At 34.7% G+C, this 144,179-nt stretch overlaps 4 protein-coding genes, 1 long non-coding RNA gene and 1 pseudogene across 10 annotated transcripts in view; 4 read left to right on the forward strand and 2 right to left on the reverse strand.

Annotated features, from left to right (window-relative positions):
• The first annotated feature begins 2,288 nt into the window (after nt 1-2,288).
• Nucleotides 2,289-11,311, forward strand: LOC132704474 (radial spoke head 10 homolog B-like). The gene is made up of 2 exons (XM_060674485.1): nt 2,289-2,890; nt 9,590-11,311. Exons 1-2 carry the CDS (start codon nt 2,289-2,291, stop codon nt 11,220-11,222), a joined length of 2,235 nt encoding a protein of 744 aa, XP_060530468.1. The 3' UTR covers nt 11,223-11,311.
• A 6,815-nt stretch (nt 11,312-18,126) lies between these two features.
• Nucleotides 18,127-24,184, forward strand: LOC132704475 (UDP-glycosyltransferase UGT5-like; annotated as a pseudogene).
• A 3,808-nt stretch (nt 24,185-27,992) lies between these two features.
• Nucleotides 27,993-32,859, reverse strand: LOC132704418 (clathrin light chain). Of its 3 annotated transcripts, XM_060674408.1 has the most exons (6): nt 32,630-32,853; nt 32,335-32,445; nt 30,665-30,766; nt 30,271-30,382; nt 28,812-28,823; nt 27,993-28,243 (listed from the first exon to the last, which is right to left on the reverse strand). In XM_060674408.1, exons 1-6 carry the CDS (start codon nt 32,769-32,771, stop codon nt 28,060-28,062), a joined length of 663 nt encoding a protein of 220 aa, XP_060530391.1. In that variant the 5' UTR covers nt 32,772-32,853; the 3' UTR covers nt 27,993-28,059. The 3 variants fall into 3 exon arrangements, with proteins under 3 accessions (XP_060530391.1, XP_060530393.1, XP_060530392.1); XM_060674410.1 differs by lacking the exon at nt 32,335-32,445 and having other exon boundaries at nt 32,630-32,859; XM_060674409.1 differs by lacking the exon at nt 28,812-28,823 and having other exon boundaries at nt 32,630-32,851.
• Nucleotides 32,860-33,137: 278 nt separating this feature from the next.
• Nucleotides 33,138-58,885, forward strand: LOC132704417 (eukaryotic translation initiation factor 5B). Of its 2 annotated transcripts, none has more exons than XM_060674407.1 (16): nt 33,138-33,433; nt 33,499-33,570; nt 33,666-34,012; nt 34,079-34,794; nt 34,848-35,025; nt 35,079-35,338; nt 35,397-35,615; nt 35,679-35,896; nt 37,799-37,923; nt 40,792-40,973; nt 41,028-41,189; nt 44,314-44,577; nt 45,755-45,831; nt 46,131-46,434; nt 47,312-47,473; nt 58,398-58,885. In XM_060674407.1, exons 1-16 carry the CDS (start codon nt 33,384-33,386, stop codon nt 58,503-58,505), a joined length of 3,444 nt encoding a protein of 1,147 aa, XP_060530390.1. In that variant the 5' UTR covers nt 33,138-33,383; the 3' UTR covers nt 58,506-58,885. The 2 variants fall into 2 exon arrangements, with proteins under 2 accessions (XP_060530390.1, XP_060530389.1); XM_060674406.1 differs by having other exon boundaries at nt 33,203-33,433; nt 35,076-35,338; nt 58,398-58,884.
• A 23,529-nt stretch (nt 58,886-82,414) lies between these two features.
• Nucleotides 82,415-144,179, forward strand: part of LOC132704766 (protein sprouty) — a 79,554-nt gene continuing 17,789 nt past the window's right edge. Inside the window, exons 1-2 of one of the 3 annotated variants that reach the window (XM_060674995.1) lie at nt 82,416-82,851; nt 109,572-109,668. The gene's annotated coding sequence lies outside the window, so the exon portion shown is untranslated. Of the gene's footprint in view, nt 82,852-109,571; nt 109,669-137,729; nt 138,186-144,179 lie in introns of those variants that run through there. The other 2 variants (XM_060674997.1, XM_060674994.1) reach the window with 2 other exon arrangements.
• Nucleotides 110,032-110,672, reverse strand: LOC132705448 (uncharacterized). The gene is made up of 2 exons (XR_009619432.1): nt 110,487-110,672; nt 110,032-110,430 (listed from the first exon to the last, which is right to left on the reverse strand). It is a non-coding gene; the product is annotated as an uncharacterized LOC132705448 (long non-coding RNA).

Genomic DNA, 144,179 nt, shown 5'->3' on the forward strand with positions numbered 1-144,179 from the left:
GATCCCCGGGCCAGCCCTCTAAAGTATCGTCCGGGCCCTGATTGAAGATTCCCTCCCTCCAGAGCCCGCAGCTCGCCAGCCTCACAGCCGTCCTGGCCGCCTCCATCCGCACCCGATTCGCCGGAGAGGTCATACCCACCAGAGCCTCTAGGGCCCTCGTGGGCGCCGTCCTAATGGCGCCCGTTATGCGGAGGCAAGCCAATCTCTGCAGTTTGTCAAGAATTAGCCTTGCTCTTGCTCTTTTGGTCCCCGGCCACCATGCCACTGCCCCTGGTGCATTGTCCAAAGTCAGAAACAAAACTTGCTCAGGTTTGTATCCTTCATCAACTACTAGGTTTGCCAATTCTTCTGGATAATGTTATGCTGCAGCAGTGTCTGCAGATGCTGCTTCTCCAATGATTTTAATGTTATGCAATGATTGCCGCATCTTAAATTTATTCAACCAATTTTCCGAAGCTTGAAATCTTCTATCTGTACATTCACCACTACAACTATCATCAGGTTCTTTAAAATGAGCGCAAAGACGATTTTTCTTTTTCCGGATTCAGGAGCACCGTTTTATGGTTGCGGTTTTCGATCCATAATGACAACGCCGCTTCCATTTTTTCTATTACTAAATCACAAACAATTTTATCTTCGAATTTTGTTATCGATCGTACAGTTGATTCCTTGACATTGGACGAGCGTGATATGGATACAAATGATTCTTCAAGGAGTAAACGATCAATTATTTCTATTTTCCTTTATGCGGTAACCCAGATTTTTTATGTGTCGAAACTCGTTTCTCTTTTTTTTGTTGACATTATAAATTAGAAAAATAGCGATAGAAACGTGTTACTCGATCGCAATTTTTGTACCGAATGTGAGAAACGAAATAATAAAACACGCAAAGCAGCTTTTGCCATAAAAAGGAACAGCAACATTTAAAAATATACTGGAGTAATAAGGTTGTTTTCATCCTGTTTGTTTACATTCTAAAAAACACCGATCGCGGCGAAGGCGGCTTATGTCAAAGTCCTCGGCGATATCATTTAACAACATACTTTAGGCAAAGTTGTAATAAAAATTATTTTAATTTTTTTATTAGTCTATTTGACGGCATTTACAGAGGACATTGGGTAGGATACCTATCAGAATCCTTTTATAATTATGTATATACTTATTAGATCCGCGAAAAAAGAAATTTTTAGCCCCGAATATAAGAATTTAGTGGCATTTTTTTAATCCGCAAATGAAGAAAGCGCGAACTTTTACTGTATTTATTGCATTTTTTTTGTTGAATTCAAAAAACGCTAATTTTTCTTCTTCTTGTTATGGCTTCGTCATTAGTATAGTAGTGCCGGTTCTAAGCCACTTTTGGCGGGAAATTTTTAATTTTCGTGAATTTTCCGGTATGTTCAGGTTGGCGCGAGAAAATTTTGAATCTTCGGGTGTGTTCGGGTGTGTTCGAGTACGTTCGGCTGTGTCCGGGTATGTTCGGGAATGTTCGGTTTTGTTGGGGTGTGTTCGGGTATGTTCGGGAACATATTCAAACATTCACGAAAATTCAAAATTTCCCGCCAAAAGTGGCTTAGAACCAGTACTACTATACTACTCCCGTCTTCCTACGAAGATTAGCGATCCTATGGCCTTACCAGAGATCGCAGCTCTTAAATTTTCTGTAGACGTCTGTCTGAGCCATCTGCGTAAGTCTTTCTTCTTTGTCGTCTTCAACTGACCGATCGTTTTTCTTCGATCTCACATCTGGCGGAGAATCTTATATCGGTCACTTCTCATAATCTGTCCTAGGTGCTGTAATTTTAATTATGTTTACCTAATTGGTGCAGTCCTTGCATCCATTCTCTTTTATGTGGCTCCATCCAGGGACCAACTTTTGCATCCATACAAAAGGAAGAACTCTGACAGCGAAGGATTCTGGTCCGGAGTCCAAGGCCCTGATGTTGTTCCGCACTTGCTCAAGTCTTTGTTTCATATAGGGTTTTGGGTCGCATTGTTGATTGCCGAGTATGTCCATGTAATTTAGGGATGACACCTGTTAAATAGTCTCTCCATGAAGCCTTGTGGCAGCGAGTCTTTGTGTCTTTGAAAATTGGTCACTAATTACTGTACTTGAATTTTTTAGTTATTTTTATTTTCCTGCATATCTATGCTATTATATGTTGTGGCGTAATAATTTAAGGATTTTTTTTTCAAAAGTGCTGGTTTTGGTGCTCTCGTCGAAAGCACACATTTCAACAATGAAGTAACCTGGATACTGTCAAATGACACAAAATAGATCGACACGGGAAATGAGTAATTCCGTTTCGACCAGAAGGAAATCAGTTCGGTCAAATCGAAGTTCCAAATCGTCGCGCGTGTCCAGCGTCGTCGCTCCACCACCCCAGGAAACCGTTCCCGATCCTACTCCCGTCGACCTGACAAAGAAATTGACCACGGAATTTTTCGAATCGCTTCTAGGAACGATCATAGTTGGAACGACACCATTAACGGGCGATAAACAAAACGTAGACCCAAACCAAGACGTCGATGGCGATTTCAAAATAATTTTCAAAAACGGAAACGTGTACGAAGGTCAAGTCGAACACAACCTCATGCACGGAAAGGGAAAGTTTCGTTGGGCCGACGGTACAATCTACGAGGGCTCGTTCGCAGAAGGATACCCAGACGGCCAGGGTAAAATCGTTCTTCCCGATTTGAGCACCTACGAGGGTCAGGTCTCTAAGTCGTTTTTCCACGGACACGGCGTCTTCAATATAGTGTCCACGCCGATACTCTATTCGGGGCAATGGCGTCAGGGGAGAAAATGCGGCGAAGGGTGGTTACTTTACGCGGAAAACAATTGGTACCAGGGTGAGTGGCGCGAAGACCAGAAGCATGGACTTGGGTTCCGGTAGGTTGCTATAGAGTTTAGTTGTACCATTATGGGCGTAATCCTAGTCACTGTCCTGTCTTTGGTAGTCAGGAGACCAGGCATTGACACCTCCCTTTCCTTGAAAAACTCAGTATACTGTCGTTGAATTACTGGCCTTCAGATTCTCAGCTCCAATTGAAATCGTAGTGCGAAAGCAATTTTTTGTGCATGTATTGTTTCAGGTTGCAGTGTTCGGTTCTGCAATTCTCATGTTAACAGGGTATCAGTTGTGTTTTTCTTCGTAGAACATTCCATTAATGTGTTCCCAAATTCCTGGTAACCGTAGCTAGTGTAGTCGAGCTCTCTGCACCATTCCACTCAAAAAGGTATGCCATTTCATTTCACTCCAGCCCTTAATATCCAGGTAAGTTGTTAGGGTTACCTTACTCTGGGTTAATAATATAAATAAACCCTCTTAGCAGCTTCATACGGTTCTAGAGAAACATCATGTATATGTAAGTATACCTATGTTTCTCTGTGGCAATAGCCTTTCAACAATGATACTACAGAGAGCTCGATGCCGAGTTATATCTGCAGCTTTGCATATTCGCGGGGAGTTTGGAGAGTTCTTCGTGCTTAATAAATACTGTTACTATAGTCGGAATTATACCCATTTGTTCATTTAATTTTTGAAAGTAACCAATATATTTAAAACTGTCAGCTGCGATTGCTCATTATACCTACTGTTCGTTATCATATTAATTAAAACCTTTCGAAATAACTTTCAACAAACTAATGTTTTTGATTAATAGTGATTAACACTTGACATAACCTTAAATAAAAGTACATAGAGCTGGGTAGAAGATGAATGGAACTTGCTTCCTCTCCTAAAAACAGCCTAACTGGGGTTGAGAACGCTCATGATGCTCTGGTCAGGATTTATATACCGGCTGTACTTGCGTCAGGCACAATTTTGTCCACTATTGGGACCCTTGGCCTCAGTCCTGGCAAACTTTCTCAATGGAATCAAAACTGTCTCCGAAGCTCGCTTTTCAGTTGAAAGTTTGGGTTGGCCTGGCAGATGAATATTCTCGATTTTCTTCAGTTCGTAGTTGCCGCCAGGAGGATAGTCTTGTAGTGTTGCTGCCTATTGACAGTCTAAAGTCTACGATGAACAAATTTGAAACGTTGCCTCAAAACGAGCCAATAATATTCAACGGACTAGTATGGACACAATTTTAGCCCATCGGTGATCGAATTAACGTTGTAATTTATATTTAAAAAAAATTACGTCCGCAAATAACAGTTTTGTCAAGGATTGTTCGAAGCAATTTCCATTAGTTCCAGTTTCCAGGTTCAGGTGAAGTCAACTGAATGGTTTTAATTAAGAAACGTTCAAATAAAAATTATTTTCAGCCTTTCAACGGTTTAATGGCCCAATAAAAAGATTTATTTTCTCCAAGAACTGTTAAACTAAAAGATGCCATTGAAACATAACATTTAAAAACCAATTCCATTCCAGTGTATTTCAAAGCTATGAAAGTACCACTAGCTCTTCGACCAGCTTGTAATAATTTCTAAAATTCCTAATTTTTAATGGTCCACACCAACCGTCCCTGTTGGTTCAATCACTATCTGCGGAGATTATGAGGTAACCATGAACAAACAGCTATTCCTAATATTGCAGACATACACTCCGAAATGGTAAACAATTAATTCTTCTCTTCATTCGAAGTTCGTCATTCTTATGATCACGAATCATCAAAAATTGTCACTATCAATACCCCGAAAATCATTTACAGAGCGAATCGTCATATGTACGGAATTTCTTCAGCACCAGCTAAATGGCAGGGATTTGCTTACCTTTCTTCTAAAACCGAAGAAAAGTCAAGCCGACCTGGCCATAACAAATAGTAGTTACAACTGGGTAACACTGGTAACAAACCAAGGAGTACCTGAGAGAGGAATAGACAGGAAATGTTGCATATACCCGCGATAAACTACCCCTTTAATGTAGATATACTTCGATACGGTTACGGTTATTCTCGGTATAGAAAAATGTAACAATACGAAACGACCCTTTTCGCATAGCAAAACTTTATTGATAGACTGCGTATGACACATTTTTCTTCTTGGCCACACAGCCAAATCGCGCCATTGCTAGCTTATAAACTAATCCTAAGCTTGAAGACAATACTATTACAACAGGTTCTCGAACTAAAACATAAAACCTTAACCTAACAAAATCAGACATGCAAGGCTAAGAACTCTTAACTTAACTTCAGCCATCAACTCTCCTCTACGCTTTAATGGACTTCGAAGATAATGTTACCATTGGCATAGTTTTGTAATACTTACGAAAAATAGTTCAGGTGCCACTTACTTTAGGTTATGATTGAATTGGAATTTAGCATAGACAAAACTACTTTCTCATTGTTTGCTTGAAGGTGGTGGACACTGATTCAGTAGAAATACTACATTGTCTAGATTCTCTTTATTTTTAACTTACACAACGTTTCGGACAGTTGTATCACTACCCGTTATCAAGTGTAAACTAAACTTAATTGTAAGGCTACAAGGTTTATATACTAGGCGACGGCGCTCATCCATGACGGACTCGGGTGTAGTCAAGCGTGAAGCGTTGTTCAAAACTAGAACGCCAGCATTGGTGCGCCTTATCAGAGGTTGCCAAATTGTTGGTATATCCACGCTTGGATTGCTGAAGATGTTTTCATTGTTTCTAATGAAAACTGCTTCTTTAAATTTGCGCTTTCTCCAATGCTGCTCTCTGTGAACAACCCGCGCCCTGGACCATTGGATGTTGTGTTCTTCCACAGATGGAAGAAATCGGTGCTTTTAAATGACATCCAACAGGATTCGAAGAAATAAAGGAACTGACCTGAGAAGAAGCCCACAAGCACATATTTGAGAAGATTGATAGATCATGTGCCAAGATTAGGGAAGGACTTCAGAAGAACCACGAGAGAAAGCTGCTCAAATTTGCAAAACGCCAACAACCAGAAAACATTAAAGAAGTAAAGCGAACAATAGTAAATCTGTCTTCCAGAAATCTTTTCAGTACTGAAGAGCAAATATTGAGCAAAGGACACAACTTTGCCCTTGCCCCCCGAGCACCAACGTTGGATATTATAAGCTCCATAGACACGGTGCGACTGGAAGGACCCGAAGCAGATGAACTACGGTGGGAAGTTGGGACAGTTCTTGAGAAAACAAGAAAACAGACGAGGAATATAACCAAAGAGGAACAAGGAGCCATTAAGAACTTACAGAAGGATAGAAACATCAAGATCCTTCCAGCAGATAACGGCAATGCCACAGTTATGATGAATACCCAGGAATATGATCAAAAAATCGAGGAGACGCTTACTAAAGGAAAATACCCTACTAAAGCGATTGAAGGAAAAATCTACCGATCTCTCCGTAAATACAGACGCTATATTCCGGATAACATTAGAACCACGTTAACTCCACATCACACCAAACCAAAAATCCATAAAGATAATATACCACTCAGACCGATCACTAGTTCAAGAGATTCTGCAACCAGCAGCTTAAGTAGATTTCTCCTTCAAATCGTCCGGCCACTTGTAGGTAAAACTTCTTCACTGGGTAGATATTCTAAAACACGTGAAACTAGATCCTTCAGACAAGTTTATTAGCTTTGACGTTGAAAGTCTATATACCAACGTGCCCTTGGAGGAATCGTTAAGTATTGACGAGGCTACACTAAGGAATGAGACAACCCTATCAGAGAGAACTTCGCTGCGACTTGAGGGAGTGTTGGAGCTTCTGAGGTGCTGTTTGCTTAATTCTTACTTTCAAGTCAAAGATAAATTTTACGCACAAAGTGATGGCCTGCCGATGGGTTCTTCTCTCTCTCCGGTGATAGCGAACATATTCATGGAGTGGTTTGAAATTCATGCCATAAACACTGCAACTATTAAACCTAAGATCCGGCTTAGATATGTTGACGATTATGTGGAGTGGAACCGATAGACAGCTAGACTCTTTTCTCAATCATCTTAATTCTTTGGGAACATAATTAAATTTACTATTGAGAAAGAAAAGAACGGCTGTCTACCGTTCTTAGACGTCTTAGTAAGTAGAAATAATGGTTCTATTAACACGTCTTTATATAGGAAACCTACCCGCACAGGACAGTATCTAAATTTTGAGTCTAACCATTCTGAAAAGCAACCAAACTAGGAATAATTAAAACACTGTGCAAAAGAGCAATCACAATATGTAGCGACCAAGCATCTCTCGATGCCGAATTGAATCATATTAAAAAGGATTTGCTTCAGAACGGTTCCTCCGAAAAATCTATAAACAAAATAATAAAAAACTGTAAGCGGTAAACAACACCGGAACCATGTGAGATAGATACTCTTTCTCTCTTGACGATCCCATACGTGAAAGGAATATCGGAAAAGATTAGGCGAATAGCTAAACAATATCAAGTTAAAACTTTATTTAAATCTGGACCAACATTAAGAAGTGTATTCACAAAAACAAAGCCTGAAACGTCGACTCAAGAGAAAGAGCGTATCTACCAGATACCCTGTGAATGCGGTAAGTCATATATTGGCGAAACCAAACGACCTATAAAAATAAGAGTTGAAGAACATAAAAAACATACAATGAAGGGTGAAACTCAAAAATCAGGTATCGCAGAACATGTGTGGACCAAACAACACAACATCCAATGGTCCAAGGCGCGGGTTGTTCACAGAGAGCAGCATTGGAGGAAGCGCAAATTTAAAGAAACAGTTTTCATTAGAAACAATGAAAACATCTTCAGCAATCCAAGCGTGGATATGCCAACAATTTGGCGACCTCTAATAAGGCGCACCAATGGTGGCCTTCTAGTTGAACAACTTCACGCTTGACTACACCTGATTCCGTCATGGATGAACGCCGTCGCCTAGTATATAAACCTTGTAGCCTTAGAATTAAGTTTAGTTTACGCTTGATAACGATTAGTGATACAACCGTCCGAAACGTTGTGTAAGTTAAAAATAAAGACAATGGAAGTTCGACATCCTTTTAGTATTTCTACTTTCTCATTACCGCTTCCATCCTCTTGAGGCCACAGATTTGGATCGAAGTAGAGTTAACTTGACCCTCCCACCATTTAGACGATTCAAAGTACTTTACGGAACACCCACGAGATGGCATATCGGCGGTATTCAAAACTCCGGAAACATAACGTCAATCTTCCCAGGAAGTTAAAAGACGAATTTCGGTGATACGATTATGCATTCTTCATTTCGACGGATCCACTTGATGGTTGGACAACGGAAGCATACAGTCTTGGTCCAACCTCTTTCGAAGGCGACGCACGGCTCTTTGCTGCCAGTAAATTCATAAAGGTCTCACCATTATGTGTGCATCTCAAAAGTTTGTAGCCTCCAATCATTAGCTCCATCTTCACCGCGAAGTGTGGTAATTCTTTGGCCGATTGGTGAAAAGCACTTTTAGTGTTTTGATTCACTGTGCATCCTATCTTTTCCTTCCAGGTTTTCTGCAGTAATAACTTCGGAATCATGGTAGTAGGACAGGTGAATCCTATATGACCAAACATCGTTTGCGTTAATGAAAGCATCAATCTCTTGGTAACAGGTTGATCTGCTGTCTTGCCCAACTCTTCCATATAGACTTTGGAAATAGTCAAAAAAACACTTTTAACAAGGGGAAAGAAACCTGATGGCGGAGCCTTCATATGACAAAGCAGTAAACAGAAAGTTTTTTGAGAATGTGATCCACCTGTTCGAGCCAGGAGAGTCTCGAATTTACATAAACTCCGAGGAATTTTTACAACACTTTTAAATCCCATGTTGAAAGGGCGATCATCTTAGTTTTACTTTCATTTAATATCAATTTGTTAATTTCTGCATAATGTTTCATTTGCTTAACAGTTGTCTTGGTTGCAATGCTAAGTTGCTCAGACGATGCTACAGAACGGGTAAAAACTGCATCATCTGCAAAAAGGGAAAAGTAAGTGTGGGGGAAAGATGAAAACGCATCATTTATAAACACTATGAACAATAAAGGACTTAGTAAACTTGACGCAATTCACTGACTAGAGATGTATTCAAATCCTAAGGTATCTCTCCATTTGACCAACTGCGACCCTCAAGAAAAGACCTTAACCAATTTATGACGTTGCCTCTAATACCATATGAACAAAGCCAAGAATATGCTTATATAAAGAGAGAATGCTATCCTGCGTTGATCGCTTTTTTCGAAAACCAAATTGCATGCCGGAAAAAAGGTCTCGACTTTCCAAAAAATTTAAAAATCTTGAATGCTGTGCTTTTTCGAAGAATTTTGAAAAAACAAATAGGAGTGCTATCGTGCTATTTGAAATCATTGTTGCACCGTTTTTTTAAATATATTTATGGGAAAGGATCCATGCAAAAATTTGTCATCGGTTCTACAATAGTGTCGAACAACTTCTAACTTCTGTACATAAATACATACTATTAGTGACTTTACATAAAGCTTAACGCGAATGCGGGAGTTCTTAAAATGGATGACGAGCTTTTTATTGCCGGACATTCATCGTGAATCCAGTTTCCACATACTATATTTCAGACTTTTTCGGACTTTATATTCGCAATTAATTTTTAATGTCTGACAAGTCACAATTCTTTTTTCGTCACCATTATGTGTATTGTTTTTTTTTTCGTGTACGATAAACGTTTCTGGATTCAGGCACTACCCGCACGGTGCGGCATACCACGGAAACTGGTGCAGTGGTAAACCACACGGCCGAGGTTGGATGGTGTGGGAAAACAACGATCACTACACCGGCGAATGGCGCGAGGGACTTCAAAACGGATACGGCGAATACACGTGGGGCGTACTGAACGGTGACGCATTTTTTTTCACTAACAATAACTCCTACGAGGGTAACTGGACGACGGGAAAGAGGAACGGCGAGGGAGTGATGAATTTCGGTCACGAGTGCGGCGCCAAACTGAAAGGCACTTGGAGAAACAACGACAAACACGGACCGGGTCTAATGATCGGCGGAAATGGTTTAACTTCGGAAAGGAACCCGCTTTTCGAAAACGACGCACCTTTATTGTTGCCTCAGCTATCGACCACACGTTTGCCCGACCACGATTCATCCGAAGACGCGAAGAACGTCCCCGAAGGGACCCACCAAAACGACCACCTTCAGCCGGTACCGTTTTTCAGCGACGTCGAGGACATCGATTTGGATTACTGGATCGAAATGGTGCTGAGGCCGTGCAAATTTCTAAAAGTTTCCGAAATCAGCACGATCCAAATCAAGAACGTGGCTCGCGGCGGTTCCGTCTGCTCCGCAGATTCCATGTCCAAGGTGAACTACGTGCCGTCGGTCAACGTGCACGTGTGTCCAGACTGTCCGGAACCGAGCGTCAGCAAGGAAAACCTCCCCGACATCAACCATGAGGCGAGGCAGCTGAAGAACCTGCTGATCAACCATCTTACCCAACTCAGAACCGTCTATCGCGTGTACGCTCGTGGGGGAAACGTACTGGTACGAATGTTTTTGTGGCAGCTACTGTGGGACATCGATCTGACCGAGAAAGAGGGCGTGCCGCTCGTTACTTTCGATGAGATCGCCGCTGGTCACCCGAAAGCTTGCTTCGAGACGACGCATTGTCCTTGGGAGCCGATTTATTTTTGGCAGTTTCTTCACGCACTCCTCGGGGCTTGCTGCCTCAGCTTCCTCAACGGGAACAAATGCGAATTTACGCCCACGAGCGGGATTATGTATTATTTGTTCAAGGATTTCATGCAGAGGTTGATGTCGAACGTCGGTCGCTTCAGAGGCCATTGCCTCAACGCGTTAAAAGATTTGGTGCCGATCTCGGCCGTCTACAGCCTGTATCGAAGCGTAGGCGAGCCGCATCGCGTCGCTGATTTCCTGAAACATTGCGATCTATCAGGCGAGCGCGTCGCTGTGCCTTGCTACGAAACGATCGACCTGGACAACCAACACAAAACTGTCGTCGTCCTGACCGGTAAAAACGTAGTGAACCTGAACAACGAGTTGCAGTACAAAGTCAGCTGTCAACGACGTATAGAGGGAAGCTCCGATGCAGGTTTAGGCATGTCCGTGTTCAAATGTCTGGGCAGGAAACGCGTCTTGCAATGTCTGTCGAATGTGTGCCCACAAATTGTGAAGGACAACGGAAAGTTTTCGCTCAGTTATAGGTTGTCGTTCATCGAGTTTTACGAGGCGTTTCTGCTACTGGCAAGAGAGAAGGTGGGAGTTGGGGAAGAGGCGCACCATGCTCCGATTGTCAATAGGGAATCAAGTAAAAGGCGGATAAGGCCGCCCAAAAATAAATGACGTTTTTCTGTGATCTATAATTTTACCTTATCCGGCCGAACATGCTTCAATTTTATTGCAAAAGTAAGAAGATGGATATTTAAAACCAATATTTTATTATAGTCTTAAAACGGCTCCTACCGAAGCAAAATATCACAGTTTCGAAGTGTGTAAGCAATTAAACAAACGCCTTCATATTTATTTGTATAGACTTGATGATTTAAAATAATTACTGATTGTGATAGTATTCACCTCACCAAAATTACTCAATTGTAGCAGGTATTATGCTATTTTTATTATAGAGGGCAACACATTTTAACAAACTCAAGATTTAGATATTTGTTTGGTATATCGCAAAAATGAAGATGGTAAGCTTATATTTCATGTTCCCAAACAGATGGTCGTTTCAGGATTGAAATTAGTATATTATGCAATAAGTATGGCCTTTATACTCCTTTCTATAAAGTACCTAACTATACACTGATCTAGGTTGCGACAAGTGTCATTTTACCACTGGTTTGGGAGCAATCGGATATTTTGCTCGAAAATGTTAAAGCCTATATCTTTAATTGAGTTAAGTGTACGTCACTAACAGTGAGTAAATTTCAAATCTTATTTATACATTATAATCTTCTAGAAAAAGCAGGCAGCGGTTTTAAATATGTATTGTGAGTTATAGACTGTATATAAAGTTTAAAGTCAAATTTTCGAAATTTCGCATGAATCTGTCAACCATTAAAAAATATATTTTTATAACCACAGTAAGACTAAACAGATGTTGTCAATAGTGGCAGTTATCTGGCACAATCTACTGGGTTGTGTGATAAGGTAACCGACGATTTAGCAAAATGGAATAGATGCCTGAAGTAGAGTAACAACTAAACAATACTCTCTGCATTTCAATTTTTGAAACACCGAGTAATTTTCTTTTTGGTATAGAGCAATGTGACAAAATAAGTCATAAACTCAGATTACAACTAGATCCTTATGGTGAAAGTGATGGCGATTTGAAAAATATTAGACAAAAAGCATTAGTTGAAACGAAAAAACGGAGCGCAAATAATAAAATAATTTATGACAAAACTCATAAAAGTTCAAGGAACTATTCGGTAGGTCATACGTTATGATCGAAAATACAGATGTGGGTTATCCCTAGTGACCCTGATGTTTTTTTACCTCTTCGAGTTTTAATGTTACATATCCTGTATGGGACTTTCGTGTTTGTTCAATTCTCCATAAACACAGTTTTCTTGTACTTTCGTGTTGTAAGCTGTCCTAGTTATAATTTACGCTTTCTATTTCTCTATTATTTCTAGCCCAACCGCCTTATATAATTACTTTTTGAATTTCCAGACACCTTATAGTCGGATTGTAGGTCCAGACTTGTTCTAAAGTCAATTTTTTTATATTCATGTCTAAATTCAGCGCTTTCAGTAAATGATCCTTGTTATATTACCTTTACTTATGTTGAGTTACCTTATTATGAATATGCATTGTGTCATTATCAATATTAAAGATAAAAGATTGACTACTCACTATTAAATGTAACAATTATGACCAAAAGTTAAAGTGGTTGGTCAACTGTGGTAATTCGCGCCGAAATTCAAAATATGATGTTGGTATTCCTGATTTCATGCAGGAAGGGGAAGATGGAGGCTAACTCTCGGTTACCCTATGCCAAACCAAAACTAACCCTCTTTCAAAGATAACGTCTATAAGCTGTATAATGGAGTTCCAGAAGAATTAAAATGCTTAAGCTTACACTTTAAATATCTCTATACCTCTCATTGTATCTCGTTGTTTAATTTATTGCTTGTTAAGGAATAGATATAATATGCAAATATCTATTTAGTGTCTAGGGATTGAACTTGAACTTTTTGCACTTTTTTTTCAAATCCATTTTTGCAACCATAAGGCTAAATTTTGCAATACTTTTCTGTATTATTTTGTTGCCAAATAAATATTTTTATTAATATTAAATGAGCCAACAGAAAATGCTGAATTATTTCCAGTGTTATGTGCTTGTGGTTGAAAGAGTTTAGAAAGTTTTAGTAGTGTATAGTGTGTTTCAAAACAAATGCGAAAAAGGTAATGGGATGAACCGTTGCCTAAAATAAAGGGCAGTGTGTAATATAAAATTTCGGTCAAAAGTCAACCATTATTGAGAAACCGCTATAAAAATAAGGCCGAATAATAACGTTTTTATTTTTAATCTTAAAAACGGAAAAGGACAATAAAATGGTACGAAAGCTTATAAAAACGCACCTTTTTATTTTTCTAAAATGAGCGGATTGGATTGAATTAAGCTACCCAGATCATTCTACTCTAGTCAATTTAAAGAATTACCGCAGAAAAAAATTATATATTAAAGAGTAATAATTTATATAATGGAATATAATAAAAATAAGAAGAAACTCCTCAAGAAATATAAGCAGCCCACCAAATTTATTTTATCTAATATTTTTTATCTCGTTATGCATTGCTTTAAAACATGAAATAAAAAAAATATTTGTTTAAGTCATTGCATAAGTTTTTCCTTAAATCTAGTTAAGAAGAATGATAGGAGTAAGTTATCTCACTAGCGAAGATTCAAGAATGCTGACCCAGCAGAGTCCTAGTCCTATATATAAAAACGTAGTTTAAGGGTGTCGACGGAGAGTTCTGTCTAGATATGTTATTGTAACACACAATTTTAAGCGGTTGTAAATTCAAATAAAGTTTTTTAAAAGAGGCAACCGTCGTTCCGAGTAGTTAATTGGCGCAGTCAGTAGTTTCCATTTTTTTCGTATCATCGATTAATTGGAAATCGGACCTATTGGTGATTAGTGTTTGGCAGAGTGGATTTCTGAAAATCATCGGAACGATCATCGGAAACTAGAAACCATATCGTCTAGTTTCGCAAGGACAAGAATTTTTGTGAAGACCAATATCGCCGATCGAAGTCTTGTTCTTATAGAAAGGATGACCAGAACCGCCCCCTATCTAGTACTGTAAGTTGCAATTACTTGTTAATGTCTTAACTCACGAAATAATTGATAATATTGAAATCTTAGCTATCGATTTAAGTAACAATACACCTTCAACCAGCTCAGGACAGAACAATTATTTCGCAACAAATTTGGAAACAGTTTTTGAAAAACATAATTTAGAACCAGACAGTCAATTTAGTGAATCTCTTGTAAGTATGGCAACTTTTGAAGCTGAATATCTCAACTGCGTCCCCGAATTCGATGGGAACCCAAACGATTTAACTAGATACCTAACTATGTGTGAAACTTTTATTGATAAATTTTATAATGTTAGAGAACCTAACTCTTTCAAAAATATATACCTGTTGAATTGTCTAATTAGTAAATTGAAAGGAAATGCAAAAGTCGTGATCAATCTTCAAACAACCAGTACTTGGGATGATTTAAAAAATATTTTGTATTGAAATTTCGCGGACCAAAGAGACGAATCATGTCTTAACAGAGATTTAATGATGCTTCGCCGATAGTTAAATGAAAAACCGACTCAATTTTACGATCGAGTTTTGCATATCCTAAATTTGATTTGTTCATTTATTGATACGCATGAAACGATTAATGAAGAAAAACAAATTAAACGTAAACTCTATAACGACCTTGCTTTGAAAACATTTTTGTCGGGCTTAAAAGAACCTATTGGTACAATCATTAGATGTATGCAACCTATCGAAGGCCTTAACATTTGTAATGCAAGAAAGTAACAGGCATATTTTCAAAATATGACCAAAGTAGTATTCAAAATCAGCCACCTCAGAATTTAAAACATAATAACCAGCATTTGCAAAATTTTCATTCCAAACAAAATATGCAATTTAATTTGCATAACCCAAATCATTTTAGACATCAGCAACAAGCATTTCCCACCGGTCCAATTGATATTAGGCCAGTTTATAGACCCCCGCAAAAATACTATACAAATTCACAAGTTTTTGGCAGACCCCAGAATGTCTTTAGACCCAACCAAATTAAAAATCTACCTCCACCTATGCCTATGTCTGTGTCTGCGCGCAACAGTGGCAGAGCAAATTTCAATAACCAAAATAATTTTAAAAATAATCCCATTTCAAAAACCGCAAAAAGTGGAAGTCGAGGAGATGTACAACACGGAACTCGATCAATTTGATCAATGTTATTATGACCCATATTACCCTGACTATTATTCATGTTGTAACAGCCATTATCAGCAAAATAATCCAGAGTATTTTGTACATTTGGAACAACCCACAATTCAGTCTGATAAATTGCACACTGAATGTTTTCAGTCGGTGAAAATAATAATGAGTTAAGTGAAAATATAAATTTTACGGAAGCTCCGCAATTAGACAAGAAAACTTAACACCCACGCATATTTCTTTAAATATGTCAAATTTAAGCGAATTACCTTATATTATAAAAATATTTAAGAAATGATAAATACCGTCTACTACAAACTATTATGCAGGGAAGACTAGATGGAAGAAGGGGTATCGGAAGAAAAAAGAAATCCTGGCTAAGAAATGTCAGGGACTGGACAGGGTTGAATGTGGGGGAATTGTTTCATGTTGCGAGGGATAGAGAAGCGTTTGGAGTAGTGGTCGCCAACCTCCAATAAAAGGGAAAAGGCACTGGAAGAAGAAGAAGATAAAAATATTTAATTTACCAAACCCAACGAAATTAAAATTTTATCTCTTCAATTTTCATAATTACTTCGACGGTTTGATCGGAACCGATAATTTAAAATTACTGCAAGCAAGTCTAAACTTTAAAAAATCTTATCTGATCACTCCATATACAGAAATAAAATTATCTTTTCACCAAACAAGACAAAACAATTTAAATTTTATAACTATTGTCCCTCGCTGTGAACAAATTATTAATATAAAAACTACAATTAAGAATGGAGAAGTAATTATTCCACACCAAAAAATTAATAACTGTGAGATTCCTGAATGCTGGACTATAGCGCGAAATTGAAAGGCTCTTACCTCCATTTTTTAATAATACTTGCAATCCCATTACTTAGTTTATTCTGAACCAATCACAGTTGAAAAAATTTGGAAAAAAGAAAACCAAAATATTAATTTACATCATTTTGATGGTAGCCTCCAAATATTTGATGTGTCGCAAATAAGACCTAATCGCTTAAATGCAAAATAAAAATCAAAATTACTATATTCAAAAATCAGTCAAGCTCTAATCGAAAATAAAACAAAAAAAATTGAAAAACGAAACGAAACGAGCCAACCAACAACAACAACAAACACTTGGTGATAAATTCTCAAAATCCACTGAAATTATATCCGCGAACCCAGAGCAACAGATACGCAAGCAAAATTACATATGGACAATCTAAAGAAACCGTTAATCTATGTTAATAAAACATCCAAACGCTGTTAGTAATTTTTACAATTTTTATTAATAAGATTCTTATCCAAAAAGACTTCGTTCGGCAAGCTACTCTTAAAGCGGTAGCTTGCCGAACTAAGAGGTTTAATGACGCTCGCCGAAAAAAAAAACAATGCCAACGAATAATCGAATAATTAATTGAAAAAAAAAATGCCCTTCTGGGTAGACAAATATGGGCGTAATTAATGCAGCAGCAATACATAAATACATACATACATACAAACATAAATAATACATAAATACATACATAAATAAATGATTTGTTTATGAATACAATTATGACAATTTTTTTTAACCTTTAACCTAAAGGGTCGTAATACATTAGCTTGCCGAGAGACGAGATCTAATGACCCCCGCAGAAATAAAACAATACCAACGAATAGAGATTTAATGACGCTTATTAACCCAAAAAAAAACCTTCTGGGTAGGCAAATGTCGGCTTAATAAATACAGCAAAAATGTCTACACAATAAATTATTTGTTTAAGGGCTTGATTTGACTTTTTTTTTGCGATGTATTTCGTGAAACCTTAACAATATAAGATATTCTCGTTCTTATCCAAGTTTTGTAGTTCAGTAGCTTTGAAAGTGCGTCCCTGGTACTACGACCCTGATCCCACGCGAACGTTTAGTGTTCGGAAATTTTTTCAGCAGTAGTCTGCGATATGTTTCCGATCAAACTTTCGTTCTTTTTGTATCTCTGCACCTACTCGTATGCCGCGAGAATCCTCGCCGTCGTTTTCATACCATCGCTGAGCCATAACCTCGTCTTCAGACCTATTTACCGGGAGCTATCGCTTCGCTCCCATGTAGTATTTGCTGTAGCCCCCAACCTTCTAAATGACTCGATTTTGTCCAACAACTTTAAAATTCGACTCCTATACCAACTTCTGGGACAAAACGTTGCGATGGATGATGCTGCCTGCCGAAGACATTCTCAAAGACTCCAGAGTGCAGCGACTTTGCGAAGACGGCGAAAAATTTGACCTGGTGCTGTTGGAGCCACTTCTACCGGTGTTCTACGCGTTTGGGACCAAGTGCGACGCACCTACGGTGGGAATAAGTATGGACGGTATGTTGTCGACCCATACCGTTCAGGGCAATCCAATTCATCCAATTTTGTTCGGCGACATGATGCTGATGTACCACAAACCGTTGACCTTGGTGGAGAAGACATGGTACGTGTACTATTTTCTTTGGTACAAGTGGTACTATAACTATCGAGTGGTGCCGCAGTGCGAAGTACTTTGGTCAACAGCTTTCTCCAGTAGACGAGATTGAAACTAATTCGAGCATGACGTTTATCAATAGCAACGTGATAATGAATCCCATACGGCCGTTGTCGCCCACTGTGATACCAATGGTTTTCATTCAAATCAAAGCGCCGAATCCGCTCTCTCAGATATGATTGATTAGAGGTTGCTTTTTGGCTTCGCGGGCTCATTCAATTTGCTTGTTTTTAGGAGCTCCAAAGCATTCTAGAACGAAACGAAAAGTTCCCAGTTGTCGTCCTATATGAGGAACGTCATCATCAAAACGTTCGAAGAGCTGCCGTACACCGTACTGTGTAAGTGGGAAACTGATGATGTACCATTTGGCAAGCGAAATATCGTGGTTAGGAAGTGATTCCCCCAAGCGGATGTTTTAGGTAAGAGAAACTGTTAAAAAAACTATATCCCACAACATAAAGATTTAAGATTTAGTTCACCGTTTTAGGCTTTGGCAAATTTTAGTTAAGTGGAATAGAGCAACAGTCAATATAAACAAATTGATTTTTTTACAGAAAGTACTAATCAGATAAAAAAATATGCTGTTTGAAAGACAATCTAATATGCTTTTTAGGTTTGGCATAGTAAAATAACTGCGCGAGTCAAATTATTTTTGTTATTACTAAAAACAAATAAGGTTATTGAGAATTAGCCACTCAACACTTATTTTTAAATAATTGGTATGCCCCCTCCTGTCCTAATAACATCTATTACTCGATTAGACATAGATCTAATCAAGTTCGCTGTTGTTTCCCCTTCCTTTACTGCAACAATAAGCTCTGGGATCGAGGTTGGGGTACGAAGTCTAGCTCGAATTCTCATCTCTCTCGTTTTAGCTCATCCCATAAATGTACGATCGAATTGAGGTCGGAGCTGCAAGCTGGCCACTCCGTAACTCGAAAACCGAGTTCTGTAATATAATCTTGCACGATCCTTGAGATGTGCGGCGTAGCATTGTCATCCATAAAAATGAATTCTTCTCCCATATCATGTAGGAACCACCTCCATAAGGGCTCCGTTCTTCATTGCCAAAAGGTATATTCTGATCTCGTCACAGAACAGAACAGACTCCCATTGTCCAATTCAGATGATCCCATGCAAAGCGTAGACGTGCTCGTCCATGGCCTGGAGTAAGTTTTGAACCAATTGCAGTTGTTTTTGGGGTCAGGTTATTTTCCTTCAGTCTTCTCCTCACTGTCGACTGGCTAATAGCCACTCTTTGAACTTCATGGAGCTGTTGTTGCACTTGAACCGCATTAAGGTGATGATTTCTTATTATTGTTGACACAATAAAGCGATCATTTGTAATTTGTAATTCGCACTCTGCCTGTTCGAGGATGCCTAGCAAAGGATCCAGTCTCCTCATACCATTGGCATGCTCTCCGAATTGCTGCGCTTATCATATCAAGTTGTCGAGCATCAGCTCGCTGGCATTTTAGGTTAAAGCGATAACTTGAACGGCTTTTTGCGGTGTAGTATGCGTCAAGACAAAACAGTTAAACGCTATCTAAATGGTTAAAAACGAATAATGTGAAAATTTAAGTTACAAAGGCGATTAATTTAAGTCTATAACAAGTTTGTTACTATCATTGTAACTCTTGCATGAATGCGTTTCATCTCTTTAGCCGTGGCTTCGCATATAAAAGATCACCACTCTTGATAAAGTTGCACTCATAGTAAAGCATAATAAATTGTCTTCCAAATGGCATGTTTATTTTTTGGGCCAGTTGAATAGCTTATCGAAAAAAATAATACTAAATTCAAAAATTTACAGTGGGCCGATTTCTATGCACGCAAGTTTATTATTATTATTAATATTTATTATTATTATATCCGCAATCACCATAACGTTACTGTAATATTATTTTAGCACATCCTAACGTCAAAGTGTTCATCACCCACGGGGGTCTGCAGTCCATAGAAGAGTCCATAGTTCGGGGAGTGCCCATGGTCGCAATTCCGTTGTTCGGTGACCAAAAAATGAACGCCGCCAAATTGGTTAAAAATGAGATCGCAATTCAACTGGACAAGGACGAACTCTCGCTGGAGAGTTTAAAGTCAGCCGTCATCCAAGTGGCAGAAAATAAAAGATAAGATGATAATGTTGAACAAATTTGTTTTATTGCTAATGTAAAAAAAATCCTGTATATGGTAAACTTAACGCCGTAATTATCACTTTTCGCAATCACCTTGCTTTTAGGTATCGCAATAGAGTGAGCGAACTCAAGAGTATAGTCGAAGATCAGCCTATGACAGGGCTGGAACGAGCTTTGTGGTGGTCCGAATGCGTCATCAAACACAGGGGCGCCCGTCACCTGAGGAGCGCAATTGCTGACGTCTCGCTAGCAGAATACCTGTTGTTGGACGTAATAGCGGCTTTGTTGTCGGCTTTAATAATTACCGGGATCGTTTTGTACAAAATGATCAGATTAGTTCGAAGTCTGACACTCTGTGGCCGCCGCCGAAACAAACTGAAAGAGTCTTAAAGAAAAATTACGAGCGAGACAAGTATTATATTATAAAAATACGACAATTTTTTCGATTTGGTTATTTTTTTTAATAATAAAAATTTAATAAATAGTTTCACCGAAGTTTCTACAATTATTATTTTTGTCCCATTAATCTCAGAGGTTCAAAATACTTTTTTTCCTCCACTAAGTTAGTTTTGATGAGTTAGGTTGGATATTAATTCTTTTTTGAATGTATAACCCACGTTTTCATTTTTTTTACAAAAACCTTCGCAAAAGACTTAATTCTTTAATCTAGCCATGTAATAACAACACCTTTGTCAGAAAATATATTTCAATAATTACTGTTCTTAGCAATATGAATTTGACATTTCCGACATCCGATAATAAACCAACTATATACATATACAATGCATAGTTCTTCTCAGTAGGGAATGTCATACCAAGATTAGTTTTGAGGGTTAGTATACTCCTCTCCTCCTCCTCTGATCACTTACTATACATTCCAAAAGCGACATTGTTTAAAGTGCCACACTTCCAAGCACTGCTTTTCACACACGTGCTCGCGGCATTTTTTGACGCCGTTCGGAAGTGCGGAAATGCGGAACAACGACTCAAAGCAAAACTTTGCCGACCACCCCCACCCCTTCAACATAAGCGCGGTTCATCTTCATAAAAAAATAGCAAAAAAAATGTTAAAATGTAAACTTCATCAACGCAGCAGATACGAACTTAAAACCTCATTTTTGGGTTGAATAGTAGTGCCAACGAGGATTTCCGGTAAAAAATGACAAAAAAATTAATGAAAATAACAGAGAACTTACTCCTTCTAGTAGATTCATATTTATATATAAAATTACATACCATGTTTATGCTTCTTAATGCAAAAAAATTAAATTTAACATATTTGTATTTTTATCACAAGAAGTAAAGTAAAGTAATGTAAGTAAAGTACATACAGGGTGTCCAAATAGTTTTTCAAAGTAATTATTTCTGTCGTTTAGTATTTGTTTTAGAGAAAAATGTTAAATACAAAAGTTAGAGATGAGACCAAAAGAAATAATTTAACATTATGTTGAAATATGCAAGGTGATACAAAAAAATGTGGTAGATCAGATTTATATATTTTTTTAATTGCCCAATATTAGATTGTTATAGTCTATTCTGAACTTTCGGATTTATGGTCAATTTTTCGTTGTTTTAGCCTCCCGGGAAGTTTCATTTGATTCATCATAAACTCAGTTTTAAAAGGCACATTCTTCTACATTTTGCAACCTTTCGACTTCAGCGTGGTAGAGTCGGACTATATGCTATATGAAACATCGTTCTTTTGGGAGCTAACACTTGGTGGTACCATATTTTCACTATTACTATCACCTATGTTTCAGGAAAGATTCAGGTTTGCTGGAGAGTCTATAATTCGATTTTGTATTTAAGTATTTCATTTGGTTATAAATTACGCAATTGCCCACCCAACAGAGACCTGAGCTACTTCGCTTTTTCAAAAGAGTTTTATTCTATTTTTTGTTTATCGCTTTAAATTACAACTTTATCTCCTTTTTTATGATTTTATTATTATTTATTATTTCTTTTTTCTGCAAGACACTTGAAAATAAATTGAATTTTTGGTTGCAGTTGTTTACTAGTAACATTCATAATCTTGTCCGCGGCAGGAACGACCTGCAGTACTTAGGTACCGAGATTTACTGATCTGTGAGAATATAGAGTATAACGGGGGAGGGTATATAGAATTGTTTTACAGGTAACGTGAATCAGCAGATATGAAGGGCGAAGATAAGGTTTTCAATTTACCGCAGAACTGGTAAGTTTAGTTAATCTCGACGAAACCCGAGATAGGCCTGGCACTGAAATCCGTCATAGGCGTGCCGACACTATCTGCAGTTGCAGTACAATTTGTCTCCAAGCTGAGTATGTTTATTTTTCTTGTAGTGTACTAGATACCAGCTCGACGTAATAGATATTAATATCTTTCCTGGGAGGCCCTTCTTCGAACCATCACCTGTTCATAATTCTGGAGCATTGAATGGTCATTTATCTTGCTTCTAAATTGAAAGACGAGGTAACAGAAGTATTGGACACATTCCCACACCAAGATATATCTCTGTCGGTTTATTCGTACACCTTAAGTCGAGAGCTAGCTTAAAAGCTTAGAGATTTTTGATTAATCGATCTTGTCCAATGAGGAACATCGGAAACCTTTTGCAAGGTCTTCGAATACGCGCTTCTGCTGAATGAGAGCGTAGCTCTGAGAATATTCGACGCCAGGTTCAACCATTCCGGTGTGTCTTCCTAAGATGAGCAGTTCAATAGATTCACAGAGGTGGTTGTTTTCCGCGTGTTGATCGTTTCCTAGCTACCTGATGTCCCTTATCTTTATAGAGCTAAAGTGTGATTTTTGGAATAATGGCACGAGGCTGATACCACTCGTATAGGTCCTTGACCTGTGGATTCGGTGGTTCAAGATTTGAAGAATTTGAGAGTTATTGAGGAAGGGGGTAATTCCCTTGGTCGTTTCGGCGGCGGCTACTTTGATGTTGGCGGCAAAAGTGTCGGATATAATCGAACAAAATCACCTTCACTTCACACTTCTCGTATTTTAAGATTAGATCAATTTTGGGTAAATAGATTTTCACTGCGTCGTTCTTGTTTTTTTATTTTTATTTAGGTTTCTTTATATCAAAATATAGAGGAATAGGGAGACGCTAAAATCATTGTATCCCTAAGGGCTTTTGTTAGTACGATAGAATGTTAAAGGTTAAAGGAATTATTTTGTGAACAATGCGTCATCAAGTGCGTACATGATTTATCGACATTTTGTTGTACGAGCGAAAATGTGTCCCAAGAGAATGTGGTAGAACTAGCTGTGTTAGTCAACAACATAACAAAACTGTGCAATTTGACATATGATATGATCAACAGTAAAGGGTCATAATGTAGAAAGGAGGCTGCACATGCCTAAAAAAAACGTTTGTTTTTGTTTGTTTATTAACTCAGATATCTAATTCGACTGAGGTAAATTGTGGCACAGTGAAAACATTAGACCTAACAAGCAATAAGAAACAAGAAAATGATGTATGAAGAAAATATCTTCATTATTATTTATTATAATTAATAATGGGTAAAAATGTTAGCAAAATTATTTCGCGGTTATTGTTTGTGCTTTGCTTTAAGAGAATTTTTTTTTAACATTGCCACTATTTGAATGACACCAACAAATAATGGCTTATCAGATTTGACTGTTCAAGTTCAATTCAAAGACATATTTTTCCAAATAACTCGAGTTCATTTTTATCCGAGATGGAATTTTAGTTTTGGCGATAATGAAAATAAATAATTACATGGTCTGAAGTTTGATTGAATTATTCAATTCCGCACTTGAGAAAAATGTCACACTACAACAAGATGATCAGCAAAAAAACCCGAAGCATCAAAAGAGAGTCCCAGGGTTTTGCAATTAATTCAGAATGGATTTTGTTTTTATTTTCGTTTGCGATAAACGCTTCTGGATTCAGACACTACTCGCACGCAGTGGCATACAAAGGGAACTGGTAAAATGGTAGACCTCACGGACGAGGTTGGATGATGTGTAAAAATAACGATCCAGACGCGTGTGGATACGGCGAATCAGCGTGGAACGTACACTCCTACGATGGTAGAATTTTAGGATTTATTATGTGTGGCCAATGTTTCGGCCTCCCGCTGCGAGCTGATGATCTATTGCGGCTCACCCTCAAGTATTCACTTTCCCATTAGGTTCAGCTTCCGTACGAAGTTCACTATACTGTGAGCCTCAAGACTGAGGATTTCGGCATCTAGTTTTAATTACCTCATTCTTCCCACTGGAGGGCAATTGCCTTTTATTCATCCTATATGCAGAACGATTAGGAAGTCAATATTTGATCTGATCATTGCTAGTTGGGTGGCGGTTGTACGTCTTGTATTGTATTTAAATCAGCTAAAGCTGGTAATCGCCGCCAGTATGCTCTGCTCTCAAACTTTAATTGAATTTCTTGTCTCTTGGCTTGATCCGCTGTGGACCTATTGGTGGTGTCTATGCTCTTCTCGTTGCTAGGAGATTGATCTTTTAATTACCTTCCAGTCCACTGTGTCCTGGTATTCCGGTCAGTATTACCTTATTTCAGCACCCTAACACGGTTAGGGTTTGCTAACGGTTTTTTAAAGTTTTAGAGGCCCTATGCGGTATTTTTAGCGCCTTCAGCGCCGCCTGACTGTTCGAAAATATATTAATTCTTTTTCACGCCAGTTCCGCTTGGAATATGTTGGAATATATATCACGCCCGACAACCCTGTGGAATTGCAGGATTGATAGAATAAAGTATCATGAATCAGTCTGTAGGTACATACTATCTCAACTAGAACGAACACACAAAACCAGTAAATATAGAAAGAGGTGTTAAACAAGGCGACACACACCTAAACTCTTCACCTTGGTCCTAGAAGATATATTCAAAAAACTGAACTGGTCGAACAAAGGCGTAAATATCAACGATTCGCCGACTACGTAATTCAAATAGCTAATAAAGTAAGGGAACTGCAAGAAATGCTAACAGAGTTGCGCGTCGAGTCCGACGAGGTTGGTCTGACGGTGAACATTGACCAGAAAATACAACAAGGAAATAGAAAGTCATCGGCCATGGTCATGGGCCAAAAAATCCTTTTTTAATAGAGATATCCAAACGGAAGAAATAAAAAGAAGGCAAAAACTAGCTTGGGAAGCCTTTGGAAAACTAAGCTATATACTGCAGAACCAACAAATTCAACTACATCTATATAAGAACTGAAGTTTGTGACGAATGTATCTTGCCAATAATAATAGAGATATCCAAACGGAAGGAATAAAAAGAAGGCCAACTTTAGCTTGGGCCTTCGGAAAACTAAGCTATATACTGCAGAACCAATAAAATCAACCAGATCTAAGAACTAAAGTTTGTGCCGCATGCATCTTACCAATACTTACATATGCAGCACAAACATGGATCATCACAGAGAAGAACATGAACATTCTAACAGTCACGCAACATGCCATGGAAAGGGAAATGCTGGAAATATCTCTTAAAAATAAGAGGACGAATACATGGATAAGAAAGACAAAGAACAATGGTTACCGGTGTAGTGCACAAAGCCCTAAGACTGAAATGGGTGTACATACATGACATGTTGCCAAGGGAGAAAATCACAAATGGCAAAAATCAGACCTGATTTGAAGACCATATGAATTTCGAAGTCGCAATTCGTAATCGCCGGCCAGAATTGGATACAACCAGCCTATAGCAGAAGAAAACGGAAAAAGGATCTTGAAGAGGCGTATGTTGAAAAGTGAACATACAAAACGCTAAAAAACAAGAAAAAAAGTAACAAGGTGCAAAAATCTTAGATGCTTATTAGGTTGGACGGTTTCCAATTAATTTTTATAACTGCTACAACTCACCCGATGTAATTTTATAATATATCTATCCATTCCGAATATCGGTTAATGATGATCGGAATTTATTACTCTAGACTTATGATTGGACATTACACTCTGAGCTCTCGCAGCAGCCAGGATTTTTGATAAGTTTAAATACGTATAAGAACGAAAAGAATGAAATGAGTAACTTTAAATAGGTATGAATAATTTTTTTGTTACATTTTATGCATGAATTATTTGAAAATGTCAAATTTAACTAAACCTTAGTTAATAACAGAGTTAAAACACAGACAAACCACAATATATATATATATATATATATATATATATATATATATATATATATATATATATATATATATATATATATATATATATATATATATATATATATATATATATATATATATATATATATATATATATATATATATATATATTCTTTTAAATGGTTTAAATGGTTCGTGTAGTATGGGCCGAGAGTCAATGGTTTTATGGATTCATTCGACCTTGACGGAAAAGCTTACCGGTTTCAAATAAAATTTTATCCGAAATGGCGGATCCGTGGGAAACGAAACTGACGTGGTAAAGTGACGCTTCCCGCACGCTAGATCGATGTGTAATCAGGCATTTTATAGACTCTCTTGCGTCATTTTCCACAAACTACACCGCACAAAAAATGATAACGGAGCTACTAATAACACTTTGTTGTCGCTTTTACAGGTAGAATGAACTGCTTGACGAAGTTCAACGGGCACGTTTGTTTACGTTGAGCAACGCCACCATCGGAACATAAATTTGAGGAATCGAGAAATACTTGTTTAGATGTCCACTGTAGTTACTTTTTGGTTGCAGGTAAAAGTTTGTGAAGAAATTTGTTTGGTTGGACACAAATAAGTGTTTGTGAATCAATCAAAGTTTATTTAGGATTATCAACAATATTAAACTAAGTGACGAAATTTGGGTACACAACTAAAAAATAAAGCACCCAAATCTCCAATGAATTGTAAAAGTCAGCCTTTTGTAGTTATAAATGAGATTTGTAGATCGACCGAATATATTTTTTTATATGCTTCATTCACGAGAAAAAAAAGGATAAAAGGTTTCTTTTTAGGTAAAATAAAAAAATTGGCGTTTTTTTTTAAATAAAAATTGGAACATGAATACAGGTGAGATGCTCCTGAAATTAGGTAAATAGTTTTACCTTCGAATAAAATCAATATACAATTATATTACGACATAACAGGGTTATTGAATGAAGATTAAGGGTAATAATTGTGGTTCGATTTTAAACCTTTTGATGGAGCATTTATATGAATCATCCGGCCTCCCCTCGAGGCTGGATGAGCAAGCAAAGCAAATTGAGTAGCGGCGTTTGTTTTTATCGATGTTCCGAATTCCAGGAAAGTAGGGAAAAGGTTCGGTGCAAAGGCCGAAGCAGGACAGTGAAGTGATTCATCGCAATTGCGAGGCTCCATTGCGTTATTAGTTGTCGAGTAAACCCACGTCAAATTTCGAAATTTTTTTAGTAGGTTTTTTTGTTAGATAGTTGGAAGTAAAGATTTATAATTCAGCTTCGCCAAAATTATTCGCTTCTTTAAAAAATTTATTAACAGTCGTGAAAGAATAGTTTCGTGCTTTCTTATTAACATGGACAACAAAAAGTATATCTCAATATTATAATCATTTTTTTGCACAATGAACCGATATTTAGGTAATAGTTTGAACATATATCATTTTTGTTTATATTTTTAAATGAAATATTTTCCAACATTGGATTTAAAAAACTTACCTAACCAGGTCATGAATAAAATGAAATACCTTTTTTTCTTTTAATGTCAATGATAAATAGATGGTTCATACTTCTCAACCACAAACGTTGCTACATCTCAGAATGCGATGATCAAAAAATAACAAGTATAAACAAAGGAAATATATTTTGAAATTTACATAAATGCATCTACAATAGTCTATTTTTTCACTGCCCTGTTTACAAAAAAAAAATCTTTATATTCATTTTAATCATTGTCACTGCTAAAAGCCCAAACAGCCACCTGGGTCGATAGATTTACATCTAGGGAAATATACACTGCAATTGAACATAATTATCCATAAAGATTTTTTTTCTCTTCAAATGAAAACACAAATTGTTGCATGTTTTACCCAGGGCAATTAAAAGAAATAAGAGACTGATCATTAGAATCACAGTGTATATTAGCGCAACATATTTATATTTTATTACAATTATTAACATACAGTTAATCTATGCTTTAGGTTTAATTGCAACTGGATATTGTTTCATTTGAAGTATAATTGAACGCATACGCGAAACATCTTTACTTCCAGGCTTAGTCTTCGCATTGAAATCGCACAATTTTGCTATTCTCTCCCACTCAGTACCAGGTTGGATATCGTTGTCCTCTGCCACAAACTGCTTTTCAGCACTCCTATTTAAATATAAATTCCTGTTATTCTAATTTCAACGGGACAAAGGTGGGACAGAATTACCCTTTAAATCGCACAGACACAAAAACTTAAAACTAAATACTCCCAATTTTTTCAATCGACATCTCTCGCCAACACTCAATAAAGAGTCATAACTAAATTTGTAAAAAAATAAATAAAAAACAACAGTTTAGCGGATTTTTTTATGTTTAATTGTGTTCATATTGAGATTAAATTAATAAAGTTTCAACAAAGCCCACATGAAAAATAAGAAACATTCATCAATTGTCTGAGCATATTGATACACTTAAAATTCAGTAAGTAAAGTATATAAGTAAGCATTTCTTACCCTGAAAAAGCAACCCCAAATATTAATAATTATTGAAAATCAATAGGACCTCTACCGACAGGGGAAAGCCCATGTAAATTACTGTGTGTGTGTGTGTGTGTGTGTGTGTGATAGGACCCCAATGCACAAATTTTATGTCAATCGTAAAACGTTTCTAAGATCACCAGCAAATTACATATTCTATACAAAAGCATGCTTATATTGATTTGTGAGGAACTTACTTTGCAGCATCTCTGTTAATTGCATTAAAAAAAAAATTAGTAAGAGAAGAATATTAGTAAAACAGCAGCAGTATATACAGTCGAACTTCGATAACTCGAATTTTTGATAAGTCGAACCAAATTGGTTGACAATAGCGTCAAAAGTAGGAAATGCGTGTTAGTTTGTCTTGATTACTCGAATATCTTGATAACTCGAACGAAAGAAACATTTGGTGCCAACTTCGATAAGTCGAATTTTCTCGGGGAACCCCCTAATTACGACCGATCTTAACCTGTCTTTTTAACGTATCTAAGCAAGCAGTTTAGTTTCTGTGCTTGCTACGTTCACTTGTATGAATTAGTAGTTAATACTAAGTGAAAAATACTGTCCCTATTCAATTTACACATTATATTAAAGACATTTTTGGATTTTTGCATTTGTTGATATGCCATCAAAATGTACTTTAAAATCTTTGTCTGTTGATCAAAAATCCAAGGTTATAAAAGAAGTGGAAAGTGGCTCAAAAAATAAAGATGTAGCTGTGAAGTATGGCATTTCGGCAAGTACAGTGTCTACAATTTTGAAAAATAAACATTCAGTCATTACACTAATGGATTGTGTTGACGACGTAACTACCGCATGGAAATCGACGTTAAGCCTGAAACAATTTCCAATTGTTTTAAAAAAGCAGGTTTTGGTCAGTATTCTGAATGGGAAGAAGATGAGATTCCCTTGATTTTCCTAAGTGAACGCCTGAAAGAAAAGAGTGAAGACGAAATCCAAATAGAAATCGAGTTTAAAGCTTGGACAAACATTAGAGTTTCCTACTGATGAAGATATTATCGAGTCCTGCAGATCCGAACTGGTACAGTTAAACATCGAAGATGACTGCGAAAGTGACACGATGGAGGAGGAATTGGAAGATGATTCTCAGCAATCACCTTCAAATGAATTGGTTGAAAATTCGTTGATTGTCTTGCGTTCCTATTTGAAAACCAGTGAATACACAACCGATTCCCTCTATGATTGTTTAAATAAAATTGAAGCTTTTGTTGAAAACCAAAATAAGAAATCCAGTCGTCAGTCACAAATAACTAACTTTTTTCCAGTGAAAGAGTAAACTTTAATATATACATACATATGTATGTTATGTGCATACATACTATGTTTGTATATACTGGGTACATATACAATACATTTGTATGTACATATATTATGTAAGTACATACATACATATGTACTACTATTTCATAATTTTCGTTTTTTGTTCAAAAACCATAGATATTAGGGCATTTATGTAACGTATAACCCATTTTTAAAAATGAATGAATAAATGTTCATTCACAAAAAAGTACATGCATTTGTAGTTTTTATTGATAACTCGAAATTTTCATGTGTCAAATCGCAGTTCAACTTATCGAAGTTCCACTGTATATAGAAAAAATTTTACAAGCAAGAGGATATCTCCAGAAACTTTACCTATTCGCAGCTTTAGTTTTGGCAATTGTTTCCTCGTGATTCTTGTACCAATCTTCTAACTCCTTTTTCGCAATTTGCCTTAATTCTTCCCGTTTTCGATCTTCCTCCCTATCTGATATAATACGCTAGTTACTTATATATTATCTAATGAATACACTGCGCCTACGACTGATTATGCAGCGAGAACGCGCGTAACAAATTCCGGCGATACAGGGTGCCCCAAAAATAAGTTACATCCACCACAAAATTCATTTTTTTCAAATGGTAAATTATTTTTGAATTCTAAATATCAAATGTCATGTATCACCTGCGACCCGTTCTCGCAAAATTTCTAGACGACTGTCGAGTGTTAAAACAGTTATTTGTAATTTAAAATACAAAACAATAAATATACCTTTCTCTTCCAATCGTTTAACCTGATCTTCCCTCCATTTCTTTATTTTTTCGGGTTCTTCTCTAGGTTCACGTGTTAAGGATGTTGGCGGGGAAGGGGGAGCTTGAAACAAAAAATATGTGGTATATATTCTTCACTGTTCATTTAGTAGAAATTTCTCGATATTCGTTAAAAAAATGATTTGCAAATATTTCGTTAAACACTATCGATAAAATAACAAATAGATCTCTTTTAACAATAGCGATATGGTTTGAAAGAAACGTATTTTTTAAATATGACAACTTTACAATGAATATTGGCAATGACATTTTTACTATAGGGTGTTTTACACAAATATCATGTTCCCTCGATAATATTAAAGGCAAGATTCTGTACATAGTTTAAATTTTATTTTTAAAAGTACCAATATATTTTCGAAATAAATTTCGACAAGTTAACAAACCAATGTTATTGACTAAGTGTGATGGACATTTCACGTAACGTTAAATAAATGTATATAAAAAATCAATAACCATAACCTTTTTTTCAAATACTTTCTTGCCACCGCTGTTTGGGATATACTAAACAAATATAAATAAAAATCACGTCATTACAAATATATATAATTCTGACTACTACATCTGGTTTTGTTTATTGTTGGTGGAAAAAGTGACTTTTTAAAAGTAAAAAGGTGGTTTCTGGATATTGCTATTCCAAAGACTGATAGTAAAAATGCAGTACTGTGGAGTTTCCAATGAACTTGCTAGTTTAAATTTCAAAATATAATTTCATGCGCGAGTGTACTTTTTTTTCTGGTTTTGTATCAAATTAAATCAAATCAAATATGATTTGAATAATTTATAAAAGTGTGACCCATTCGTTTAATTTCACAATTTACAATACAATTTGAAATTTTTCATATTGATATTTAAGTAACACGGACTTATGCCATTTCTTTTAGTTGGACGCCTGTGTAGTACCTCCCACAAACTAATGGAAAAGGTCTATCTCGATCTGTCCACGCCAAAATTCACTGGACTGATGATCAGTTATATCAAAAAGTTCCTGGCCTAATAATTAAAGTACATACACCAGAACCAAATAGGGACTGACCTTGGAAATTCAGAATCTGATACAAATCACCACAAAATGAGCGACTTCATACCAGGGTAATTAACCTAAACCCTTGCCTAATAGACCATTTACCCTTTTTTGACTAATATATGCAAAGTTGCCAAAGAAATGAAACAATCAAGGAAACTGTAAAAAAGCACCTTAAGAATAAGTAAGTCGACATATTTCACATGCATCCAATGAAACTCCTCCCACTTCACTTCTAGAAAACAAAATAATAAACTTTGGAGAACTAAAAAAAGTTATTTTGCTGTCGCAAGTAAAGTCCAATGGCACACAAAAGCAAAATGGTTGAAAGAATAAACTCCAGCACATTTATATCCAATTTAAAAAATAAAAATTCACAATTCAAAACATCGCACAGCAATAATTTCTACCCTCAGTTGCAAAAAGCAATTATAAATTATGAATATGGGCGCCAAACTTCAAGCCTATTTAGTCTTAAAAATTAATATACCGAGGCCCCAATATTTTGGAGTTTTCATCAAGCATAAATTTAAAACTTACCACCCTTGAGTTTTAAATTTATATTCATAAGCAAATAAAATCAAACATACCGTCATACTGTTCTTTTTTAATATCGAGCAACTCATCTTGGCCAAAATTGTGTTTTTCTGCATCAAATCCTTCAACCATTTCAAAGCTGCTGGCAGAATTTGTTGGATCATCTGGATATGTAAGGCAAAAGAAAAACAATCAAGCAAAAAGAATCAATAAAAGGTAGGCTTCAATATCATACACAGTTGAGGAACAATAATTAACCGTGCAGGTACGCAGGCCAACACAGAATGTATCACTAAATTTTTTTTTTTAAATTACATACATACGCCCATTAAAATTTTGTCTACCTACCACCATTGACTAAAGAGGTCACAGCTATTGCTGCGGGTTTGACTTCGTCTTCTAAACCGGCCAGTTCATCCTGCTCCCTTGCTAAAAACTCTGCGGCAGGATCTGCGTCAATTTGGTCAAAATTTGCTCCGAATCCAGACATTTTAAAAAATTAGTGTTAATGTTCACAAAACAACGACGTTAACCAAACTGTCAAAAAGGGTCATCGAACACCAAAGTTATAAGCTTACAGACAAAAATTATTGGTTGGTTGTTGTGTTCGTGGATCAATTATCTGGAAGGCTGTCATGTTTGATGTACTGCATTCCTCAATCCGAAAATTTGGTAATTAGTTACGCTCTGTAGTTCTGTATCAGCCCAAATTATTACATTAAAGCCTAATTTACAGCATGAAAAAGAAGAAAACTTTGATAAACGCCAATTTAGTCCCAAGTTTGATTTGACACGAGCTTTATGACTCACTGAAGAATTATATATAGAATAGCCATTAGTGTTTAAGAATATTTTTGCAAAACAAAAATCTTTTCATCCAGTGAGTGACCTTTAAAAAAAGTTGGTAACGTTTTCTGTGTTCTGTGTTCAGTTTGGTTTCGTGGATTGGATTAGAGAAAAACGACCCGTTCTGTGGGTCAGGTTGCCTTTAACTCGAAGCAATTTATTTTCAGCAATTTTTTCAACTTCAAAAAACTTTCGTTTTACTTATGATAGTGGCTAGTGACAGAATTTGTAAAACTGTAATCAAGAACACTTCGAAATGGTTAAAGCGAAAAAACAGGAGCGCAAAGGGGCGAAAAGCGACGAAAGGTTAGAAAAGAATATTTAAAATATGTTCGCAAAAACCGACTATTTATCATTTTCGGCTATTTCAGCGATTCAGAGATTGAAATAGATACTCCACAACTTACCGATAAGACCGCTACTAAGCAGAACAAATCCGGCAAGTATGTTTATTTCATATTTTTAAAAAAATGCAGGTTATGTTCAATCACATTTTATTTTACGATTCCTATATTTATTGGATGAATATCGTTTTTAGAGTAAAGGAAGATAGGGATACTGAAGCTACAAAGTCAAAAAAGTCCAAGAGTAAGGGTAAAAAACAAGAAATCAAAGCTGAAGACTCAGAAGATGATACCATTCCCATAGCAAAGGGACAGAAATCCTTTGCCATTTTGCAAATTGAAGACAACGATTTAGAGGATGAACCAATGCCTAACAATGATAGTGATGATGACATAAAAACTGTTGATAAAAGTAAGAAAAAAGCTAATGAATCGAAAACTAAAGAGCAAGGTGGTAAAAAAGGCAAAAAGGGAAGGAAAAGGGCTGATAGTGTTGATGAAATTGAAAAGGCTTTGGCAGAGTTAGAAATGGAATACGCAGGTGGGTGTGTTTTTATCAAAGTAGTACTAATCTTTGAAAATTGGGTTAAGGAAGTAAATATTACAGGAATCAAGAAGGAAGGCCCGGAAATGAAAGAGGAAAGTAGAAAACCAGCAAAAGTTAGTAAGGACAAGAATATTGCAGAAAGTGTAAAACCAGATTATGTAAAAGAAGAATCAGAGGAAATTGGCACAGTCAAAACAGCAGCTCAAAAGAAAAGGGAGAAGAAGGAAAGAGAAAAGCAAACAAAGTTGGCTCAGAAAACTAAACATCAGAACATTGATAAGGAGTCTAGTGCCATCACGGTAGTTCCTAATGAAGAAGTGAAAAACGAGAAAGAAGTTTTGGAAGAGAAAGAAAGCAAAAAGAAGAAAAAAAAGATTAAAGATAAGGAGGATAAAGTGGATGTTGAAAGTGAAGTTACTGAAGTTCATGAAGAGAAAATCAGTAAGAAGAAGAAAGGTGGTAAAGAAAAAGATGAAAAGGAAACCAAAAACAAAAAAGGGCCTGCAAAAAAGACCATTGCTGCAATGCAGGAAGCCCTTAGGAAAATTAAGGAAGAGGAAGAACGTCTCAAACGTGAAGAAGAGGATAGGATAAAACGAGAGGAAGAAGCGGAGAGAGCTAGATTGGAAGCTTTGAAACTGGAACAAGAGCGGAAAGATAAGAAAAAGCAGAAGGAAAAAGAGAGGAAAGAGAGGTTGAAAGCAGAAGGAAAATTGTTGACAGCTAAACAAAAAGCGGACCGCGCGAGAGCCCAAGCACTGATTGATAGTCTTAAGGTAATTCTTTGGTAGGGGTCTTATATAAATTGGTAATTTGACATCTTTTGTAGGCCAAGGGCGTGGAATTACCCGATGTCGGTGAAAGAAAGCCAAGGCTGGGTACCAGGGTCAAACCTAGCAAACAAAAAAAGGAGACCTCAGATGAAGTAAAGTCGGAGGAAAAATCTTCAGAGCAGAGTGATATCGGTGACAAAGCAGACATCATACAACTGAAAGAGGAGACAAAAGGTAACAATTTAAAAGCAGATCTGGGCTTAGTGCACCAGTTCTATTTATAGCAGTGGAAGAAGAGGAAGTAGAGGGCGACGATGTTAAAGACACGTGGGACGCTTCATCTTCTGACAGTGAGTCGGAAGAAACTGAATCTAAAGGAACAGACGCTGCCAAAGTGCAGACTTTCGAGAATGATGAATCTGAAGAAGGTAGTTCCGAGGGCGAGTCGGAGGAGGAGAGCGAGAGCGAGTCGGAAGACGAGGACGACGAGGAAGAATTAAAATCGGCGGTTGAAAGATCGAAGGAAAGGGCGGAGGAAAGAATTATGGTGACGAAGCGGTGAGGTCCGAACCTTCGCGGTTATCAATGGCGGATTGTTTGCGTAGAAACGGAAGGAGGAGGCGGAGCGAAACCGCACCGTCGACAACCTCCGGGCGGCGGTGGTTTGCGTGTTGGGCCACGTGGACACAGGCAAGACCAAGATATTGGATAAGTTGAGGAGGACCAATGTGCAGGACGGGGAGGCGGGGGGCATCACTCAGCAGATCGGTGCCACCAATGTACCAGTTGAGGCTATCAAGGAACAAATCAAGATCGTTAAAGGTGTAAGTGAGAGGGCGTGACCTTTGTCCGCGCGGTGACGCGATTGACGTCGTCATTGATTTCAGGCGAACGAGATGGAATTGAAAGTTCCGGGCCTGCTGATCATTGACACGCCGGGGCATGAGTCGTTTTCGAATCTGCGAAACAGGGGTTCGTCCCTTTGCGATATCGCGATCCTCGTCGTCGACATTATGCACGGCCTCGAGCCGCAGACCATCGAATCGATTAATTTGCTGAAAAATAAAAAGTGCCCCTTTATAGTAGCCCTTAACAAAATTGATAGGTGAGTGATCAGCTCTTTAATTTTTTAGTCTCACTCTTACCCTAGTTAGTGAATAAAAATATATTATACATAACATACATAATAACCTATTTAGATCCTATTTGAGTGGGAGAACACAAAGTGTGAAAATATGTTGGCTGATAGCTTACAGGTGGGATTTGGTGTGCCGCAGGGCACAGTGCTTAATCTGCTGATATTTAACATTTACATTAACTGAATAACTTCTGTCACTAATGAGAGAAATGTGTTTTGTTTTGCTGATGGTACAGCAGTGATTCTGTTGGGTAAATCTTGAAGATTAAAGCAATGGCTAGACCATAGTCTATTGTCCCTAAATATAAACATAACACATTTTGTTACCTAAGACTAAGACTTCATGAATCGCATTGTGAACAAGACCTAGACTGTAAATGTAACAACTTTCTTAAATGAAAAACTTTTACAAAATATCTGGTCATCCTTATTGATGAACTGTTTACTTGAAACAATCAAACTAATGATGTAACTAGCAAAATTAGAAAACTAATAAGAGTCATTAATGAACTATGGATTAGTGGTGTGGGGTAATGTCTATGAGATGCATGTGCTGGGGTTGCAGGTAGCTCAAAAATGGATTATAAAAACAATGTATTTAAAAAAAAAATACCCGACTACCTTACTTTTTGAAGAGAGCAAGCTACTTGCTTTTAAACAACTGTATATCAAATCAGTGATAAGATTTATGTTAAAAAACAACTATTATATAACCAAAATAAATGTGGCTCTACATAACCTCAAACATGTCAGAAACATATACTGTACTGGGCCAAAATAATAATAAATATTGTTGATAATTGTTAAGTTTTGATAATGTGTGCTATAAATATAAATAGTAATGTAACTCGTGAGTTCAATTTTGACGTGAAATCAGGGTTTATATAATAACAGAAATAATTAGTAAATACAGTTTCTTTGTATGTACAATTAAAAACTGTAAATAATGAAATGTAATTGCTGAATGTTTATATTTATAATTAAATGAACAACAATATATATATATATATATATATATATATATATATATATATATATATATATATATATATATATATATATATATATATATATATATATATATATATATATATATATATATATATATATATATATATATATACATATACATATATATATATATATATATATATATATATATATATATATATATATATATATATATATATATATATATAATATTTTAAAATTAAGTACATTGTATATTAGTGGATCTTAAAAGCAAATGTTTTTTCCCTCTTAAACTAGGCAAACTACCAAAACAACTCAAGAGTCTAAAAGGAATTCAAAAATTAAAATTTGAACAAAATCCGACAAAAAATATTTAACATATTGTAAAAAAGTTGTTTCTTTTAATATTAAGACCGCGTGGGGAGGACCTGCTTTTTTTTTATGAGGAATCTCCAGTTGATAGTTGGAGCATGTTTTTTGAAACTTAAAAATAAATATGTGAATCTAAAAACAGATATAGAATTAATTTGTGTCGATGCAATCTGTTAATTTTTATTAATAACCAATTGTGTATTTAATCTCAAAATCTGAAAAAGCGAAATTGAAGGAAATATGTTGTTTGTAAATAACGAAATGTGCAATTAAAAAACTAATTGTATTTGTGGTTAGTTAGATTAGGTTCAGGTTTAGTGGTATTCACTTATAGCTAGATATTATTTGTGTAAAATTTGTAATTTTTTTGCATTCAACTGGTATTCTGTGTGAGATCTATTTAATGATAAAATGATGAAATTATTTTTGGTAAGTACTTTGTCCAACTCTAAGCAGAAAATAATAATTCCATTAGATTCTTGCATCAATTCGAACGCAGCTATAATGAAAGTGTCTGGTTCCCAGATTGTACGACTGGCAAACCATGAGCCGGAAAGATGTAAGGGACATCCTGAAAGCGCAGGCGTCAAACACGCAGCTGGAGTTTGATCAGCGGTCGAAATCGGTGGTAGTGCAGTTCGCGGAACAAGGTAGAGGCCAGAAAGCGTCGCACAGTATACACAGTATGCCGTGGCGCAACGTAGGACTTATTAGAAATATCTAGCGAACTGATCAACTGATCAATACTTTAGGCCGTGGTCTATTGGTCGCGCTACGATCTACTGAGGATGGCTGCCGCAGTACCAGTTGAAAGCTATGGTAGCAAAACTAATAGACCACGGCCTAACAGCCCGAAAAAACTCATTAATTACGATGCCAGAAGTGAAAGGCTATGGAAGTATATTATCTGGATTAATTTAAATGGCAGTCCTGTATATTATTTCTTTTCTACATTCTATTCAAGAAACAAAGTAAATTTTGTTCAGGTTTCCCCTATGCCTATGTCTTACTAAATAAAAAAATTTGGGTTTGGACCATTAAAGAAGTCTTAATAGTTCCGTGCTTTAATTGCCTTGTATTGTTTGTTCTTACTGGTGATTAATGAATAATCTAATGAAATTTCTGTACTAATTAGATGATCATGACCATATTTCATCATATTTTTTATATAATATAATTAGTCATTCAAAGAGAATCTATAATATATCACCTAAATGTTAAAATGTCATTACCGGGTCATGTGCATTTCCAAAATTTATCTATGAATTCTTATTTTTATGATTGAACTAAAAAAATTATTGTTCAATAACTTTTGTCTTTAAACTTTAACAAGTTTTTAAATTTGAATTTATATGACTTTAGATTTATGAAACGTCTAGTGAATCATGTTGAAAGTACATCATCTGAATACTGTTTACAAACATGGCGTTGAGGAAAGAGAACAAGGAGTTTATATGATTTTTGAACTTAGATTCGTTTTATGTAATGTACCGTGGAGAAATGAGTCATTACTGTGGAACAGAAACTTTGAAAGTTGTTTCTCGTCCTTGACGCTTTGAAATCGTTTCAGACCTGTATTTTAATAGTAAAGTAGATAAATAATATGCATAAAAAATTAAAAAGTCTAGTTTTATGTAAGAAATTTTAAGTATAAAAGTAACAGTTGAAAAGGAATCACTCAGATACTTTTAATAGGCCACCCGGCCACCCGGTATATAGTTTTAATATTTAACTTGCAAGTCCACTTGTTATTATCCTAATGTTAAGTTTGATGCCCATAAATTGAAAATATAAAAAGACCTCGCTGTAAAATTTTGATTAGTTAATTTTTTTATTCGGTTAATTATTCAATATTTTTGTAAATAATTATCAAGATTGGATTAATGTTTTCTAAAATTTTTGCATGATGTAAATCATGTTTTTGAATCAAAAAATAAAATTAACTAACCGGGTAAAAATACTTAACATCCAACATTTGAGAATGAGAAAATTTGAAAATGTACATACCTTTAAAATTGAAAATTATTTGAGGTTTTATAAAAATTTTGAGAAATCCTTTTTTTTTACATAAGTCTATAAGCATTCTCGGAAAGAGATCAAGCAATTAATTTAATTTATCTCGACAAATATTCTTCGATTTATATTATGCATTTTTGTATTATTTCAATCTTTTTTTTAACAATCAAAAACATTAAATTAACTAACCCGGCAAACATACCTAAACATTCAAGGTTTGAGAATGAGAAAATTTCAAAATTTGATTGCTTTTAAATTTGAAATTTATTTAATAAGTCTGTTAATTATAATTTCATTAAAAGAACCCACAAATATAAGATAGTTATCTAAATCTGAACTTGAAATCATTTCAGGTTTTTTTTTTACAGTAAAATAGATGAATAATATATATATAAAAAATAAAAAGTCTAGTTTTTAAGTAGTTTTAAGTAAAAAAGTAACAGTTAAAACGAAATCATGCTTCTAGTAGGCCACCCACTGTGCGCCACCCGGTGTATAGTTTAAATTGGCGACTTTTTAGAAAAAAGTCCAATTTTACCAAATGTTAATCTGATGTCCACAAATTGAAAATATGAAGAATCCTTACCGTAAAATTTTTTCCGTTAATTCAAGGAAAAAAATGAATTCTTTAAGTGATCACCAAAAATGCAGAAACAGAACAGGCTTATAGTTAATTTACTAATTTTTTTAAATATTTGCCGGGACCTTTCAAAATTGGCATTTGACATCCTAATTTAAATAAATTGCAATCTTGAAACTACTTAAATAGACTCTACTGAATATTTTAATAAAGTGTTAAACGCTAAAAAATCGTTAAATGCATTTGTAGAAATCGTTAAAGTTTAACATTTTAAAACCAAACAAAGTTTAGTTGATGTTATTACAATTTAGGGAGGCAACTGACTTAAAAAATACAATAAAAAATTTATAAATTTATTTTAACAAAAAATGCCATATGGTGTTGACTTTAGTGGTGACACTATATGAAATATTTTAGTATGTATAAAAAGAATGCATCTTACCGAAAAAAATGTATCAATTATCTCTGCTCAGGATAAGATTCTGTTTTTATTTTCTATTTTACACTCCAAATATGTTATTTTAGCCGTTAGCTAAAAATGAGCACTTAAGTGTTCGAGACGTACTGAACTATTAACGCCTCTTTATACAAGAGGATTTTACATTAAATTAGTATAGAGGAGGACAAGGCAGTTTCTTTTTCTTGAGTTTACCACTCCAATTTGAACTTTTGGAATTTGTATCGCATGTGTTTTATCTGGGTTAATTTAAAAAAAATCTTTGGTAAAATTCTTAATTGAGCCTTGAATATTTAACACACGGTCCTTTATAAAAAAATACCCAAATAAAATATATGTTCTGTTTTTTTCCATTATTATTTAAATCATTGATAAAAATATGAACATTCAAGTCCTGGTGTTCTGCCTGTTCGTTCCGCTGTTCGTCTCGTTCGCGTCTCAATTTCTAGATGTCTTTCGTTTTAGGGTTGAACGCGGCGCTATTCTACGAAAACCCGGACCCGCGGACGTATATCTCGTTGGTGCCCACCAGTGCGATCACCGGCGAGGGTATGGGCAATCTGCTCGCCCTTATCGTCGACTACTGCCAAACGAAACTGCCCAGACGCCTGATGTACTCGGACGAGCTGCAGGCGACCGTCCTTGAGGCAAAAAGGCATCACCATGTCTTCTCGCAGTCGCCGACATTTTTGTTGTTCTAGGTCAAGGCGATACCGGGGTTGGGCACCACGATCGACGTCATTTTGGTGAACGGTCGCTTGAGGGAGGGCGAGACCATGTTGGTGGCGGGCACGGACGGACCGATCGTCACTCAGATTCGGTCGCTGCTGATGCCGCAGCCGCTCAGAGAACTCAGAGTGAAGGTATGGCATTCTGGGGGTTAGAAGGTTTCTTTTCCTGCTAAATCTTATAATTTTCAAAATTTTTATAAAAGTAATTGCTCTACAAAACAAGTAATTTGAAAAACTTCCAATCTGAGTTGTTGAAAATCGACTGGTCGGTATTCATTCTCATAACTGATTGTTAGGTATTTTCAGTAGCCCTTGGATAACTGAAGAAATAATTAATGACAGTGATAAGTTACTGTATTTACATAAACTATGTTAATCATTTAAAAGAAACCACGAATAGAATACCTGCTCGGCAACGAAACATTACAACAATATTTTTAAGATTCTTGTGTACTTGCAAAAATTTTTCTTAACGCGAGGTAGAAACAAAACAGCTGCTGTTGATCAGTTCAACCTTCACTTTTTTGATAGCATAGGGAAATCATATCTGAAATATCAAGTTTCTTCCACCTTAGAGCTACCTATATATCTCCTATATCTGTCTGGTTATAAAAATGTTACATGCTTAACTTTAAAGTATACACATAACTCCGGGGCATTGACATATCTGGGAAGTTACTCTTTTTCCACTGGTGACTTCCCATTTTGCTTAAAGCATGCAACTCGTAATTACAAAGGTATTGCCTGCACGTTAAAGTTTTACAAAATCTTTGAAAAAGTCTTTTTTTTACATGAGTCTGTTGGCGCTCTCAGACAGAGATCAAGTAATTAGTTACTTTAACTCTACAAACTTGGTCTTCTCAATTCTTCGATTTATATTATGCATTTTTTCATTGTTTAAATCTTTTTTTTTTTCAGTTAAAAAAATAAAATTAATTAACCCGGTAAAAATACGTAAAGGTTTGAGAATGAGAAAATTTGAAGACTTGAATGCTTTTAAAATTGAAATTTATTTAACGTATCTGTTAATTATAAATTTCATTAAAACAACCAACAAATTTTGAAAAAGTCAATATAGGTTTCAAAAATGGCATAACTGCTGTTAAAAATATACGAGAGTTATCTAAATCTGAATTTGAAATCGTTTCAGGGTTTTAAAATCTTAGAAATTTTAAGTAATCAGAATGGAATCATAGTTCTAATACGCCATCTTCTGTGCGCCACCGGGCATATAGTTTTAATATTTAACTTGTCGGATCGAGAAAAAAGTCCAATTGTTATTATCCTATTGTAATTTTGATTATTATTCAACCTGAATGAATTAACATTTTTGCATTATTTAAATCGTGTTTTTCAATCAAAAGATTAAATTACCTAACCGCAAATATTGAAAAGTCTCTACGTAGTGTCAAAAAAGGTATAACTACTGTTAATGTAAGAGAGTTATCCAGAACTGAATTTAAAAGTAGAAAAAAAATATTAGGAATTTTTAGGCAATGTTACATCCATTTGAGTTTGCGGTAAACGATCTAAGGGGTCTCCGTGATATAAATTTTTATATAAATATTATAAAGGTTATATTATTAAGTGTCCGTTAATCCGAGGAAAAAAATGAATTCCTTAAGTGACCACCAAAAATGGAGAGACAGATCAGTCTAATAGTGAATTTACGAAACATTGAACCTGTCAAACTTAACATTTTTTTGAGACACCCTAATTTAAATAATATATGTAACTACTTAGACAGACTAGACTGAATATTTTAATAAAGTATTTTTCTTTAAATTCATCAAAAAAATCTTCATATCCACCTGTAGAAATCGTTGAAATTTATGTAAAGTTAACATGGTTTTAACATTTAAAAACCAAATAAAGTTTAGTGTATTTTATTACAATTCAGAGGGGTATGATACATGTTTTATCTAGCTTAATTTAAATAAATCTTTGGTAAAATTATTAATTGCTCCCCGAATATTGTAATCCACCGCCCTTTATAAAAAAATACCTAGATATATAAGATGACTTATCGCTAAGCTATTAACATATCTTGTAAGTTACTGGTTTTCCGCTGGTAACTTCCCATTTTGCTTAAAGCATGCAGCTCTTAACTCGTACTTCGTAATTAGAGAGGTATTCCCTTCATGTTCATGTTTTACAAAATCTTTGAAAAAGCCTTTTACATGCGTTTATTAGCGTTCTCGGATAGAGATCCAGCAATCAATTACATTCACTTTGCAAACATGGTCTTCTCAATTTACAACGCTCTTTTGACTTTATAAATGCTACTTAACAAATTATTTAGTTATGGTATTCGTTATAATATTTTTTAAGTAGTAGAACTTGATGGACAGTAACGGAACTGATAGTTTTAATTAGTATTATCTCAGAATCTAAGACAGATTTAAATGGGGTTCTTGAAGGAAACTTGTTAGGTCCTCTTTTTGTTTATTATTTTTTAATGACATTTTCTCACTTTTTGCTGGCAGTTATTTTTCTTTTTCTGACGATTCTGTTTTTTTACTTCTTTTTATATTATTCAGCAGTAGTTTCAACCCTAACATTGTTAGGATGGCAGCTTATTGCCAACGTTGAATGCGAATAAAACACAGTTTCTGGTGTTTTCTTGTAAAAACATAAATAAAAGTTTTTTAATCAGACTGGGTACCTGTCAGAGTGGTGTAGCTAAATTTGTAGGTGTTTATTTTGATTCTCACCTGACCTAGACAAATGACAAAGATGATATTTTAAAAAACTGTCTACCTATTGACTACGTGATGTGGAGAATAATTAAATTGGTTTCCATAGATCTTTTATGTTTATATTATATTGCATATGTTTCTTCATGAGTGAACTATAGTGTTGTGTGTTAGGGTAACTCATCACGTTCTGGCAAGCATTTAAATCGCAAAAGCAAATCCTTAGAACAATGTTCTCTAAACCTCGTTATTTTTATTGTTGTCAACTTTTTTTTTCAAGTCTTTATTTTTAACCACGTAAACAGTTAAGGTCTAATTGCGTAAAATTGTCCATTGTGGCCAATAACCTAGTGGTCAGTGAAAATGTTGCACTGTGTAAATTTTTTTAAATAACTGTAGTAGTAATAGTTTGGTGCGTCATGCTTTTCATAGCTTAAATGAGTTTTATGTGATATGTGATAATAGTTTACTATAATAATGGAAATGGAAATAAATTGTTTTTGAAATGAATTAAATTGTGTAAATCTGATAAATGTGGTTCTTTCTCATTTCGGCCGTAGAACGCGTACATGGAATACAAAGAGGTGAGGGCGGCGCAGGGCGTGAAAATCGCCGCCAAAGAGCTAGACAAGGCGATCGCTGGCCTGAACCTCTACGTCGCGCACAAGCCGGACGAGATCGATGTCCTGCGTGACGAGGTGTCGCGCGAATTGCGCAGCGCTCTCTCCAACATAAAGCTGCAGGAGAGGGGCGTATACGTGCAGGCGTCCACGCTCGGTTCGTTGGAAGCGTTGCTGGAATTTTTAAGGGTCAGCAAAATTCCGGTGAGGTTTCGGTGGTAGATTTTTCTTTTTCGCGGAAATTATTTCAATTGATTATAGAGATGCTCCAAATTTTTAAAATCTGAAAATGTCATAAATTTTTGAGATAACAAAAAAAATGTCACAGCTAACCGTAAACAAACTTGACAAACTATGTTACTTTGAAATCCATTTTATCATACTTAAACTGTATTGTGGAAGCTGTTGTTGTGTACAATTCAGAGCATTAGTGAATATTAAATAGTTAATTTAAATTAGGTCCATTTTTGTTTTGTGCTTCCGAACTAGCAAAATTATAAGCACCGCCCAATTTATATTGGAGAAACCTTAACAACTATTTTGTCTTAAAATGCTTCATTTCAGTGATGCTAGGTGTTGAAATATTGCGAAAAAAATCGTTTTTTTGCTATTTTAAAGTAAAACCTCTTCTGACTTTTATTTTTAAGCTCGGCAAGTAGTATTGCCACTTAAAAACAAATTTATACCCTAGATAAATTTATTTCTGTTTCACTGGTGAGACCCTTATAATTAATTTGAGTAATGAAAAAAGTGGTACGCCAATGATTTATCACCTTTTTGTTATAGATAGAAAATGATATTTCCAGTTTTTTCGCTATAACGAACTATATTCGAGAGAAAAAACATGTTCTTTGCATGTGGACCTAATTGCCGTATCTACCTATTTTTATTATTTAAATTAAATAAAATGGTCTCACCAACGCCACTGGTTAAACAAGAACGGGTTTAATATAATAATGCCTACCAAATGAAACCAAAATCTAGAAGACATTTTTTTAAAATATTTAAAAAGTTTATATGAATTCTTCTACTTTATTTTGTCTGCTGAATAGGCTGTTAAAGTGGTTTAGTCGATTTAAAAAAAAAAATTCTTGAAAAGCTATGATTACGATCTTAGGATAATCGCTATTGAATGCTTCTTAACACAGCAAATTGAGTTTTTTTTAACCCCATAAGTTCAACACTGGGATTAATCCAAGGTGCTAAGAAACGAAAGACTTTAGGTCCCCATTGGTTGGATTAAGTGTTTCTTAGCATATTCAAGTTTAACTTTTTTAACACTCTTTCAAACATCGCTATATTAAGTTAGTGAGATAAAGACAAATTAGATACCAAAGGGACGAATAAAAGGATGTTGGTCATTAGTTTTAGTTTGTTTCAGTATGCGGGCATCAGAATTGGACCAGTTGTTAAAAAAGACGTGATGAAAGCCTCCATAATGTTAGAGCACGATCCCCAGTAAGTATCTGTTATGTCTTGATTAAGGCGATTTTACATCAGTGAATATTACCCTGAGGTCGATGTTATACATTTCTGTTAAATACAAAACATTTAATGTTATATATAAAGTCAAGGAGTCCATTGTGTCGGGGATATTGCTTTTGCGGAGTTATTCTTAAAGAAGTATAAGGTCGCATGTTCTGTGAAGTTGTATTCAGCTGTATTCAAGACAAAGTCACTGATTTTAATTTGCCTTTAGTATTAATTAATAATTATTTCAAATGAATTTGACCGCAGAGTTGATTTTTATAAACCAGGTACGCGACGATCTTAGCATTCGATGTGAAGATCGAAAAGGACGCGCAGGAGTTGGCGGACAGCATGGGCGTGAAAATCTTCCAGGCGGATATCATTTACCACCTGTTCGATAAGTTCACCGCGTACCGTGAGGAGCTGAAGCAGCGCAAACGGGATGAGTTTAAACACATCGCTGTGTTCCCCTGCAAGCTGCGCGTGTTGCCCCAGTTCGTATTCAATTCGAGGGATCCAATCGTCTGCGGCGTCATGGTCGAGGCGGGTATCGTCAAGGAGGGAACACCCATCTGCGTACCTAGCAAAGAGGTGAGGTAGCGCGGGTCTCTCTCTCTCTCTCTCTCTCTCTCTCTCTCTCTCTCTCTCTCTCTCTCTCTCTCTCTCAATTAGTTACTTCAATTTCTTTCTTGAGTATTTATACGCTGAAATGAATAAAAACAAGGTTTTTAGATAGCTTCAGAAGTTACTAAATATCACTAACCAAAAAATGACCTAACCTCACTCTGTTCATTGGTTCATGAAAACGGCTCAAGCTCCTGCAATTTTTGTTGATAAATGGAATCATGAAAATTCTTCTGGATGAAACATACTTCTTTTATACTAACAACAAACTTCGTTAGTTTATACGTCTCAAAATGTCATTCAACAAACTCATTGTATTTAGAGGTTGTTTGGCTGTTTTTGTTGTTTTGCAAAAGTTGTTTCATAATAGTCCTTATTTAGTTGAAATGAAAGTGAAATGAAGTGAAAGTTGAAGTTGAAGTGCTCCTTTTACCCTTGCTGCTAATAATTTTTTGAGACTTATCATCACTGGAAGTAGGTGATGGGTTAGAACTTGGCAAGAAAATAAGAAAAATAGGGGGTTAAAAAGAATTTTAAAAGGAGCCAGAACACTTTAAACAGTTTTTCAATATGATAAACGAAAATTTTGATAAAGTACTGAGTCATGTGAAAGCTCTGATAGTGAAAATGTACACAAATTTTCGAGATGTACAGTTTTTGAATATTGGAATCCACTATTTTTTCATTCATTTAAAATTAGTTTGTTTGAATCTCGAATATTGACCAAACAAATGGCCTATTCCTCAACATCACTTTTTCTTGGGAAAGTTGTTTGCTACGAACGAACCTTTTCCTCGGCTGACCATAATGTCGAAGCGACACACCTTATTATTGTCATTCGCAGTTTTTGGACGTGGGCGTGGTGACCAGCATCGAGAGTAACCACAAACCGGTCGAGAACGCGCGCAAGGGGATGGAAATTTGCATTAAAATCGAGCCCATACCGGGCGAGGCGCCGAAAATGTTTGGCCGCCATTTTGACGAGACTGATATGTTGGTTAGTAAGGTAAGTGTAACGGGGAAACATTTTGACGGACTAGTTTTTGTTTTCTCTCTCATTTCGCGACGTGGGAAGCACAATTTTATTCATCTGAAACATCAGCGGCCATGTTTTTCGGAGAACTTTCAGCCGTTTTTCGAAAATCGCTCTAAATTCAACAACAACCCGATCTAAACTGGTGTGGCAATGGCGTAATGGGGATTGCTGACTTGATCTTGCTCGTTTTTATAAATTTTATAATGAGGAGTTCTCGTTTTTTGATTACTTTATTTACCAATATATTTTTACACATTATCATTTGGTGATGAAACAATAATACAAATTGAAAAGGTTAGAAAAAAATTTAAGTCTTTCTAACGTTTTCAAAAAAGATTTAAAATTTACTCCTTTTTCCTTTTAAATTTTTTTAAGGGGTTTGCATGCCGAAATGAACTTTTTTGGCAAATAAATTAAAGGAAAGTCGCAAAATGAGTGGAAATGTCGAAATTATAAAAAAAAAACTGATCGCTAAAGTTTGTGACTTCGGAGATAGATATAACACGGCGAAAATATCATTTTTTGTCGATTAAAGCTTTCTCTGACTCTTAAGGAAAATCCAGAATAGTCAAAAAAATCTCTTCTAAAAGATTTAAAAGTTTAAGTTCCTATAAAGACTCTAGCTCTAAAAGCTTCTCTAGAATCTGTCATTGGCCCATCATTTTGGTAGGACACGAATTTAAATAAATGTAACACACTAAATCACCTGATCTGGAATTAGTAAAATAAAAATAGGTTAAAGTAAACAAACCAATGCATTCGAATGACAAACGCAAACGCACGAGATCTCATCTCAAAAATCTGTTTAATTTCTTTTGTATGTGAACCAAAAGTGGAACCGATTTTCATCTGTAAACGTTTACTGTCGACGGGTTGGAGGTGTAAGCACCGACCACTAGGTACCGGCCATTACCATAAATTGCTTCGATCGGCCCAGTTTTTGCGAAACACGTGGGATGCCTTCTATATCTGGCGACACCGATAAGCGTCAATCAGTTGGTTACCTTAGCACGAGACGATTGTCGATTTCTATGGGAGTTTTCGTGATTGTAAAGTTCTAGAGCAGTTCTCGGATTGTTCTCTGACCGTGCAAAACTAAGTGCGCATTGGATTGATCTATTTTTGAAGTATCAGCGAATTGGTAAAAACCCAAACGTTCTTGTACGAGTTCTACCTTTTATATTTCGAGATTTGTAGTAAAAAACGATAAGCTACCAACCAATATGAGTTTATTGCTTCTCAAAATATTCACGCTGATGATCAATAGACTTTTGCATTCATTGCATTATCAAAGCACTTTTTCCACATCGAGTCGGGCACCTAAAAAACATGCTTTTTAAACGCATCAATCGCTTCTTCTGGTGTCAAAAATCGTTGCCCACCTAATTTATTCTTAATGTATGGGAATAAACAGAAGCCATTAGTTGCTAAATGAGGACTATATGGTGGATGTGATTCATAAAATCAACGTTTTTAATGGTCAAAGAGTTGTTTGTTTGCACTGATCGGGGAGAGCTAGCATTGTCGTCGTGGAGAGCTAGCATTGTCGTCGTGGAGAGTGATTCGTCTTCGGCAGTTGGTTTTTCTAATTTCTTCGAAAACTTTCTGCAAACAAATGGGTGTGTACCATTCAGAATTTATTGTTTTACATTTTTGCCAAAGAAACAGTTGCAACGTGGCCAGTTTTCCTGAAAAAAACAGGCTACCATTTGATTCGAGGTGCTTCGCGCACGAACAACTTTTGTGGGCATTGTCTCATTCGCACAGTCGACTGCAGCTTACTTTCAGGTTCATATGCATAGATCCATGATTCATCACCTGTCACGATATCATAGACGTGTTTGAAAGCGCCGCGATCTTATTTTTTTAGCATTTCCTTCTACCAATCAACATGACCTTTATTTTGAGCTGATGTCAAATTGTGTAGAATCCAACACGAACAAATCTTTTTAGAGGCAAAATGTTCATGCACAATTGTATGTATCCTGGTCCCACTAATGCTCAAAGATACCTCAATCTCATGGTAAGTCACATGACGATCCTGCAAAATCAGTTTCCGGACTGCTTCAATGTTTTCTTGGACAACCACCGATTTTCGACAACCTTCACGAAATTCATCCTTAAGAAAACTGCTACGATCACGACTGAAGTCCGAAAACTCGTGGTAAATAGTTGTCCTAGAGTTAATCCACGTCTGAAGTTGTAAAAAAAATATTGCACGAAAATGCTCGCTATTAAGTTCCATTTTTAACCCTCACATTTTTTTTGTTTATCACAAAAAAGACAAACAACACTCGTTCGCCAAAACCTAACTGAGTAAACCTAACCTCAAAATGTCAAACTTCCATATAACTTCCGTATAAAAACGTTAGTCGCCAGATGGCAGGACTAGTTTAAGAAAATCCCGAAATATAAAAGGCAGCCCTCGTAGTTTCGTAAACTTTGGTGCATAACCCATTGTTGAACAGAAAATGCTCTCAAATCTTTGTTTTGATAATTACAAAGATTCTGCTAAAATAATGTCTAAAAGAGCCTCAACCAAAATCTTTGTTATTTGTTACAAAATGCCATGAAAGGTTAACAATGGAAAAGGAAAACACAAAGCACATAGTCGAACAATCGATAAGCATACACATGATATTATTTATTATGTGTCAAAAATTACCTTAGAACGGTATAGTATGTCTCAAAGTATATCGGCTGAACTGGCAATTATCGAAATAAACTGTCGACGGCAACAAAACACCTGACCAGTCGTATTGTAGGACAGCATCTCAGACGGACTTTAAGATGTTTTCAAAATAAAAAGATTAAATAAATATTCATTCATTAATATTAATTATAATAGGTTCTATGTTATTTATTTAATTTTTAAAATGTGCTCTACGGCATTTTCCAGCCCTCAACAGTCTTACTTAAAGCCGGAGTAGCATTTAGGGTCACAAATGTTCTATGAGAGAAAGCTGTATGTATATTGTTTAATAATAAAATATGAAGTTAACCCTTCTAATACTATTTCTGGTAAATATAAATAAATAAAAACCCCATATTTGAATTACGCAGGTTCGAGACAGATCTGGACCGATACACGATAAATGGTCATGACTGTAATAATGCTATCTGTTCGTATGGATGTTTTGGGCCAATAAATCAAACCGGTCCGGGGTAGTAGTAAGGAAATTGAAGCACAAAATGTATGGAAACATTCTGTTGTATTGCGTACTGTATAATTGTAATTATATAAATAATAAGTGCATATTAAATATAATTAGTGGTCAGAATAGTTTGAATCTGTGCTATCGTTATCATCTAACGATATAATTATAATTTAAAATTATTGTCCACTTCAAGTATATGACGTATTGTCCACTTCAAGTATATGAATAACACATTCTCTCCAACTGCTTTCTGGTATTAACTCAAACTGAGTTTTAATTATATCATTTACATGGGAGAGCATTTTTGGGTTTATATTATTCTGTCTAACTTTGTTTTTTAATTCGGCCCATAACATTTCTATAGGATTCAAGTCGCAGTGATAAGGTGGTAATCTAAGATTTGTGTCAAAACGAGTCTCGTCTAATTTGAGTTAAACATTTTTTTCTACTCCCGTCTGTAAAATACCGAATTACCCACCGATCTAGCATGCGGGAAGCGTCACTTTACCACGTCAGTTTCGTTTCCCACGGATCCGAGTCACGTCGGACATTTCCGATATTTTACCGCACGGGTTTGGGAGCAATCGGATGTTTTCAGAGGTATTTCCCACGCCTTGAATTTTGACGTTTGTCAATTCTGAAGGTCATGTCAGTGAATGTATTCGTGTTTTTTGGCGAAAATCTACCCAAAAACTAACGATCATAGAAAAAGTATAGTATGTCACACGTTCGGTAAACTTTTTATTAAACACTTGCTCGGCTACGTTCCGCTCGTGTCAAATAAACTCGTGAGTCAAATGCCGTTTACCGCACTTGTTGCATAATATACTATTGTTTCCATTCCATCAATCGTTGGGTCTCTTTAATGCAACTACGCTGGTCAATATTTTTAAATCTAAATATTTCACCACTGCCAGTAAATCGACCATTTTCTTTTAATTTCTGTTGCAATGTTTCAAGTGACGGAATCTGATTACACTCTCACATGCACTTCCCAGCGAATGCATCCTGCATCAACATTCCTAAACACCTTCATTGAGCCTTTGTCATATCGTTTTTTCCTTTCTAGTGAATCATTATCAAGGAATCCACGTAACGTTGACTCCACTGTCCTCCAAATGACGTTTTAAAAGACCTGCATACCAATTTTGCATTAAAACATTCGCGGACTGTTATAGTAAACGATTACTGATGTGTTTTCAACCAGTTTTTTAAAATTTAAATACTTAGAAACAGTATGTGCAATTGCAAGAACCTCACGCGTGGTCCCTTGTCGACATAGTCGCAAATTCCAGCCGCCCTCCTACCGAAACTGGGTCAGCATTTCGACTCGGTTTCATTCTGTTCTGAGTCGATCAATACGGATTAATGCGTAATAGAATTTTTCCCCCGTTCGATACGTCCCGCATTGCATCAGCGAAATGGTGCAGCGGGATCATTACGAGTGTTCACTATGACCCATTTGTATAAAGCTTATTAAAAAGATAACCAAAGTTTCGCTAGAAAAACTTTTAACATCAGTTTTTCAAAACTCCCCAATCTTGGTGGTTAAACGATTTGTCTAGCAACAACTCAATTTTATACCTTTTATATGTAGGTCAACACAGAAAAAGAATTTCTCAGTTCGAAAAATGGTTTAGCAGAAAAAAGTCTCCGCCTCCATATATGATTCTTCTATTTAAGATTACGTATTTTAAATTTTGATTTTTTGAAATGATTATAGAAGTTATTCAGAACCAGAATACGTTAAAGAGATGATCCTTTGTTGAAGAAGAAGTATTTCAAAGGAATCTTATGTTAAAACAGATTTATTTTATCTTCTTTTGCTTTGAATTTGCTTTTAGTTTTTTAAGTTGATTTTTTTTAGTGTTACGTTCCCCTTTATAGCCAATTACGAGGCACTCTTTACAATTTTCAAAAGAAAGTAAAATTTTACTCTGGAAAATCTGTAGAAAATCAGAGTCTGCATTAAAGCTTTCTTTTAGTGCTTTTCAAGAATGTTTTTTGTACTACACTGAAGGAAACCTTTTGTGTGGTACATGGGGTCTATCAATGTTTAATTGCATTAGTTGGATTATAGGCTACTGCCATTGCATTGAGATGAATGTCAATGTTGCATCGTTTTTTAATTTTATTGCATTGAATAGAGAATTTAAAAATCACATCCTATTTCTGATTTTTTCTGCTCTAATTAATGGATAAACATATTGGTTAGTAAAAAGTTTGAACATCATTGTTTAATAGGGGTTCCAAGCAAAAATTAATTAGTAATAATTAATAACTATGTAATACATTGCAATAAAAATAAATATTAAATAACTGCAATAATAATAAATATAGCTATTAGGTAATATAGTGGCTCTACCACGGTAAAAATTGATGCTCCGCAGACGCTATTCATATCTTTGTAGAGAAGCTAGTAATTTTCCGCGCTTGCCTTTATATTGCACCAACTAACTTGCAATTTCCACCATTTTCTCTCTAAACAGAGATTTCAGCACACTTAACTCGTTCTTCCATAATATTCTAACGAGATCTAGGCATATTTTGAGAAAGCGCTGTTGTAAAAATGCAGAATCCAAATTTTTTGACGATCTGTCAGCGGGCATGTTGGTTGTTTACTTCCGAAAGGTCATTGGTTAAGAATGTGATTTTAAATCTCGCGCATGCGCATGTTGAATGGACCTTCTCAACTTTTCTTTCATAGTTGCTTCATAAATTCTTCTACTATCTTCTATATCTTTAGTAGCTTTGTGCAAAGACCCTATAGATGATGTTACAAAATTCTTGCAACTAATTAACAAAAAGAAAAATTGAATATTTCAGTAATTTCAGAATATATTCTAGAGTCTAGACTAAATCATCCTGACTAGTAACTTATAGATATGTATCGGTAAAGATTTCTAGTTAAAAATAAAAATTAACAAAAATGGACGATGCCCGATACTCAAAATTACCCTTGACACCCTACCTAGAGGCATAGTCATAAAGAAAACTACGGGTTAATAACTAAATACTTATTTCTTTCTTCTTCTTCTTCTTTTCATTTTATAGACTGGTTTCAAGCAGCAAGCCAGTTTTTGATTTGAAATTTTTAAAGAAATTTGCTAGAGACCACCTCCGTACAAGATTTATGATAATTTATTATCAATATGTTATATTTTTTAGTTGAAAACGATGCGTGAAACGTTGTTTGAAATTCAATTGAGATTTCACAATAAATTTTCATTTTATAAAAATGCAGCTCCTTTTTTTCTACTTAAAAAATATTTTATATAAAACTGGCAGGGGCGTCACTGGTTATTTAAAAAAAAAAACATATTTTTCATTAAACAATGTCGTTTGCTGCTTGAAAGCAGTATACAAGATGGCAGTGGTTTAAAAATTATGGTAAAAAAGTGTTTTTTCTTTTCCTAGATTTTCAACGCTTTGTATCTCGAAAAGGAACCTTTTCCGAGCATATGTTTATATAGTAAACTAGAAAAAGGTAGGTTATGCATTTGGTGGATTAATTTCGGAACCAATGAATTTACGCTGCAATTACTAACTTCTATAGAAAGAAAGTCAATGTCGAAAAATAATAATTAATATGTAGTAAAAGCCATATCTAATGTATTAAACATATGAAAACGTTTAGCTGCTAGCTGACGCATGGCAGGAAGATATAAACACTGACGTCATGAGCAATGAGAGCGCGTTCTGGTAACTCGGACCAATTTATTTACTTTTTTTTTTTTCACTGAAACTGATGGATTGAAGTTGTTTTATTATTGGGATCATATCGCAAAAACTATTTTTGATCATTTAGAGAGACAGGTCATTATTATTATGTTGGCTAGTGACTTATAACTATAGATATGTATGCGTAAATATTTCTAGTTAAAAATGGAAATTAATAGAAATGGATGATATCAAATACTCAAAATGACCCTGCTATAGGTTTCTTTAAACATTGACACTTTACCTAGAGGTATAGTTATAAAGAAAACCAGGGGCGAATAACTGAATACTTATTTCAAGAAGTAGAAAAAAAACATAAAGGACGGAATATCAAACACTAACAGGAATAATTACTATATCTTACTAACAACGAAATGTAGCTTAGAGCGAAGTAGTAATAATTATTTGGTTATCTTGTCTGCACCGTACTGTAAAATTGGCAGCGGCGACGACCATGACCACGAAAGAATGCGGAAAAATGTCCGGTTTACTTAAAATGCTAACTTGTGAATTTTTCGGAATTTCTTAAATAACTAATACTAAACTTGTTTTATTGCTAATTTACGACTCGCGGGCAGACAGACATTGGTAGTAAAAGCTTTGGAAGAAAACGTGATGATGATTTTTAAACAATAACTACCTCCGTACTAGATTTGTATGGAATTTTTCTTTAATGTCTAATTTTCACGATTTCGTCATGCATCAAAATGTTTTTTTTTAATATTTTTGTTTACTTAAAAAATATTTTATACAAATTTGCCAGGGGCGTCACTGGTTAACTTAAAAGAAATGTTTTTCATAAAAAAATGCCTTTTGCTGGTTGAAAGCAGTATACAAAATGGCACTAAAATATTCAGAGTGGTTTGAAAATTAGAATGAAAAAAGTTTTTTCTTAGATTTTCAACGCTCTCTCGAAAAAGAATCTTGTCGGGACATATGTTTATATAGACAACTAGGCATTATTTTCGAAGTAGAATATCCATTTGGTGCAATAATTTCGGAACAACCTGTATAATTGAAAGGGATTTACACTGCAACTACTAACTTCTTTAGAAATAAAATGTTAGTCAAAAAATAATAATAAATATGAAGTAAAAGCCATAACTATATAATATATATGAAAATGTTTAGTTGCTAGCTGACGCATGGCAGGAAGATAGAAGCATGAGGAATTAGAGCGCGTTCAACGAATTCGGACCAATAAGCTGATTTCTTTCTGTTTTTTTCGCTAAAACTGATGGATTGAAGTTTTATTATTTGGATCATATCGTTAATACTATTATTGATCATTTTATGATAATGTGGGGAAATTTATTTTTGAAAGAGTTGCCCTCTGGTATGTCGAACACTATTCGATTCTAGGAAAATCCCGAAATAAATTAGAGCGGGTTCGTTCATCACTCGTGCTTACGTTCGCTAGGTTTTGGTTAACATTTCGCGAAATTAGGTTCCGAAAATACTATAAACAAAAAGTCCGATTTAGAATGCGGGATCGCGGGCCGGATGTTTGGCCACGTCTGAGCGCGCCCGAGTTTGTTTTTTCGTTTGTGGAACGTTTGAAGGCTTCGCGCCAGGGCACTGCAAAGTTTACTTCCAGCAAAAAATTAAACAATCGCTATACTCGGATGAAACTGTTAACTAACTAAAACTCACCGAACTAAAATAAAAACTAGCATAGATTAATATTTTGCAGCACAGGACTGGCCAAATTGTACACTCCCCTTTCTAAAGGAGGATATTTTTATATATAGAAAAAATGATTTGATCCGTAAAACATCCGATGTGTTACACAGCATAGTACTTCAAGAGTCGACTATTTGAAGAAGTCTTTTGGGAATTATGAAATTAACTTAAATATTTTTTGCCCGATTTTGTAAAAATTTGGCAATGTCATTTACCATGTTAAAGTTGTTAACTTGTTTAAAATTGTGTCCAGTTTTGACAATTTTTGTTATTTCGTTTGAATGAGCTACTAAAAATCTAACTTTTTTGACCCTTGAGTTTCCGTATCTGGCTTTGTTTTCAACCAAAAAAATTAAAATCATGAAAATGAACATTAATTTTTGGACCATTTGAAACAAACCTAGTTGCAAAAAATTAACACTCAAGAAAATAATGGAAGAGACCAGCACCTTCATTGTAGGCATAACGACCAAGGTAAAAAATTTCTCACAAGATGTTTTTTTTTTATATTTATATTACTCTCTAACCAAGTGTTGGAAAGCGCATATTTCTTCAAGTTCCTTGCATACGCAAATATCGGTTCTGGTAGAATACAGTAAAGGTAAAAGATGGTATCGACGAAGGAAGTATTAACCGATTTATAAGACGGAAAAAATTTTAACTAGCGTCTCTTATGAGGTTTGGTAAATTTTTCGAAAAACAAGGACACTTCTCTGAATGCCATATGCCGGTATTTATTTTTCTCCTGAATCGACGTTTCCATCCATTTTATCCGCGTTTTTCTTTTTATTTTCACAATTTCATCCAGTTCACCTTTAAACACGCCTAAAGCATCTGAACGCTTATCCAGACCCCTCGGAGGCATCAGCATTAAAAAAGAACTCGCCAATTAACTGAATTATCCGTTCCCTCAAGGACATTCTATTTGACGAAAACAAGGGATGCAACCTTTATGTATGTGGAGACCACATACCCGTACTTTAAAAGCTTTGAAAGATGGCGGGATATTACTTTCAACATTACCTTTTGTGTATAGCGGGATAATGGTTGGAGATATCTAGCATGTTTCTCGAAAATATGCATTAAAAAACGTACTTACGTAGAATTTGATGGTTTAAATATAATATTTTAAAAACTTATACTTCAATATTTATGAACAGAAAAAATGTTATATTACATAGTCTTCCCTGTATATTTTTAATTCTTTTAAAAAAACTTCAAAAAATTATACAAAAGTTGGAAATGAGGTTCTTGAAAATTCAATTCAATTTTTGTTTACAGCTGGCTTCAGTTTCTCCATTTCTAGATTCTTTATGAAAAAAATTTTTTTCCAAACCAATAACAATTAGATGTTACGCTATTATTAGATGTCAATTATAAAATTCCCTTGGTTTAGTGTAAAGAATATAAAAATGCGTAAAAGTACGGGGTGTCCCATTTCAGTTGTGATACAAGTTATTCAACATAAATTGGGACACCCCGTATGCAAACTAGGCTTGCAGAATCGACCAGTCAAATTTTGTTATGTGTATGGACCGAAATAATTTAAAAAATAAATACAATTTATATTTATTTATATTGTGCGTTATGTCGCCATCACCTCGTTCTGAGTACTAAATGGAGTGGATATTTTTATAGGGATTCTCCGTATCACTAAGTATCTTATTCGGTTTTTCCTTGAAATTTGACACACTAACACTCTATAATTGTTGTTTAAAACATTTTGATCGAATTTGGCTAGTCAATTAAGAAGTGGCCAATTGACCGGTCAATTGAGCAGCCCCAACACTAATACAAACCTAGTGAATTCAGTAGAATCTCGTTTTGAATCATACAACTTATGATTTTTTTTTTGTAAAATTGGAATTAAATTTACTAAGAAAGAAATACTAAAATGGTTTCTCTGAAACAGTCTAAGACATTATGCAACTGAGTACAATTTAATCGACCGTGTATCTTGGGCCGGGTTTAAAAGTTATTCTTTTCATGAAAATTGAGCCTCAGACACCCATATTAGTTTTGGTTGTTTAACCTGTTGTTGAGGTAATTCGATCTCCAAAAGCACCTTCCACATAGCGTATATAGAAACGGGCGCACGCCACTGGCGCGAAGAGACGTTTTTCAGCGCGCGACGTCAGAAGACGCCCGGCGAATATCGTCGCGACGGCCTTGACCACATAAATTATCTGTCGGATTTGTCACCGCATCAGTTAATCGCGATTAATTAGTTTTAATTAGCTAATCGCCAGATGGCGCGATCGTTGGTTCTCGGAATCGGCGATAAATCGCGGCCACCTCAGCACTTGTGATCGGTGATTTGGTTTTTGTTGCAGATATCCCGGCAGTCCATAGACGCGTGCAAAGATTACTTCAGGGACGACTTGCTTAAGACGGACTGGCAACTGATGGTCGAACTTAAAAAACTCTTCCAGATTTTGTAATAAATACAACAACGTCGACGGTATTTTCGATTTATCGGAGATTTTTTTGCGTTTTTCCTACACGGGGGAACGCGGGCGAGATAAAGAGAGTGTTATTTACTTAGGGTTCATATACAACTGCATATTAATTTATAAAATATACGTGTATCTAATATCAAACCTGTCTTTAATTCGCGAGGGATGAACCACCATCCATGTCATTTCAAAGATTTCATGGATTTTCCAATTATTTTACGGATTTGACTGCTTTTGATATAATTTTTAGCTTACGTTCAAAACTTTTGTATTCCGCGGTAATTAACAGATATTAAAAATACAATATTTTAAAACCTCTTTTCAAAACATCAAATAGATATATAAACCCATAAAATTTCAAAATGGACATAATTTTTTTCAAGATCCTTCTTTCTTTTTAGATTTAGTAAACTTATTTACTTTATAAGTTGTGAAGAATGTAAATGAGTAAGAGAACTTTTATATAATACACTAACTGTATATAATAATTTTAGGATTTTAGAATAAATTTGAACATTTGAGGTTATACTCTAGTCGGAACATTTTTTCCTATATTAAATGACCTATCCACATAACCTTAATTAAGTAAGTTGCCTCTTAAAAAAGTAAATGTTTAAGAAGACATTTAATAAAGAATTTTAAAATTGCTAATAAAAGTGAGCTGAGCAAATACTCCAAAAGATACCACCAATGAAGTTAATTTCACAATGCTGTTCGTCAATATTATTTGGGGTGCCACCAAATATTACTCCTTAGTGTGCAAATAACTTAAAAATTGTAATTTCATTATCAATTTTAATTATTTTTGGTTAATTTGGTTAATGCTGAAAACTCCAACAAATACAAATATGACACGGATTTGACAGATAACAAACATTTTACAAATTTCACAGAGTTATTATTTGTTAATAGTGGATATTTAGTTGAAATGTTAAGTTCCAGTCTATTATACCGAAAAACAAAAATTAAATATGAATTAGAACAATAAATGGTGCCCTTGTCCTTATCACTGCTCATTCATGTATTACATTGAAAACTGGTTACAAGCTACACTTGAGGACTAATTATTTAAACTTACCTTATCTTTGACTCAACTTAAGTGATTGCAGTTCTAATTTCAACAACTCAAAGTTAAACATATTATACTCGAATCAAATCAAAGCGAAAACAATTCCTTGCTTCGTAATTTATTGATTAAAAAAACATAACCTGAGCTCGTATCTTGAGTACATCGCTGGATTCTATCTGTATTTAAAATGCAAACGTTAACTGAAGTGGTCAAACTTTCGGTTTCTCCCTGTATTTCAAAAACAAAGCCAGCTAGAACTGTTTCAAAAACATCTTTTGTTTCATGAAAATCGAGCATAGTATTGCTAAAATCGCATCACGATTTCTAATAATTACTGAGATACCCAAAAAAACTAAGGAGTAGAACGTAAGGTTGATTCGCGGAAGCGTCAATTACCATTAAAACCAATTTAAAATAGAATAAAAAGTTAAATAATTAGATAGATACTAATACAAAATCGATGGGGTACAGATATACAAGAATTTTTGGATTATTTGCTATTTTCTGTAAAAGAAGTCGAAATAATATTTAATGCAACAAGTGTGGTAAACGGCATTATGGCAAGTGTCATTTTAGGACGTTAGTTTGGTTTCCCACGGGTCTGAGACACTTCGGACATTTCCGGGACATTACCTAACACGGGTTGTTTTGCGCAAGTCTGCCCAAAAACTAACGTTAGTAGAAAAAATGTAGTATGCAACATGTTTAGTAAACTTTTAGTAAACTCAAATGACTCAAATGCCGTTTATCACACGTGTTGTATAATATTCAAATTACCAAACGTGTTGCATACTGTACTTTTTCTACGACTGCTAGTTTTTAATTGGTACATTTTTGCAAAACAACACCAATACATTCAACAAGTTCGGTAATTTTTTTAGGTCACTTGTTTATTAAACACTCGTTCCGCTCGTGGCAAATAAAATTGTGACTCAAATGCCATTTACCACACTTGTTGCATAATATAATAATAAGAAATATGTTGTATAATATATACTTTTTCAACTACTGTGAGTTTTTCATTGGTATATTTTTGAAAAATAACTCGAATACATGACGTGACCGTCAGAACTAACAAACGTCAAAATTCAACCATCTGATTGCTCCCAATATGCCCGTAATGTCTGAAGTGGCTCGGATCTGTGGAAAACAAAACTGACTTAGCAAAAAGAATTATTTATTATAAAAAAACAACTTAGTAAGTAATCATGAGCGTAAATACTTCACTAAATGCTTCCGTGAATCCACAATAACTGAGTTGAATGAGGAGCAGGTTTGGAAGCAATCGGATGTTTTCGGAGATATTTCGCACGCCTTGAATTTTGACGTTTGTCAGTTCTGACCGTCATGTCAGTGAATGTATTAGTGTTGTTTTGTACCCAAAAACTAACGGTCGAAGAAAAAAAATAGTACGCAACACGTTCGGTGAACTCATTGAAGTCACTCGTTTATTAAACACTCTCTCCGTTCATGTCAAATAATCACGTGACTCAAATGCCGTTTACCACACTTGTTGCATAACATGCGGAAAGTGTCATTTTAACAAGTCAGTTTCGTTTCCCACTGTTCCTAGGCAGGATATTTCCGGAATATTACTGCACGGTTTAGGAACAATCAGATGTTTTCTGAGATATTACCGCACGGCTTAAACTTTGACGTTTGTCAATTCTGAATGTATTCGGGTTTTTTTTGCAAAAGTATATCCAAAAACGAGAAACAGTCTAGTATGCAACACGTTTGGTAATACTATATTAGGCAACAAGTGTGGTAAATGGCATTTGATTTATGATTTTATTTGCCACGAGCGGAGCGAGTGCTTAATAAACGAGTGACTTAGAAAATTTACCAAACGTGTTGAATGAATTCGTGTGGTTTTGCAAAAATGTATCCAACAACTCACGGTCGTAGAAAAAGTATGGTATGCAACAAGTTTGGTAAGCTTTTTAAGTTGTGCCAAATAAACTCGTCACTCAAATGCTATCTACCACACTTGTTGCGTAATATACTATAAAGCTATGTCGAACGATTATTAATGCCTTATCGGTTTTATTTTTCGAGTTTTTTTTTTGCTAGTTTGGCTCTGCAACTCAGGCAATTTGATCAGCTTACATATACCAAAAGCAATACTCCAAAATTCCTGAAAGATGCCTTCACACAAAAAAAGTATGTTTATTCAGTAGTATAAATTCTATACAAAGCGGATGCAGAAATTATGCCACGTAGGATATTTGATCCCATCTGACTTGGATAGCAGCGTGAATATTGGAAATCCGGAAAGCAGGCAGTAGGTCTTTGATAATCCAATTAGTGGATAGGATGATCATGAGGTTATGTTTCGTATAGTTATGTGCTATAATGTTCTTTCACGTTTCGGTAATTCTCTCGGTTTTACGCAGTGGAGAGAACGATGAGTATACTCTTTCTTACAAGAATGTCGGTTGTCACAGATCATAACAACTCTTTCTTTTTAGAAGCGTTCTGTTAGAACCGAGAATAGGGGCCCAGGCATTTTCATTCAACCATTATAGTCAATTCAAAAAAAAAATCTCCGAGTAAGCCATTAAAAAATATTGCAAACGTTTTACGTTTGCCGTTAAATAATAAATTATTGAGCTCTAATCTCATGCGGGCGACGTAAAATTTGAATAACGGGTTATTTTTGGCCGGACGAAAACGGAAAAAAAGTGGGGGCCGCCCCCAGCGAGCCGACGCACAGGAAGTGTGGGCCATAAAAATTTAGAAAACAGGGACGCGTGGGCCGCCGCTGCTGGCAGGATGCTGATCGCTCGGTATTTATTTTCTTTATTGAAATTATCGCCCGATATTGCTGCTTTCGAGAACGGAGATTTTTCCGGATTTTGTAAGGGACCGTGCCGCGCGAAAAGTTGCCTTGCAACAACATGAGTTGTCATTTTCTTGTTTAAGAAAAAATTGTCCAAAGAACGTAACGTGTGTCGCATTTTTTATGGTTTTACGACGTAGCTTCCTTATTAATAAAGCTAGGATGTGCTGACATTCATGACCCAAAACCGAAATAATTGAAAAAATGCATTGAAGTTTATATTTATCTATTTATTGATTGATAAATATATTACGCATTAACTGTTGTAGCGAAATAAGCTACTTTCCGGATGAGTGGAAATTATCAATAGGGAAACCCAAGGTTTCTAATCCAATGACGTATGATATCCTTTCGATAAGCATTCTTCCAGCACTTTCAATATTATATAATCAAATGTGGTTTTAAAAAGAAGTCTGGGATATTAGTGGCATTGCTTAATGTATTATATATTTTTCTAGCTTATGATAAGATGTGCTGTTAGATTTCTCCAAAGCTTTCGATACACTCAATCAGAAACTTCTAATATCAAAGCTAAAATATTATGGATTTTCTAATGAATCTTTTACTCTTATTTCATCGTATCTGAATAATAGAAAAATAAGGTCCTCAAGTAACAAATTTTGGGATCAGAAGCAAATACTCTCTGGGGGTCACAGGAGTCCATTTTAGGCCCTCTGTTATTTATTGTATATTATGTTTTTTATTGTATATTATTAACATATTCAGTAGTAGAAATTCTATACAAAGCGGATGCAGAAATTATGCCACGTGGAATATTCGATTCCATCTGACTTCGGACATTCTAAAAGCATTAACGTGCTATCAAATTCATGCGTTTGTCGACGATACACAAATGTATTATTGTTTTGATGATGATGATCTTTTGGAGGTAGAACAAAAGATAAATCATGATAGGGATAGGGCGTCATCATCAATTTCTTTTTTAATTTTCTTGTGTACTATATTATTGTGATTATTATTATATTGTGAGTTAAGTCGCCTTCGCGTCGTTCTGAGAACTAAAAGTATCGTATTCGGGTATGCCTTAAAAAGTGTTATAGGTAAATTGGACATCACAAACGTATAATAATTTATTATAATTAATTTTATTGTTTATTGAATATTATTTATTATTATGGACAACTGTCAATTGATCATCCCCAACACTACTCGTAACTCGTTAACTTATCGAAAAAGTGAAAACATATCCTTATATGGTTTTTCAGTAGCGTACTCTTTTTCTCAAACTCAGAAATTTTGGTTTATAAACTGAACTTGTGTTTTTTTTTCGAACAACTTCTATGTCTAAAAGCTATTTGAATTAGAACTCAAAAATCTTATTTTTTATGAGTAGGCCATGGAAAAAGAGATTAGTTCTATATAAATTACATATATGTTTTATTACAAAAAGTAAGTTACCTATTAAAATAAACTTGTGTGTGTGCAATATTAAATGCACATTTTTAATACACCCCCTAGTCGTCAGATTGAGTCGTAACATGTTTGACAACTAAAGCATTTTATTAAAACAGATATATGCTTTGTATTTGAAGTACCTCTACTAGCCTAATTAAATTATTATGACGCACAGGGTATTCTAAGAAAACCCACTTCGCTACTAGATTCTACGTAAAAAACACTATTCGGACCAGTTTCCATCTTTTCGGTAAGTTATAGAACCAAGCTTCAAAGGAAATTTAAAAATGCAAAATTTTCAAAATATCTTCAAAATTCAAAATGCAGACCTAGAAATTCGAAATATTACTAAGTAACTCGACCAACAGGTAGTTATAAGAACATACGTCTTGGATGAGGTCTGTGGAGCTACTGCTCTATTAAAAAATTATTTAATATGTACAACAATTTCACACCTAAAACTTACATAACATGCACAATTGATCTTTACCGTGCTAATTAGAGTACTGTTTTAATGCTGACACAAATTCAAGTCTTTTAGTTTCATACTGTTTGTTCTATCTCTAAAAAGAAAGTGATAAAAAAAACATTAATTGTAATTTCAACATTTGAATTGTTCTACGGTGTTTGTTTTTATTGCATTCAGAAGATCTTACTTAAGCAAGACGACTTAATTATGATCCAGTGCCCGGATGAAATTAATAGTATATTATGCAAGTGCGGTAAACGACATTTAGCGAACGTGTTCCATACCATACTTTTTCTACGACCATTAGATTTTGATTAGATTAGATTTTCGACACGGTGTTGTCGAAACAATTGTCGTGTAAAAATATAGAATTTCATGAAAATCTCAACTTTCAGTTCTTATTTATTTTGATAAATGGATTTTCATCAAGTAAAAGCCAGTTCAATCGTCAGCATTGACAAAGGTCAAAATTCAAATCGTGGCAAATATTTCCGAAAACATCCGATTGGTCCCAAACCCGTGCGGTAAACTCCCGGAAATATCCGAAGTGGCTAGGATCCGTGGGACAAGAAACTCACGTGCTTCCCGCATGCTGGATCGGTATATAGTGTCTATAATTAGGTATTTTACAAACGCGAGTAGAAAAATATCCTAATATACTTAATAATAATAATAATAAATTGCCTTTATTGTTGTATATTGTTATATGCAAATATAGAATAGAGAAGAGGCGAAGTCTAGCAAAAACTACTCCACTTAACCTCTTAAATGTTTAAATTAAAAACTAAATAGGAAGTTATGATTACAGTGATAAATTAAAAATACTATCATAGATAAATGTAATAGTAATATGGAACAATAGAAAGCTATTAAAAGTAAAAATAAAAAACATTGAAAATCAAATTATTTGAAAAGTTAGCAGTTTTAACCTGAAATATTTTTTAAAGAATTTAATTGAATGTGATTTTACTGAATCGGGTATACTATTAAAAATTACAACAGCGTTATAAGAAAATGATCTGCGGAACAAAGTGGCAGTGAGAGTCTGTAGAGGTGCCTTAAAGCCACTGATTGGACATTACGAAACTGTAATTTAGTTCGTAAGTAAGACGGATTGGATGTGCTAATAATTTGGAAAACCATAGACGCCAAAAAGTACTATCAAGAAATGAGTAATAGAGGACTAATACATAGTACATAATCATAGGACAAGTTATTGAACCAAAGTAACTCCTCTTCGGCAACCCGCCCCAAGCTCTTCTTGGGTGACTCAAGGCTGGATGTGGTTAATAGGACTAATTACCTTGGTGTGACAATCTCTTCTTCCTTTGTGTTTACAGAAAAAAAAATCAGTAGGGGCCACATTGTCGATGCCGGGAAAGAGTAAGCTTTCTCCTCTTGGGACACAATTAAAAAAATAGATATAAATTTTTTCCGGATTATTAAGATTAAAAAGATTATTGTTACTTCTTAAATCAACTTCAAGTGCTTTGCTTCGCCTTGAAGCAGCTTCCACACAATTATTTTATCAAACCTTTAAATCTTATGAAAGTATTAAAAATGGTCGAGAGTCTCCCAAGACTGTGTTTTGATCGCCAGCTATCGCCAGAGTTATGGTGACTGGTGGAGAAATCTATCATATATCACTCTAAGACTGCAAAAGAATGTTTTAAAACAAAACTTTTTGAAGCAGATCTCAACATTGCAGTCTGTTCATACTACACGAATTTTTACTCAAGCTTTGCATCCTCTGATCTACCGCCCAGGTATTTAAATTGCCAATTGCCAATGTCCATTTTAAGATTCATCGAAGAATTAAAATGACATGTAATGACATTTTTTTCAATTTTTCTTATAAAGGCTAGGCTTACTTCATTAAACCTGATCACTAATCACACCTTCTATTCACTTGCCCGATGTATAATGCCCTCCGTACCGTGATTTTTCCAATAATAATACCTTATACCTTTATTGCCGCTTTAAAAAAATTGCACTCACGTAGGTAAAAACTTCCTGCTTATCTTATTATAAATATATTAAAGACCCGCACCCTTCTAAGAAATGAGTAAAAATCTAATTATAGTTTTTATCAGTGTATTCGAAATCATATGCTGATAGATTCCTATTAGTTTACGATTTTGTTTTATTTAGGCTTATGTAATGTCTGATAATAACAATAATAAAACTAAAACAAAATTAATAACGGTTATTGGTGGACATGTTGAGAAATTTGGCAACATACAATCATCACGCTGTTTCATTTCTGTACCCTGCTTTTGACAATTATGTTCATTGACGAAATTTTCTACGTTAAATGGTTCGATTTTGTAATAAACCGATGACGGCGGTGCCATTAGATTTTTACGACCCCTTTTAATAACCGCCATCTGCCACTTCCGGTAGTTAGAACGGAAACCGGAAGACCCTCATCAATAAAATCCTTGAATGAAATTACTTAATGGTTCATGCGTTTGGGGGTTGCTGGTTGAATGAACGACCGATGCGCCATTTAAAGCGCAATGGTCATGCGGAAGTTATCGGTTTGGTCGTTGTTGGATCAACTAAAATCTTCAAATCTTGTACTACAAAACTTCTGGATTCCTCCTGCGTCGGTTTTTGCTGAGTCGAAATTGCTGTCGTTTCGCCAATCATCCTGTTGGCTTCTTCAGAGCTTGACTGAAACAGCTTCAGAAGTTTTGTATAAAGTATTACAGTAGCCTGTAGAAGTTTCTTTGAAAAAAAAAACAGAAAATTTATTAATTTCAAAATATCAATTAATTTTATTATTTACACCCTACCTTTCTGTTTTATTTTACTGACTGCCTCCCGGTATGAAGAGGTGCCTGATTTTATAAATCGCAGGGCCTTCTAGCAAACGGAGGTCGAATATTCGAGTCGTGTCTCGTCGATTGTTCCCACATTTTAAAGCTTTCTAGAAATCAGACACCAACCTTCTAATTGAGTTATTTTTTCCGATGTTGTTGTATGATTTGTCATAATTGTAGAAGGAGTCCTTCTTTATTTATATTTTATAAACCTTAACTTACCACATAATTCTTCCAAATACGGAATCGAACTTTATGTTTGCATATTTTTGTCCATTCGAAGGGACTTTACGATGCCTCTCATAATTAAAATCTTTTAAGCGCAGTTTTCGTTTTTAATCGATCCGCATTTCAACTTCGTATATCATCGAAATTGGGTACCATGAACATCTTTTATGTGTGAAACCCCATTATATTTGCATACGGATACGGTTTACTAGTAAATTAAGTTTCACGTTTCAAAATAAGTGTCTTTTGTTTTAATGTTTTATGCTGCCGTCATAAACGGCTATTCATTTATTTAATCATACCATATAATATACTTGCCTATTTACAACAGAAGGATAGTATTACAATTTTACATTTTCTAAACAAATATTTCCTAATTTGCCGTCTGAATTTCACTGTGAGTGATGTTTTATGGAGTAGGCTGGGATAGGTAAGATTGGCGATGACTGTCGAGTAGTCTATGAAAAGAAAAGAAATTTTCGTATTTGTTCACCTAATAATCTACAGGGCAACGAGGAAGAAAGGGACAGACCTAGAAATAAAAAAAAAGTTAATCGGCCAAGAGAAAATGTTGCAAATTCTTTTCGAGTTTCTGAGATGGTCACCAGGAGGTGAAATTGCCATCTTGATTTTTAAAACCCGATTTCTGTAAAATATTAACTATTGTTGGAGTGAGTCCTCTGTGCTTTATCTCTGAAAGGAATGTGGTGGGAAGTTTTTAACCATAATCGTTAAAAGAGGCTTTTCATCAATGGTGGCATGAGTGACGCATTAAATATTCAAATAATAGCCAGTGGAAACCGCATCCTAACTTAAACTATGAATCAATGACCTTTGTTGTTACAACTTTTCAATTATTTAAATATTATTATAATTTATTGTGCTTAATTAAAATTAGGTATATTCAACCAATTCCCAATCGATTGTTGACTACGAACTAATTTTATTAATTATTTAATTATTGGCATAAGTAAAGAAAGTCTTGCGACTGCACTTATATCCTTAGTTTACTCTAAAGCCTTTGATCGGCTTGACCGTAAACATATGTGCGCCAAATTGAGTTCCTACTGCTTCGATGATGTTTCGTCACGGTTTTTTGAAAACTACTTAGCTAACAGATATCAGAGAGTTACCCTTGACAATATAAGTTCTGAATTTCTCCCTGTTTCATCAGGTGTACCGCAAGGTTCTGTCCTTGGGCCTATATTATTCTTAATTTATATTTCTGATATTTATACATCCATAGAATATTTGAATTTGCATTCATTCGCTGATGACACTCAGCTATTTTACTCCTTCGATCCTAAATTATTTGATATTACTTCAATTTATATTAATTTGGATTTGCATAACTTATTTCTATATCCTTCTAAGCACAATCTTCAATTTAATGCTAAAAATGCTAGTAATTTTCTTTTCTCCTAAAGCTAACATTGAACAAGTATCCCAAATGTTTTTATTAAGTAACGGTGAACGTTTGAAAATTGTAAATTGCAATAAAAACCTTTGTTATATTTGCTTGTAGACTTAGATTCATGGAATATGTATCTTTGTTGGTGAAAAAGTCTTATTTGATTTTGCGCCATTTATACATTCATAGAACTGTCCTTAATTTCAGTTTACGGAACCTTTTAGCTCAATAAATTGTCCTATGATTATGAACAATGGTTTAGTCCTCTATTAGTATTAAATATATATTAGTACTAAATATATATTGCAAAAAGATCAAAACAGCTGTTGCAGATTTATTTTCGGCTTGCGTAAATTTGATAGGATTTCCCACAAAATCCAGGAACTTAACTGGCTAAAAATGGACAGTACTTTCAGCACTTTTTGGCATCTATGGTTCAATAACTTGTCCTATGATTATGTACTATGTATTAGTCCTCTATTACCCATTTCTTGATAGTACTTTTTGGCGTCTATGGTTTTCCAAATTATTAGCACATCCAATCCGTCTTACTTACGAACTAAATTACAGTTTCGTAATGTCCAATCAGTGGCTTTAAGGCACCTCTACAGACTCTCACTGCCACTTTGTTCCGCAGATCATTTTCTTATAACGCGGTTGTAATTTTTAATAGTATACCCGATTCAGTAAAATCACATTCAATTAAATTCTTTAAAAAATATTTCAGGTTAAAACTGCTAACTTTTCAAATAATTTGATTTTCAATGTTTTTTATTTTTACTTTTAAACTATATACCGATCCAGCATGCGGGAAGCACGTGAGTTTCTTGTCCCACGGATCCTAGCCACTTCGGATATTTCCGGGAGTTTACCGCACGGGTTTGGGACCAATCGGATGTTTTCGGAAATATTTGCCACGATTTGAATTTTGACCTTTGTCAATGCTGACGATTGAACTGGCTTTTACTTGATGAAAATCCATTTATCAAAATAAATAAGAACTGAAAGTTGAGATTTTCATGAAATTCTATATTTTTACACGACAATTGTTTCGACAACACCGTGTCGAAAATCTAATCTAATCAAAATCTAATGGTCGTAGAAAAAGTATGGTATGGAACACGTTCGCTAAATGTCGTTTACCGCACTTGCATAATATACTATTAATTTCATCCGGGCACTGGATCATAATTAAGTCGTCTTCTGAATGCAATAAAAACAAACACCGTAGAACAATTCAAATGTTGAAATTACAATTAATGTTTTTTTTATCACTTTCTTTTTAGAGATAGAACAAACAGTATGAAACTAAAAGACTTGAATTTGTGTCAGCATTAAAACAGTACTCTAATTAGCACGGTAAAGATCAATTGTGCATGTTATGTAAGTTTTAGGTGTGAAATTGTTGTACATATTAAATAATTTTTTAATAGAGCTCCACAGACCTCATCCAAGACGTATGTTCTTATAACTACCTGTTGGTCGAGTTACTTAGTAATATTTCGAATTACTAGGTCTGCATTTTGAATTTTGAAGATATTTTGAAAATTTTGCATTTTTAAATTTCCTTTGAAGCTTGGTTCTATAACTTACCGAAAAGATGGAAACTGGTCCGAATAGTGTTTTTTACGTAGAATCTAGTAGCGAAGTGGGTTTTCTTAGAATACCCTGTGCGTCATAATAATTTAATTAGGCTTGTAGAGGTATTTCAAATACAAAGCATATATCTGTTTTAATAAAATGCTTTAGTTGTCAAACATGTTACGACTCAATCTAACGACTAGGGGGTGTATTATCAATGTGCATTTAATATTGCACACACACAAGTTTATTTTAATAGGTAACTTACTTTTTGTAATAAAACATATATGTAATTTATATAGAACTAATCTCTTTTTCCATGGCCTACTCATAAAAAATAAGATTTTTGAGTTCTAATTCAAATAGCTTTTAGACATAGAAGTTGTTCGAAAAAAAAACACAAGTTCAGTTTATAAACCAAAATTTCTGAGTTTGAGAAAAAGAGTACGCTACTGAAAAACCATATAAGGATATGTTTTCACTTTTTCGATAAGTTAACGAGTTACGAGTAGTGTTGGGGATGATCAATTGACAGTTGTCCATAATAATAAATAATATTCAATAAACAATAAAATTAATTATAATAAATTATTATACGTTTGTGATGTCCAATTTACCTATAACACTTTTTAAGGCATACCCGAATACGATACTTTTAGTTCTCAGAACGACGCGAAGGCGACTTAACTCACAATATAATAATAATCACAATAATATAGTACACAAGAAAATTAAAAAAGAAATTGATGATGACGCCCTATCCCTACCATGATTTATCTTTTGTTCTACCTCCAAAAGATCATCATCATCAAAACAATAATACATTTGTGTATCGTCGACAAACGCATGAATTTGATAGCACGTTAATGCTTTTAGAATGTCCGAAGTCAGATGGAATCGAATATTCCACGTGGCATAATTTCTGCATCCGCTTTGTATAGAATTTCTACTACTGAATATGTTAATAATATACAATAAAAAACATAATATACAATAAATAACAGAGGGCCTAAAATGGACTCCTGTGACCCCCAGAGAGTATTTGCTTCTGATCCGAAAATTTGTTACTTGAGGACCTTATTTTTCTATTATTCAGATACGATGAAATAAGAGTAAAAGATTCATTAGAAAATCCATAATATTTTAGCTTTGATATTAGAAGTTTCTGATTGAGTGTATCGAAAGCTTTGGAGAAATCTAACAGCACAAGAACGGTACTTATTTTCTTATCATAATCGAATATAGGTAACAAAAAGTATCGACGGGTTCTTTAGATGTTTAAATATTTTAAGCTGTGTTGTTCGCTATTTTTAAATTTTTGTTATAGTCTGTCTCAATCTTTAATGTGTTGTTTAGGTTGTTTGGGTTATTGAGTAAAGTCATTAACACAAAAATTGACAAGGCAGGGGTGCAACAGATATATTTCTTTCTTTCTGATATATTTCTTGAGTGTTTACTATTTGTGACAGTGGTGAATAATCGTTTTACTGTGTGTTTCGAAAAAGTTATTTTACGAGAATATAACAATGTCGCATCGAACTCATTTGTCGCTTGATGCAACAGTTGAAGACTGATTAAACAAGAAGCTTTAAAATAAACATAGTGGAGAATTGAAGAAAAGGAATAAAGGTAATGATTTTCAAACTCACAGTATAGACAATAGTGATCAGGACCTAATAAGTAGGGAAATATATTATCTTTATCAAAGCGAAGTCGTTATTACCTTGGATATGCTGAAAAAGAAGCTAGAACAAGATGAAATCAATTTAAATATAAGCACCCAGTGACACCCAGTTGTTTGTAAAATTGGATTTAAAAACAGCAAAATAGACAAAAGGCAAGTGGTAATGGAATAACTTAGACAACAGATCCATAATTTACCTTAGTGAAACATGGTTTGATACACAAGACACGGTACCCAACGGATAGGTTGATTCCATTCAAAACTGTCAGACGAAAATATCTTCAAATAACGGAAAATGCATCATCATAATACACGCTGGGTGAGAAGAAGGATTTGTCCCAAACTGCTGCAAAGAATATTAAGGATTCTAGCTTGGATTATCATGAGGATACAAGTGCCGAACTTGTTGAAAATTAGTTTGAAAACCATGGAAGACAGAAGTTAGCACAGCCGTCTGCTAGGCAAAGCACCAGCCTCATCAAGTTCAAAAACTGAAATTCAGGAATATTTATTAGAAAGTCATATTTATTTTGAATTCAGTTACCAGAAAGCGCAACTTTTGGAAGTCCTTAATTTATAAGCAATTAAAAACAGTATGTATGCAATAATTTGACTGAACAGGCTGGTCAGAGCAGAAAATGTTTCTCCAACTTTAAGTTCCAGTGTTATAAATTTGATAAAAAATGTAATTAATAATATACCAATTGAGAGCTAAAAAAATTCAGTACAGCACATTATAAAAATTAAAAATAAATCCTATTATAATTAATCTCAGTGAAGAATGACTACGCTCATAGTGAAACATAATTAGATATAGACATTTCGAATAAAAATGTAATTATGTATAAATATTTCTAGCTATGATTTTATGTGATTTAGTGAGATTACTTCCACCTAAATAAAGGAAAAAAAATATATTATTACCAAAACCTTTGAGAGTCCGTCCCTAATGTTTTATTGCGGGCAAAACCCAGCAGGATGAAGATTGAGGCAGACTATACCTACAGTCTGACGCAATATGTTGTTTATTTGTTTGTTTTTATACAATTTTAATGATTATGAATACACCATACAATGGAATTGTGACTACAAAAACTTTCATATGGGTCAATCTACCAGTAACGACACAGATTAAAACCATTTGCACACTTTTGAATGGGCGACGACAATAGCGTTTTCATAGCCGTCATATTTATAGCTTAAATAAATAATAATAATTACAATGGGAAATAAAACTCTCGTCTTGTAGAAATGCATATAGAGTGTTTCAAAAAAAAAGTTCATACAAACGCAAGTCCGGAAATCTTGAAACTTTTCATCGGATTTTGTTGGTCGTTAATGTTGACTTTAAAAAGGCATAATTAAAACCAATCCAATTCCAATTTCATCAACACTTTATCATACTTATAGGTCAGGCATCTCCCATTGTCGGCATGTTGCTAATTCATAGAGAAACTAAGAAGCGCCTGTCGAGAAAAAGCTAATAATAATTTCTGGCTCAACGCAAAACACCCAAACGAAAGACATTTTTTGAAGAGAAAAATAACAAAACCATCACTAAGCATCACTTTTCCGAACCTATTGTTGTCAAGGTTGTCCCAAAAGTGTTAAAAGTACCAAAGTTGTATTCTACGATCAAATTAAAATTAAGTATTTTCAAATAATTTGAGTTTTGTCAAAATGTAATCTAATTTTAAGTTCTCAAATACATAAGAAATATGTAAGTTATATAAGCAAAATTTACAATAGAGTATTACAATAAGTCATATTTCTAATACTGATTATAACAGGGTGGCCAAAATTTATAATAATCTAGGTAGCAATATCTTGATTAATTTAAACAGAACCTTACATTTTTTAATTGACTGGGGAATGTTCTGGGTGTTCCATGGCTAACTTTAAATTATTATTATTACTACTATTATTTCGAAATGTCTGGCTGGCAATTTCGATATAGGTGTATTATTTTTTGAAATGTAAGGTTCCTATATATTAGAAAGGTCCCTTTAAATATTAGAACAACGTTGAGTTCGGCAATTTTTAATTGCCAATATTGAAATCGGGTGGATTGGAAATTATGGCTTTCAAAATTGGCCCCCTACAGATCGTCAGGTTTAATACCACTGAACTAATAAGAAAATAATAAGTAATATTACAGAAAAGAATATGAAAGTGTTTCGAAATAAACGGTTGACGTTTTGAAGATTTATTGCTTTTAGTTAGGTGTCGTTTTAGCCTGGATAATAAACTACTTTTCAAGATTCGTAAAATTTTTAAAAATCTTATACATTATAATTGATTTTATTCAATGCATTGGTAATAATAACAGCGTGACGCTTAAGAATAAAAATTGCACCAATACCAAGTCGTATTAATATGTAAGGCTACCTGACTAATTTATCTGTAATTTTTAAATGCCACAAGCAACTAGATCAAAGTATTCGAGAAAACATTTTCACAAAAATGAAGTTATTCAAAAAAATCCCAGCTATAATAACATAACATTTATTATTACATGACACTCAGTGACCTTCCAAATATTTTTGACAAACGGAAATCATATATTTTAGTTATATATATATATATATATATATATATATATATATATATATATATATATATATATATATATATATATATATATATATATATATATATATATATATATATATGTATATATATATATATATATATATATATATATATATATATATATATATATATATATATATATATATATATATATATATATATATATTCTCACGTATTGATTCACGGATGGAAAAATGTGATGACACTATACTCCGGGATATCATCCGTTCGCTCGTTGAACTCCGACTGGAATCCTGCATCCGACTGGAATTCTGCAAATCCTGCATCCGACTGGAATCCTGCAGACGTTTCGCCAAAATCTCACTTGGCATCTTCAATGCTCGCGCTCCGAAAACACTTCGAACAGTGTTCGAACGGATGATATCCCGGAATATAGTGTCATCACATTTTTCCATCCGTGAATCAATACGTGAAAAAAAAAATATATATATATATATATATATATATATATATATATATATATATATATATATATATATATATATATATATATATATATATGTATTGGTGGTAATCCGGGTGTTCATCCGTTCGTTGTTTGACCCTGGAGTAGGATCATTCGCCTGACGTTACGCCAAAATATCACTTGGCATCTTCAGAGGCCGCGCGTCCATGTCACTCGTACGTGTCCGCACTTTGCAAAAACATTTTTTCTCTAAAATTGAAGCAAAAATACCAGATGAATAAAGAAATAACATAGTATATGAAATTCCATGTTCGGATTGCTATAGTGTGTACATTGGACAAACAAGTCAGTATCTTAAAAATAGAATGAATAGGCACAAATTTGACAAAAACAACAAACAACTATTCATACACACTGTAGTGAAACTAAGCATTCATTCGATTTTCAATTTTTGTCAATTTTTTAGATATGTTGGAAAAAGACCGAATACACCGGTCGAAACGTTAAATAAATTTCTTTCTTCTTTTGTTTTACGTAACTGACCATAATATATACCCAAGAAAAAAGTCTTGATATATACTTTTAACAATTTTTTGACAACCTGTATAAGATGAAAATAATTTAAAAAGTTACCCTAACTTTACACATTCTAAAATTACTTTGTTTTTAACTATGTAGTTTGCACACAGTATTTCGTACGGTATAGCGTTAATAACCCGTATACACCGTTTCTTGAAATATCCTCCATAATATACGCCCAATCATCAATACGCGAAACCAAAATCAAATTCTAAAACAAATTATTCAGTTTGCCGCCGTAGATTTCAAATCCAACACAATTACCTCATGCTGTAATGACTAAGTTAGTAGACTCGGCCTGTTCGTTGTTCGAAAAGCAACAATAATATTTACGCAAATCTTCGCATCTGCTTAATGTTCAGTGCAAGGTTGAATAATTGTATTCATAATTGAAATGTTTTTGATTGGCATAACTTCTTAGAAAGCGGATCATATAATTATACCATCAGTTACTCTACAACGAAGTATTTGGACATTATTTAACAATATTACAATAGTCAGCAGTCGGTCATGCTTAGTTATTTTGTTTATTAGTATATTTTTACTATTTTTCGGTCAAATTCAAAACAACTATTGGAGTTACATCTTTAAATATTTATTAATTTTAATATCTTTGTATGGTTGTCTACGAAATGGTAGGCCTAATTTATGGCGCCTTAAAGCAAGGCGGCCATTAAAATTTTGCTAGAACATCGCTAGGCCTCGTCGAATGGTAATAAAAATGGCCACTACGCCGCTGCAAGATAGCATCGGTGTAATAATTATTTTATAATGCGTCGGGTACTATACGCCGGATAATCTATTCCGCTTCTTTGAAGTCCACGGAAAACCATTGAACGCACTCATCACCGGTTTGTGAATGGAAGCAGCGTACACGTCCCCCTTCCTCTTCACCTCCCCACCGGCGTATTCAATGTATATGCACGTTGTGAAAGAATCTTACGACCCTATAATGCAAGTGCCAAATGGCGTTTCCTGCTTCCTGTCTGCATCGAACGGAAATCCATGAACGAAACGCCTTAATGAATACCGCACGTATGGGTCTCGCTGAAACTGTTAAGGGTGTGGCAACATTATTCCTCTGACCTATCCAAATTGGCGCAATCGTATTAAATTTTTTAGTTTCTTGGACGATCGAAACACGTTTAAAATTTAACTGAATTTTTTTCTCACGTATATTTCAATGCACATCTAACGTTTTAATAAAATAAATAAAAATTATTTCTTCGTCTACCAGATTCCAGGAGACAAGCTTAATGTAAATTAATAGTCAGAGACAAATTGACTTATATTTCAAACAAAAATAGTAGACACTATCAGGGCCACACACAAATCAAAATTTACATCTAAACATTTAAGCAAATAACAATCAACTGGGTGGGTAGCAATTAATGGAGTACAAACTGTATTTTAATTAAGGTTCTACACTCCAAGAGAAAAGAAAAAAAGGGATTGGTCTGTTTTATAAATAAGCGGAATTTTAAACTAACTTTAAATGATATGGGGTAAAAATTGTTTAGCCTGTGAATTATATAGAATAATAATATTGCTGGTGTAGAAATGTATTTTTAAGCATTTCTGATATTTAGAAAGTTTTAAAATTGTGGTGTAGGGTTCTTCTATCTGACATGTTTAACCAATAAAGTTCGTTCATTTTATGATCATTCTTTTCTAATCCAAATATGAGACAAACATTTTTTGAGGCAAGGGCCATAAAAGTAATATGTATAGTTGGAAGGGATCAAAGAAAAATAACTGTTTTTTTTTTTTAGTTTAAAATTGAACATTTCTCTATTACAGCAAATTAGCTTTAAAGAAAAATGAGTTTTGCGCCAGGTATTTGGTATGATCAATAAACTTAAACTCAGAATCCAGTGGGGCAGCAAGGTTGCGTGCGGAATCACAGAACACACATGTGTGAAGAGCAATTTTAATATTAGAACTACTTTTTAATGTTTTGGTTGTCTTTTCCGAAACACTAACAGTCTTAAAGAGTCTTCACAAGTTCCAGATCTTCATTAATATATTGAATATACTGGTGAAAACGTTTTATTTGAAAGCGACAATAAACTTGTGTCATCAACGTATTTTGCAATATTATGTGCCACTCCAGGAAATACTTGGATAGAATCTGCCATCTACCACCTGCTGTATCTGATCGAATCCATGATACTTGAGTTTACCCCAAAAGAAGATGATAGTCTATCGCAGGGGTCTCCAAACTACGGCCCGCGGGCCACATCCGGCCCGCGAACAGATTTTGTCCGGCCCGCGGAGAGCTTGTATACTTGAAAGAAAAATCTACTAGAGATTAGATGTTGTTTATAGCAAATAAATTTAGTTTACTGAAGTAATCTATTTTTACGTTGAATATTAATTAATATGACATCTACATTGATATGGTCATGGGCTAACTACTCATAACATAACATAACAGAAAACTAATAATGCGCAGTGTTGCCGTTTTGCGGACTTTAGTCCTATTTGCAGCCTTTTTTAAACGTGACGTACTTTTTCGGACTTTTTTTTGCAAGTAAAACTTTACACATTCTTTACTTGAGTACTCTTTAGGAACCGAAGTAACAATTACTAAAGAATAAATTAATCAATGATTACTTGTGTATTTTATTATTTTTGGAATCAATGATTACTATGCCGATACGATATGGGTACCCCATTATAACGGTAACCCATGCGATACAGATAATATATCAGACTTCCCCATCGCTAGAGGCATCTGACAAAAAATTAACTTCCTTTTACATCATCAGCGGACTGATTCAACTTTTTATCACCGGCGACGCGACAATTAATGATAATATTGTTTTGGCCCTTAGAATTTCTTGGCGTTATCAATATGGCCCTAAGGCTGAAAAGTTTGGAGACCCCTGGTCTATCGTATCAAACGCTTTAGAGTAGGTAGTCCGGTAGGGAGAGAAAAATTTACAGATGCTGTTTCTCACGAAAACCATTTTGGGTGCCTGGGAATATATTGTTGATTTGAAAATATGAATATATCTGACCATATAAATTTTCTAGGATTTTTAAGCATACTATATTAATATAAATTAAATTAGGAAAACATGGGAGTTACGTATTATTGATTGGAACTAAGAAGCCTGTATTATTATCGTTCCAAATAATGCAACCAACAATACATACGAGATATAACCTATAAATTTTAGGACTCAAACATGTCCTAAAAAAATAGTGTTTCAAAATTGCTAAAATTTGAAGAATGTTCTCCGGTAATAACGGTTGAGCAGTTACGCCACGTATAGTGAAGTGACAAAGAAAATTCCTGTGTCAGTTTACGACATCCAGTAATCAACTAGATAAAGATGTCATCTTATCACGTAACTGCACAATTGCTCTGACTGGACTTTACTAATAAATTGAAAATCACGTTTCCTTTTTTTGTGAGAAATTGAAATTGTTACCAATTATATGATCAAAACATGTAGTATTTTTTGATGAATTCAACTTGACACATGAATTAAATTCAAGTATGGTGAGAAACATGCTATATCGAAGCGCTCGTATTTTCAAAACATAATCTAATATGCCCTTCTTAGTAGCCTCCAAATATAATTAACTTGGATTATTTATTTTTGAATAATCTCAACAAGACAAATTGAATTGGTTTTTGTAATGACGTCTGATCATTTTCAATAATACGCACTGATATGGTATTTATATGAGGAGATAACGGAAAGACAGTCATAGCTATCGATTCTCTAGCTCTAGCTATCGATTCTCTAAAACCAAAACAGTTCCTTAAACCAGACATAATCCAAAGTATACAATATGATCTAACCGAATTATATCAAAAACAAATCAAAACTGTAATTATAGATTCATCGTTTTTAATGGCAAGGAAAAATACTCATAATTATAATTAATCATTAATTAAATTACACAAACAGACTATGCCAATTAGGCCTGTAGTTTCTTCTGTAACAACACCATCAGTTAAACTTTTAAAATTTTAGAATATCATATTGGCTTTAAACCTAGATATGTTATCAAAAATTCTTTTAAATTAAAAACATTCCTTCTAAGGCAATTCTAGTTTCCTTTGATGCCCAGAATCTATTTTATCATAAATCAAGACTTGTTAGTTACTTTAATATTTTGCTTAGACCAAAACATTTTTGAATTTAATGGTCAATTTTATATTTCCAATGTGAGGATTAATTATGGGAAGCCCACTTAGTCCACTACTTGCAGAAATTTTCATGGACAATATAAAAACTATCATACATAAACACCCTGTGATAAAAGATTTCTTTGGATGTATGGTATTTGTATATTGCTTTCACCGAAACGGAAAGACAACTGCAGTCCTTCTTGAATTATATTAACTCCATACATAACCGTATAAAATTTACCATAGAGACGGAACTAGATGACTCTTTGAACTTTCTGGAATTAATTATAACTAAATTACAGAAGAACTTAGATTTTCCGTTTACGATAAACCCTCACACGCGGACACAGTAATACATAATAACCCAAATCAACCTCACACACACAAAATGGCTGCCTTTAATTCTTTTATCAACAGACTACTTAAAATACCACTTTCCACAGAAAATTTTGAAAAAGTATTAAATATTATAAAACAAATAACATTTCACAATGGTTACGACCCGACCTCTCTTTGATAATAAGTTTGAACTCTATCTATCCCATATTAAACACCGAAACCAAAATTTATAAAACAATAAAATACATAGGAGAACCTAGCAAGAAAATTTCGAAACATGTATCTAAATTTGGTCTTAAGATTGATTTTAAAACTAAAAATAGCAGAGGAAAATAAAACTAAATCACGAAAAAATCAAAATTCCGGAGTCCAAAAGTTGTAATGTGGATAATGTCCTAAAATTTATATCGGTAGAACATTTAAGAAACGCATTAACGAACAGAAAAGAGCGTTAAAGAATAAAAGTTCGGATTCTAACCATGCAATTCATTTAAATTGAAAAATGCACAAGTTTAACGATATTTTTGATATTTTAAAAAATGAATCCAAAAGCAAAATGAAGCAAAAAAAAAATGAGAAATTCGAATCTATTACTTAATGACCAATTGGATTTAAATGCGCCTCCCTTGTTCAATTCGAATTTATAACCCTACACCTGTAATTAAGAATGTATTACTACCTATTTATATATACATATATAGATGTCGGAATGGTGTCGTATTTTGTATTTGATAAAGACACGGTGTTGCCTAAACAGCTGTCACAACCCATAAAATAACTGTGAAAATTTGAACATTTTTGTTCTAATTTAATTGTGAAATAATTAGTATATTGTAGGTTAAGCTAGGAATAGTAAAATCATATTAATTATTATTATTCCATTTTTCGCAAAAGACGATCCCATCTTGCGTGCCGTTGCGAAAAAATATCCTGAGCTGTCAAAAATATTAAATTGCTTGTTCGATAGAATGAATAGAAACGAAATTTAAAACGACATACGTAACTATAACGAGTTAATCATTAACATAAACAATAATATCCTGTTTACCGAAATCTAGTCGATGTCACATCCTGTTGATAAGTAAATTACTTTTATCTATTTACGCATTGTGTGGACGTTTAAAAATAAGCAACGACTACGAAACTCTGCACCTGGATACCGGCGGTTAGCAGGAGAATTCGTCGGACACTCGCAATGGTGATAACGGGCAAAGTTATTTTTTTTGCACAACATAGCGGCCCATAGTACTACTACTAGCCCGCGCCTTACTCCCAACAGTTCTCTCAATCGTAAAACTAATAAACTCCACACGTCCGAAAACCGAGTGGCTCCGTAAAAAAAAAAGTATCGCTCGCGCCACTCTATTACCCAGCCTTCGAATTTTCATTCGGACGTTCGAAAGCGATCGGAAAGCGTCGCAAGTTGAAATTTGCCAGGCCATATTATAAGTTACGAGAAAGCGTTTCGCCAGCAATCATTTCATTCATTCGATCGAGCGTCCTTCCAATTCCGTATGTGGAAGCGGCGGACGATGAATGGAAATGAATGGTGCTCGCAACGCGGGGCGAGGAGAAGGAAGTTCCGCGCCGCGTTGCCCGATCCTCCACGAAACCAACTGGACGACGTCGGTGGCGTTCCATTTTGGGGGCCGCTACTCGAAATCCCCAACGTGGATGGAGTATCCGCACTTTTTTTTCGCTTGACCGGCCGCAGAACCGCGTTGGGCGGTTGTAAATGCGCAAAAAAAATGTTCTCCGCTGATATAATGTTTTACGATAATCGCGTAATTTGGGTCGAGCCGGCAACTGTGCCTTAAAAAGACCACAACATTCAGGCGGGCGAGGCCAATATCCCGCGACTGCGCACGAGTCGGAATTCATATTGTGTTTAATCGACGTTGCCGCGTCAGCGTTTTAATAACGGACGGCAGTTTTAAACAATTTTTTTACTTCGGAAGAGGTAATTGTTCGAGGTTGATTGGTGCAATTTTACGCCGGGGCTATTTTTAGTAAAGATTTTTCGTTCAGTTGGGTTTATTCCCAATTTAATGCTTAACTGGTTATTAATAATCTAACGATAAGCAATTATTTATTATTTATTATATTTATTATTTATATTTAATCCTCATTATCGCCAAAAGCAAACCACAACGCGATCCGTCTCACCCGTAACTCGGAAATGCAGCTTCGCTACTCGGCGACAAATAACTACGAATTAATTGAATAAAAATACGTCTACTAAAAAAAGCATTCAATTCCAATCACGCTCTCATTCAAATATCGCAATCGAAGCGGCAACGTCGACATCCGGCAACGTTGTCGCGCGCAGCGCAGAAGGCCGATGGAACCGATCCGATCGGCAACTGGTAAGTAATTTTCACGGGTTTTTCTCAACGGCAAGCGGACATTTTTGCGAATTGAGCGTCGCAATTTCGTTTTCGACGGGTTCCGGGATCGAAAAATCGGACCGTTCGCGTCACAACGACGGAGAAACTCGAAATTTTACGGGGAGCCATCTAACATGGCCGCCGCTATTTGTGCGCGGGCTGCGAGCAACAGTTGATCGGTCCGGAAAACCGCCCCGGTACAAGGTTAGAGTGTCGACAACCCCGTTAAATTTAAGTGCAGTGTGCGTTTTGGTACCTGTGGAAAGCCGGACGTTTCGTTAATGGCGAATATTTGAATTGGAAATTCGTTGCAGCGAGCGAAGACGCCAAAGGTAAGTGGACCGTGTCTGCATAGACGGTAACGTTGGCACGAGATTGGTAAACAAATCGCGACCATTCGGTGACTGAGAGGTGCAATATGTTTGTGCGTGTGTGACCGTTTAAAAGACGTCACCGTTTTGGAGCGTTTCATATTTTATTTCGATTTAAAAATAACCCTCGTATACCTATTCGTTTAAGTATGAAATTTGTTTTAACGATATTATTATCTCCGTTTATTTTTGAGTTGCGTCGAGTTTAAATATTAATTTTTCCCGATATAAACAGCGTAGTCGCTGTGCATGTTTAATTAGAGCGACATAATTGGTCAACTTTCGTTAAAGATGTCATCGAGTTGAGCTTATTCTCAGTTTTGGTTATTGTCATTACTTCTCTTCAAAACGGAAGGTTGCAGGTTGTTCTCTTTCATTTATAATATATTTAGTTAAATGACTCGTCTGTAACTTTTTCCGTAAATTTGCCGCATTTTTGAAATTAGACAGAATAAATATGTTACATAACCGGGTTGTCATTCGCGATAAACAAGTTCACCTCTAACCTCCGAAATTTGTCAATTCGGATTGAACTGGGCAGTCAATGAAAATATTTATAGATTGTAAGTTTGACTTGTGGAATTTGGTGAAGGCGATATAGAATAAATAAGATAAGCACCTATCCAAAAATATTTTGGGTGATAACGGGTTTCGGATTCTGTATTTGTAAACACGTTTGAGGCTTAGGGTCCGAAAGATTCAGATCTGTTTCTGTTTCTCATTCTACGTTTACAGACTGTTTCAAAATATATGCGTCAACGCTCGGCCGGAAATTCGTCGTCCAAAAAAAAGGAAAGTCCGGAAATGCTTCGTTTCCAAGATACGCATTTAAACTTTGCTGATCGAGTACTAAATAGTCGATATCACCAAAATAGGTATTACCGTTCCGAGTTCCAAACAATTTCTTTTCTTCAAACGTAAAAACATGTATATGTACTTAAATTTGTTCAAAAATAAGTGATACGCTTTGTTTAATATAAAAAAATCTCGTAAAAAATATATTATATATATGATTAATTTATTATATAGTAAAGGGCCGCTTTGCACATCGTTATCAATCCGCGAACATTGTCATTTTTTGACTTTTATGGAACAGGACACGTGGTCTACGTCGTAAAGATTTTCGCACTCTGCTACAAGAGTCGTTTTTTTTTCTTAAATATTTAACAGCCGTGTCTTGGAAGCCCAGCATTTCCGGGCCTACTTTTATAAATTTATATGAACTTTTTTTTTGAAACAGATGTGTTTTTAAAAAAACGTGCCAAAAGAATTATAGCCATATATTTTCAAAACGGACCCAAAATTTTTTTTTTCAAAATTTAGTCTTTATATTTTTTTCCCTTCAGTTTTAGGAAACTGAAATGAAAAAAAAAGTGTATGTATATTTTTTCACTTTAATTTGTTTATTATTATACGATGTTTTATTGTTTACTTGCAGTAGTCAAGTAGATTAGAATTAATTAATTAATTGATTAATTTTTGACCAGATTTTTATTAAAAAAATTTTTGTCCTCCTACAAAAACAAGATACCCAATTGTTTATTTGTTTTAGCATGGCGCTCATTTTAATAAAGTTTAAAAAGATTTTTGTTCGGATGGTTAATGTCCAGGAATATGCAGGAAATGGGTTTTATTTTTCTTTTCAAAAACAAATCAGGTTACCGAAAAAACTTAGAGAGGCAAAACAATCTGAATTTTGATTTGCCTAATCTTAAAAATAGCGGCGGTGTACAAGGATTTTTTCTACCTATCAATAAAAAGGCGATTTTTTATAAATACTTCGACACCCTGGATCTCAAAACATATCAATTCAATAAAATATTTCCAGCAAAGGTAAAGAAAAATACGTTATAACATGAGGGATGATTGTGTGAGTGTTTTAGTATTCAAACCTGGATCGCACATCTTTTCAGGGAGTCCCACACACCCTATCGCTCATAACGCAAGGCGCCCGTAAAGAATTTCGCCTCTAATCCCTTTAGAAAATGAAAAATCAAAAATACAACAAAATCTTAGAAATACTTTATGATTACAGATATTTCACTAATTTTTTGAACATTTCACAGATTTCACAGATAATACAAAGATGTCACTGATTTGATAGACCTGATATACCAGATTTCACGCCCGAAATGTCTCTCATTTTTTTATAACAAACCTTCCCCATATAATTAACCTTATTTGGATCGAAATAAAGGCGCTTGTACAATGGGTGCGTCTGTCGATAACGCAAGTCCGGCGCGCTTCCGGTGAAACCAGATGTGGACGCATAAAAAAAGGCGGTTGACGGCGGCCAACATGGACGGACCTATTGCTATGGAGACACATGGTCTATTGTTTTTTGACGGACAATTAATATGAAACGAGAAACGAATCTTTTGCGATGAAAAGGGACGAATACTCGCCAGCTGTCAGCAAACTTTTGGATTAGCACCCAAAAATTATAATATCCAAATATTCAAAATTCTTGAAATTTCTATTAGTTAATAAACATTGTTTTATAGCCAAATTTACTCCTTCATTTATATTTATAATAAACATTTTAAAGGATGGATTTTTCGCTGCATGAACTAATAATAATCGAGGATTTTCACCGATGAAACCCTACACAAATCCGACAGTTTTCAGCATTTATATGCACGAAGTACCGAAGTACGGTTCTGGAATGTCATTGCGAAACTATTGATTGAGGGTTGCAAAGAGAAAACCAGGTAGGCCTGCGGTTAGACCTTCATAAATATTTACCAAAGTTAAATACCGGATTATGTCGTAAAAGCGGTATATCTTTGAGCGAACTATACAGTAGATTTCTAAATGATCTAACTGCTCGCTATAGAGTGAATGCCTACTGTTATTTTTTTTTATCCCACTTTCCTGTATGGAGAAATTATAGTCCGACTAATTCCAAGACCAAGCAAATCCTCCAAAACAAAATATTAAAATTATCTTTATATATGGCAGACTGGCACACGGAGAATCTAGACAGAGGGTTGATTGGGTGCTCTACTTTTAAGTAGAATATGTAAATATAATATACAGAGTTATAAAAAAAGACACAAAAATATAAATCAAATCTTATCTTTGTTATGATTCCAGAGCACAGTATATTGGTTAGAACTCTATAATCCAGTTTTCCGGGCTTCTTCGGAATTGAATGAATTACCAGAAAATATAAAAAATGCATCTTCGTCTAACGAATTTGTTAGTTGTTTAAATCACACTTTATTTAATTAATTTTAAAAAATCTGTTAAGTGTTAGCCAAGACTAATTATAAATATTTTATTAATTATGGGTTATTGTGAAAGTTCATGTGCAACTCTTGTAATAAAATTTGAGTTTTTGCAATCCGTTTCTATATGTATACAGATATATGGATACTGCTAAAGTACTTTTTACAGTTTCTGATTACGGTTTTATTAATACCAATATTAATATTGTTATGTTAGTGATAGTATATTATGTTGCTCATTTGCCAGCAGTATATTTTTTTTCGCCTTTGTCGGATATTTAGATATAGCCTCGGATGTAGCCTAGATTTAGAATGTGCTTGATACCGTAACTAATAAAGATTTTTTCAAAAAAAATGTTTTGGCCACACTTAGTGTTGGGCCTGGTTAATTGATCGCTTCTTCATTGGCTAGTCAAAATTGTAGGGTGTTATCTACCATTATTTAATAATAATGTGCATTTTATAATAAATTATTCAAAGAATTACCATACTTAGCGATTCGGGAAATCTCATTAAAAAATATTTAGTTCTCAGGACGAGGCGAAGGCTTCATAACGCACAATGTAAATAAATAAATATTAATTTCATTGTATTTTTAAATAATAATAATAATATATAATAATTTGATTATTAGCTATGGCTTTGAAATACAGTTCTGTATAATTTCAATAATATGGTGTCAATTTGAAAATATTTCTTTAAATCTGAACTGGACGATATAAGTTTTAGGTGCTGCAAAGAGGCTACACTGCGGTGCCAATAATTTTTTTTTTTCGTAATTTGACGAAAAAAGAAACGGGTGTATGTTAGGTAACTGTCGATGCGCGGATTGGGGATATAGTAGAGCCTAAAGTTTTGCGCACAGCGGCAGTCGTGAATGAGATAAACCCCGCTTCGTCCCGCTCCGTCAAACGGAAACAGGCCACTTGATATCGAGTTTTTGCCGTTCGCCACGCACGTCGTCTAAAGTTGAACGAACTTCGGTGGCAGATTTAAATACGGAACACACCCAGCCAGATAATGTACAGGGTATTCCGTAATGTCTGACCGAAAACGAGCCTTTGCGCGTTCCCTTTCGGTTCCCACCTATGCGACACTTGGGAAATGTCCGAAGGGTAAATCCCCCGTAAAATCTGGTGTACTGTGAAATCAGAATGCATTTATGAAATTTTGCTAGAGTTTTGAGCATTGTTTATTAATTAAATCACCTTTAAATAATTAACAGATTTATCTAAAAAACAGTGCCAATATGTAGTTAAATAACTATTTTTCAGTTGAGGTGTGACGTTTGGTTGCACCCTAATCAATTTTGGCAAATAGGTGTAACTACAAGAGTGCTACATAATAATAAGTATTATAAAATTAAACGGACTTTATTGATGGTGATATGTTTCATTTGGAGTTTTTGAAGTATTCACCTAACTAAAATTTCCATTTCCGATATGAATTTGATAGTTTTTTTTCTATTTAGTTTTAATTGTATTTTTTATCATTAGCTTATATAATAATTATGTTGTAATAATAATGATAACAATTCCCAATTGAATGAATTAAAAACATTACTTAATTAAAGTTGACAAGACAAAAAATTAAAATGTTTTTATGCCCGTTTTGGAAATATATAAAATTTACTTTTCGCCAAAAACATTTATAATTACCACGGAATAATTTTTTTTCCATATAACCTAAAAATTATTTTTCAAAATCGGTGATATCCGTAAACTGATTTACAGACTTGTGAAATCTGGTGTAAAATCTGAGAAATGTTATGGTTTTGTGAAATTTGGTGCACCATTGCCGCTCTTCGTTAATATATTCGAGGGGTAAATCACGTGTGAAATCTGATGAACCAAGGCTCTGTTAAATCTGTGAAATTCGTGAAATAGTTGAGAAATTCGTAAAATCTGTGAAATCATAAAACACCTTTTCGTAATCACATATTAAACTTTAAAAAATGTCAATATGTAATTACGTAACTATTTTTTAATTATTTGTAGATTGCGTTCAAAGTGTGACGTCATAAGCATAATTTAGCATATAAAATTAAAAGAACTTTTTTGGTGAGATGTCCAGAAAAATACTTAATGTAAGTTGTAACTGGAACTGTCGCTAAATTTGGAAAGAAATTTCAAATATTATATATTTATGCCCGCTTTGAAAGTTTTAGATATTATAAAATTTGTTATTTATTAAATACTTATACTGTTTCGAGAAGACGTTTTCAAATACTGATTTTTTATGTATAATCCGTATATTTATTAATGTTTTACTGTCGGCGAACACAAAAATTTTCCAACCTAAAAATTATTTTTTCAATGAAATCCGTGAAATCTTTGTGAAATCGGGGAAATATCTAACTATAGAATAACTATTTTTCTTTGCCTGTAATCTACTAAAATTAAGTAAACAATTATTTTCAATATATTGTAAAATGTGAAAGTCCCATTTATCGTGCGTTTCAAATGCCTCATTTATCGGCCTAGTTGCTCACTATTTATCGAACATATAATATTTTGTTTTGTTTCTTTTGTAAAACGAATCGAGAATGAACCATTTAATGTAAAACAATGTTGTTTTTTTTTTAACAAGTTCCCAATAATAAGAACGATGAAAAACCAATACCAGTTCGGAAACAAGATCAAAACTTGTTTTAGCAAAAGTAGTTAAACATGCATGTGCGTATGAACCGCATTTAACCCAACGCCTTACCAAAAAGAAGATCGACAAATTATGTTCTATTACTACTGAGTTTTGAAAACCATTATTAAAGCTTTTCTTTAATTACCTTTCAGGTACTTATTTAATTGATTATTTTTAATATTTGTATTGCAAAAACAAAAGAAGCAGGTGATTTTACCAATTTAACCTCTCGGACTATGTCATACATGCCTTATTCTACTACATTATGACTGATGACTAAGACAAATAAACTCATCAGCTGTTGCCGTCACTCATGAAACTGGACGTAAAATTTTATTCGGTAAAACTAAAATTCTTACAATGCAATCAATTCTTCTACCAACGAAAAATCCGAGAGTCTATAGAAATCTATAAACAACCTAACAATCTTAACCGCTACTCAGGTTTCCCTCTCCCTGTCACCAATTTGGGAATCAGTCATCCGAGACGGTGTTTATACCTCTCATTAACGCCCCCCCCCCCCCCCTCAAATAATATATAAGCAGGTACAGAGTAAAATACCAGGCAGTTTCAGTCAAGCTCTGAAGAAGCCAACGGGATGATTGGCGAAACGACTAAGCAAGAAGTTTTGTAAAAAGCAATAAAGTAATTTTTTTGAAATGAGGAAAAAATATTGTCATCGCATTGTAATAATTTGGGTTTTCTTGTTGACTCTAGTTTGAGATTTAATTATCTTGTATCAGATAGCCTGAAGAATTCTGGCTTGCGAAATTTGACTCAAAAATGTGCGCTATGGCTTCAGCTGTTTTTTATATAAACTCACAAAAAATAAAGATTCTTCCTAAGCTATTATCTTCATTCGGGTTTAAAGGCCGTCGTCGATTGGAATTACTTCCTAGGAAGTAATTCCAATCGACGACGGCCTTTAAACCCGAATGAAGATAATAGCTTATCAACGGGCCGCGAAAGCCTTAACCAATTTATCAAAGATTCTTCCTATTTAATTATTAAGGTAATAAAATCTTGCACCCGTCATAGGAATTTAACCCGATATGGTTGTTTGTATCGCGTTCCCCATCATCAAACAGTTTCGTTTAAGAGGTTTTTTAGTTGGAATGCCGTGAAGTGTTATAAAAAAATCTCCATAAAAAATGTGGGTAACATTAGAGCATTCAGTTAGAAGTCAGAAAGTTTTATTACTGTATGTAAGAGCTATAGTACATTTGTAGTTTTTTACTTTTGTGTTTCTTTTTGCATGAAGATAATATCTCATTATTTCACAAATTTTCTTCTCCCCGTTTTTAGCTGTTTAATTTAAATTGGATTTTTTTTTACCGTATTTACTGATGTTTTCGTTTGTTTTTTTTTATTTTTACTTGAAAATGTAACATATTAAATGTAACTCAAAATACTGCTTTTGCATTAAAAAAAATCCTGGACATAATATTCTTATAGAACGATCTCGTCCTTTTGTCATAAGAACGACTTAAATCTATTAAAACGCCCGCTTTATTAGCATGTGTGAGTTTATGTGAAATAGAGAGTGAGTGAGAGATACTTCCTTTGGGGGACCGGAAACCGGCCTGTAAGTCGTGCGGATGCGGGCAGGACGGAAATCGGCTACCATCTTATGTGTCCAGGCCGGAAATGAACGACGGTGAATGACAATCGAGCTGCGGCTTTTGTTTTTCTCCCTCCCCCCCTTTGCGGCCGAAATTCGTCGATGTTTATCGCCGGCTTTCGGTTTCGAATTGTCGCTTGCTGCGTAGTTTTCCGGCGGTAATGAATATTACGGCTATAATACAAGATTTTCAAAAAGTATCACTTTTGAGATGCGTAATGGTATATTATCTGGTAAACGGCATTTGAGTGACGAGTTTATTTGGCATAACTTGTTGCATACTATACTTTTTTTACAACCGTTAGTTTTTGGGTACATTTTCGCAAAACAACACGAATACATTCACTGAAAGGACCGTCCGAATTGACAAACGTCAAAATTCAAGCCTTGCGCTAATATCTCCGGAAACATCCGATTGCCGCCCAACCCGTGCGGTAATATCCCGGAAATGTCCGAAGTGGCTCGAATCAGTGGGAAATTATATTGACGTTGTAAAATGGGACTTTACGCACGCTATATTGGTGTATAATAGGGTATTTTACAGAGGTGAGTAGAAAAAATCGTATTTTGGTAATTTTAAAAAATTTCTTTCATCCTATTGGGGTTGGCTCAATAGTGTTAAAAGTATCGAAGTTGTATTTGTTGAGATGGCGAAATCAATCAATTAATCAATCATAAAACTTGAGAAATTCGGAACTTGTGGTTAATACTTAGATCTATATGTACTCTTGCAATTACTGTTTGTTTTTTTTTCATGTAGTGTATCTAATTCTTTCTTTCATGCTTTTTTGTAAGCAACCTTACTTCTTTTAGTGGAGGTTTCTCCTAAATTCCATAAATGATATTATTATTAGATATTTTATAACTGATCACTTTCGCTGATACTTTATTTCAACATGATGTTGGTAAAATTCTGTTATTAAGAGTTATAACTTGGAGCATGTTTAAATACTAACGGTTGCAACAAGTGCATAGGTACTATAAACAATAAGATGGATAATAAGAATTATAATAGATAGGGATTTGAAAAATTAATTAATAACGTCAACTAACTAATCAAAACTAACTGTAAACATTAAACTGTAGGTTAAAGACATTTTTCAAGTATAAAAATCATAAACGGTTTTCCAAAAAGAGGTGTTATTTTCACTAGCCCACTATTTCTGTAGGTGTCACTTTGAAGCTATATTTTTTTGACATTTGGCAGGTAGAAACGCCATTAATAAAACTGGAACGATACCCTCTTCAATTATTAAAATTTACTACAAAAATGGTGAAAATTTAGCAGCGACGGTTCGTAAAACTTGTCAGTCCGCCATTCAGAAATTGGTGAAAATATTCGAACTGTTTAGACAAGTTAGTGATGTGAAGAATAAAAACCGTGCACGTCGCTCAAGAACAACTCAGAATATTGCTGCTATAGCCTATTCCTATTGGAAAACGCGAATACGCTTCTCTTTTTATTAATTGTAAATAATATCATAACAATAATACATAAATTTCAATAATTATAAAAAATAATTATTGCAAAACATTAAGAGTTAGCTGACAGTCAAATCAAGATTCAAAACTGGTACACTTGGTGTCACGCAACCATAGATTTAGATTTCATGGATTTCATATTTCACAGACATTTTTATGGATTTTTAAATAATATCTACGAATTTAACTCGTTTTGAAAAATGTAAAATAAATATATTATATTCATAAATTAATAAAAATTAAAATTATATAAAGAAATACGCTATTTCAAAACGTCTTTTTAAAAATACGTAGAGTCAAGAAGACAAATTAAACTAATAAATAAATCCAAAATTTTTTAATATGGACATGGAATTTTTTTTCATAATTCGGTCCCGTAATTTTTTTGCTTTTTCTTCAGATTTTTCTTTTCTTGTACTTTTATGAGTACATCGTGTATGTTTCCTTAGATGTATACATAATATGAGGTTATATTGTAGTCGACGGTCCATCCGTGATCTTTTTAGAACATGGGCAACTGCAGTTATTTTAAATAGGACAGTTTTTTCTATATTAAATTATTTATCTTTATAATTTTAATTGGATAAGTTTCTTTATAGAAAAAGTCAACTAAATGTCATACTTCCGACGCCAATCTACAAATAACTTAAAAACATTCATTTAATAATTACATACATTTTTAAATTTTAATTGGTTTATTATTTAAATTTGCTTAATAAAAATTTCACAGATTTCACTCAGCTGGTTCACCAGTTTCCACGCGTGATTTATCCCTCGGCTAACACCATTTGATTAATTAAAGTAATTAAAAAGTACATTCACTTGTAAGTTGAAAAATATGTGTCGTTAGATTTTGGTTACCCTGTATAAGATAAGAAGTTTTTAAAATTGGGAAATAAAATTTGGTATATTATTACATTCTGCTGTAACTTTCGTGACATACATTTAAATACTATTTAAGAAATTAAAATTAGATTCTTCTTCTTAGAATGCCGCGCAGATTCCTGCGTAGGAAGGAATCTTCAAATTCCTCATTATATAATTCGATCCATCGCAAGTGGGCGAAAAGACTATTTCTTGCTTTCCGCGTTCGATTCTCATATAAACATAGAATTTGCCACAGCAAAAAAGTTCCTTTGACGTTCGGATTAAATAAAATAGGTGATATTTTGACAACACTCAAAAATAAATTTTGAAAAAACCTATTGAAACAGACACTTATAATTCTGTTCCGTGTGTAAAATAACTTTTAACTTTAACATTTTAAGCACAATCTGTATTAAAGAAATCTAATAACAGGACTTCACACAAACTTTTTTGAGAACCTTATATTTTGGCCCTAATATTCCGCATACAGCTTGAGTAATAATAAGAATGAAATAATAGACGAAATAAAACATTAATTGCGAAGTGTTTTTATAATTTTACACGTTAGATTTTAAGGAAGCGACGTAAAACGCGGGATAACGTGCAAAACCTTGAGCGTTCCGGATTTTGATTTACAGTCACCTTCCGAAGGATCGCGACTTAATCTAAAGTTAAACAATATTTGGTTGCGATCCCGAACACAACAGATGTGCACGTCGGAGTCGCGTCGGGATAAGCGCAAAACCATATGTAGAATTTCGAGGTCCCATGGTAAATATGTATGTGCGCGTACAGACAGTTCCCTCTTTCTCTTTCCCACTCCTTTTTCATACACGCACCAACTGAAAAGATTACGAATTATCGCAGATGGTATGGTAAACAGTCTAACGCCGAGTCCGAGCCCAAATAAAGGACGTTTAATAAAAAAAAACAGAGACGTGCCGATTACGAAGGCTTCTGTGTAGCGTGTCTCTCATATGTTAACCCCGCGGGTCGTGAATAGGCAGATTCAGAGGAGATTGTTTTTTATAATGCAGATGCGCGACGAGATAAAACTATACTACCAGTAATTTTCGATCAGTCCAAAAATCGTCATTTTTGGTCTACCAGACGAAACTTGGGATCATTTTGGTTTGTTATTATGGTACAAAGACAAAATCGACGCGCATCCAGTAGCTTGGAACTAGCTGTTTCGTCATTTAATTTTGCAATTTAGGGTGAATTTAGCGTATTCCTCATATCATTGCCTGTCTGCTGCTTAAAGTATTAGTTTTTACGCCTCCAAGTTGTCTCTAAAAAATACGCGACGCTGGTATGAGTGAGAGGTTCGGTGTTTGTTTTGTACAGACACTTGAGAAGTGCCCATTGAAATCCAAACATCTCCACTTAGTATATTAGCATATTCTTAAGATTTCATCTATTCTTTTTGTAAGAAGCGTTCGGAAACTATTAAATTAAATTTAAATTTGCATGTATACTAAAAGCCGGACATGTCCCAATTTAAAAGATTTTTTTTAAAAACATATGAATAGTGGGAGTAAGCGCCGAAACTTAACTCGTTTTCGCTGCTCACTTATGAATTTGTCCCAATTTTTTGAAAGCTGATATTAATGTTATTCACAAACGTACATTCTATGGAAAGTAGAATTACCAACTTTAGAGAAAGGAGGGACAAAAAAGTAGTTGAAATCAAAAAACGTGCTACCTCCCATTTCTCGCATGATTATCTTCATTGCGGGTATTCATTATGTTTCACACAACAATCAAATCGATAATTGAGCCTATTGCTTTAGATCCGTTCCTGTATAGTTTTCAAATTAGTAGAATTGGTTTTATGTGAAAACGCGACTTTTGCAAAGCTTCTACCGTTAAAACGCTTTTGGGTATGGTCTGTTCATAGATATAAGAAAGTAACCAATTGCTTTTCAGTTGGATTATCCAAGGGTGGTCATTAACATACACACAACAACAACAAGATTATTACCTAAAGTTGAATTTAAATTCAGGTGAAATTGTGGTCCGTAATAGAAAATAATTTTATACCTACCTGTGTTTAATATTCTTTGGTTTGGTATAGTTTAAGTTTATTAGTAATCATTCTTATTTCGTGTGTAATACAGCGTGTGCTGAATAGTGTGCGAATCATGCAAAATATGTGCTATTCTATGTATTCTATTGAGACTAAGGAAGTTATAAACAATGTTTATTGACTCTCATTGAACGTGGTGCCAGCACTATACTATACTAAAATCCCCAAAATGTCCGAAGTGGCTCGGATTCGTGGGAAACGAAACTGAAGTGGTAAAGTGACGTTTCCCGCACGCTTGATCGGTGTGCAATTAGGTATTTTACAGACGGGATTAGAAAAAAGTATTTAAATGTTTATTTAGTTATAGGATAGATGATATAGTAGATAATGGACCTTTCAGATGTTGAAACTAGATTTTTGAGAGCAATGTTTTTGTAGGTGGAGTTTTAATTGAGACACTTGAAAATTCCAGTTTACAAAAGGCAAGGCAGGTTATTCTTGAAAAAAAAACATTTAGATCGTAACCTAGAAATATCAAGTAAAAGGAATAATATTTTCTGTTCCATTTAAAGATAAAACCCGGCCGCTCGGCTATATCAACAAAAATCTAATGGATTCTATCGATGTCGACAATCGGGCAAAAAAAATGCGTTTAAAAGGATACCATTATATTCGATGTTAAACGAAAGGTCCTTCGATTCAGATTGATACCCTCTGATTGGCTCGGCACCGTTAGAAAACTGACGTATACTCGCGCATGGTTCGAAGCACAGCAGTTACGATTCAAAATAATTCAAAGGATGCTTGTTGGAACAAACTTCATAGAATCGTAGAGAGAAATCGCATCGGCGCCGCGTATATATGGTCTCCGTGGGCACCAACTCTATTTTTTGCGTAAAACCGTCGACGCCCGTCTCGCTCTCCGCGTCCCGCGTCCGTCATAGGGCGGACATCCTACTTACACGTAATCGGCCGTTTCCCGGGAATTAAAAGTGCCCGCAGCCACTGCACGTACGCACATCACAGAAAGCCAACGTTGCTGCCTTGGCGTCGTCGTTCTCGACTCGATTTAGCTAGATAAAATACATAGATGACAATAATACAACACCGACAGGCGAATGTGGACGAAATCTCTGCCAAAAATCCAGCACCAATAATTCGAATAAAAAAATTAGTAAAATGATAAAAAAAGTAAATAATGCCGATGGGTAAACCGTAGAGCTAATGGTGCACACGGTAATTCATCTTTTACTGCAATTCTATCGGAATTTGATTCTTTTAGTGTTTGAAATGAGATACTCAACTATAAAAAATAATATTTATCAATATACGTAGACTCGTTTTAATAATAATAATAATAATAAAATTGTAGAACACCAAATAATCCATTCAAATCTGAAAAAGCCAACAAGAAGAATAATAATAATAAGTTTTGTAAATAATGTTACAGTAGCCTGTTACTTTCTGTGAAAAAAAATCACAGGCTCAAAAGCAAAAAGTTAAAAGATCACCGACTGAAACTGATAAGATTACTCTGTACACTTTTTTTTACCCTATTTTTTTTTAGGGGGTAATGTGCTTACAAAATTCTTCGTAAATCTAGTTTTGTTTTACTTCGAGAAAAAATTCATCATCCTCGTAAAGAAATAGACCAAATCAATGAAACTCTTCTGTCTCTACATCTTGAAGTTGCTTCCATTTTGTTCCCATCTGAGTTCGATATCCTTTCAACTATGATTCATGACAAAGCTGAAACACTTCATTCATCTTCTACCCAGAATCACATTCAAAAGTTTGAAAACCCAACGCCTACACTAGTGAAACCATCAAACTCTTCGTTCATGCCTTATGTATTATCCGAAAAGAGGAAATTATTTCTAATGTAGAGCATACCCTAAACAAACTGCCATCTCAAACAGCTAATTGAATTTGATTTGAAACCGTAACAATCCTTTAAAAATCCAAACCTCCTAAATCTAATATTGCAAAGCCTAAACGCATTGCTCCAAAATCTCTAAAATCTAATCCCGAAATCGTAATTCTAAAAGAATGCTACGGTGGTCATCCACAAAAGTAAATATCAGGAAAAAAAGTTATTCTACGGACTCTATAAGATTCACAAACCAGGATTACCCTTTTGACCTATTTTCAGGAATATATTCTCTAGCTTCTATATTAAGACCCTTTGCAGGGAAAACTCATAGTTTCGTACTGAATTCCTTTCATTTCATTGAACAATTAAAACCTATTACACAAGACTCCACAGAATATTCTGATCTCTATTCTTGAAACCCTCAACATTATTTCAGATATATTAAGATTCGAGAATCTGGAGCCAAACCTTTTCATCTTAATTGAACAATGCTGTTCTGGAACGTAGTTTTCTTATAACGGTTCTCCATTATCACCAGTCATAATATCTAGGGAAGCATTTAAGAAGAAAGCCCTCGACCAAAATTATGGAAACGCTACGTTAATGATACTTTTGTTATATGGCCTCATGGTAAAGAATCCCTCCGAGATTTTCTTTCCTTTTGACATACGAGAAGTTTACAGTATTCCGTGCATATGCAGAGAGACCAAACTAAAAATATCAACTAGGCTGAAAGAACATGAAAGAGCCTTAAGACTACTACAAATAAACTTATCAGCAGTTGCCGAACACAATCAAGAAATCGAACATCAAATTTTAAAATTCTTTGATATAATCATTTCTTCTACCACCGCAAAATACGAGAATCTATAGAAATCTATAAGCAAAACTAACAGAATATCTTAACCGCGATTCAGGTCTTTACTTACCACCAATACGGGAATCAGTCATCAGAGATAATGTTCATGCCCCTCCTTTAGCTCCAACCCCTCAAACAATATATCGTATAAGCAGGTACAAAGTAGAATGCGAGCCAGTTTCAGAAGAGGCAAAAGGGATGATTGGCGAAACGTCAGCAAGTTCGATTCATCAACCACCGACTCACAAGGAATCCAGAAGATCTGTAAATATTAAGGGAATAGTAGGTCGCTGGTTCGATCGTGGTTTTAGTGATATTTTTTTATTATTTCTTTTAGGTACCCAAATCAATTGACTTTTTCATTTTAATTTCCGTTGCAATTTGGTGAAAGCTGTTTACACCAATAAGATAGTCCGACTATGCCATTGGTCTGTAAAGAATCTTAAAATTCCTAGACAAACAGAAAAATGAATGAAAACGTTGAGGATTTTACGATTCTTCACAGACCTACATCAAAAATCGGCCTCAGCTAATGGTCAAAGCTTTTTAATGATATGGAAAATTAGAACGGTCGCTGAGATAAAATAAAGGTATTTTTAAAATTGTGAATTAGTTTAGGTATTTTAAAGAAAAGTATGAAAATGTTACTACTAAACGCGCAATCGAACTCGTGAATCCCACCTGCATGGTTCATCCACCGAAATTCCTCTGAGATTTAACGAATTCTACGGAAATTAAAACATTCCCTTTCAGAGCTTTAAAAAAAATTCACTTCTATTTCACTCTGCTCTACTGCAGACTGTGGAAAATGACTAATGAAATTAACTATTTAATCAATCGTTCACCTCGACGGCATATAAACAATTCTGTCTTTAACAATTAGAGTAAATCGTTGTGCAACCCAAATAAACGTTCACACAGCTGCGTGACTCTCCGATACCTTTTTACAGGCACGGGAAGAACTGGCATTTGAATTTTGTTTTTTTCCAGCCCCATTCAGTTTTATTTATTTATATTTATTTCTTGGTCGCAAGTCACTAGTTTCCTTTCCCAAAGAGTGTCGTTGCAGACACTAAACAAACGCGTGTGTGCAAATAAAATACCGTCTTTGCAATTTTTAAAACTATCGAATTTTTGAAGTTGTCCCTACATTAATATTTCCTTGAGCATTTCTTCAGAGCGGCGTAGAAAGAACTTTAATGAGTGCATTAAAGATGCATTGGCATGGCTATTAAACAATATTATTTCTGCACACCTAACAAAATTTTAATGTCACTGGTTGCGTCAGCTCAACTTCATTTCTTTAGCTCATAGCTTACGGCTTCAAAAGGGGGGCCGTATGAATGTTGAGTTGCGCTGCGCAACGATCTGCTTCAATTGTGATAACCAGAAGTGTTTAGCTGCCTTGGTGATTTCTCAGATTCAAATTATTTAATAAATTTATATCATTAATGGAGTAGTACACGGGAAAACACTTCAAAAAACCCACCGATAATTTGGACAACTCAAGGTTGATGTGGAAACCAGATCAAAGTACATAAAATTTTATTTTATATGGACCGTGTTGAATTTCGATTGGTGTTCAGTTTTTGCTCATATTAATAATTTTCAATATAATTTTTCTTTTCTCGTTAAGAACTATGTCTCTCCCCTCCTCGCCCCAATCATGGCCTCCATATTTTGACTTATAGAAAATTTTGTAGCATTGTGCGTGTTCCCTGAACTTCTTCACTTAGCTGACCAATTGGAATCATGAAATATGATATGATTTCAGAGATATTACGCATATAACTTGACATGCTTTCTAGGTGTTTTGAAAAGGTCTGTGTGTATCTCGGTTTGCAAAATTGTTCAGAATCTAATTATCAGGTATTCGTTAATTATCGAATTTTCAAAACAGTTATAGGAACGTAATTTTTATCTACGCTAAACAACTGTACAGAGGGTTATTTTATATAGATTTTTAAAATTTACTTACCACTAGGGAGAGAAGATCCCATTGCAGCATTCAGCTTTCTTCTGGTTTAATTTATTTTTTTCATAGAAAAGGACATGTTTAACACATTTAGTTAGCAATTTCCAAACTTCATGATTATCTGTCTATTGAATTTTCCAAACGAACCGAGGATGATATAACATTTTGATTTTTTAGATTAATTTGTTTATTGCTTAAAAATGAAGATTTTACCAAGATTTCAAGGATTTCACAGACAGCAAAGGATTTTACAGAGCTGGTACATCAGATTCCACGGGTGGTTTACCCGTCGGGCGGTACACGTGTGGCCAATGATCCAGTGTAAACTTTTTCTTTTTCTTGAATGTGAATCTTCAGCTGAGTGTTGCCGTCTGTTTCTTGAAACACCTACGTGTCCTACGTATAATAATCGATATCGGTGCGAAAAACGATAAAACTATCAGTCCCGTATTTTAGTCAAAATAATCGTTGTTTTTCTCGTTATGCCGCATCGATAATGGCGATTTTAAAATATCTCACTCTTTCGCGGACGTTTTTTCGCTTGATGCGTAAAATTTCGGGATAACGTTGCGATAAGGCCGTTTATCGAACCACCGAAACGCCTTAAACAGCATTTCGTTATTATAGATATGTGGCGCAATCGTTTGTTTTATTTTCATCCTAGAGCGGGCAAATTATGATTATTGTCCGGTTATCATAAATTCGTCTAAACAACACCACAATTTTTCCCCGCACAAATTGGATTACGAACGAGCCAAATACTTATAAATTTAAATTTTCAAAATGTTGTGAGAACACAGTGTGGGTAACATAGGGACACATTAATTGGATCACTGATACAAAGATTAGAATAGCATGTTTTGAATTTGTTTGTACGATCGGTTGTAAAAACAGTGTTTAAGGCAGGTATATTGCATATTGTCTATTGTACAAGAAGTATTGTCGATATTATTATTATATTATTGAGAAGAATAGTTCCGGTTGAAGTATGCGGTTGAATTTATCACTGAGCCCTTAGCATATCTTGGGAATTATTCTTTCTCCGCTGGTACTTTTCAATCGTGCTTAAAAGCAATAATTTTTCCGCTTCACAAGAAGGGCCTCATCATTTTTTTATGTAAATAATTTTTTTTCAAATATACCATTCGATTTTCATGGAAAGCGTTTGACATATCACTCTACAAGCATATTCTCCTCAATTTAGATCAAGATCGGAGAACCCACTGTGTGTGTTTTTTGATTTGCAACGTGCATTCGACGGTATCAGTATTCACTTGAATGGTTAAACGCTTTTTTGATTGATAGAAGTCAAGCAGTAAAGCTAGCCATATTTCTGAATCGAAGCCGGTTTTAAGCGGGGTTCCTCAGGGCTGTTTGCTAGGACCTCTAGGGACATTTATCGATCTGTTTGCTGATGATCTTATCGTCGATCTAATAATATTATTTTGAATGCGGAGTTGCTTGTGTTTTCTTGCAGAGATTAAAAAAAAGCTTTTTAGTTAGATTTAATAACAAAACTATCCAGAAGTAGCCAGATTTTTAGTTGCGATTCTCATTTACCTTGGCCTAATCAAATAGACCATATTTTTTCCTGTTGCTACGTAATATGGCGATTTCAAAATTTGCTTTCTAAGATGTATGTAGATTGTCGAAGCAAATCGCAAGAACAATGTTATTTAAACCTAGGGTTTCCTCTTGTCGTCAACTATTTCGTGATATGGGAATACTTTCTGGTCTTTTAATTTATCATTGTTAAATCTAATCCTAGTAGCCATGAGCCATTTCAGCATCCCAATTTGCATCAATGGTTAAGTAGCAATTTTGATTAAAAAAAATTACCAGACATAAATTATCTATAGTTGTCAATAGTCATAGCGTTAATGAGTCTAAATACGGGATAAAAACCAACTTAGTTCGTCATGCCTTTAATAGCACTGTCATAACATATCGTTTTTTATATTTCTATATTATTTTAGAGGTTAATGTTTTAATGTTTATATTTTTGACATAATCCGATACCTGAACTCAGGTCTATGGTAGCAAATTTGATTTGATTTTGTGGTAACATTTGCTGGATGTAGCCTTCAAAAACATCAGCATCCATATCTTCATGATAGTCTTCAGTCCGTTTTGATTAAAATGCTTATATACGCATAATATCTCTGGTGGCAGATACGAAATGCTTTAAGAAAATGGTTAATGTAAAATATAAGATGCAAAGCCCTCGGACGGGCCGTTCAATTTACTCGTTAAAACGTTCTAAAGTTTTATTTGAAGACGGCGGAAGTCGGTTTATACGCGGCGCCCACAGGACCAGTCGTCGGGCGATGTAGTTTCTGGGGCCCACGGACTCGGGGAACCGCAAAATTTGCATAGAAATTCCGGTCGTACTCCGCCTCGCTTTCCACCGCGCAATACACGTGAACGCCGCTCGTTTGTTTTCGTGAAACCTACGGGGTGTTTCGAAAAACATACGCCGACCTTCTGTCGGAGATTCGCCATGCAAAACAAAAAGAAAAACGTTCATATAAACCCCGATAAAATCCCTAAAATCCATGATACTGAGAAATGAATATTTAGTAACCGATTTCCCATACTTCTTTCTGAGCTCTGCTGTTCTCATGGCTTTTGCCACTGGCGTATTTGTAAGGTTCTAGATTGGATCTATAAGTTTAACAAGACATCTGTCTCTCGTTCTTTTGCCGTCCACTTTTCCGTGGATCAAAATCGTCTAAGTGACTGTTGATTGTCAGTTCTCTTCAGATAGAAATATTTATTCTATGTGCTGTCCAGCCTTTAGCGTGCTCATATTTCGGATATTATGATATTTCCATATATTGACTTGACTGATTTCTGATTCAGAGTCACCTTCGTTATTTTTGTGCCAAGGTAAATAACAATGTCGTTAGTTTCTATTAGTATGCCTGATTCGAAACTAGCAGCTTCTACACGTTGAAGAGGTTCAAACATTTCTTGTTCGTTCTGTGTCGAAAGGTGTCATCCGCGTATTGAAAGTTTGACACCTTTTGCGCTTACAATCCCAGTTTTCTCAGAGCCCGTCAACAATCCATTCCCCATATTTGTTAAAGAGAATTTTTGTGTAACAAGTATAGGGGGTACTGCGATACACCCATTTCACTCAGGGTGCTCCACAGTTGTTCGGATGGCACTGTGTCAAAACAGAATATATTTATTTGTCGTAGGTTCGTGATCTCGTGCCTGGTCTGAGCGGACTTGAGACAAAAGGTATTAGGTATAAAAGGTATAAAATAATAAACTGACTTCTTATTTTGCCCGCATTACATGAAAAAAAGTGCCAAGTTTGCGTTTTGTCAATTTAGTTTTTATTTGTTCACTCGAAAACGAGGCAAGAAACGAGAACAACTCAAGATACACAAAAGCCGTACTTTTAAAGGCTTATTCAAAATAAATAACAAAATTGTAAAAAAGCCAGTGGGGTACATTTCTTCGACCGACCATTCGTTAAGACGCCATACCACGCCATAATGCGCATGAGGGTTTGGGTTAATTTATGGATTTTGCTAATTGCCATTTATTCATATTAAAAAAAAATTGTTTACCAAAGGCTTCCTCGTAGGATACTCGTAGAGACGAAAGCATTCTATTGTAACAGAATAAAAATTAGGTATGTATATGTAGAAACTAAATTATAAAAAATCCTAATTTTCTTTCCAAGCTCTCCTTTAAAAATCCGTCTTTCCTTCTAATGTGAATTATTGATTTTATAATAGAGATAAAAAATAATTTACTGCACAAATTTGCTCTACCGTTTCTGAAATAGCTTATAGTTAAAGCAATTGCTCGTTATCACTATATAAGACGTTGCCAAATTTCAACAAAATCGTGCAAAAGTATTTAACATATTCTCTCTTCTTTTCACTAATGCTACGAAGCTATGAAGCACAGTTTTCGATACTCTAGGCTTGCATGCTTTGCTGATGATGTTAAAGTACAGAAGGTGGAGGGGTACACTGTAAAAGCAACAACTTAAAGTGCTCTCAAATAGCCGTTTCCAAACTCAAAAACAACATTGATTTGAAGAAGCGTCCTATATCAGGGATCTCCACATAATGTTGGAGTCAAAGTTATTGTTTTAGAAGGATATTGCAACAATAGTTCAAATTTGCAAAAGGCGCGTTTGGTACGGAATCCACTTTATTTAATGGTATATTATGTAACAAGTGTGGTAAATGGCATTTGAGTCAAGACTGACTTAAAAAGTTTACCAAATATGTTGCATACCATACAAATGACAAAATTCAAACAGTGCTGTAAAATCTCCGAAAACATCCGATTGCTCCCATACCCCGTGCGGATCCCGGAAACATGCGAAGTGACTCGGATCCGTAAGAAACGAAACTGACGCGGTAAAATCACACTTTCTGCGCGCTATATCGGTTAGTAATTAGGTATTTTACAGAAGGCGAAAAAAAAATACATAAACAGAATTGAAAAAAGTTTATACATTATCTTGTGTTCAACCTTCTACCTAAACTATTTCCAATACGCCGACAGATTTAGGCGACTTCGATTAATAAAACTGATCTCCAGAACATCGGTTTCATTACGTTGTATTTGCACACAAACTATTCTCTAATAAAATTATATGTCCAAACATTAAGTTGTATAAGTAGCCAAGATGTTTAACATACTCGAATTTATTTTATTGTGAATTTTTTAATACAAATTACGCAGGAAAGTCCTCAATCATTTAAAGGCAAAAGAACTACGGAGCCCTAATTCTACTAGAAAACTAGCTATTGATGTGTTTCTATAATTCCATATACCAAGTTAGTAAAAAGTACCTTCCACACACTTACACTTACATATCTCCAAAAGTGCCAAAGTTAGAATGATAATAGTACGAGGTGTGTTCATAAAGTAAGGTAACTGGGCGGTCTACGTAGATTCGATCTTCGAGAATTTTTTTTTGTTATGTTCACAGTTGCAGCCAGTTTGCACTTTTGCTTTTTTTTGTGAGACGGAAGCGTTAGATGTGGTTTGTGTGCTTGGCAACTTTCTGCTTTCAAAAAAAAAAATGTAAAAAAGAATTTGCATAAAATTTTGGGTAAAATATGTGTATAAGTAGTGACGAACCTCGCTCTGGACACCCCAGCACTTCAATAACTGATGAAAGCTTTGAAGAAGTGAAACAAATGATTTTAAAAAACGTCGAATCACTATTAGAGAAGTGGCTGAAGACGTCGGCATCTCTATTGGCTCGTGCCATGCTTTTTTTCCCGAAGTTTAGGGCATGAAACGTGTAGCAGCAAAATTTGTTCCTAAACTGCTTAATTTTGAGCAAAAGGTCCGTCGAAGGAGCATCGCTCAAGAACTGTTCAACGACGTCAATGACGATCCGGACATACTCAAAAAGATCATAACTGGTGACGAATCATGGCTTATAACGTCGAAACGAAAGCCCAGTCGCCCCAATGGAGGAACCCAGAATCGCCAAGACCGAAAAAGGCACGTCAAGTTCGATCAAATATCACGATTTTGCTTAATGTTTTCTTTGATTATCGTGGCGTAGTACATCAAGAGTTCTTACCAGAAGGTCGTACGGTCAATAAAGAAAGAGTATTACCTCGAAGTTATGCGCCGTTAGCGAGAAGCAACGAAGAAAATGTCCAGAATTGGGGGAAAACAATGGATTTTCCATCACGATAATGCACCTGTTCACTCATCGTTGTTTGTGTCTAACTTTGTTACCTTATTTCCCGGATATACCCTCCTGCGACTATTTCGTGTTGCCAAAACTCCATGAAAGCAAAGAGCTTTGGAATGATTGAGGAGATAAAGAAAAAATCGTTAAATGAACTTAAGGCTATACCAGAAATTGCTTCGAGGAGTGGAAAAAACGTGGGCGCAAGTGTAGTATATGGGGGGGGGGAATACTTTGATGCGGACAAAGTTAATGTTGATAAATAAGTAAATTCTTTTTGATAAAACTTAATAGTCACCTTACATTTTCGAACACACCTCGTGTATTATAAATCAAGTGTGGTAAACGGCATTTCATTCTCGAGTTTATTTGGCACTAGCGGATCTCCAAGGAGCGAGTGTTTAATAAACGAGCGACTTAAAAAGTTTACGAATATTTTTATTGAGATTTCCCGAATCACTAAGAATCATATTCGGGTATTCCTTGAGAGGTAAATTGGATATCGCAAACGCATAGTAATTTATTACAAAACACATATTATTTTGATCGATTTTGACTAGTCAATTAAGAAGTGGTCAATTGACCAGCCCCAACAGTAATGTTAACACTTCCGGTGAGGTTAATTTATAATTAAATTGATAAATAATAAAACTTTACTATGGTGTGGATGGTACGACGCTGAGTGGTTTCAAAAAAATTGTACCCAATGCTTTCAGAATCGCATTTGATGCAATCCAATTTAACATTAGTTGCTTATTCGGAGTTCCGAGAGCCTTGTTAATTTCCATAAATTATATTAAAGTATACGCCGATCGTGTGTTGTTTCGTAGTATTTATGTGTTCAGTACAAATATAGATTTTTTTTCACATATCATTTTGAATAATATTATCTTGGACATTCTTGGGTCAACTACATAAGTAGATACAACAGAGATAATGAGGCGAACAACATTAATAATAATTGTCGGTCTCGTCATCGGCGGGTCAATTAAAATCTTATACTTTACACGTCCCTGCACGGCTCGAAGTAACAACCCTAGAGTTTTTAAAGAAATAAGCATGGCGTGGTCAAATCCAGGTATACAAGATGCGATCGAAAGGCTAGGCGACAAAATCAAATTTTTTTAGACATAAGCAAACCGAATGGCGGCCAGGTTTATTTTAATAAAACGGATAACGTGCGCACGGAGGATAACGCAACAGGTCGACGGTCTCCCCGATCGCGTTGCACCAGACGAGAGAAGTCGCGTTTACGAACGAATGGTCCGGGGCAGCATCTTCGTAGCCTGGGGTATTCCGCGTAGCTCGGTAGCCCGACCGGTAGGCAGAAAGGGTCACGCGGCCACTCACTCCGTCTCTCTCGCGCCTCTCGCCGAACAACGATACGTTGTCTTCGTCGGTCGCAAACTCCCTTCCCCGTGTGTCGGCCATCGAACGGCCAGGGATGTCGCAGTCGCGGCCAGAATAAAAACGTTTAGGACTTATAATATATGGACGGAGGCTATACTATACTAAATATTAGTAAGAGGCAGCGTTATTCAGTTTCGCTATGTTCGAGGACATCACGTGACTATCGGCAACAATGCACAGCCGTTCATTTAAAATACAGTTTCGTTTGAAATTTCAAAAGTGTTATTGGACATTTGTTACGTGCTAGCTCAGGAGTTGTTTGAACATGAGACTCTTAACACTTTTATCCAAGTCGATAATGCACACACTATAGAAGTCAGTCTTGACTAGATGGTATTTTTTTATTATTGTAGTTATCACAGATAAGTAAACTAACTCAGGTGCTTCTTTTTAAAGTAATTAACTAATGAAAAGGTATCGACGCCAATTTGCAAGTTGTAAACCGATAGCTCCAATTCGTTAATGTAGTCAAATCGGGATATCACAAAAGAAAATTTCACTATCTCAGTCCAAGGTACTGAACCCGTCCTCGTTGAAAAGCTTTTGGTAAAATATCTGGCTAGCCCCTTCATGTATATATTGCATCATATCATCACGCTAACAGCAACTCCAACATGTACTTGCCGGCAAGGGAGTATTAGCCATTTTTTGATATATTAACATACATTAATTTGTCATGAGAAAAAGAATATGCGCCTATCGTAATAATTGAGTAACTTGCATTCGCCTTATTTTTACGAACGCCGACAATTATAATCATTCTTCTAAATTTAAACAGTTTTTCTTGAATATCTCAAAAATTTCCGAATGCCATAAAATGGTAGAAAACTTACCGACGATGTCGTTTGGGGTTTTCGAGGGTCAGTCAAGTGAAATCGAAGTAACGTCGAATGCCAAAAATAATGAGCTTAACAGGTCGCTGTGGATTTGGAGTGCCCGAAACAAACTCAAAATATCCCGACGGACAAATTTCACATTGGAAAATTCAGGATGTCCAACAGCGCCTTCTTGACACCTTAACCACTAGTTAAACCGTGGTTCCACCAATAACCTTCACCTTGCCTACTGATAACTGACCATTACAAATACGAACTATGCAAATCTAGCGACATGTCAGACAACTTGATGTTTCGGAAGATGAAATTAATTATAAAATAAAAATTGATGATTATATACACTCGGCTGCAAAAGATGCGAGGTGAGTTGAAAACTCGACTTTATATAAAACATGACTAGATTTTTATTTTCTTTTGTTGTGATTTTAGATTTAGAACTGGGAAACAATTACGAATATAGTTGATCCGTACCCTGTTTAAAACCAATCCATTGCAGTATGATTAACATTTCCATGGATAACCAAATCCAAGTAGTATTATTCCAATTTTTTAAAAGAAATTAACATTGATTAATTATTTGGTGGGAATGAAAAATAAACCAATAGGATATTTTTAAACAAAACAACAAACTTAACCTACTAAATATCATGCAGTGTTGAATTAATGATATTGATACTTTTTCAACAAATATCGGTTGGAATGGACATTTGGCAAAAGTATATCGATTTCGAAATACAACTGTAACACATTTTTTAAATTTCAAATTTATAAATGTTGCTCCAAATGACAGATTTGAAAACAGTGACGTAATTTTCGATTTAACAAAATTTGAGGAATTTGATTTAGTATATTTCATAGTTCCTTACCCAACATATTGCAGATACTAATACTTCAATGAAAGGTTTCTAAGACAGACGAAGAGGGTTGCCGATCTTATTTCATCACGCAAATAAGGGCCAAATGTCTTTAGGAGAGAAATTAATATTGCGTGTTAAAAAAGCCCTAATAAGGAAAACTTATACTTCGATAAGTATATTTTTAAAGCTTGATAGCTTCACACAGGTTATGCCAAAAGTGTATTTAGTACTTGAACAAACTCCGTTTCGGAACATATTCAGCAAATGAATGGAACTATATCTTCAAAATATACGCCACATTTTTTGCCCCTAACGTGATTCAAAATATCCTCTTCGTTTTCTTTAAACTGAACTAAACTGCTGATTTAAATAAATTCATAACATAAGAATGAATCAAGTAAGTATTTCCTTGCCATTGTGTAATGGATTTTAGTGTATCAGAAGTATTTCAAATATAAAACACACAAAAAAAATTCTACGTGTACTCTTCGCTGCTCATCTTTTGATGTTGCCTATGTTGAGAGCTATTGGTAGGAGACTTTCTAGTACTCTGTTTTTTCTGAAGATTTTACCCTACCACCAAATTCATTTTCTTCATCTGTAGATTTAAAAAACAATCCACAAGGTAGCACACCATGATTTACCGATTCCCTTCAGACTTCTTTCTACTTTTGTACTGGTGTGTTAAGCAAGTGATTCACGATGATAATTAACATTATAAAAGCAATACTAAATCAGAAGATCTCAAAAAGTTGATTTCATATATTATCATTAATCATACAAATCATACTTAATTTCAATTATTCACATTCACAAAGATGCTAAAACTTCCAAGTTTACATATAAAACAATATAATAAAACCATGATAATCAGCAGATTTTCGCTATCTCTCTTGTATTTCTGTTTACGCTCCATCAATTAATTACTTTATTAAAATTGTAGTGGTTAATTGTTGCGCGTAGGACTTGCACTGATTTTTTTTTTCAGAAAACTGACCAAAACTGACGGGGCGGAGAAAAAGTTAAGTGGGTCGCAGCTTACAAAAAAAAAAACATATCGCATATGTTGTTGTCACCGGACGAACGTCGTCATAGTAGGCGTAAAAATATCTCAGTAAAAACACGTTTCACATTCGTATTATAAACACACTCGGATTTATTCTTGCGAGGTTCCTTTTTTTTTCTTATCCGCCGATCGGGATAAAAATAGTTTTAGTAATTTTTTATTAAGTTTAGAGCGATATCGAGTGTTGGAAAACGATCTACCTTTGCGCGTTTTGAGCGACAAATCATTTTGATTCCGTTTTTTTTTGCAGAGCTCGGCAGTGTTTCGATTTCCACCGGTGGATTTTCTGAGGCGCAAGAGTGTGCGTGCAGCTTTCACCGAAAAGTGTCAGTAATGTGAAACTGCGGGTAAGAGTCCTTGTTCGAAATTTTGTTTTTGGAGTTGAGTTCCCCGTGAACCGTTACCTTAATTTGGATAATTTAAAAAAAGTATATTGATTTATCAGACATTTTTATGCAGATTCGAACAAATACGGGGTGAATCATAAAAAAAAATCAAAATAAATAAGAACTAAAAGTTCAGATTTTCACGAAATTATATATTATGACATGATAATTGTTTCGACAACACCGTGTCTTTATCAAATTTGATAAAGACACGGTGTTGACGAAACAATTGTCATGTCATAATATATAATTTCGTGAAACTCTGAACTTTTAGTTCTTATTTATTTTGATAAATGGATTTTCATCAAGTAAAAGCCACCTCAGTTCAATTTATAAAAAAATATATTTACAAATTAGCAACAAGTGTTAAGTTTGTAGGAAATTGTTGTAGAATGGGATCAAATTTTTCCCGAAGTGTGATACGCAGATTGGGAATGAATGAGCGATAAATGCGTTTCTGATCTTGGTCCGAGAGGTGCTCAAGTACATTAAGATCGGGACTGCCAACTGACCTAACCATTCATTCAATACCCCACATCATCTTGCATTAAATGTAAAGCTGTCTCCGATAAAATATTAAATAAAAATATTAAATCTGCACCATACCAGAACCAACCCCTCACGAAGCGCGTTCTGAAATTGTACAGTGCTCAATAATCCAATAAGCAAGTAGACACAAATTGGCGATGTCTTGGAAGCATCTGAGCTCTTGTAGCAGGCTTCCTTGAAAACAACCTTTAAGTCTTTGTCGGATTGTACTCTCACTGACTCCTACTTACGTTTTCCAGCGGATGTTGATTCTGAACAGCTGTAATCCTATGATTTCGTAAAGCATTTAGGACAATAAAGCGGAAATCAACTCCATAGTCTGTACCAACACCTCAAATGGAGTTTGCCATCTACATACAACATACAAATAGGACACAACAAATGTTACGTCCTGGACAGTTCTTCAAGAATTTTGGCATTTTTAAAACCGTTGAAAAGTTCCTGATGTCACTGTCAGTGTTAATCAGTGTTACACTCAAATCCGTTTCTGAATTCGCCGTACCGCCTGAATTATTTACACGAAGTTTGTGCCTACGAGGCGTTCACGCGTTGAAGCAGTGTATCTCCAATAAAAACGAAACGTGCAGAACATATCATGCTCCAATTTGCTTCCAGTTGACAATAAGTGTCACCGTAGTTGCATTCTAGAGGCCGTTCTGAATTTTGGGAAAAATTATCTCATTGCTGCACCCGGTATATTCTTAAGTTCAAGTACAAGTACAATAATGCGTTTCACAATAACTGTTGGGCTCGACTGCTGGGATCATTTACCGATTGCCGACTTCCGTCGAGGATCTTCGCTTTTGGTCATAGACCAACACGTACAAAGAAGAAATATAACCAATATTTGCTCAACTAGCAAAAAACAATTTTGACCGATACCAAAAAAAAACCGACATCCCCCCGCTTCCACCCCGGACCATCCACATTAAAACATTCACTAAACACTAAAAACACTAAATCCACCCAGTGGAAACAGATTTCAAAATTTTTGGGGATTACAAGGGATTCTGTAGGGAGTGAGTGAACGGAGGTTAAACCGGCGCGTGCACAGAATCCCCTATTCTTAAGTTGAAATCTTAATAAAGATGTTTGACATATCTTCTTTACTGAAGAAGGAGGAGTCTTGAAATTGGGTCAGTTTTTTTTTAGTAACCGGTAAGTATATCTGCCGCCATTTCCCATACATAAACGTTGAGACACGTTTTTTCCGTTTGTCGACACGGAAAAGCGTATCGGAAATATAATATTTCCGTATCTGTATAGACGACCACCGACACGACACTGCAGTTTCGATTTCCCGTCGTCTACGCCATGTGAAGTTTCAATTCGATCGAAGCATTTGACCCGTCGTACGCAGTCATCGTTTTGCTTACTAAAAAAGATGAGCTTGCAAACGGCTCGCGTTCACTCTTTTAGCGGCCCGTGTGAAGAAAAAAGAGGATATGGAAGTGTTGAAAGATTAGGCGAAGACATATTTGGTTCCGTTTAGTAACTTTTAATTTTGCATGTTGGCTAGCAGAATCTATTAAAATGCTCTCTGGTAGATTTGGTTTTTGTTTATGTTTACGTTAGTACAGCTTTTTTTTTTTATAAAACCGCTACATCAGTTTCAAGCGTTTTCCCGGTTTTCCTTGATTGCGTGTTATTCGTTCTTAAATGGCTATTATTACTTGTGTTCATATAACTGAAAGACGATAGCCACGGAACTAAAATTTATAGGCTATAGAGTCTGCATATTTCGGAGAATCTTTAAGACGGACATTCCAGTAATCCGATTGCTCTAAAAGCTGGACATTTTGTAAGTTTTACTACCTCGGAAAACCCGACATTAAAATACTTTGTAGGGAAGCCAGAAAAGTTTTCCCGTCTTAACAAAAGCCGCACAAGTTTACAAAGAAAAATAGGGGTAACATAACAAATTTTGTCTCAAAATAATATCAAAGTGCGTAGTTGATCTACATTTGATGCGCAAGGCGGTAAGCGATCAGAAAGGTCGAGAATCCCGAAGTCGAGGCTGCCTTATACAATTGGTTTCTACCACAACGACTTGTCCATGTAATAATTGATTTAAATCTATTTCGTGATCGCTACAGCTTGGCCGTAAAGGCCGTAAAGTCTATTGTATATTAAAATGAAAAAATCAACTAATTACACATTTGGTGTTTTCGTGAAGGACTTTTTCAACGGTCTCCCTGGACATTTCATCGGAGGTCCCACTTGACCTGCTGTGTTTCTTTAAAAACGGTACACTTTTTCCACTGATAGTGGAGAATTATTGAAACATCTTTATTACTAATCTAATAATACTGTGAACACCGCTGGTTAACATCCAATACTGATTCGTTAAACTAAACTTGCTTAATTTATTAATTTCTGAGTGACTAAAGTCCCGTCATAAAGGCATAATGAGGAAAGGAATAATGAGGAGCAATATATCAGGTGAGTGGTCAAAAATGACAACAAAATGGTTTTGGATTTACAATAGGGTTCAAAAATAATGATGATTATGATTTCATACATTCAGAAATAGCCTATAACTTAATTTTTCAAAGAAACTTCCACAGGCCACTGAAATACTTTTTGCAAAGCATCTGGATTCCTCCTGCGTCGGTTTTTGCTGAGTCGAAATTGCTGACGTTTCGCCAATCATCCTGTTGGCTTCTTCAGAGCTTGACTGAAAACTTTTCTAACAGGATGTTTGGCGAAACGTCAGCAATTTCGACTCAGCAAAAACCGACGCAGGAGGAATCCAGAAGTTTTGTAAGAGGTAGCCTATAACTTACTTAAACATACCTAACCTCGCCAGAAATAGTCTCGCGTTTCGACGACGATTGCGTCAAATAGTTTTTATATTACGTTTACGTATTTATTGCCTCGTATACGAAAACGCCGTGTTCTATGTCGAAACGTGACTTCCGCTCCGTCGTAACCTTGCCCGGGCGAACGAAAAATATTTTTAAAGCGGTCGACTCGGTGATTACATATAAAAAAGTCGGGCCAAGAGGAAGACGCGAGTTAGATTTCACCGCGATGGAAGCGGTTCGAACGGCCGTCGACGGGAGACAGAACTTTCCAGTATCAGTTTCAGGACACTGCAAAATGTTGTGTGTATCTTATTTTTCAATTTCCGAGACGCGAAAATAGGCGAGAATGTTAAAGCACTTCGGCGGTAAAATTTGTAATAGCGCCCATATGATTTTTTCAAAACACCAACACGGAATCGATTTACATCATGGTTCATCAAAGAAACCAATTTCTGTTCATTTATTCAGAGTAAGAAGGCAAATTGGCGGATCCCAGCCACGGTGTCCTATTCTAATCACTAAGGTTGTCGCGGCTCTTGCAAAGAAAGTACTTTAAAAGCGTTTACACGATATCCATCCCGGTCAAATCCAGTTCATCTTCAACCGTGTCCTTTAATTCCGATCAGTCAACATACCTAACCCTACCATCCAGGATGTCTTATCAGCAAGCAAAACGACTGCCGGTTCTGCCGGCATGCATTCCAAGTTTTATCCTGAGAGGCTGTTCCTACGCACTGTGTGCTCCTTTAGTCACATTTTTAACCTGGTACATGAAAATGAGTGTTTATCCAGAACCTTGGAAAATTGCCAAACTTTATTCTCAAAAAAGGTGATCCTTCCGCAGTTGAAAATTATAGACCTATTTCGATCTTATGCAATTTTTCGAAAACATTGTAGATCATATTACATAAATTTATCTTTGCTCAAATTCGAAATAAACTCCCTACGCAACAACATGGTTTTTATGCGAGAAGATCATGTATCATGTATACGTTTTCTGTCTTCTTATGTGTGTGACTTCCTGGACAAGCAAGGTAAAGTTGGTGTTATATACACTGACTTAAACCAAGCGTTTGACCAGATAGATCATCACAGATTGAAAGATCGCCTCAAAAATTTGGTTTCTCCGATATGCTGATTTCAGTGTTGGCCAGTCTCGTGCACCGTCGATAGTTCGTTGAGATTGAGGGCTTTAGATCAGCTCATTTTGTTCCAAGGTCTGGTGTACCTCATGGTTCTAACCTTGGACAACTTGTGTTCAATATATTCATAGATGATCTCATATCTTTGATCATCTGCTGCAAGTTTGCCTATGCGGAAGACCTAAAACTATATCACTGCATCAGAATTAGTACGGAGTGAACGACTCTCCAGGCCAACATCAATATTGTCGGTCAGTGGTGTACTAAAAATAAATTGCATCCAAACATCAACAAGTGTAATGTGGTTTCTTACCACTGCACAAAAACTCCTATAGTCCTTCATTATAGTATGGATAGTCTATCCTGACTAGACTTGTCAGTGTAACGGATCGGTCTGTGGATTTTATTTGACCAGATGTTATCTTTTGTATGACAGATTACTAAACCGGTTTCCAGTGCAATGCAAATTTTAGGGTTCGTAATAAGAAATTGCAGGCATTGTTGTAGCTCAGTTGCTATTAAAATATTATGTACTGTTACGTTAGGTTCTAGCTTGACTATGGCTGCTTAGTATCGTTACCAATATAACTGCCACGCTCAGTCTATTGCGAGTGTGCAGAGAAGGTAACTGAAGTACTTAATGTTGCTGTTATTGATTATCATCTTCTACTGACAAGATTCGTTGTACTGCATCTGAGCTTACGCAGAGACTTGCAGTATGTATGATTTCTCTACAACAATAATTAAGTTTTCTTATCACAATTACCCAGATCCAATTTCCATTTTTAAAACCCTATTTTGGCGTCGGGTTATCCGTACTGAAAAGCCTTGTCCTTCCTTTTTTCCTTCTTTTGTTATAAAATTATTAGATTTAAGATTAAATTCACCTTAAATGGCATATAAAAGGATGAAACAAAATGTTATAATATAGTCGCAAGGTACCGAATACGAAAATCCACCCAAATAACCATTTTGACCGTGTACTAAAATTACTGTTTATCTATACAGAAAAATGATCTACCAACAATGGTCGTGCTTCCGTTGGAACGAATTCTAATCACTGCGCATGATCGTTCGATGGCGGTTTGGAACATACATATTAGCTTTGTTCAAAAACCGGTTTAGAACTGTAAATTCCTGTCGCTCAACTGAATTTTGTCAGGCAAAAAACACTCGTTCTATGAAAAAATCAGTTAGTAACGGGAATTTACAGTTCCAAAGCGGTTTCTCACTGCGCTTGGAACAAAACTAATAAAACTGTTTCCAGGGAGCTCTGGCAACACCGCCCGCTCGCGTAGCCGCTTCGTCCCATCGGATGTGGTCAGAGCCTGATTTTTTACGACCGATGGCAATCAAATGGTTGCTTAAACCCGGGATTGGTTCGTTGAAACGGAGCGGTTTTCCGTAACGTAACCCGGAGCATTTAGCGATCGAAAGCATGGACGAAAAATCACCGTGTCTGTTAAATGACGACAATTTATCAAACCTGACAACAGGAAGTTATATATATGTACGTTTTTTTTTTTTTCGAATTGGAGAGCTCGCGATAAGATTAATTATCTTTTTTCGTTTTGCGATCGACATTCATAATGTGACGGGACGACGTAACCAGTACCCTCCTATCGTTTCCAATCGATTATTGCCTTTTAATGGACTTTATCGGCGACCAAATTACGAAAGGTAAGCTCTATGCTGCTCAAAAATAGTTTCCTACTCCCTACTCTAAAATTCGAAAGCGTACAGAAAATATCACTTTAAAATTTTATCCAGGATCGCGAGTCACTTCGGGCGCTTTAGTACTTTAGTCACGGTTTTTTAGCGATCGGATGTTGTGGGTTGACTTAACCCCAGTATTTTGACGTCGATCAGTTCCTACGATCGCGTCACACGTCACTCGCTCCGCTCATGTGAAATGAAACTCGCTACTAACTACACGGAACTAATTGCACGGAATTTTAAAGATGAAGCAATCCTAATTGGCTTATATTAACAACAATTCAAAGAACTTAATACAGATTTTCCTATTAAATGGAGAATAAAAAAGGTTTCTTCAAATAAAAGGTATTACTGAAATTAAAAAGAGGACTGTGTTAAATTTCAATCAAATATTTGTTATAAGTAATATATCAAGATAATTAATTCTTGACCAGTACATTGATGCAATTTTAAATAGTGTATTTATTATATTAATTCAAGAGCCATTAATAATTATTTAAATAATATCGCGCATCGTAACTTTATATGTCTGGTGTTCTGTGTCCGGGCTTGTTTGGTTTTATATTTGTAGTGACAAACATGAATATACTTTTAAAAGAATGGAATTTACAATGCCTAATAGAAATACTTGAGCGTAAGTACAACTCCAATTACGGTTCGTGCAGTAGTAAGGAAAGATATTGGAAAATTTAAGGCAGTAGCTTTTTTTGATTCTACATGTTCAGAAACTCCCGGGTGATTGAATTTGCTAATTCTATCTTTGGCAGTTTTGCAACAAAAATCCATCCAGGCCGTCCTATTCCCAAAGTTATCACGTGTGACGTGAAAGTGACAACATTGCTGCTAGCATTTTTAAATTTTGTATGTTCAAAAAACCCCTAGGTAATGAATTTTATCGTTTCTTTGGTACTTGACTTTGCTACTTTATACTAACTCGGTATATTATTGTCATACTTATTTTGAAGTGTTAGAATAATGATTTTCTTTATATAAAATATTTAATAATTTTGTTTTACAAATATGCCCTTGCAATAATAAGTTGTATGTGTATATTTAAACCTTGGTTGAGTTTGAATTTTACTAAATAATAAAACCTTTATCTATACTGATTTGCTTTGTTAAGACTTGGAATTATGCATATTAATTTCTGTTTATTTTATTTTCAATATTCCCATTTAAGGCATTTATACATTTGTGGACTTGACTCAAGCTATGAAAGGCCTATATCTAAGTTCTAGCTGGTACTTAATGTTTTTACTTTAAGTTTTTTTTATTTTTTATATCGAATGACAAATCGATTTACTCGACCGAGTAAACCGTAACTTAAAAAGGATTGAAATTGATATAAACTCAAACTAGTCTCCCTTCAACTAACAGTATAATTTTTAAGCTATAATATTGTAATTTGGAATATGAATATGAATATGAATGAAGTAGAGTAACATCTTGAAATTAAATTAAAAAAAAATAATAAAAGTATTTATTATTAAATAATTATAAATTGAAGTGGAACTTTGTATCAGGATTTGAAATTAAGCTTATACTTAAAGGGAAGGGAAGGTAAGTCTTACTTGCAAATTGGTAAGTGTAATAAATTAGGTAACGCTGCTGTTCTCGATTGTAGTGTAAAAAAATTGATTAACTTTTTCTCTATATTGAAATATTTAAATCCGGCTAATAATTACATCTTTGGCATACGAGAAGAAAATGGGACTGACACGTGGCCGTTCGATTTTTTTTCGATTTGATTTGCATGTCGTGGCGTAGTTTCTTTGCGTCCGTCAGATTACAACGGATTACATTATTTATCTCGCGCCGTATACGTATTATAGTCTTATCGTTCATCCTGTTTACTTAAGCACTTAATCAAATCAGCATTGAAGCACCGGAAAAGTATGTAGGATTTCGCCGAGTTGTAAAAACGTGAAACAATTCGCGCTTATCTGTTTATTAATAAAATCGAAACCCTACGCAAAAAAAAAAAACGTTCGAAAGTGGAGGCGTCGAGATTGAACGTGCGTTGCAAAAGTGAATGTTAATTAATATAAAAAAGGTTTATCATATTAGACGTTTTCGAATGGGTAGTGATGACGTCATGGTATTATTTTGGTCCGTCAAATATAGAACGGAGCCTTTGGGACGGTTAGAGGTAGTTGAAGAAGGCGTGTTAAATGTTGGAGTGAAGTCCATTGTTGCCAAGTTGTGTTCGCTCCCGCCCATGAACGTATTATTTAATCAACCATCCAAAACTAACCAAATTCTTGCTTATTTTGTACTCAATGAAAATGCAGAAAGCAGAGAGCAACATTGGACCATGGTCAAACATTTGACGCCTTCTATATCGATTTGTTTACGTTAATTTGCTACACTAAGGCGTTATTTTTGTGTTTGTGACTGTTCAAATCTAAAAAAAGCAAAAGGCGACGATGGTCTTAACTACTTTGTAATAAAATTCTTAATGCACCATCCGATTGGGCTCAGAACCTTGACTTTATCAAACTCCGTCTTATCTATTTTCCTAGGTGACATTGATTATATTGTGAGAGCAATTAACTGAAACTGATTAAACCATTTGGGGAAAACGTTAATTTGGCAGTCTACCACCATGCTTAATGATTTAAATAATAGCATTTTAAACAATTACAAAAGCTCGTAAGTAACGTTTGATCAGAAAACGTTTGTATGGTCATTTCGGATCGCGTCGCACTGTGGGCAAATCTGACAATTAGCACTCAAAAATTACAAAATCCAAATATTCTAAACTCATTAAATTTGTATCTTCCGTCGTTCTCTTCTGGTGTCTTTTATCTGTAAACATATGTTTAGAAATTGAAAAACTTCTACAGAAGATTTTGGACAGTTTTTTGTTTTGTAATTAAGTGTGTTTCTAATTCAAATAAATCCAATACTTTTTCGAAATTAGTGGAATTTCTTCAGAAATATTTTTTAGGGTTTTGCTTTTTTTTTTTCATTTACTGCCTTAATTTTTTAAACTTTTTTAAAATCTACCTGAAATTGAATTATTAAAGCCATTGTATCTGTCAAAGAAACAGAGGTAGCCTCCAATTTCGTGAGTGCTATAGGTACAAAAGGATAGTCTGCTTTTATAAATCTTAAATTTTCTTTCACTGTTGGGTTAGAAAAAAGAATCTTTATATTTATTAGAGCATAAGAAGATGATCAGTTCAGATCTTCAATAACTTTTTTAATTTAATAAATTTTAACATTGCAGCGGCTAACCAAGTTGCCTAGCGAGTTATTACCGGTGATGGTGATAATTGAATGTTTGGATAGTTTTCTTTATAAAATTGAATACGTGAAGTTGCTTTTAAAATACTTTTTTCACTTGACTAATTAAATCATTTACCAATGCAAACTAGTCTCTTATAAATTCTGCCACCCTATTGATACCATGAGCCAAGTAACCAAGTAACATGAAATAGGCTAGAATAAAGTATTTTTTTAATTTTTTGCTGCCTTAATCACATATGGTTCAGCATTCGATAAAAGTAGTGTGAATTTTTCTACACTGTTGGCCAAAAAAAGTTAATTTGTTGATTTTTTCCAAACTATCATTTGGCAGTAAAAGGCAGTAATTGTCTATTTAAAAAAAATGCATGTCTTGTACATTTTCAATTTTCTCCGCTGCTTATTTTTCAACATCCCACAGGATGATCTTAAATTATATCTTATGTTAAGTTTATCAAGAACTAAGTCCGTAAAATGTAGCTGCCCTGACTTGCCTATGGATTTCATTTTTTTAAAAATTTATTAGGTTATAATTCTGACATATGTTTTATTATGGATTTTTATATATATTGGTATTTGTTTAACTCAAGCAGTTTTGGAGATATCGATATTATAACGCAGATTTGGTGGTTTTTGGAGAAAGAAAAAGTTACGCAATGACATGGAAAAAAGAAATCTTGTAGAATGGTTTAATGAAACCTTTTTAGTCTCTTTCAATTTTGTCATAAAACTTACAGTTTCCAAATAAAAAAAAGAATAGTAATTTAGTTGGATGCTGTCAAATATATATATATATATATATATATATATATATATATATATATATATATATATATATATATATATATATATATATATATATATATATATATATATATATATATATATATATATATATATATATATATATATGATGACACTATATTCCGGGATATCATCCGTTCGCTTGTTGAACTCCGACTGGAATCCTGCAGACGTTTCGCCAAAATCTCACTTGGCATCTTCAATGCTCGCGCTCCGAAAACACTTGGAACATTATATATATATATATATATATATATATATATATATATATATATATATATATATATATATATATATATATATATATATATATATATATATATATATATATATATATATACACAAACAAACTGTTAATTATTAGGATCACCCCAACTTCGATGGATCGCCGTAAAGGGAGCAATAAAAGATGTTGAAGCTCAAAGCAAAGTGGCAATTTATTGTAATATCTAGCTTTCGCCCATGGATACAGGCTTCATCAGGACACTAAGTTATATAGAGAACAAAAAAACACTTCATCAGAGTTAACAATCTAACCAAAAAATAGTGAAAAAACTTACACAACACGCCTCTTTCAACCTCTACATATAGAGAGATGACATTGGTATATAAAATAAAGTGTTTCGCCCGTTCTAACTATCAACATAACACTCGATGTATGAAATTTATGGAAAAAATCTACAATTGTAAAAAATATTAACATCCACCACAACGTTACAAAACAAACCCACTAATATAAAACGTTAAGGTCAATAAAATATCCGGATTGATAAAATATTAAAAGATGAAAAAAACAGCCGATTTGTTGCAAATGACACTCCGTATTGTCGAGAAGGAAAACTAAATGTGCGGGAACTTATTAACAATTCGCAAACAACCTAAAAAAAGCCACAACCAAAAAACCAGTCAATGATACCAACTGTACAGCCAACCATAACATATGTAAAACACCGATCAAGGGAGGGAATTTCAAACAGAATTCTTTCAAATATGCACCCATTGTACACTATTTATATAACTATGTTTACATTATTGAAGTTAACGTTAAGGGTAATTAGAAACAATCCTTTAGGAACGGGGAGAAAGAAACAAAGAAAGGAAACTGTTTTTAAACATTAATAGCAACAAATTTAGCAACCCACTACAAACTGACAGTATCAAAAAACTCTGGTAGCTTATGCTTCGCAGTACGACTCTGATTAAGAAGATAGGTGTAGATGCTACTAAGACCCTCAACATCCTTCTTTCTGTTGAGGCTATTACTACAACAGTTAATATAACACATCTCTAAAAACTTACGTTTGAAGAGGTTCTTTTCACTCTTTAATACTACCGCTTCATCGTACATGACACTATGTCCGGTATCATTGACATGAGCACTTAAACTAGTAATATTTGGTTTTAACTTACAATCACTTTTATGAAGTGTTAGCCGTTTTTTTAACTTCTGTGAAGTATGACCAATGTAAATTAAATTGCAAGAGCATTTAATGCAATATACAACATCTGATTTATGTAACGATGGGGTAATGTCTTTAAGATTGGAATAGAAAGATTTGAGGGGTCTTAAGTTGTAATTGGCAATTTTTATATTAGTATCTTTAAAGATCCTAATCAGAGCCGGGGACAATCTATCTATATACTGTAGTTTGCCAAAACTAGGCAACTCATTATTAACATTAAGCTGTGGTTGTAAAGCATTAGGCAGGTCTGTAGTGGCACTATTACAGGAGAGAATTTTATTTATTAACGATGGTGGGTATTTATTATTAATTAGTAGGTTCCTTAATAACAATAAGTTCTTATTTACCAGACTATGATGACAAATTTTTTTAATGCGATCAGTCAATGCTACAATCATATTGATCTTTTGCTTTTTAGGGTGATACGATGTGAAGGGAATGTATCTACCGGAACTAGTAACTTTTCTATGCCAATCAAGAATAACTAAATTTTCACTAGTGCGAATGACCTTTGTGTCAAGGAAAGGGACTGAACGATCTGTCTCCGTCTCCACCGTGAAAATGAGATCGGAATGAAAGGAATTGAAAATTTCAAGTGTGGATTCGATGAGGTTAAGTGGAACTGCTGTTAATAAATTATCCACATATTGATATATGAAGGGGAATTCAAAACTAACTCTGTCTATCACATAATAAAGTAATTTGTTCATAACAATCTCAGCAATCACAGGGGAGGCCGCACCCCCCATAGGAAGGCCCTTCACTTGTTGGTAGAATTTTCCATCAAATGAGAAAAAAGTATTATTATATAGAAAAGTTACCGTATCCAAAAACTCCTTCTTAGGTAATGTACAGTTGGGCTCAACCAAGTCGAAATGTTCCTCTATAATATCAACAACTAACTGTAATGGAATATGAGTAAATAAGGACACTACATCGAACGAGACAAGTGAAAAATCAGATGGTAAAAGCTGTCTTTAACCCTAAACTTATTGAAGCTACTAAAAGACTTATAAAGAATTTGACTGATAAATTTAGCTAAGGGTTGCGTCGACGCACCTACACATGAAACAATAGGGCGTAAAGGGTAACCATCTTTATGTATGTAAGATGGTTACCCTTTATCAGAGTCGTACTGCGAAGCATAAGCTAAAAGAGTTTTTTGATACTGTCAGTTTGTAGTGGGTTGCTAAATTTGTTGCTATTAATGTTTAAAAACAGTTTCCTTTCTTTGTTTCTTTCTCCCCGTTCCTAAAGGATTGTTTCTAATTACCCTTAACGTTAACTTCAATAATGTAAACATAGTTATATAAATAGTGTACAAATGGGTGCATATTTGAAAGAATTCTGTTTGAAATTCCCTGCCTCGGTGTTTTACATATGTTATGGTTGGCTGTACAGTTGGTATCATTGACTGGTTTTTTGGTTGTGGCTTTTTTTAGGTTGTTTGCGAATTGTTAATAAGTTCCCGCACATTTAGTGTTCCTTCTCGACAATACGGAGTGTCATTTGCAACAAATCGGCTATTTTTTTCATCTTTTAATATTTTATCAATCCGGATATTTTATTGACCTTAACGTTTTATATTAGTGGGTTTGTTTTGTAACGTTGTGGTGGATGTTAATATTTTTTACAATTGTAGATTTTTTCCATAAATTTCATCCATCGAGTCTTATGTTGATAGTTAGAACGGGCGAAACACTTTATTTTATATACCAATGTCATCTCTCTATATGTAGAGGTTGAAAGAGGCGTGTTGTGTAAGTTTTTTCACTATTTTTTGGTTCGATTGTTAACTCTGATGAAGTGTTTTTTTGTTCTCTATATGACTTAGTGTCCTGATGAAGCCTGTATCCATGGGCGAAAGCTAGATATTACAATAAATTGCCACTTTGCTTTGAGCTTCAACATCTTTTATTGCTCCCTTTACGGCGATCCATCAAAGTTGTTGTGATCCTAATAATTAACAGTTTGTTTGTGTGTTACCAGTAGCCCCGTTACTGTCCTTCGCTTATATATATATATATATATATATATATATATATATATATATATATATATATATATATATATATATATATATATATATATATATATATATATATATATATATATATATATATATATATATATATATATATATATATATATATTCTCACGTATTGATTCACGGATGGAAAAATGTGATGACACTATATTCCGGGATATCATCCGTTCGCTCGTTGAACTCCGACTGGAATCCTGCATCCGACTGGAATCCTGCAAATCTTGCATCCGACTGGAATCCTGCAGACGTTTCGCCAAAATCTCACTTGGCATCTTCAATGCTCGCGCTCCGAAAACACTTCGAACATGCAAGATTTGCAGGATTCCAGTCGGATGCAGGATTCCAGTCGGAGTTCAACGAGCGAACGGATGATATCCCGGAATATAGTGTCATCATATATATATATATATATATATATATATATATATATATATATATATATATATATATATATATATATATATATATATATATATATATACAGTGTGTCCAAGATAAGGATGCACAGCATGGGGATCTCGGAAACTATAAGAGATACAGTGTCGGTTAAATTAGACAAAAGTTGCGCATTTTGATACCGAACAAGATCCCGTTTTACAAATTTGAAAATTCCAAGCCGTTCCGGAAATATCCGAGAAAAACCGAAATATTGCGATTTCGTTTTTATTATTTTTTAAAGCTATTTGAAAAGATATGAAAAAACGGAAAACACTTTTCCATTGGCACTTTTTAATCTCTCCAAATTGACGTTAACAAATTTTCATTACAGCGTTTCGATTCCATGGAACCACCATCAACTTTGATTTTTCTTATGGGACGGAAAAAAAGTACACACAGTATTAGGTTGTGCTTTTCATTGCGAATTCAACGATGTACGATACAATACGGTTACTTATGTTTTTATCCAGAAAAATGGCTTTTTAATACATTTCTAGTATTTTATTGTAGTAGGCCATGAGATCCGAACGATGAAAGGCAAAAGAAAATGGTTGACAAGTTCGAGTTAATGTGTTTATTTATTTACTAACTCTAACTGTTCATTTAACATAACAACTAAATCCAACAAGTTAATGAAAAACAAATTCTATAACAAATGTTCGAATAAATGACCTCCATTTTCTAGGCATAAGTACGCCCGTCTCACGGTAGACTCCAAAACACGACTTAACATTTCAGGAGTAATTTTATTAAACGCTGCTCGTACTGATTGACGTAATTGTTCCTCGTTGTCAAAACATTCTTTGAATACTTCATTTTTTATGTAGCCCCATAAGAAAAAGTCCAAGGGAGTTAAGTCCGGCGACCTTGGAGGCCAAGGTGTTTCACTGTAAGTCCCAATGTATTTTCCATCAAACCGTTCAGTTAAATATTGGCGAACTTCTCTGGAGTTATGGGCTGGGGCACCATCTTGTTGGAACCAGCAGCCTTGCACAGCGCCTAGCGGTAAATCATCTAAGGCATCTTCTAAATCGTGCCTCAAGATGTCAAGGTACCGCTCGGAAGTTAAGGAATTATTATAGAAAATAGGGCCTATAATCTTGCTACCAAAAATCCCACACCAAATATAAAACCCAAAGCGAACTTGATGTCTGGATAGTCTATTAACACGTGGATTTTGTTGCGACCAATAGTGTGTATTGCGCCTGTTATAAATACCGTTATTGGTCACCATACTTTCATCAGACCAAATCACTTTATATGGAAAATTAAAACTCACATCACACATCCTGGTATACCACTCACAAAAATGTCTACGTCGTTCGTCGTCACCCGGTCTTAATCCTTGACATATTCTGAATTTGTAAGGCTTAAATTCATTTTTCCTTAAAATAAACTGAGCTGTAGATTTAGCTACCCCATTCTGGTCTTCAATTTCTCTGGTAGAAGTTTGTGGATTTTCGATAACAGATTGTAGAACAATGTATTGGTTTTCTTCATTGGAAGGTTTTTGTCGGGATAATGCAGGCTTCTTAAATGATCCATATTCTTTCAGATTAAATAACAAACGCCGAAAAATATCTTGTCAGGTTGTCTCCGCTCTGGGTATTTGTTAGAATACATACGCTCGGCTTCCACACAATTTCTTTGGCATCAGATGTAGCAAGACAGCATATCACATTTTTCTTCGTTTGTAAAATTACCTCCCTCCATTGTAGAACAAAATAAATTAGAAAAAGACAACAACAATAAAAATACAAAAACAATAACTAAAGGAATAAACTTATGATCGACTGATAACAAAGACAAATAACATTAATGTGTCATTGAAATTGACTGGATGTCATTTTGTCATGGCCTACTCCATTTAAATGCTGAAATGTATTAAAAAGCCATTTTTCTGGATAAAAACATAAGTAACCGTATTGTATCGTACATCGTTGAATTCGCAATGAAAAGCACAACCTAATACTGTGTGTACTTTTTTTCCGTCCCATAAGAAAAATCAAAGTTGATGGTGGTTCCAGGGAATCGAAACGCTGTAATGAAAATTTGTTAACGTCAATTTGGAGAGATTAAAAAGTGCCAATGGAAAAGTGTTTTCCGTTTTTTCATATCTTTTCAAATAGCTTTGAAAAATAATAAAAACGAAATCGCAATATTTCGGTTTTTCTCGGATATTTCCGGAACGGCTTGGAATTTTCAAATTTGTAAAACGGGATCTTGTTCGGTATCAAAATGCGCAACTTTTGTCTAATTTAACCGACACTGTATCTCTTATAGTTTCCGAGATCCCCATGCTGTGCATCCTTATCTTGGACACACTGTATATATATTCTCACGTATTGATTCACGGATGGAAAAATGTGATGACACTACATTCCGGGATATCATCCGTTCGCTCGTTGAACTCCGACTGGAATCCTGCAGACGTTTCGCCAAAATCTCACTTGGCATCTTCAATGCTCGCGCTTTGATGGTATATACTATTAACCATTAATCAATAATTTTTGTTATAATTTCAGTTACTGAAATGAAAAAAAATTATATCTGGTGCATCTGAGTTGGAACATCTCTCATGCCCATGATAAAAATATGATTATGCGGTGAAATATTTATTAGGCGAGCCCTGGTAAAAATCATGATAACACGGTTTGTTGCAAGAATGATTCGCGGAAAAGTGTTATCGAACGATATGCGAAATTCCAGTGTTGCTGTCCACATCAATGGAGTTTCTGGGCACAACACAGCAAAAAAATTAGGCATACCTCAAGGCGCAGTGAGGAACATTATCACATTATTCAGCAATAATGAAAATATCCAGACCAAAAAGATCACAGCAAGAGAAAAGCCGACTCTTCGCTCAATCAATCAAACAAGATCGCAGAGCTGCACCGAAAGATATAACTGCAAAATGGTCACACGCTATTGATAGAGAGTCTCAAAGAACTCTTTAAGGAGTCTTTACGAACTTTGAAAAACACGGTATATGGTTCTACAAAGTAAGTTAAATAACAAAGAGAATTCGAACGTGTCACAAGAATATCACATTTTTATTTTAGACGAAGGACAAGCTACTTTTTTCTGGTAAAACAAAACCATAATCGACTTTTATGGGTAAGGGAGCATAAAACCAGCTCCCACATAAATGGGCAGTTATTTGGAGTGGTGAATTTAAGTTTGAAGTTTGCCAGTGTGGGCAATTGCCAGGGAAAAAATATCGCGCACGCTGTCTCAAAAAAATGTTAAATTTTCTGCATCTGTAATGGTTTGGGGCTGCATGTCTTCACAAAAAGTTGGACGTCCGTTTTTTTATTGTTGGCACCGTTAATGCTGCAAAATACAAAGTTATTTTAGAAGAACAACTACCTGAAGGAGGATTCATACTTCAAATTTGAAATAACCTTCAACCCGAACACTGCCATTTTAAAACAAAAAAGTGGTTGCACTTGACGGTAATGCGTGGTAGCTTTGGGCCCAATTAATATGTGCCAGACCTTATGAAATATATTTGTTTTATTCACTGTAGTTAAAATACCTACAGATGTTATTTATTATTGTTAATAAAATAAAAATTAGTTCAGAAATGCAATATTATGTTAATATATCTGCTTGGTATCTATCCACATATACGCTATAAGTTAATTGTCATTTTGTTTTTTAGTTTATTATTTTGCAGAGACGCGATTTATCCACGGTACGCGACGTCTCCCGCTCATCATTCTGAGTACGTCGGCGTATCTGTATAATATAATACGCGCATATAATAAATTAATTAAACTAATCGTGTGTAATTCGGCTAGGCGCGGTGGGGCAGAGGATGTGCCTTTTATAGAGCACGTCCTGTTCAGATTATTACGAGTAGCGTCGTTGTGCGATATTCTGAAATTAAATGCGCCTCATTTGTGCAAATTCTATGGTTTAGTGATTAGTTGATATTAATTGCCGGATTATAAGTACGAAGTATGATTATAAGTACGAAGAAAAATAACGCGCCGCCACGTTATGGTAAAACTAATTTTGTTTATAAAATTGTACTTTGACGAATCACCTACCTGAGCCGTAGAAACCACGTAAAAGATTATACCACAACCCGGGCGAATGAAAATGTAAACTTTAGGGCGACCAGTTGAATGAATAAATTTGTCACCAGTTATTAAATCATTTTCTTTTAATTGTTTTTTGTTATCTTATTTTATATATTACTGTATATTTTATTCGTTTTGGACAGTATCATGCAGCGTAAAAGAAAATAATGTGTTTTGTCATAGCTTGAAAACACCCTGTGTAAAAACTGAGGAGGTTAATTTGGTTTAAAAACCGTTTGCTGCAATGTCTCATATGTTGCAAATCTTTTGTTTTTTTGAATCATGCTATTATTTCAGTTCTTGTATGAGTTGCAAATTTTTCATGATAATTTTACTGTATTTTTTGGATATATCTGCTATCAATTTATTTATTTACTTTCTGTTTGGGATGCGAACAGGACCCACCCACAACAGTGCCCTCATAAGAATCCAAATATAAATACATGATATTAGGCAAAGCTTAGTTAATAACAATAGAATGTAAAAGAGAAAAAAATAAATGCGATGAATTGAGTTCGACATACAAAAAAAAGTTCCAATTTAACTAATATTTCAGATTGAAAAGCGCACCAAATCCGCCAATCTTATCATAGAGGAGACAAAAAAAAAGAAAGGAAAAAAGGGTCTGACTTATTTATTTATTATGTGGTTTGCTTTAAATAAGTAAAAGCAAGAGATTACGAATCCGGTAAGGAATGTCGATCCAATAGTCTAACGGCTAGCGTCTTCTTTAAGGAATCATGCGAGATCAGAAGTAAATGCAGGTCTAAACAGTGAAGGCTTGCAGCTCTGAGCATACGCAGTAAAGGAGAATTCTGAGAGTTATTGATGTTTCTAAAAGGAATAATAAATAAAGGCATGGTTCGGAATTGTCTAGGTGCTACATTAAATAGAAATCTTGCTAATATCTCAAACATTTAACACGACCATTTAAAACTTTATGCAAGAAAAGAATATCAGTGACTACTTTTCAATGTTAAGAGTTTATAGTGCATGAGCTTCCCGATGTTTATATAGAGACCATTATTTTTGCAGTACGATCCAAAGCGCTAAGTATCTTCCTGTAATTTTCAAGTCGTCATCATACAAACAAAATTTGCTACGCAAAAATCATTTCGTTACATCATCAATGTAAATTATAAAAAATAATGGACCTAAATGAGAATCTTGAGAGACCCCGGAAGTCGCGAAGTGTATATCCGAGCTTTCGCTATTAATACAGACTTTAAATTTTCTATCCATCAGATACGACCCAATCTATTCCAATAACACCCCGTCCATATCGACCTCAGGCAGTTTCTTCAATTGTTATCATGGTAGGTCGACGTAGGTCGAATTGTTGCCTTGATTGAGAACGGTCGTCGTAAAAGTTATGTCCCCCGTAGTCTGAGAATTCCTCAGTCGACAGTTCGAGATGCTTGAAATAGGTATTTTCAGACGGGAATCTTTACTAAGCGGCAACGCTCTGGTCATTGTTAGTTCTTTAAGAGATCGAAGATGTACTGCTGTGTCTCTAAGAAATAACTTGAAAATGGTATGTCGAGTGAATGCAAGCGGAACAGCGTAATATGCTTCTACAAAAACTTTAACTTGGCTGTCATTTGAATGACAGGATGTCCCCTATATTATTTACAATTCTAAATATAATTAAATGTCCTTTAACTTTAAGATTTTTATAATTTTCCCAATTGGTTCGAAAACCTTACTATGTGGGTATAAGAAAATTTAATTACTTTTTATCATGTTGCTACCTATTAAGGCAGAATCGTTAACGACCTATGGAATAGATTTATTCTTTCACAACCGAAATCTCAGCCCTCTGTGAAATCAAATTGCAGCTAAGTTCTAGGGATATACTTCGGATTAACGATGTTGCCATTTGTTACTGTTCGAAACGACAACATTGGATCATCCAAAATATTTTAATTCGATAGAGAGAGCAATTACTCAAATTTTCAAAAAATATCTATATTCGGTACTCCGTGAACAGTCCGGTATGTGGGGTGTTTATCCAACAGTTAGCTAAACTTGGTGAAAACGTAGTTTCATTTTGAAGATAGTTCGTTAAACCTGTACTAAATGTCGGCGAATTTTTTAAAATCATTACTTTTCTAATATTTTTAAGAATTTGTAAAAACAGATATTTTCTTATCTCTAATTAAGTGATTGAGATCAATTTAGAAAATATATTCGAAGTGAGCCTATTACGCGCCCACGAAGTTTGGCTAGACCTCTATCAAACACCCTGTATAAATCGCATGCATGAATGCATATCTCACGTTGATTTCTTCGTTCGAAAATCAGTTTTCCAAATTAAGAAACGGAGACGGTGAAAATATATAACGTGATTGGTTAGAACCGCTTTATGTAAAACATATTACTTATCGTCAAAAGAGTGGGAAGGCAAGTGGGTCGCCATTGATAAACGTTTATGTTGGCTGCAGATTTCGAGGCATTTAATCAATGGTTGGTCTCCGGGTTTCCATTTCTAATGGATGTCAGTGCTACTAACGAAAACGAGATACATTTTTTTTTAAGTATTTAACACTTTCATTAAATACATTTCGGTTGAGCCGTTATTTTCTCAACTTTAATCTCCTTAGATTTAGTAAACAAGAAACGGCAAAACTCCTGATTTCCACCAGATTATATAAAACAAAGTTACTTTTTTCTATAAAGCCGTAAAAAGGACACACACAAACTTTTACTAACCTTACTTTAAAATTTCGTGTTTTATCTTGACGGCTGACGATACAAAAAAAAACAAATTTGCATTTGCGCTTGAGGTGCATAACTTAAAACAATTTTCATTTATTCGAAATGTGTGCGTGCGTAAAAAGGAAGATTACGGTTATGATTAATTATTTAATTTAATTCATTAATGAGTTTAAAAAATTGAGTTATGATTTAAAATTGTTTATTTGTTTACCTTATTTGGGACACGGTCTAGAGCTGGCAGATTGAATTAATATTATAAATATTATATTATATATTATAAATACCCAAAGGCGGAATTTCTTTCATATTTCTTCACACACAATTTTAATTTTCCTATAAAAAGTCAATTTCGCAGTTTTCGATCGAAAGACTAATACAAGTCACTTATTTTCGCAAAATGGCAACTATCAAGAAAACTATTAATGTTTTATGATTTAAATTAATACCACAATCCATAACAAGTAACGTAACCTTACTTTTCTTCTGCAATTTTCGCATGCTGAATGTGATTCTAAAATTATAAATTTCAAATTTTGATCAGGGACGTAACTTGTGAGAGGTGCATGCAGGTCACGGACACTGCAAGAACTTTTTTTGTGGGCTGACTTTTAGAATTTTTTCTTATATATTTGAAAAATTTTGTGTTCTGTTAATGCGTTTTAATACGCACAAGAAGTCACCTTGTAATAAATCAACTCTTTTCTACAATTTAACTACTCAAAATATAACACTTTAGTTACGTTTGAAAATATTTTGATATTGATTCGTTTATAAATTATTAGTTTAGTCCCTTTCAGACATCAGCGATTTTCCTATATTTAATGTATTGCGTATTTGTTTTTAAACGGAATTGTGTTTTATTGTTTTATTTCTTCTTTAAATGTGTGAATCTTTCACTAAACCGTAAAAATATTATAAATTATATTATTATATTTTATTACAAATTAATAATATATAAATAAATATATTATTAATTTGTCAGGGGAAATTTAATGCCAATGAAAATATTACATGTTATAAGAAAACCTGTTATATTAATAATGCATGTGCCTGAAGCTAAAAAATAGGACTTTCTACAAGGATAAGGTTAACAGACAAAAAAGGACCTTCCTTACAATTTATAATGATTCCCTGTTTCTTTTAAATCCCTAACATGTTTAAGTTGTTATTTTAAACATTTGAAATATTTTGTGATTCTTGGTTGTATTATCTGGGTCATTGTAATTTGAATGGTTTCCTTTTCAATTCAAATGCAGACAATACTTTTGTGTTCATAAGAATAAGTAATGAAAATGATCATGCACATGTTAATTTCAAGAATATATTATAGCATTATATAGCGTGTGATTGATTTATTAAAAAGCACCAATGGAGCAAAATCATATTTAATTTTGATCAAATAAAGTAGATATTCATTTTATTTACAATTATTGTCATAGTAACACATTTGAATTTGATCTCATTTTTATGAAGAATTGTTTGCTGGCATTACTTGTTTTATAGATAAGTCTGATGATATGTAAAACCCTCTGGACAGACTCCTAGGCAGTATGTAAGAGGTCGCCGGGTCCTGACATTTTCTATAGATGTGTTTTTATTTTTATGATTGTTTTTTGTAGAACATCTCGAATACATTAAAGTCTATACACCTCATTACAGATATTCTGTAAAATACCTAATTATACACCGATCTAGCGTGCGGGAAGCGTCACTGTACCACGTGATCCGAATCACTTCGGACATTTCCGGGATATTACCGCACAGGTTTGGAAGCAATCGGATGTTTTCGGAGATTTTTCCTCACGGCTTGAATTTTGACGTTTGTCACTTCTGACGGTCATGTCACGGCGAATGTATTCATGTTGTTTTCCAAAAATGTACCCAAAAAGTAACAGTCGTAGAAAAAGTAGGGGAAAGGGAGGGTCCGTCCCTGCAGATAAAACGGTCCGTTAAAATCCTTTGAATACTATTTGCACCATCTCTAGAAAGCTGTTAACATGAAATATTAATGCACGGAACAAACTTCAGACAGTTGGCCGCAAGTTGGCAAGAGCGACTTACGAAAATTTAACAAGGTCAGGTAGAATTTAATATAAAAATAAAACGATATTTGAATGCCTATACTACCTCTATAATAAGTTGGGCATATACTATTATAGTTTTTAAGTTAAAGATATTAGTTCCAAACTATATTATATTTCTTTGATGTTCTATGTTTCTTTTAACAAAGCTTTTAATATTTTCAGATAGTTAGTAACTATAAAAAAAGACTGAGAGGCAAAAGTGGCCCGAAGAATCAATAAATCAAGCAATAATTAAAATTGCAACTAAGGCTATGCGATTTAGAAAGGCTTCTGAAAATTCTAATGTACCTAAAACAATATTAAAACTCCGCCTGCAGCTATACAACGAAAACAATCAAGAAATTGATACAGCAACAGCGAAGAAATGGGGAGATTTGTTACGGTATTTCAAAAAAATCAGTAGAAAGTGCATATGTAAAAAATTTGGAGGCCCGCATAACTTTGACACAAGTAGGTAGATATTAGTTTGAGAATTTTTTAAAACGAAATCCCGATCTTAGTTTTCGCAAACCAGATTCCACCTCTGCTGCAAGAGCTGCAGGGTTTAATCGGGTTTCTTTTCACTTTGAAACCTGGACCGAACGACGATGGAAGCAGATATTCAGATGAGTCATTTATAAGCCTACGAAACCAACCTTTTTTTTCAAAGCCACTAGATTTTGCTGATCGTACCAAAAACGAAACAAGCAAAAAGGGTGAAGAAGAGAGAAAAGTGATCGCTATGATTACTTCCTCGCCCTATCAAAAAGAATCGGAAATGTCGCAAGTAAACGGTCAACAAGTCAAACGAAAAATCGGTTTTCACAATGCAGGTGTAAAATATGATTTAAATAGAAAAACAAGAAGACTAAGAAATTTTCTGAGAAAAACGAGTCCTCTTCTAGTAAAGAAGAAGACGCAGAGTGTCTGTATTGTCAGTATTTGTATTCAACGTCAACTGAAGATTAGATCCAGTGTCTCACATATAAATGTTGGGCTCACTATTTCTGTGCTGGCGCTGAAGATGAAGACGAAGAAGCGGTTTTTATTTGCGAAACACGTAAGGATTACATGTTTTGTATTATTATTGTATTGGTCCCTTATGCCTTCATGCGGGTGCCGTTGTACCTTCCTATAAACGCAAAATGGACCAAATGTGGTTTTATGATTTATTGGTTTCAATAAACCGTACTTGTACCATTTTGCCTTCTTTTCCCCTATAGCATGCAATACGTTTAGTAAACTTTTTAAGTCACTCGTCACTCCTTTATTAAACAGTGACAAATAAACTCGTTACTCAAATACCTTTTACCGCTCATAATATGCTGTAAATGCCAAAAAACTATTCCGGCATTTTGCATTTAATTTTGGCCATAAAATTTTTTTTTTTTAAGTCAAGTCACATTTGCGCATTTATTTTCGTGAAGTCGTGTAAGCTTTCGTATTTTTTCGAAATTTTGGAGTTGTAGTTGTAATTTTTATAGTCGTTATCGTTCAGGTCGATCGCTGATTTATCCGTTTAGTCGGGATATTGTCCGGTCGGTCCGTATTTGGTTACGATACGGTATTGCGCGTACCGTTCGGCGGTTTTGCGTGGGCCCACTTTCACCTCATATCCGCTCCGCCCATGAAATACAACCCGAGCCCCCCTGCATACCATTTACGAAACGCGCTGCGTGCTAGCTCGCCGCCTCCGGATCAAAGGACATCTGGCGCCCTTTTCTTGTCGTTTTCGCGTGGGTGTCCACGGGGGCGCGAAACGAGAGAATATTGATCAGAGTCGAAAGGGGGCGGCTTTAAAAATGAAAAATATATGCACCCGTTCGTAGCGAAAACTGATAAAAAGGCGCAACCCGGTGTTTGAACATTTGAACTAATTGACCTATGTCGCGTTTGCGGTCAGATCTGTGCCAGCTGTTGTTATTGTGGAAAGAAAACAATTGTTGACGGAAAATCGCCCAATTTGCTTATGGCTGCAATATTTAAAAAAAATGTACTTGTGGTTTTTTTTTCGCTTTCCGATTTTGGAACACATTCTATTTTATTTCCTGTTTTGAACGTTTTTTACTGTTAAATAGTTACTACAATAATGATTTTGCGTAGGGTGCTTCAACATAACATTATATATATATATATATATATATATATATATATATATATATATATATATATATATATATATATATATATATATATATATATATATATATATATATATATATATATTTCGTTTGTTCTATCTTCCGTTGTTTTTTTTATATACACCTAATACATTATCTTAAACGACACTTCAATTTTCTTAGAATTTTTCGGTAAATTTTTAATAAACGCACAATAACGCGTTTTACCACAAACCGAAACTCAATTTTACATAACCGACGCGCGTTTCGCCAACCAAGTTTTAATCTTTTGGAGAAGATTAAAACTAAACAGTTTAGTTTTAATCTTCTCCTGAAGATGCCAACTTGGTTGGCGAAACGCGCGTCGAGTACGCACAATTGAGTTTCGGTTTGTGGTAAAACGCAAAGTACGGACCTGTTCGTCCATATTTCATTCTTACAGCTTGCCCGGATCTTTCCTTAATTCGTATCAGTTAGTCACTTATATCTATGAACAGACTTTACCTGCCAGTGTTCTACTTTTGTTTATTAGGCCCCGGTGTCGTACACTCGATAGAAATAGCGGATAATTACAGTACATTCCACAAAAAAACAAAAATTACATTTTTGAAAAACTGCTGCCGAAACTCGAAAAGCCGTCTTTAATTATTATGGATAATGAACGATATGATTGTAAATTTAGTGAAAGTGTGCCAAATGCATAGACAAGAAAAGAATAAATTACCAATTGGCGGATTCATTACCCAGAAAATGTGAGTTGTTAAAAATTGTCAAAACTTACAAAACAAACTTGCCGTATGCTACAGACGAAATAATTTGCTGTAATAGGTTATCAAATTTTAAGATTGCCTCCTTACCATTGTATATTTAATTCATTACCCAGAAAATGTGAGTTGTTAAAAATTGTCAAAACTTACAAAACAAACTTGCCGTATGCTACAGACGAAATAATTTGCTGTAATAGGTTATCAAATTTTAAGATTGCCTCCTTACCATTGTATATTTAATTCATTACCCAGAAAATGTGAGTTGTTAAAAATGGTCAAAACTTACAAAACAAACTGCCCTATGCTACAGACGAAATAGTTTGCTGTAATAGGTTATCAAATTTTACGATTGCCTCCTTACCATTGCATATTTAATTCATTACCCAGAAAATGTGAGTTGTTAAAAATGGTCAAAACTTACAAAACAAACTTGCCGTATGCTACAGACGAAATAATTTCCTGTAATTGGTTATCAAATTTTAAGATTGCCTCCTTACCATTGTGTATTTAATATCATAGAATTGGAATGGGTGTGGCAAGGCACGATGATACTGCAGTAGTATCTGTTTCGAAGGCAGCTCTCCAGATAGTTTCTGATTGTATTTCAAAACTATTTCATTTCTAAAAATTTCCTATTTGTCTATTTTTCATTCCTACAATATGAATAATGAATGTTTATTTCTTTTAAAAAATTGAAATAACATTATTTGGTGATTCAAGGAAATATTAATCATACTGAAATTCATATTTTCTTCTCAGTTCTAAATCTAAAATCAGAGGTAAACAAAATAGAAGTCTAGTCATATCTCATGTGAAATCGCGTTTTCAACTCGCCGCCTCGTCTATCTCTTGGAGCTGAGTGTATTTTGGTCAGACGATCTAATTAATATATTCACCAATTTTCGTTTTATAATGCAGTTTATCTCCCGAAAACATCTTTGGTTATGTTGTTTGACATTTCGCTAGATTTTCATGGTATTTTTATTGGTAGGTTATTGGCAGGCAAAGTAAAACAAACTTATTAGGTTGATTATTGGTGTAACCTCACTTTTACTAGTGGTTAACTAAGAGTCGGTGTTTTATCAAATTTTTAATATTCCATGGTCTGATACTTATCAATATTAAATCTAACATATCCCAGATATTCACTTTTCAACTTTGATTTCATGTTTGACCTGACGATAACAGGAGAAGTTCTGTCGAGAAGGCGCTGTGGGAAAGGTTAAATTTTCCAATGTGTAATTTGTCGGGATATGATGTTGAGTTTGTCCTGGGCAGTTTAAATCCTCAGCGACCTGTTAAGCTGATTATTTTTGGCAATCGACGTTTTAGTTGGATTTCACTTAACAGAACCTCACAAAACCGAAACGACATAGTGTTTTCTTCCTCTTTTCCCATGTTTACGGATCGACTTTTCACGAATTCGACACCTGGTGGTTGGCGACTAAATGTTGGTCTTAAAAAGTGAAATTTTCTTCTGTGATATCCCGATTTGACTAAATTAACGAATTGGGTGTATCAGTTATGTACCATATACAGAAAATATTATAAAGGATTAGTGGGAAAAAGGGAATACGCTTGATATAACGGTACCACCACTTAGACTCTGATAATGATATGTCATCGTAAATACAAACTAAATATGGTTTACTCTGCTGAAATTAAATTTTATGTTGTATGATATATATTTTTTTATTTTCCGATTTTTTTATTTTGTTTAAATTTTTATTGCACGGACAGTAAGTAGTTTACTTAATAAATTATAAGTTTTTCATGTAGATTCACCTACTTAAATATTCGCATAACACGATAACAATCGTTTCATGCCAAACAAAAACGGAATGAAATTATACCGATTAAAAGCGCCGCCACTGGCTTCTTTGAATGCACACACTGGTGGCCGCCCCCGCCCGCGCCCCGGCCTCTCACGCGGTCCTCCCCTCCCCCTCGACGCGTCGCTCGTGAACGCGCGCGCGCGCGCGCCCCCGTCCGCTGACGGTAGTGTGTTCATTCATGATGGCGGCCCCCATTCATAAAAAGCGCTCCGGCGGATCGGCTCGGTGGGCCAGACTCGCGAATCGACCGAACGCTTCCGAAGCGATCTCAGTGACAGTCGAGCCGTCGCCGAGCGAAGACACGGGTACACGTGCGTGAGAGACCGCTTTCTTTTCCTCTTTTTTTTGTCTGTCTCTCTCTAGTTCGCGAATTGTGTTGGGCTGTGTTGGCGGCAACGAACGGGGGCCGAAACGTCCGACCGGAAACGGTCCCGCAAGCGCGCGCGCGCCCCTGGTTTTTATGTCACTTTTTCGGTTTCATGTGGTGGTGCGGCCGCGCGCGTTCCCGGTCAAGTGCCGCGGAAAAGTGAGGGGGCAGCGCACAAAGTGGCACTTTTTTGGATTACGTAAAGTTTGGTGTAAAATCGCTGGCAGCGGGGAACGGCCGGCCGCGATCGAAGCAGGAGATTTGCTGCTGCTGGCACCGGAGGACGACGTGCGTGTGACATTGAGGTGCGTGTGGGCGTGTTTGCTCATTCACGATTTATATTATTCGGCAGTGGCGACGCTTGCGGTCGGTTTCCGCCCGTTACTGGGACGATTAGCTTGGCGCGCCACTGATTTTTCTCGGCTTTCTATCTAAAAGTACGACACTGCGCGTTTCGTTTTTTTTTTTGCATCACACGGTTCGTACAGAGTGATTAGCGAACGACGAAATGTACTCTCATTTTTCCGCACCGACGCATAAGTTCATATAAACGTAGGGCCCCAAACGCTTGGTTTGTGCGAATTAACACACGACCCAATTTCTTCGTCGAAGGATCACTTCCCAAGTTGGAAGATTGAATAAAACCAACTGTCTAAAGTTGTAGAATTGACCGTTCAAACTTTTTGTTGCGGAATGATTTTAAAAATATAATGTTATTTATATTTATTTATTTGTATCGTGCGTTACGTGGCCGTCGTGTTGTTCTGTGAACTAAATGGAGTTGATATTTTTATTGGGATTCCGAGAAAGGTTAAGTATAGTGTTCAGGTGTTCCTTGAAGAGGATTATTATTGGTAAATTGGATACGCAAACGCATAATAATTTATTGCCACAATTGCACAAATGTTATTGAAATAGTGATCGGTAAATACCTGGTAAATATATTTCGGTAAATACCCTAATTATTATTTATGCCTTGTTGGAAATAAATAGTTTAAAGTTAGTTTAAAAAAAAAAAGGAACAAGGATATTAAATATAGAAACCAGAAAGTAAATTCAAAAAAACTATATCACCATCCGTAGAAAACTAAAAAAAAAACGTATAGGTCTAGGCCGCTAAATAAATATAGGTAAGGGATAAATGTATACAGAAGCCGCGTAAGAAGAGTCCTGATATTTACAACACAACACAACAAGTTAAAACGCCCAAATGGCAATACTTCATAGGAAACAAAAAAAAGAAATCACAGGTTGGCCGTTTGGGGATTCCCCTTGCTCTTGCACCCGGTGCTGCCAAAGTTGCCATTGACACCTTTGTGGTTCTATAAACAGGTGAAAATAATTAATAAAAATTATACGTTTAAAAAAATATATCCAATCTTCCCAATGAAAATACCCGGTATTTTGATTGAATTTGACTGGCCAATTAAGAAGTGTACGAAATGGCAAACACCCGGTGGTCATTTTTATTAATTTTTTGGAACAAAGTTTATTACTATCAAATTAAAGCGAGGCAAATACGATACTATTTAAAGAACAGAATACGCCCATGTAGGGCTTATTTAAGGCACTTTTTGTGTCATATATAATCTTCGCCGATTCACGTCTCATCGAGGTAAAATGTTGCTTCTGCTCCCAGTTTTGCCGTTATGCTTTTCTCTGAGGAACTCTATATTTTTGAAAGTTTCTTAGTTTTTTGCATTAAAGAAACAAAAGTTCAACTTGTGTCCGCGAAGGCTTTACTTAAGAATTTCATTATGGGTTTTAAAAAGCGCAAGAAATCACCTTGCTATTAATCAACTGTGCCTACAATTTAACTAATCGAAGTATGACATTTTATGTTTATGTTTGATATTTATAAATTAATAGTTTAAAACATCAACGACCTTCTATTTACCTATATGTAATGTCTTGCTTATTTGTTTAAATCGGAATTATGTTTAAAATAAGTTATTACTAGCTTATTATAAAAGGAATATATTAATCAAACTGGAACGTTTCTTATTTTAAGTGCGGTGGGTTGTTGAAAAGAGGGTCTTTTATGATGTGACTTTTCTTCACCAATAGAACAAATCGATAAAGCCGCCCTTAGCGTCTGCGTGCTCGTCGGTAGTCCACCTTTTGTGTTTCTAAGTAGTGACCACCTTTGGCATTTTCAGTGTCCCCAAGTTTTTGTTACCGTTTTCTTTTTAGTTCAGGCGAATTTAATTATAAAACCAATGGATAGTACTGCATTGTAAATAAGAAAACCTGTTACGTTACATTAATATTGCATGCACCCGAAACTAAAAAATAGCACTTTCTACTCTAACAATTTTAAAAACAAAAAAAGGATGTTCCTTGCAATTTATAATGATGGCTTCTTCGTTTTAAATCTATAGTAAGTTTAAATTGTTATTTTAAACATATAAAATAATATTTTGTGATGCTTATTTAATTATCTGTGTGATTATAATTTGAATGGTTTGTTTTCAATTCAAATGTATTCAATGCTTTTGTTTTTATAAGAATAATAAGAATGTTGTTAATCTCAAGAATATATTGATTTGTTTAAGTGTCTTTGGAAAAAGGGGAATTACTTATGCATGCGCAAATAGTTTTTTATCCTTTGAGTCGAATGTTTTGAAAGACAATGTTGGTCAAATGATGAAAATTTCATCTAACTGATACGCTAGTGGTTTTTGGAAACTAACCAACATCCATATAACACATAAAGAAGACAGACTTCACTTTAAATACTTACCCTAGCTAAAATTTGGATGAAGCTTGGACTGGAGTGGGAAAAGCATATCCGTAAAACCCTTTTACTCGAGAGTGATGAAATATGAAATATTTTATTGATGAAGATATACTCAGTGCTCGTTATGCTTTCATGGAAAACATGGAATAATTGAGTCGACGGGGCTGCAGTGGGCGTGTCCACCGAAACCAGCTAAAGTGATGTATGAGGGGAACCACTGCTCTCCGTCCTTCTGAAGTATACTATACCAATGATTATTTTTTATGAATTTCCTTGAATTTAAATCCCAGTATCATCTATATCTGATTTGCTGAAAAAATAAGTTTTCTTTCTGGGCTCGCGCCACGAAAAATTCGGTTCTCGATAATCAGAGGCGTGTGTTCTCCGATGACCTCTGTGGCGTCGAAGGCCGTCGGTAGACCGGACCGTGCATCACGTAGGAAGGCAAACGGTCCTCTGTATACGTGCGAGGTGGAATTCTGAGAAATGTAATATATTATTACAAGCCAATGCGCTGGGACCCGATGGTCGTATCGCGTCCTTTCTAGAAATGTTAAACAACATCCGGAACGTTCGCCCGTTCTTGCTTCTGTTCTCGACGGCACCAGCGGCGTCCCTGCCCAAAATTATTTTCGCTTTCTCTTTTACCCATTTAAAGAGGAACAAGATTCGCTTCTCAAAGGGAGTTTCAAAAATTTCTAGGATAAATAGGTTATTAAAAATAACGTTGGTTTGGTTAATAAACTTGTGTCCGAAAACACCTACTTCAGAAAATGTAAAAAGGCTCTAAACATTTTTTTCTCAAATTATTTCCGAATTGTTTAAAAATACCTAAATGAAATTTAGACTACAAATACCTTTGATTGGGCCATGAAAGTTACTGCTGACAAATTTTAATATTTTTTGTATTAGCGTTTTTAAGATATTTTAATTTCTTAGAGAAAAATAATACTTTTAAAACAGTTTTCCATAAAAAAAAGATACGTTTAAATTTAAAAAAGTACTGGTTTTGGAGTTATTTGACATTTTAGCTCGGGTTGTAGCAAGTAATCCGGACCGATTTATAAATGATTAAAGAGGTTTCAATTGTATGACCTTAACATGGAGCAAACGAATTCAAGAATTAAAAAAAACAACGAATAACACAAAGCAAACAGAAAAAAATTGAATCAGTAGGTGCGGATTTTTACATTAGATTTTTGAAATGTCAACCATTTCCACGAATTTGCACAGTCCTTTTCTGATGTCGCGATGTTCTTCAAAATCTATAGTGGAATTTATTTCGTTTTTAGTATATATTTTTCCAACTAAACTCCGCACAGTAATAGCCAAACGGTTTAGGTCAAGGAACGTTAGTTGCCAGTGGAGTCTTCTAACTTGTCTACAGAAATGATGTGGAGCACCATCATACACAAAAAAACGTATCATAGTAAATATCCCCCATAAAAATTTCCAACAAAAACATTTAATTTTATGACTATTAAACATACTTTGCCTAGTAAAAGTTGATCGGCGAAAAGTTCAGTAAAAAGTCATTATTCTGTTTTGTAATAATCCTCAACATTCACGTCTCAAAGATCTTAAGGTAATAATTCTTGTACTCGTCAGTTGTGAAACAGGTGCAATAATAATTGTTATTTTAATACACGATGTACACAGGAAACACTTACTTAATACTTACTTACTTGCTACTTTTCTTACACTTATCGCAACAAGATTTTAAAAGATTTTTTCTGTTTGAGGAATTATTGCCACCCCCGGTCTTCCCTCCATGATATTTATTGCGCGAGGCATTTTTTCACTTAATAATACTGTGCGTCCGAGGTCGACATATAAACCACCGATACTTATAAACAATGAAAAACTACAGCCTTGAACGAATTATGGTAATTTGAACGTTAACAGAATGTCTTATTTACTCGGAATTTTTAATTCGCCTCCACTTAATACCGCGGGAGATGCTAGTTTGTTGCGTAACGCGTAACAGCCCAAGTCGATTTGTCGCCGATCGCTCGATAACTGTTTGTGCCCGAAGCATTCGAAGGCACTTGACCGAATCTATTTTTTTTTTCGTGAACAAAATTGATGTAATAATAATAATAGTAACCTTCATTATTCGTCATAATGATGCAAAAAAAATGATAAACAGGAATATGAAAAATAAATAAACGCCAGTGTTTCAGATTCTTGCATATTGAAGCACCATAAATCGGAAATAATTCAGCATTGTAGTTTTATACAGGATGTTTTCTAATTGAATGTCAATAATTAAGCGGGCGATTTTTAGATCCAATCTAAAAAGAAATTTTCATATGAACATGTGTTCTAAACGTCTTATCTTTTGAGATAGATGAGATGGTAAAATTTTCAACAATAAAATATATTTTTTTAATATCTGTAATACCACTTTAGATATTTTAATGAAATTCGGTACATGTGTACTATGTATCAAGAGCAGTATTTAATTTAATACACCAGTGGCGGGCGTACGCAATTTCACATGTCTATTTTGGCAGACATTGATTTCTCTTAAAATAAAAATTACTCTAACAATACCCAATCATTTCTAAAGAAATTGAATTTATTGATTTTTTTCAATCCGATGTACGGTTTTCGCTTAAAAAAATAAAAACCTCTTCTCTTATTTCTTACTTAAGTAATTGTCTATCTGTTTTATTAAAATACTTCAAAAAATAAATAAAATAAATTTAAATAAGAATAATTTATTATTCATCTCGTTGTTAGGATGTTATGTTTTTCATTAAAACTGTAAAAGTAAAAAGAACAATCTATTTTTTTTTCTGAAGAACAGTAGCTGGTAACTAAGAACTAGATCTTTTGTTTCCGCTAGATATTATATTTCTCACAAAAAAATTTATCTATTTAACCAGTGCAGTGGTGAGCTACTTAACCAGAATATTATTTATTCACAGTCAGTGGCATGCCACTGATTTCCTTAAAAAAAGTAATATTTGCATTCATTTAGGAGCAGATTTGATCTCTAAATTTTTTTTAGTCAGTCGCACGGTTTTCATTTAAAAATAAAAACTAATTTCTCAGCATGCTATCATATTAACAATATTTATTTTTCCAAGGGAAACCGTGCACCGAATTGACAAAAAAAAATAACAAATAATTAAATTTCGTTAGATACGATTGGAGATTTTAATCAATGTCTGCCAAAATAGATAGGTGAAATTCCGTATGTCCGCCACTGATGTATTAAAAAAAAAGTGGTACACTAAATAATACCTCTCGATACATATGTACCAAATTTCATTAAAGTATCTAAAGTCGTATTGCAGATGTTAAAAAAATATATTTTATTTTTAAACACTATACCACCCTGTCTCTCAAAAATTAATTCATTCATCATTTAAATCAAATGATAATTATTAATATGTATTAATATGTAATAGTATTAATATTTTGGCAAATATATGAGAATGATGTTTTGGTATTGGTAATTTTCTTATATAAATAGGGTGTTTAATAATTTTGTAAAATAATAGATTCGAATGCAATTTTCTTCTACTATGCATATTAAGTTTGCTTAAGT

This window comes from Cylas formicarius, unplaced genomic scaffold (genome assembly GCF_029955315.1).
Source record: "Cylas formicarius isolate icCylForm1 unplaced genomic scaffold, icCylForm1.1 PGA_scaffold_7__23_contigs__length_41026272, whole genome shotgun sequence".
NCBI classification, from domain to species: Eukaryota; Metazoa; Arthropoda; class Insecta; order Coleoptera; family Brentidae; genus Cylas; species Cylas formicarius.

What these genes read in the sequence shown, in the direction of transcription:
- LOC132704474 (XM_060674485.1), top strand. Translation starts at nt 2,289, where the DNA reads ATGAGTAATTCCGTTTCGACCAGAAGGAAATCAGTTCGGTCAAATCGA. An exon ending in AAGCATGGACTTGGGTTCCG is followed by an intron (nt 2,891 to 9,589) that starts GTAGGTTGCTAT and finishes TTCTGGATTCAG; the next exon opens with GCACTACCCGCACGGTGCGG.
- LOC132704418 (XM_060674408.1), bottom strand. Translation starts at nt 32,771, where the DNA reads ATGTCTGGATTCGGAGCAAATTTTGACCAAATTGACGCAGATCCTGCC. An exon ending in GACCTCTTTAGTCAATGGTG is followed by an intron (nt 32,446 to 32,629) that starts GTAGGTAGACAA and finishes TTACATATCCAG; the next exon opens with ATGATCCAACAAATTCTGCC. An exon ending in TAAACGATTGGAAGAGAAAG is followed by an intron (nt 30,383 to 30,664) that starts GTATATTTATTG and finishes GTATTATATCAG; the next exon opens with ATAGGGAGGAAGATCGAAAA.
- LOC132704417 (XM_060674406.1), top strand. Translation starts at nt 33,384, where the DNA reads ATGGTTAAAGCGAAAAAACAGGAGCGCAAAGGGGCGAAAAGCGACGAA. An exon ending in AAGCAGAACAAATCCGGCAA is followed by an intron (nt 33,571 to 33,665) that starts GTATGTTTATTT and finishes TATCGTTTTTAG; the next exon opens with AGTAAAGGAAGATAGGGATA. An exon ending in AGTGCAGTTCGCGGAACAAG is followed by an intron (nt 37,924 to 40,791) that starts GTAGAGGCCAGA and finishes CTTTCGTTTTAG; the next exon opens with GGTTGAACGCGGCGCTATTC.